General features: G+C 43.4%; 1 protein-coding gene and 1 long non-coding RNA gene across 6 annotated transcripts; one reads left to right on the top strand and one right to left on the bottom strand.

Moving 5' to 3' along the window:
* Positions 1-6,735: 6,735 nt before the first annotated feature.
* DOT1L (DOT1 like histone lysine methyltransferase) lies at positions 6,736-102,605 on the bottom strand. 5 transcript variants are annotated; one of them, XM_084614181.1, is made up of 29 exons: positions 102,351-102,605; positions 77,428-77,471; positions 73,927-74,001; positions 70,879-70,942; positions 68,684-68,912; positions 61,119-61,213; positions 56,351-56,413; positions 48,232-48,287; positions 44,603-44,682; positions 40,390-40,458; positions 38,369-38,475; positions 37,272-37,313; positions 35,386-35,469; positions 34,369-34,603; positions 33,764-33,877; positions 31,693-31,784; positions 28,011-28,112; positions 26,376-26,513; positions 25,371-25,496; positions 24,045-24,529; positions 23,649-23,772; positions 22,557-22,703; positions 19,533-19,662; positions 17,321-17,937; positions 16,383-16,588; positions 13,812-13,876; positions 12,252-13,226; positions 10,539-11,160; positions 6,736-7,134 (listed from the first exon to the last, which is right to left on the bottom strand). In XM_084614181.1, exons 1-28 carry the CDS (start codon positions 102,429-102,431, stop codon positions 10,574-10,576), a joined length of 5,232 nt encoding a protein of 1,743 aa, XP_084470307.1. In that variant the 5' UTR covers positions 102,432-102,605; the 3' UTR covers positions 6,736-7,134; positions 10,539-10,573. The 5 variants fall into 5 exon arrangements, with proteins under 5 accessions (XP_084470307.1, XP_084470310.1, XP_084470309.1 ...); XM_084614184.1 differs by having other exon boundaries at positions 16,383-16,504; XM_084614183.1 differs by having other exon boundaries at positions 22,608-22,703.
* Positions 58,105-81,955, top strand: LOC311512828. The gene is made up of 3 exons (XR_014709575.1): positions 58,105-58,189; positions 75,947-75,977; positions 81,581-81,955. It is a non-coding gene; the product is annotated as an uncharacterized lncRNA (long non-coding RNA).
* Positions 102,606-102,833: the final 228 nt, after the last annotated feature.

Here is a 102,833-nt window from a genome sequence, read left to right as displayed (position 1 = left end):
AAATTTATACTTAAAAAACCTCATCTACTGTGATTTCCCTCAGTGCTGCAGAGATAGTTCACAAAAACACTTACTGATTTCTCCCCAAACTGTGATTTAAATAGGTTACGGTTTTACAGTCCACTGTACAGTTTCCATTTCTTATTAGAAAGCAATAATCGTTCTGAGCTACCAGTGCTCTTAATGCTTTTGGCTCAGGCAAAACAAGAGAAGCAGAATTATTAACAGCAACCACCTATGAGTATTAATTAGGAGAACTCCCTCTAAAGAAAAAGGGTATCAAAATGTTCATGCTTCCAAGCTCTGGTATACACAAGGGTTGCTTTCAATACAGAAAGCAAACTGACTATATGTGGTCAATAAATTCCTAAAAGAGCCCTCACAGCTAGTACAGAGTTAGAAAGCTAATTACAGCTCTTCAGGGAGCAGCACCTGTGACTGAAGTTACTTAGCAATCCTGGTTAGACTCTAATGAATAAGGCTACTTCCAGGTCAGTGAAGAAAACTGTCAAGTGTATTGATAGTCCCTGGGGAGGAAATAGCACCATTTTCAGAATGGGTGGAGGGTGGCTTTTATTGTAGGCCTGAAGTCTAGTCAGTGAGGGGAAAATGTGTCCCGAAAACAGCAGCTTATGGGAGACTGCAGCAAGCCCCAGCTCTTGACATCTCCCTCCCCCATTCCAGCAACCATGGGAAAGGTGGGGTGCAGCCTTCAGCTGTGCAGACTGGTGTGTGTGTGTATTGTATCTATATATAAATAGGAAGAGTGATGAGACACGAGCAGTTAAGGGTCTGATCCTGCCAACACTTCCTTGGGGGCATAGCATTTACTACCAGTGAGATACTCCTGGTAGAGGAGTCAGTGTTTGCAGGACCGGGACATAGCAGAAAAATACCACACACACTTTGTGCTGAAGTTACCTCATCCATCCCTCCAGCTACACCACAGGGAGGAATCCTGCTCTCATTGAAGTCAATCTTAAAATTTGCCTGGCTGACTCTAGAGAGAGGGATTGAACCCTGAATTCATCTTACAAACACCCTTGGAAATTGTCTGAGTCTCCCTAGATGTCACAAAGAACTGGGCTCCACGAATGAACTTTTGAGAGAAGGGAATCGTATGTTGGACTTTAAGAAAACAATTGGAAGCGACTGCGTTCCCACAAATAAGCATTCACATTAGCAAGACGTAAGCAGACACCGCGGCATATGGCAGGCATTACAAATTGTCCCTGACGCAGCGTGGTTAATGCAGTTCCCTGCCTTGACACACTCCAGCTATCCTGGTCCTAGGACTCTCAGCAAGATGGCAGGATGCTGGGAACAAACGTCATTGAAACCCAATTTACTTTAATGCACAATCCAAGCAGGATTTGAACCCAGGTCTCCAGAGGTGAAAGCAGTTGGCTGTGTGTCACCTTCCCACCTACCCTAACACCTATTTAACCAGAGCTATTGTTAGTTTCTCCAGAAAGGGAAGGTGTGGAAGGGAGGGATTACAGATTTCCTCTACAAGGATCTTTCTTTAAATAAACCCAGCTATCAATAAAGGACTGAATCACCCAAGATAGGAATAAAACTTGCCTCCATTTCGCAAACAGTTTTACAGCTACATCTCCTTCTACCCTCCATTTTTTGTCATCATTTCATCAGTTCCAGTACAAAGGGGAATGAGGGAGGGAGGACTGGGTGTAAATGATGTTCTTTTCCCTGCCTCTCCATCCATTTTTAGCTCCATTTCTGTGCTTAAAAACCAATCTTCTAAGACACGTGACATTTCGATCATTTTTAAACAGATGCCATTTTCCCCAGAAGCAAAAATTACTTCATCCTAGATGTAGAGACAAACTTTCACAGCCAAGAGAAAGGCAGGATAAGGCACGTGGGCCACTGCAAGCGACACCCAGCTAAAGGTGTGCATGGCCCGAGATGCCGCTTAGCCTAACAACAGCCACATCTGTCAAGCAAATTTGAAGCAACTGCTTGAACTTTGGAATCTGTAGATGAAAGATGCAACGTAAATGCTGGTTTTCACTCCTCTAACAAGAGGGCCTGAAATCTGCTGGTTCAGATGACTTTCTCCAATACCCAAATCAGTGAGTTCAGGGACACTCACTGCTATGCAGCTAACATGACTATATTAAAACAGGCTCTGGCACCTTAATAACTGCACCAATTTAAAACCAAAGCCGTGTGATTTTGGGGGTGGGAAAGTGCGACAGGATGGCATGGACGGGAGCTTTAAAACTCTTGTCTATCCACAGGCCAGCGATAGGCACAATCACTTCAGAAAGCACAACTTGAGTGACAGCAAAAGCAGTCATTGGACAAGATTCTCCCCACCCCCAGTCAACGTACCTACCTGCACAACTGTTATACAGAGGGGAATTCAGCCTACATAGCCCACTCCAATTCTTGGCCTCGCTACTGAAACTGTTCACAAAGCCAATTATCAACGGGGTGAATGCAATTTGTGTTCTAACAGATATTTATCCCCACAGTAAAGGGAGCAAGAATAACTGAAACAACTAGAAAGTCTCATTGTCTTCTTGTGCTACCTGCCATCTCATACGTAGATTGTGCTTTGGGACAGGAGCGCTCTCTCTTACAGCACCTAGTACAAGGGGACCTGATCTACGACCAGCGGCCCTAAGTGCTACCACAATAGTTCACCTAAGTTTGAATTCTTTTAATATGCAATTCTAAAACGGTTGCCTTTAATTCCTGGTTCACCTGACAGTCTAGATTATAAACAAATTGGGAGGAAACAAGCAGGGGAGTGGCACTGCTAACAATAACACCTCTCTCAAGGAGAGAGGGCACCCTCAATGGATCATCTCTGATGTTCATACATATGGGAAGCTTTAAAGAGAGCTGCATGTATCTGTCTCAGGGTTTTTTTTTTTAATGGAAGGCTATGGGATCCTCCATACAAACCCGTAACCAACTCCACTTGAGAGGAGCAAATGACTCAGCACATTTAGGAACAAACCCACTTTCTCCTTCCCTTCCCCCACAATTTGCTGCCCGGTAGTTTCCCCAAATACTTGGGGAAACCATCACTCCTGCAACCTGCACTTAAATGAGTGACGAGATTTAATATCTAGTATTTATGATCCTTCCCAGGAAGATCAATGCACTTTACAAAAAGCAGCCAAGTGCCATTATCCCCATTTTACAGATGAGGAAATACAGGCAGAAACTGATTTGAGAGAGGTCAACCATGTCAACAACAGCCAGGTTTCCAGTTCCATTCCAATGCAGCCCTCATGTACACAAGGGAAAGTGGCCTATTTTCTGGATTCCTCAGCCATAGGTAGCACTGTCCCATATCAGAATTCTTACTGAATGACTAATCCACCGAAAACAGCTAATTTAAATTAATGCCTTGGGAGCTCTCCTAACTTTCTGACACTCCAAGATGTTGTCCAAGGGCTGGGAAAGGCAAACCAGACAACTGGAGCAGATGCACTCTTCCCTTTTTTGGTGGTGTGTAACAACTTGTCTCTGCATCTGCAAACATCTACCCCCCACCTGTTTCACAAAGGGCCACACAGGCTTAGCTCAACACAACATTCAGGAAGTTCGATTTTTTGGCAATGCAGATGCTACAAAATGCATTTTAGCTTCATTATGAGTCCCCCTGCCAGCAGCACCAATGTGAATGAGAAGGAACATTTGTGACAGTAGAAGAATGACTGGGCCAAGCATAGGAAAGTGTAAACCAGAAAGAATTCCTTTCTTACACTTCACATTTTGGCTTAAATAATATTAAATAAATAAAGTACCACCTCAGGTTACTGAGAACAGGTCTCACAGCTCTGGCACTAAGCTTTCTTCCTAAGATCACAAATATCCATAAATTTCCAGCCATGCAGATTAGATCTTTATTACTAATGCTTCACGCTTACGTGGGGCTTTTCACCCAGAGATCTCAAAGCAAGGCAAGTATCCTCCTGGTTTTACAGATGGGGAAACATATGGAGATGCTGAACCAATGTGCCCAAGATTACAGTGAATAAGTGAGAGAGCAGGGAGTAAGACCCAGGTCTCTTGCCTGACCCCGGTGCATCATGTGACTCCCCAAAACTTTAAAAATCTATTTCCCAATTTCTCCGTGGAAAAGTGGAGATTCCCAGGGTGCAACATAGAGAAAAAGGGGCCTTTTGGTGAGAAGCAACAGAATTTCATAGCCTTGCCTGCCCCATTACTCTGCCCTGAATCAGGATCAGCCTGCCTGACACTTACCCAGAAGTCCATTTCAGCTGAGATTACTGGGAAGACGAAATCCGCAAGCAAGCAAGGTGCACAGAACACAGAAGGCTGCAACAGTCAAATTTAAAGGAAGAAGCTAACAAAGGCAGAGAAGCTCTGGAATCCCTGCAGGGCCAACTGCCCTCAGAAGCATGTTTGAAACTCACAATACAACAAAGGCTCTCATTAAACCCTTTAGCAAAACAACAGTGCTGAAGAGGCCATGTGCTTTAAGAGGATAATGGCTAGGAAGTGCCGCAGGTCTTGCTCCCATTTCACATGGCCAGGATGGGAATTCATTATCTGGTGAAAGCAGACTGACTCAAGTGATGTCATGCATTTCCCACCCATCTCTTAAATCAGGGATGTAACTGAGACACATAGCAGAGTAAAGCTACGGGCCCTTAAGCAGTTGTTTACACTATTTCACTACCTACCTTTTTTTTAAATCCTCCAAGGTACTGAGTTTGCATTTTGTTGCCTTTAATTGAGATTAAGACTGCTGAGAAGGCCCTGCACCTTTCCGTTACCCAAAGATCTGGATCAGGCTGGCGTTGCCCAATTCACACCTGAACAATAACTGGGTTACATGTTTTCCTGGATTCCAGGACATAACTGTATATGGCTTCCACTAGAAGCTACTGGATGTTTCTCAGCTGCCACTCCCTGAGCATTACTTTCTTTTCTAGGTTCTTTCCCTGCTGCTAGGAATCCAGCTGGATGCATCACCTCCTCCCTCTCCTCTCCCATGCACAAACCAGAAAATGATTAAAAATATTCCTGGAGATTAGGGATAAGGATCAGTCCCTTTAGCGATCAATAATAAAGCAACATTACATTAATAGCTTCTGCACACATGGCACCTTTTGGAGAGGCTGAGACACTTAGGAGTGGAGGGGGTAACCGAGCTTGTTAATTTCTATGCCATTGCCCGCTATGTGGTCTAGAGGGAAGCAGCCAATTTGAAATACATTGAAGGTGTTCATTGTCAGTCAGGGTACTGCAAATTTCCAGAACAAATTCACTCCTGGGGGAAAGGAAGGAGCTGGTGAGAATAGGAAAGTAGAACACTTCCATCAGCTCCTCTGGACACACAGAACCAGCACAGTACTCACGGAGATACCAACCAAACCAGCCACGGAAGCACAGCACAGGAGAGTGCGAAGAGATATTTGGCCTGCTCCAAGTGCAATTAGGCACTGATTCACGAAGCCCAGCAGTTTGTGACAAAGGGAAACCACACTAGGGAGTTGGTGAGGGAGAGATCAACTCTATAGTGAATGGCTGCTTGCTGGAGGCTACCAAGTGCCTTTGATGCAATACGACCGTATCTCCCCACACAGAACTTAGGCCAGCACGGATTCACTTTAGCACCAGTGTGTTCTGAATCAAGTCACTTTGCTGTAGTGATTCCCCTTCTGTTACTGTGGTTTCCTTCATTGGCGCTTGGTCCAGTCTATGCTGCAGACTGATGTTTATGAACTAATGGATCCTCCTCCCCGTTTTGTGCACTTGAATAAATAAAAAACTTTTTACAAGTTTACTGTGCATCACACAACCTAAAAAATAAACTGAATAAAGTTTATGAAATTTATAAATTTTCATCACGTCTATAAAATACGGTCACTGTTCGGAGCGACACTTTTCTGTACACAGAACACCAAGTCACAATACAATTCAAAATGCACCAGTTTGATAGTGTGGCAGCAAGTTAAGCTAGATTGTGGTGTTTTTGTGAACTACCATTTAAACCTATTCAAAGCAAAGAAATACAAAAGCGAATGCACTTAGAAGTCAGTAAAATGTACAAGGCTGAGCCATTTCGGAATCAAGTATCAAAACCTTACTAACAAAATACATTGTACTTCAACAAAAACAACAAGCTGAGCAAATCTGCTGCTATCTGCCCCAGCATAGAAGCTCGGTTTTCAATCTTCCCGATATTGTTAAAAAGGGCCTGACCAACACCAGTGATTATGCACCCTGTTCATATGCCAAATGACACCCCAAAACAAGTTAACAGTCTAGCTACTGAAATTCACAGTGACTTGAGCGCCACCAGAGGCTTTAATGGGCCCAGTGAAGTAGTCTAACAGGACTAGACTTAAGTTATGCTTCTTCTGTTCAAAGTGTCTGAACCAGCTGAGTTTGCACAGGTCAGATCAAGTAATCTAGCTGCCATTCCAGAGGGGAGTATTGCATTCTTGTTTGTAATAAACAATATTAAATGCCTGATAACTGAGCCATAAGCTCTGTTAAAAATAAAAACAACCACCACCCAAAACCAAAGACTGCCATTCTCTGTAGCTCCTGCTTTGCTGTAAACCAATGGACTTTGGTATATGAACAGAGTGAGTTGAATAAATAAAAGCAGACCTTTCTGAGAACTGGGTTTGGCATTGGTCAACCCTCAAATTCAGCACCAAGGATTTGAACTAGAGAGGCACAGTTCTGACGGATGAAATAGCACCGAGAGGAGGCTCTTTACATCTCTGCTGGTGTGCCAGTCCTTTATTATTCAGAGAATGGTTTCAATGAGTTGTGGTTTTTTATGACTTTAGATGGAATAAAATAAGCCAAAATTGTTTTCATTTTTAAAAAAAGATAAATACTTTATCTAAACTATCGACAATACAAACTGGAGCTTTTTTTAAGCATTTTCCTTTGCAGTTATTTTTCAACTCCGATTCACAGTAGAATATTTTCTCTGTTATTTAGGTCTTTTGTTTGTTTGTTTGTTTGTTTGTTTACTTTGTCCAGTAGTAAGAGAGTAGAAACCCCTGCCAGGCCAGGCGAGCACCTTTCAGTGGAAGCTGAGTGAAGTTGGTCCACGTTGTCCTTGCATAGGTCACATTGGGTTGAGGTAGAAATCCTAGTTACCTGTGGGACAGGAGGAGAGGAAGAGACCCAACTAAATTAGATGCATCAAATCAAGTGTGTGCCAGAAATGTCATTTACTATATAGTTCTTAGACCTTCTGTTAGCCAGGATCAACAGGGACAGAAAGAAGAACAATCCATGTGTTGATATCAGTCAAAATCAGAGATAGATGACAACTCAACAGGTCTCTTCCATCACACCTCAACCCTTCTCGGGCTGTGCAATCATGAAATTTGATCCCTTGTTCCTAGATTTAGGCTGCAGTTCAAAAAGGTAAACACGCAAGTAGTCCTATTGAAGATATGGGGATTATTCATGTGTTTAAATCAGGCATATGGAGCCTGATCCAAAGCCCATTGGAAGTCAATTGCAGCCTTTCCATTGGCTTCAGTGATGGACTTTGGATCAGGACTATGCTTAAGTACCATGCTGAACTGGGGGCTTAGATATTTGTCTGCGTTGACCTCTTCATCTGCTGGCCTAGGCACCTCCATGTGTCAAATCCAGGGCCACAGTTCCTAGTTTGCTCTACATCTAGCTTCTGTGTTTATAAACCTCTGGTGCTGCCTCTTCCCCCCGTAATGTCTTGTCATTTAGATTGGAAGCACTTTGAGGCAGAAACTATCTAATGAATTTGTACAGTGCACCAAGGAGTCCTAATTTCAGGTGTGGTTTACTTAATAAAAATAAGGTATTTTCACAGTGCTCATACCCACGTCATGCAGCTATAAACAAAGGACCCCAAAAACGTAACCACAGTCACATCTAGACGGTCCCGAATACAAGAATTCCTGTCATTGAAAACTGCTGAGGTTCTGCCCTTTGGTTTTGTTCTGCAGCAGGACGAAACTAAGACCTTTTGAAAGCTTTCCCCCCAAAACAGAGAAAGCTCCCTGCACTCAGTGACCCTGTGGATAGGACAGTTACCTGGGATGGGGGAGAGAGGTTCAAGACCCTGCCTGAACCCAGATCCTAGGTGAGTGCTCTGTCTAGCTGATTATTCTGCGGAGTGGGTCTCTTCCCCTGCAACCTGAGACACCTTCCAGATAACAGCTTTGTCTAAACCAATGCCTGTCTGCAAAAAGTTTCAATTTTGATAAACTGGCATTTTCTAATGAAAAAATATTCATAAAAAATCCCTCCCATTCTATTCACACCCCTCCTCTCCAAATTCAATTTTCCATCCATAGCCCCCGCCCCCCGTTTCCTCAAGCCTATTTTCCAGCCACCACCCTATTCCACTTTATAATTCAGGACTGTTTACATCTTCCGCTGACTCCAACTGCTGCTGTAACTCTAGACAAGTTACTTGACTTCCCTGCTTCAGCTTCCCCCATCAGCAAATCTGGAGGTAACTTACCTATATCACAAGGGTGTTGTGAGGATTTGATCACATTTGGAGAACAATATGACGGTGAACACACTATCTACATGCAAAGTGTTTGATAAGAATCTCAAGTGTACTGTAATTTAGTCAAATGCCACAAAAGGCAAAGGGTGTTACCCTCTACTGCAGAGATGGGCAAACTTTTTGGCCCAAGGGCCACATCAGGGTTGCGAAACGGTATGGAGGGCCAGGTAGGGAAGGCTGTGCCTCCCCAAACAGCCTGGCCCCTGCCCCCATCTGCGTCCTCCCACTTCCCGCCCCCTGACTGCCCCCCTCAGAACCCCTGACCCATCCAACCCCCCCTGCTACTTGTCCCCTGACCGCCCCTTCCCAGGACCCCCCACCCCAAACTGCCTCCCCAGGACCCCACCCCCTATCCAACCCCCCCACTCCCTATCCCCTGACTGCCCCGACCCCTTTCCACACCCCCGCCCCAACAGGCCCGCCGGGACCTCTGACCCATCCAACCACCACCCCACTCCTTGTCCCCTGACCGCCCCCCTCCCTAACTATCCCCCCCCGGACCCCACCCACTATCCAGCCCCCCCGCTCCCTGTCTCCTGGTGCCCCCCAACCTCCACCCTATCCAACCGCCCCCTGCCCCTTATCCAACTCCACCCGCCCCACTACCACGCCGCTCAGAGTGGCAGGACAGGCTTATTGGAAAGCCTGGCAGGTAGGCAGGCACAAGACGCATTGCTGCGGGAGAGGGGGGACAGCATTCCCAACCGGGAGCTCAAGGGCCGGGCAGGACGGTCCCGCGGGCCAGATGTGACTTGTGGGCTGTAGTTTGCCCACCTCTGCTCTACTCGATGTACTTCTGTATCAGAGGATAGCAGCAGCATCAAGGACCTGCAGGAGGGCTTAACTAGGCAATCCTGAACTGCATTATAAAAGCCAAGGTTTTCATAAGGACAATATGAGACTTTCTGGTTGTGCATATCATTCTGCAGCTGCTCTGAAAGATTCTTTGACACTTGCTTTACTGTTATGCATGCTTGCACACACCTTCCAGAGTTTTTCTCTCTTCCACAGCCTCATTCCTTACTTAGCTTGGGCTAGATTTTAGCACAGGGTATTCCACTAACTAACCTAGCATAGTCAATCTAGCAAGCCCAAGACTGCCAAGGCAGGCAACAGCCCAATGGCTGATGCAATCTGTTCGTGCTTTACCTATCAGGGACAGGAAGCAGACTTCCCGCTTTATTCTTATCTAATTCAAATGATAATCACAGGCAGATTATACAGAGAATTATTAGATCAGGTTGCCACTATGAGGCAGACATGAGTCACCAGGCTGCTTTTGTAACTCCACTTTCCACAGCACTCTGCTTAGGCTCACAGTATCTGCAACCCTCCACTAGATCATCCTTATTCAGTTGTTTCCAGGGCGGGGGGGGGGGGGGGGGAGGGTTGTAGCCTATGGCCTAGAGTTCTCCTTTGTTACCCATAGAGGGCAAATTTGGTATGATGCCACAAAACCGTCACCACGCTGCCACCTACTGTCAAAGCAGCAACAACATGCAAGGTAATGACATGCCGACCTGCACGGGAGCACACCCTGTTGTGAGGGAGATAACCCTGCAAAACGCAGAGTGGGCAGCAAAACCCTGAAGGGCTGTAGCTCAAGTCAGATGCTTGGAAAAGATGAACAATCAGCTTCTCTTCCTAATTTTTCTCATGCTCTCAAAGCGGCACATATTCTAAAGTATTCAAGCCATGGTACTGCAGGAAACGTTGCTTCAAATAATGTAAATGGGCCATTGCAGCTCCCCCGGCCTGACCACAACGTTCCTGGATACCAGGTGAGTTACAGCATGGGCACTCAGTGTGTCGAGAAGTCCTGACTCCCAAAACTGAGGCCTGGAGATTACCTGCTCTCCAAATTTTATTGGGATCTCTAAGTCAAAGAACCTGTCCCCACCCCGCTTCCAAGCTCAGTTATGGGCTGATGGCTGAAAAGGAAAGGAAGGTCATTTAGTATCTTGTACAAACCTCCTGTTTTCTCTAGCCTTACCTTACAAAATAAGAACTGTTAGCTAAGCAAGCTCTTTATCGTGGCTTAACCCCAGAAAGGTGCGAAGCGTAAGGAGACTGCATGCCAAGTGTAACCCACATAGCGGACGCGCCGGTGGCGTTGGGCTGCGGGATCGTGGGCGCGGTCTGTGCCAACGCCAAACGGGGCAGAGGTGGGTGATGGACTGTAAAGGAGGGACGGGAAGTTTTGTGCTGAAGAGAAGCTAGCTTCAGAGACAGAGCAGCGTTAGCGGATTGGACAGAAGCAGCAGAAGAGGATGGTAAAAAAGCATCATTAGCTGGGATGGACGGCAAGTTCTGCAGGAGCGCAGGCTCAGAGTGAGAAGCGAGTAATGGAGGAGGGGGGGGCAATGAAACATTAGGAGGGGGGGGAGCAGGGGTATGAAAAACAGCTTGCACTGGTGCTCTGTTCAGGTGCGGGGCAGCTCTGTTCTCACTGGACGTTACTAAGCTAGAGGAGGGGGACTGGAAGGATGAGGTGCTGGCAACAGCCTGCAGAGGGTTTAAGCTTAGCATTGTGCTGCTAGAAACAGCACTGCTGCTGAAACTGGCTCCAAACTGATGAGAAGAGGAGGCAGAAGGCACCGCATGGTTAAAAATACCTGCAAACAGGAGAAAGAAACTCAGCTTCAGCAGATGGGCTTTGTACAGTCACAAGTGACAAGAGAAACCAACAAAAAGCCAAAAAAAGCAAAATTATAGCAGTTACAGCCCCATACAAAATACGCAGCATGAAATAGCAGCAAGCAATGAGAGATAATGGTGCAGGCCAGGAAGTACAAGAGTCACTTACCTTCCTACTGCCAGCCTGTAAATGCCATGGGGAACAATGGCCAGACCCAAGAGAAAGCAGACCTTTTAATTCTACGCCACATGGGTAAGCTTTTGATGAGATTATCCAGGCACTAGAGTTCTTTACCTGAAGACTCAAATGACTGCTGTTCCCTCCTGCTTACCCACTTACAAGGCTGCAAAGCCAGAGAGTGAATATCCAGCAAATCTAAAACGCTAAGAGGTGAGAGTTAGGATTTCCCAACATGGTGCATAAATGATTATGGGCAGGACCTGTCTGAACCTGCCAATACTACAGGGTTAAAGGAAGATTCTTTCCTATCTGCTTCCACTAGTTTGCCTCATGAGAACAGCAGCACAGAATGCTAGAGGTCCACATGGCATTTGCCATTCCTGGCCCAGAAACACACTCTTATCAGTCTCAGTTCAAGAGCCAGCAGAATCCTACACAAATCCCATCAGCTTCTCATCTGAAAAGGATACAGATATTCAGCACAAACAAGGAAGAGGGAGAAAGAATCTTATGTCCTAATCTCAACCTTCACTGAAGCTGACAAGTCAGATATCCTTAACTATTCAGAGAGGGCAGCACGGCACGTTAAACCTTTAGACCTGCAGGGAGACCTAAACTAGTTCCAGCATAGCGACAACTGACGCAACCGCGTGTTATGAAATCAGAACATCTAGGTGCATTCCCATTTCCTTTAATCTTAGTTCTATGTTCATCTAGCAGAAAGAAAGCTGATTATTCTATCAGTCATGAGAGATGCAGGACAGAGTCAATCCAAGGTAGAGCTGCTCCACTTCCTGCAGAAGTGAAATGGTTTTGTACCTGGAGAGAAACACAGCCACACTTTCCTCTAGCCTTGCCCTTATACCAGAGAAACAAAGTTCTGCCTACCTCCAACTGTTCCACCTGTAACCCCAGGAGAGAAGTTCCCCATAGCATGAGAGTTAGTCAGTCTGGTTGCAGCTGATGACACGTGGACCAGACTGGCAGCAGCTGGCATTGAATTAAATAAGGACTGCAATACTGAGGAGTTTGTGACCGAGTTGAGGTTTGCCTGCAAAGCCATGGGGCCCAGGGGGAACTGCGATGCAGTGGTCAATGTGTTTAAGAAAGGATGGTGCGTCTGAACAGAAGGTGCTGGGTTGCCTGCAGATGAGACACCAGTGGAAAGGCTTTTGCCATTAAGAAGGCCACCAGAAGATACAGCAGCAGCAGAAATGAAAAGGTTGTGGCCATTTTTAAACTCCACATCACGGTCCCGTCCTTTGCCGACCTTGCCATTGTGCTGCAAGGAACCTTTTTCAGAAGAAGCCCCTGGACGAATGGTTAATTCACTGATCTCTTTACTTTTGACTCCTGACCGGTTTAAGTCTTCTCCTTTCATGCTGCCTAGGCCTTCAAGCTGCCTCTTGTTCAAAAAGGGGTTTGTCTCCATAATCCCCACATCTTTGCTCCTCTGTGACTGAAAACCCAGAGAGGAGTTGAGGGTCGTCACATCTGAAGTCTTATGAGGAAGAGAAGCACCATCAATAAAGCTGTGTAAACCGATGTCTGTGGTCAGTCCACCGTTATACATGGATCCATTAACGGAGTTTGTATTGGGGCTGAGTCCGTCCGTCCCAGAGGAGGACATGGTGATGTTTTTCCTTGTGTGTGCTGCAAGTTTGGCATCGATGGCCATGCCATCCTCAGAGGACGGCCTAAAGGCAAACAGGGAATTCTGGCTCAGAGATGAAACAGCCTGCAATGGGCTATCTGTAGTTTTGGTCAGGTTGATGTCAGAAATTGGTGAAAAGGTAGACTTCCATTTACTGCTATTCATGTTCTCACTGGTTTGTGCTTGTCTCCTCCCAGCTAAACTGCCACCTAGTTTGGAAGAAGGGTTGCATGCATCAATGAACAATTCATTTAACCTTCAATAAGCACAATCTGTCCAACAATTTACTCATTTTAATAGTTGATTCTCCTTTCTGAACACACAGGGAGAAAGTTCACAGCAGCTATTAATCCCTTTATGACCCTAGTTAAATGCATCTCAAAGGACTGATTAGGCTATTGGAAGAGCAGATTACATCAGCCTTCAAATCAGACACACACCTAGCCAAAAACTGGCCAGGCATCCTTGTCTAGGAAAAAAGTAAAACCCTCTAAAATGCTTTATTCCACCCATAGTTTTATCCCAGGTGTCAAGAGTCAGGACTACAACCTGTGCCCATAAATTTAAAAGGGATTTTGAAGCAACCAACTACAAAGAGATGGCCCCAAAGTTTGTAATGTGATTAAGGCAATCCCCTTAAGGATCTGTATTAGCACAGACCTCTGCTTTGAAAGGCATGTCTGCTATACGCCACAAGTTCTCTCCCAGGAAGCCTGCTTATCAATTGACAGTCTAAAAACTACAGGGCAGCAGCCATCAGAATGCATTCGATGGTTAACATTCCCCAAACTTACCATTTTCAATAGCCTTCTGTGGAGATTTGCTTTCCAATGATATCGTTGCAATTTTCCTCTCAATTCTAGTAGAAAAGAAAAAGATTACTTACACAGTGCTTCTTGAAGTCTTGCTGTTACTGAGTTACCCCCATGACATACCTCTTGATTTTTGTGTTTCTGTGTCTGCCCAACTAATTTAAAAATGTACAATGCAAATTTACTAGTGCATTGTCTCTCAACCTTTCCAGGCTACTGTACCCATTTCAGGAGTCTGATTTGTCTGACGTACCCCCAAGTTACACAGAATCATAGATATCAGGGTTGGAAGGGACCTCAGGAGGTCATCTAGTCCAATCCCCTACTCAAAGCAGGACCAACACCAACTAAATCATCCCAGCCAGGGCTTTGTCAAGCCTGACCTTAAAAACCTCTAAGGAAGGAGATTCCACCACCTACTTAGGTAACCCATTCCAGGGCTTCACCACCCTCCTAGTGAAAAAGTTTTTCTTAATATCCAACCTAAACCTCCCACACTGCAGCTTGAGACCATTGCTCTTTGTTCTTACACCTCACTTAAAAACTAGTTGCTTACATAATCAAACAAAAATAAGAACGGCCATATTGGGTCAGTCCAAAAGTCCATCTAGCCCAGTATCCTGTCTTCCAGCAGTGGCCAATCCCAGGTGCCCCAGAGGGAATGAACAGAGCAGGTAATCATCAAGTGATCCATCCCATCGCCATTCCCAGCTTCTGGCAAACAGAGGTTAGGGACACCATCCCTGCCCAATCGCCATTGATGGACCTAGCCTCAAGGAACTTATCTAGTTCTTTTTTGAACCCTGTTATAGTCTTGGCCTTCACAACATCCTCAGGCAAAGAGTTCCACAGGTTGACTGTGCACTGTATAAAAAAAATATGTCCTTTTGTTTGTCTTAAACCTGATGCCTATTAATTTCATTTGGTGACCCCTAGTTCTTGTGTTATGAAAAGGAGTAAACAACAACTTTCTTATTTACTTTCTCCATACCCATCATGATTTTATAGACCTCTATCATATCTCCCCTTAGCCATCTCTTTTCCAAGCTGAAAGTCCTAGGGCTTTTTAATCTCTCCTCATACGGCAGCCATTCCATATCCCTTATCATTTTTACTGACCTTTTCTGAACCTTTTCCAACTGCAATACATCTTTTTTGAGATGGGGCGACCACATCTGCACGCAGTATTCAAGATGTGGGTGTACCATGGATTTATATACAGGCAATATGATATTTTCTGTCTTCTTATCTGTCCCTTTCTTAACAATTCCCAACATTCTGTCACAGCACACTATTACTGAAAAATTGCTTACTTTCTCATTTTTACCCTATAATTATAAAATAAATCAACGAATATAAATGTTGTACTTGCATTTCAGTGTATAGTATAGGTTTCAGAGGAGCAGCCGTGTTAGTCTGTATTCGCAAAAAGAAAAGGAGGACTTGTGGCACCTTAGAGACTAACCAATTTATTTGAGCATGAGCTTTCGTGAGCTACCTTCATCGGATACATCTAATGAAGTGAGCTGTAGCTCATGAAAGCTTATGCTCAAATAAATTGGTTAGTCTCTAAAGTACCACAAGTCCTCCCTTTCTTTTAGTGTATAGTATATAGAGTAGTATAAACAAGTCATTGTGTGTATGAAATTTTAGTTTGTACTGACTTTGCTAGTGCTTTTTATGTAGACTGTTGTAAGACTAGGCAAATACCTAGAAGACCTGTGTGTACCCCCAGGGATATGTGTAGCCCTGGCTGAGAACCACTGTACTAGTGGAATATATCCTTACCAAGAAATAAGCTACCAAAGACTCTGAACAGAGGTTGTGAATTTTACCTACATACCAAGAATACTTATTCATGGAACTTTTCATTGCTTTTTTCCTTCCTCAGGCAGCCAGATTTACAGCACCTTTACTCTTAAAGTACTTCACATACACACAGAGCAATTACTACACCCACAAATGGGGAAGAACGTGACAGGTGTTTAACAACATAGAGCAACATTACACAACACTTTGGAATAGGAAGTGAAGAACTCTGTATCAAGTTGAAACGGAAGTTGGAATTTTCTTAGCTAAAAATTACCCAAAAGGTAAGACTTGGTCAGGGTGCTGAAGTGAGCACTCCTGCAAAGTTTATGCTCATTCTTCCAAACAAAGCCACCCGCTGCAAGCATTAAAAACCCAGCTAGGAGTAGGTTCCCTATGCTCATTCTGCTTTCCAACACCTTCACAGTTTATCAAGAGATGTTAGCTACTAAAGTACACAATATATATAATGCTGAAAACAAACTCTGGCTGACAAGCAGCATGAGTTAATGAGATAGATCTTTGTACTTGGAGAACTAACAGACCAGGCCTAGAGAGCTGCATCTTCAGATAGGGTGACCAGAAAGCAAATGTGAAAAATCGGGACGGGGTGGAGGGTAAAAGAAGCCTATATAAGAAAAAGACCCAAAAATCGGGACTGTCCCTATAAAATCAGGACATCTGGTCACCCTATCTTCAGATCAGATAAAGCTGCTAACCAGACATCGACAGAGTTATATTCACCTGGTGCTATTGTGCTCATCTTCCGATCCCTGCTCTTCATCCGAAGTCAGTGGCGAGTAACGAACGCCGTTGGTCTGAATCAGGGGCTTCTCTTTTTTCAACACTGGAGGCTGGTCATTGTCCTGGTAGGGAAGAGGAGAGTTCTTCAGGGAGTTTTCAGGGGAGGAAATGGCCGTTATTTCTAAAGGCTGATTAATGTTATTGACCTGGGGTGGGAAGAAAAAAAATGTTAAAGATGAAAATATTCTTTTAGTAAAGAACTTCATAAGACAGTATTCACGCACACTTGGCTTTCAGCTTTAAGACTAGCTTAGCGTTTGACACCAAAAGTCATGCTATCCTTCAGTGTCACAACCCTAAAATCCCTGCACAATGTTTGGCTGCCTTTCTGAGCTTTCATGGCTGAATACTTGACCCTGAAGATGATAAAATTAGGCAGTTAAATGCATGAAAAAAGGGAAAGAACATTTCACCTCAAATATCAATTTCTGATGCCATGATGAATACAACCTACAGGTCTTCATTAGGAACATCTGCTGTGTGTTTTGAGATAACACTTACTGAATAGTATTTGCTTAAAGTCAATGGGACATAAGCACTCAAGTCACTTAATGAATGTATTTTAGACGGGGTAAAATTCTGATTTCACAAAAAGCAAACATGTTTCACGATCACTTGGAGAATCAGAATTATTTTGTTAAAGATTCTGTTTAATACTTAATAGAATTTTTTGAGGGGAAGGTAAGAGGACTTAGAAGATTCTGTAACTACATCTAAATTGATCATTGTAACTTTCAACAACCTGTTGGCTCTTAGAGGAACATGTTCACATTGGTTTTTATGCCATAGTCCAGAACGCCAAAATTGTAACAATGTATAGTACTGACATGCCAAACATACCTACACTTAGCCGTAACTCCCACCATTCTTTTCCTTACCATTGAGTTTATATTAAGCGGTGAGCCTGAAGGTTGAGCAAAGAGTCCAGCCACAGTTGGTAAGGATTTGCGTTTAGGGGACACCCCAGAGTTCATGTTTAGATTCCCAGTGGAGGATCTCTTCCTTCGACCTCGTTTCTTCCCATCCTGCATGTATGCTTGGCCACAGTCCATCCGAATGCTTGCAGTCAGGGGACTGTGCTTGTTAGAAGGAGACTGTTTTACACTTCCTGTACTAGGAGAGATTGTGAAGATGATTCTTCTCTTGGCCTCGTTCTCAGGATCTGAAAAGGCAGCATCAGGCTGAAGTTCCCCCTTTGTTCCTTCGGTAAACATCTTCTGAGCATCCACATACTGCAGAACCCCTACCATGCTCTGAGAGGCACCATTTAACTTGGGGCTTGCTGAGTGCTGGTGAGCCGGGGAGTTCTGCCCAGAATTCCGTGACTGCATCATTAGCAAAGAAGGGTATTGTGGAGTGGAGCTCCGAGACCCTACTGAGTTAAACAAACTCCCGGGGTCGTCCACAGCTGCCTGATCAACACTATGGTTAAGGTGGGCTGGGCTGTTTGAAAGTGTTCCATTAACTGCCATGGAGCCAGAAGAATATGAAAAACCTGTGGAAAGGGAAAGTCTCACTCAAAAAAAGCAATGATGTATACCTGCCAGTGCTAAATTTCTGGGATATGTCTGAGTGTTCAACTATCCTAACTGGCAACTTCTGGGAAAGCAATAACTCCTAGTCATCTGCATAATACTACGTACTGAACTCTGCAAGGCTGCCCATCATACAGTGAAGCCAAGAACATAGCTGCATGCATTGGTGAATTAAGTTAGATCTGTCAGTTCACTCTGCTCCCTTTTACGGACTCACAAAAGTTCATACATAACATGCAAGTGTCCTGCCTTTAACCCAACCTTTGTCACAACTCAAGTGCCTTCTCAGGATAAAATGCTCACCTTGGATTAGAACCCAAGAATCTCTCTGCTCCAGCCAACCACAAGTTTCCTTCCAAAGAGGCTGTCATCTGCACACCTAGCCCCATCCCATAGCTCAAACCAAAAGGAAGCAGGGAGAAAACTGTGGAAAACTTCAGGAAGTCAGGGGACTGAAGGAACCCATGTGGGAGTTGAGGAAAAGGGAAGTAATGAAGTTCAGTAAGTATCTGCAGCAATGCATCATGCATGGAATTTAAATAAGGCCTTCTTTCCTGGGATAGTTGGGACTAAGGGAAGCTGGGAACCCAATGTTACTCTACAGCACTGACTATAATTGGCTTCAGAGTGAGCTTCCTTCAACCCTTATCTGCTGAAAGGATGTTAATCACACAAAGCCCCTGAGGGTGGGGAGCAAGTCTGATGAGGATACAGCTGTGGTAGAGTGCTTCCTGCAGGCTATGCTGAAGAGGCACTCACTAGTCCTAAGAAGCCTGAATAAAGCGTGTCTGGGTGCTTTTTTGGGAAACGGCTCCTGCCCCTTGAATGGAGTGTAGGAGTGCAGTGGGTTTGCTAAGCTCCCTGTTGTTGAGAGTGGCAGACACAAAGTCAACAGCTGCCTTTCCAGACTACTGAAAAAGGCCTGACTCATTTCTCTTTGTGCCAGGGTTCCCTTTGGGAATGTGCTCAGATTACTGGGGAGCAACAGGATCCACCATAGCAGTACAGCTGGAGGTAGGATTTCCCCAAGGGTGGGGAGACCATCTGTTCCATCCTTTATTTGTGCTGATGAGAGGAAGAGCTAGAGGCAATGGTCTGCCAGCATTCCACACAGCAACTGCAGCTAGGAGAATCGGGAGGATAAGAGGGGCCACACACGGGCAAGCAGTTGGATGTGAGTAAATTCAATCTATACAGATGCTGGAAGAGAGCCTAAGGGGGACTTCTCGCACTAGGTGGTCAAGACTGACCAACGGGAACACACTGCCCATCTTGGTTTGTGATTCTTTTGTCTGAACTGCCACACTCATATGTTTTCACTAATGAATGACCCTTCCCTTCTCTGTGTTTTTTCAGCCCTACTACATACACCCCCAATCCAGGTCCTTCTCCTTAACCCAGGAACATTCAATCTCTTGATATGAAACTGCACCATACATCCAGCTCTCTGCAGCACCAGGGGCTCTCAATCCCAAGTGCCCAAAAGCTCAAACACACATAATGACGAGAGTTATTGCTAAGAGACATGGAGGCTCCATAGAGAGGAGTTCATTACCTGAGGTAGCCAAAGCCAGTGACTTATTTCCAGCAGCATTGCTTACACCATTATGAGAACTAGCACCATACTGTTTTTCAAGTGTTGACGACGAGTCTCGATTCTGATGAACTGGACTAGGTGTGCTTCTCTGGAGGAGGCGAAAAAACACAGGCACTTCAGTCCAGAAAGTTTGTTCAATAGCCGTTCATTTAATAGAACTCATGGGCGTTTGTAGGTTTGTGGCTTTAAATCCCTCTGGATTCCCTAAACCTTCTAGGCTTTGTCTATTTTCAGAAAATTGCAGTTTAACTCCAGGCTGCCCAAACCAAGGGCTGCATTGGCAACTTGCTGCATCTAGTTTCATGTAGCCTGCAGAGACGTCATGTCCCAGCATGTAACAATCTTCCCACCACAACGCATCACGGCATGCTGGGACATGACCTCTCTGCAGACGACACCTTCTGTATTAGCAGTGAGAGCCAGGCCCTGGGGACTGCACTGTAGGATCCCAGGGGCTTCATCTGATCGTCTCCTGAAGCGTCATTGTCCATGCACAAGGAATATTCCGCTCCCCACCAAAAAAAATCTGGCACCTGGAATAAAAATTACCGTCTCCGACCTCATATAGCTAGGAATGTATTGGTGCGCAAATTAGAGTCCTGCAGTAATTCCAGAGCCTCAGTAGCATTCCTGCTACTGTGTTGTAGCTTGTTTCTAGAATTGCTGGTTTCACATACAATGCCACATTTTCCAAAAGCACAAGGAAGTGCTTGGTTTGACAGGGTTCCCAGGGTCCCAGACTAAACTCAGATGTTAGACAAGCCTGTAACCTGTGCTCACAAACCAGAGAGAGGAAAGGGACAGAAGTGACTCCTCTCCTTTGAGGAACAAAGGCTTAACTCAACAATGTGTACAAGGGTTTACTCTTTGGTCCCATCAATGCCTGCAGCTATAACCAAGCCACAGATCTGTTTAGATTAGGGGACAAACCCACTGCAGCTACATCATAGTTAATAGTGATTGGTTAGACATGACCTAAGAGCATTCCACCACTGGGTTAGAGGTTTGTTCTATTCAAGGGTTAGCCCAGTTATGGGACACAGTTAGATCCCATCTACACTACAACTTTTATTATTTATATTGAGTTCGCATCTACCAGCCCGTGTCATGGACCAGGATCCCAATGTGGTAGTGGCTGTACAAACACATCAAAGAGGGTCCCTCTGCCTTTGACTCAAGGCAACTGTGTGGTAATGAGATCCCTCGAACCGTAGTTTTAGTGTAGATGGGAAAAGAAACAAAGAGCTTTATCGCACCCTCAGTTCATACACACAGCTCCCCTGAAATCAGTGAGACGTGCACACAGACTGAAGGCCTGGTGTCATCCCGAGTATTTCTGTTCTCAGAATGCATCCATAATGAATAAGCCATCAGGAACACTAAAGAGAGCACCAGATTCCCACCTGATACAAGTCAGCATAGGCCCACTGAGTTCTATGGAACTATCCCACACTACACCAGCTGAGGATCTGGCCCAGTGCATGTACGCACACATTGCAGGTGCTCACAGACTTCAGAATCGAGCTCTCCCTTTGCAAAACCAGCTTTCAGCAAGGGATATTTCCCGAAGAAGGCACTAACTCCCAAGGGCAGCAATGTAATTCTATACCGATGCCACCTTCCTCCATTTTAAGAGATGTATCTGCCTGGAACTAAGACAACAGGGGCTCTCCAACACAACTGCAAGGCCTTTTGCTGCAAGAAGGAACATGGGGAGTCAGACTACAATACCCTCCAACTGCAGCTCGCCGTGGCATCTGTCTAATGATCCCTTATTTAGTTCATCAAAGAAAGAATCCCCTGTAAAAGAGTGCTAGAGCAGACCCAGCACTCTGGCCCCTAAGATACTAGCTCTCCTCCCTGCCCCCGAATGGATTTAATTGGGGGGATGGGTGCTTAATGGCTTAATTAGGCAGGAGGCTGTTGAGCTAATAAGAGCAATCAACCCATCAACTAGGAACAATTAAAGGATATGAAGGAAGTACAAGGGGGAGGCTGGCAGAAGCCATGGGATACATGATCTCAGGCTGGAGAGATCTTTCCCTCTCCCATGACGGAAAGCGGGCTACAGGGGGAAGTTTATGTCCAATTGTATGTTGCTGCACAAGGCTGTACTGGTGATCTGCTGGAGGGGACTCAAACACCACACTGGTGGTCACAAACTGGGAAGCATCCAGCCAGTCTGAGATGGTTCAATGGGCTGAGAAGGGAGTCATTAACCCTCCTCTTTCCTCCACTACCATCCAGTTAGATTCCAAATCCATGCTTCCCACACAAAGGTAGTGAATGCTCCTTAGTAATCTACTGGAATCCCCTTTGGCAGAAACACTGGTGGGAACTGGATGCCTTACATCCCTGCTCTGTCAAGCACTGATCCTCCCTCCCCCACTGTCCTTTTCATGCTCTTCCCCTTGGGAACACACACCAGCATAAGGGTCTGCTGAGATCACAAAAAGAGAGTCCCAAAACATTTCCAGTTGTGAAAGCTGAAAAGTCAACACCACTGCAACAGCTCATGCTTGGCGTGTGACAATTTCAAAACACCGTGCAAACTCAACCTCAGCACCCACACGAGGTAGCCCCATTATACCAATGAGCAAACCAAGACAGACCTTCATTTGCCCGGTGTCACATAGGAAATCAGTGGCGGAGCTGAAATTAGCACTTGGGATTCCTCACTCGTAGGCCCATGTCCTACCCATTAGACTATGCCTGCCCCTCCAGCATGCCATAGATTCAGAACTAAGTTGTTTGGCGCAGGAACTTCATCTCCCACCCTGTCCAGGACACATGCTGGTCTAACATACTCTAGGAAAATAACTGTCCAAGATCCAGGTAGAGAGACAGCGTCAGCAGCCACTCCAAAAGCAGCAAGGGTATTCTAGCTCAACGTCCCAGCCAGGATTCTGGTGCACGGTATATGACTATTCCCCAGTTTGGTTTTTAGTTAGGGATGGAAAGTGTTGACAATCCCTTACTCACCACCTTCTCAACACGGCTAGGTAGGACTACGCTGGCCAGAGGGATACTAACAGGGAGTTTATTGGGCTGCACCGTGCTGAGAGGAATACTGATAGGTAGACTGGTGATAGTTTCTCCATTACTCGCAGAAGTCCTCTCTCGCAAAACCTGCGAACACAAAGGCAGCCTGTTTCAAAGGGGGCTTGTTACTCACTAGTGAGTTTCCCCCAACGACGATCAAACCCTGCTACTTCTCTGCACATGTTGACGTTTTTATATACAAATAAGCTGTGTGCATTTTTCCCCAGGCACTTTGCTGTTGTATTTTTTCCCATCAGGCAGCATGTTATATATGAGAAAAGGGTGTTTGGGAAGTTTGAATGTGTTGCAAATTGACAGCACATCAGTTCAGCCAACAACCCACTGCGACCATAGACGAACAGAGGTTTCCTAAGGAATCTGAACCAGATCACCTTGGACAGGAAGGAGGGAGGCTCTGATGTGGGCCTCAAGGGGGAGAGGGAGGGAGTTTTTGAAAGCTTGTTTCCTCACATTCTTACCTGTGCTTGGGGATTCACAGCCTCTTATTTCTCAAGATTTACATCAATGAGAAACGTAACCATTGATTTGCTGCTGGTGAAAGGTGTTTGTCCAACAAATCTGTAGGCAGAAGCCCTCTATCCACAGAGCAGGCAGCAGCAGTGCAATCATCACTGCCACCCGCTCGCGTGCCTCTACCCTGCTCCAGAACGGGCACCTCTCCATGGGAGAGCATAGTTGACACGCCATGGTACATTCTCTCCTCAGCCTCTCTGCTGAGGCCAACACCCAGCAGAGACTGGCTAAGTGAACTAGAGCAAAACCACCTACTCATTTTACAGAGTTCAGTGAAAGGCACCAGCCTAGTTCATAACCAGAGACTCTCTCCACCATCCAGTTCCTTCTTTTGACATCTTCCATTTCATGTTACACCCAATGCTGAGTTCATCCTCTCTGGTAGCCATAGAAAGGGCTGAATCCACACCTTCTAGCCTAGAGCTTTTATTTCTTTGCTCTGTGAGAAGCATCATTTCTGTTGACAGCTCTGTGCAGGGAAGCCAACGCTTTCCTTACCTTCTCGCCTGCAAGGGGTAAGGCCGCTGGGGAAGAGGGCCGAGTTTCCTGAGGGCTCAGCTTTATGCCATTTGAAATGCCAGGGCTTGGATATGTAAGGCCATTCTCTTTTACATGGTCAGCTCTGGAACAAAGATGTACACGTCAGCTTTTTCCTTCTAATGCCCTTCGTCCAAAATGAATTCCTATTACAAACTCAAGGCATTATTGCCTTGCTTACCTGATCAACTGGCATTGCTGGATATACTGGCTTACAGTTAAATGACTATGCCACCAAGCTTTACCACACTAAAGTCTAGGCAGAGATTGTTTTCTTCTACTGTCTAGGTATATTACCAGCAACACGATAAGCATTACCACACCTCATTTCCCAACACAGGAACTAACCACTCTCACCTCTGGTGTATCTCATTAGTTGTTGCTTTTCCATTGACTGCATGGTCCTGATTCAAGTGTCTCCTTAGGGCTATCTTAGCTGGGGAAAACCTGGTGTAATCAGGTAAGGACAAGCCTGCTGTCTTGTCCACCTTCTGTCTGCTGCTGTGGTTTGGGGTGCAAGGAATTATTTCTTGGTCCAGGTGAGAGGTCATGTATTGAGGGGTGTTCTGCTTGGAAGAGGGCCTGCTAAGAGCATTATGAATTTCATAGGGAGTAGCATGGCCATTCATGGACAGTTCAGGGCTCATGCCATTGATGTGGGGCATAGGAAATTTAGAGCACTCAAGCTCAAGTTGGAATCTGCCATGATCGGCCTCGGGCTCACGGCTTAAACGGTTTTTATTGCGTAGTTGTACCGACAGAGACTCATCAGGAGGCATATACGATTTCAGCTGCATGAGCTCCTGCTGCCTTTGACTTTTCTCAAGCTCCACAATGCTGATCTTTAAATGAAGAGGAGGACAAAGATTAAAGACTGTACCTAAGAATTATACCACATTTTGGAGTTTTCCCTTCCAGACGCTTCTCAGAAAAAGTGTCCCCTTTTTTGGTGATAACTCAAAGCAAACAATCTATGATTTAAAAAACAAATTTCAATACACCGCTCTGGATTTGTGAAACAAAGGTACAGGTAGAAAAAAGAATGTTCAAACAGACTACTAGGGAACATCTTCTAGAGCATGTCAGACAATTTCCAATAAAGAGTCTGTAAAAAGTCAGATTTAAATTGGATGGTGGGGGTGGGGGGAAATCACACCCCATACTAAGAGTATCCAACCATGTGCCCGATAACACATTTGGACTGGGTTACCACTTCTTATGAGAAGCCAAGAGAACCAACCCCACTGTGAAAAGAAAAGTCCTCTTGGCAAGATATTTCTATGGGAAGTGATGTCTGACAGGAGACACACACAGGAGATACAATATAGGAGCAACAGAACGAAATAGAACAAAACCAATAGGACCTTCCTTTTCACTAGACAAAGCATTTTAAGGACACGGAGGAAAACTGATAAACCGATGCTCAGGTTCAGAAGCTCAGAGCAATACTGGAGGCCAAGCAAACTTCCATTATTTGCCCTTTGTATACCTGAAAGATTATCTGCAGCTTTGGTCTTCCTAGTTTTATCAACCCACCTTCTAATCATTTTGTCATACTACTACCACGGCAGCAGGTTTATGTTCCAATGTCCCGTAATGCAAAAAGACGAACGTGTGCCCTAACTGGAATGCTGGCCGAATACTACTACAACCTAGTGGCACTAAATTCGCTCGCGGTTCTACCTGCAATTCCAAACAGTGCTTTTGTTTCTCAGAAATCTGATTCTTCAGTGCCTGCTTTTCCTTCAGTAAGCTCTCCAGTGACAGCGTTGACCAATCCAACTTCAGTTCTTCACATCGTGCTTTAAGCTGCAAGTGCATTAAAGGCTTGGTCAGTGGCATGTTTCACAATTCCAAACTATCAATAGAGCAGGGCAGAATCCCATCCTCCTTTCCACTGAAATTTGAAGGGAAACTTCTATCATACTGAGGACTAGCTCTCAATTCAAGGCAAACACTGCAGCTTTACAGAAAAATTGGTTTCCAATCCCTATGTAAGCAGCTGGAGTTGGGGCTTATAAGGCTAACATTACTCAACATCCCTAAATGTTTCTGCATACAGCTTCTCCACCACCCTAATATTAACTGTGCGAACTGCTGAAAGTGACGGATATATAAATGACAGCTACAGCCAAGCGAGCCCTGGGCAAACTTCTTGTCTATGGTGTTCTATCACCTCCACTTCAAACTGCTATCCCATATGCGCAGAGCCTGTCTGCACAGCTGCGTACTGTGGACGAGGTTGGGGCCACCCAAATCAGCTGTCACTTCAGAAAACTTCTGGATTTCAATTAAGTCGTCTGTGAGAATGGACCACCCACCCTACCCTTTGGATCAAGATTCATTCTTTTGAAATGCATCTTGACTAAGAAGTAATAGAAAGAAAAGAAAGCAACTGGTGACTGTTTTCAGAAGCCAAAAGGTCTAGGACTAGAGGAATGCCACAGATAGCACAGAAACCAGACAGTGAGCACAAGAACTGGACACACAAGCTCTTCCCATCACCAGTGTAGCATTCTTTGCATGGACAACATTCTTCTAGGCTCTAGAGGAATGAAGATTTCCATTCAGTTTTTGTTCTCATTAAGATATAAAAGGGAAAACAGCAGTTCATGACCTGCCTTCTATATATAAAATGGCCATCACTTGGCTCACACATTGCTCGTCATATGGAAGCACAGTACGTACCAGCTGCAAGCTCTGGTTCCTGAGTTCACTGTTATCTTTCTCCAGCTGCTTTGTCTGTTCCTTCAGCTGCTGGTTGTGAGCAGAGATCTCTTTCTGAGCCTGAATCAGGTCATTATATGTCAGAGCCTTAACTCCCAACTACAGGATGAGGGGGAGAAAGGATCAGATTCAAATGGGACTCAGGATTCCAATTTCAGAGTCGGCACACACATATAGTAATAATATTTCACATTTCTATATTGCCCGTCTTTAGGGGAGTCACACCACTTTTACAGTTATTAAAACTTTCCAACGCTTCAGAGAGGCAGTGTATCACCATCATCATTCCCACTTTACAGATGGGTAACTGAGGCAGAGACGCGAGATACCTTGTGCAGTCACAAGCAAGTCACTGGCAAAGCTGGGAATACAAACCAGGAGTTGACCCCTAGTTGGACCATATGATCACCTGTTCATGCAGTGAAGCAGCATGCTTCTTTGTAGGCCTCTGAACTTTCATTTGACCTATCTGCATTTGTCAAGCTGGTGTGGTACCCGCCAGTTTGTCCCACTGTACCCTCCCCCATGCTTTTTAGAGCCACTATAGGCAAACAGGAAGCTACCGTGCCTCAGTTTCCCCATCTGTGAAATGGCAACAATGCTGAGCTCTTTTGCAAGACACAGAGCACTACAGATGAAAAGTGGTGGGTAAATATGGCTAGCTGTTCTATTATTACTGTGCCACCCAACGTTATTGGTAGTACCAGAGGAGCACAAAGACTCCCCAAATGAGGTCAAGGCCTGACAGTACTAGACTAGCCCAAAGAGTTCACAGGCTAAGCAGACAAGACTGACAGCAGGTGGAAGAAATGCTGTCCCAGAGATCACATGACTTGCCCTAGGTCTCTCACAGTCTGACCAAACAAGGAACTGAACCCAGAACTCTTGCAGTCCAGGGGCTTAATCACAGCACCAATTCAATGAAGCTTTGAGGCCTCTGCTGAGCAGCGCAGCAAGGACTATGTTGTGCGTAAGGGCGGTTTAGCCTGGTTTGGGTGTAGTTACTGATTTAATCCCACCACTGTCAATCACCTTGTCAATCTTTATGCTGCGGGTGAATGAAATCACTGCTTCTGGGGTGGCAAGATATTTGTATTTGATCCCTTTGTTCAATTTCCAAGCATGTTCTGTTCTCCCCCTTCATAAGCAGAAGTGGCTGGAGCACAGGGTCATAAATCCACAAATAAAATGGTGTAGTGACATAACGCCAACACAAAGCCTGTGAATCGCCCAAGTGCAGGCGTGCACTTTCTGGAGAAAGATTAGGCAGACTTGGCAAGTCAACTCAACTAGGGGAAATGAATGTACTTTCTGCGTGCTCCTTGGTTACTTAATGGAAAATCAGCCCTGAGGACTGTCACTAACACCTCTTCTGGGATCAAGACATGGTGGTGGGACTGGTAAGCTACAACTTAAGCAACAGTGATGGACTGGACAAGAGAAGGAAATACATTCCCTTGGACAGCCACCTGCAGGAAGGAGCCAAGATGTCGAAACCAGAGCAAAACTTCAAGAGTGTTGGATTGTTAATTTCCAGCAAGAATATTTATTTTTAAACATTCATTTTTAGTCCATTTCCTCCAGGCCAAACCATACCTCATCGAGCTTTTGCTGAAAGAGCCGTTTAATTTCCTCTTTCTGTGCCTGGCAGTGGGTGAATAACTGTTGTGCTGTCCCCAGCAACTGAGCGTTCTTTTCCTGGAAAAGTAAAAAAAAAAAAAAAAAAAACACCCCACAAAGTTTATGTCAGACTCCCATTGTAATGTGTGTGGGAAGTTCCACCTCACCAATTGGCATTTCAATGATACAGTCGCTTACACAGGCAAGAATAAGGAACCCTATCATAAGGTGATGATATCCGACAAAGTGAGTTGTAGCTCACGAAAGCTTATGCTCAAATATATTTGTTAATCTCTAAGGTGCCACAAGTCCTCCTTTTCTTTTTGCGGATACAGATTAACACGGTTGCTACTCTGAAACCTATCGTAAGAGTGAGATCTATTAGACTGTGGCATGGTCTTCCAAGATAAACAGAGGAAGTCCCATCACCTGAAATATTAAAAACTGTGCGGGACAGTTAAGAATGATCCTGCACTAGAAGAGAAGAGGAAATAGACTTCTTCATAGACCTTTTCCATCTCCAACTTCTGCAGCTCTGTATTTCCTAGAGTTTAACATTGTTTTAAAATATGGGTTCATCCACAAAGTCACAGATATTTATTTATAGGCTTCTCTGTAGTATTCACCAGGATAATCTCTCAGCAACTCAAGTGCCAACCACATTTTATACATGAGAAACTGAAGCACAAGGAGATTAAATGACTCATCAAGGACACACTAAGTCTGTGGTTGAGCTGGGAATAGAACAGAGATCCCCAAAGTTCTCACAGAATATTCTTCTTCAAAGAACTTCAGTAAACGAAAGTATGTCAGGGAAAAAATCAGAAATATGTTACGTCATGTCCTAGAGGAGCCTCTCTCAAAATTCCTTACACTACTTGCTCTCCCTTTGATTTCTAGGGCAATTCATGCATAGAATATTCACCAGACCACCACAAGCACGCCTTACATTTTTGCTTCTGTGTCCCAGTCTCCCACACTCCCTATACCTGCAAAGAACAGGAGTAGAACTGGGAAAAGGTTCAAATTTCTATGAAAAACAATAGTGTGTGGAGGGGAAAAGAAACCAGAAATTTGTGATTCTTCCCCATTTATCTCCCAGCTCTAGAGGGGATTTCTGCAGGAGCAAAGTATTCACTGCTAAGGGCTGAAGATGGGAAAAAGAAGGGGTCTTGCACTCAAGAGCTATCCATCTGGATAAGGAGCAATGTTCTACACATAGGGGAAAATGTCGAATGTAATACTTCTGCAACAATCAACCCCCCCCCCCTTTGTCACCTCCTCCAAGGATTTTGGGAAGGGAAAACACACAATCACCATGGCACTAAACCCATTGCTTAGGTGAGGCTGTGAAATCATTTGTGCTATGAACACCTAGCATTTCATTAAGTGTTACAGTAGCTGATAGCTCCATCTAAAGGTACATTAGTGTACTAGCACTTCAGAAGCTTTATTAAAAACATTTAGGTTTTCATAATAAGACACAGTCAGAGGCAGTACTGTAACCAGTACATACCACAGAACAAGTTATTTAGCCAAAGCAGTTTGGGATTCAGGTTTCACAATTCTTAACTAGTGATTCTCTCAGTGCCCAATACTACACTCCATGAAGAGATTTTGACTTACAAATAAAATTTCACATTTTAGTTTACCCCAGGGAGAAAAAGGTGTCAGATACCATCACCAACTTGCCCTCCTCCATACAGTCTGAAATCACAACTCCAGTATACAGCACAATAGGCTGTGCAAGAGGACAGAATTAACTTTACGCTGCTCATTTTCCTGACACCAAGCATGTGAACAGAAGGATTTTTTGTCCTCTGTTTCTCAGGGGACCATAAGCCGAAGTGGTAGGGGACTGTCAAACATCACTGATAACGCCCCAAAGCACTTCTTGCACAGTGAATGCAGCAAGCAGTGGTTGACCATTCTCACCAAAGGCTAACACCAGCCTTCCCATATGGAGAACAGTGCAAAGTCTATAAAGTCTGTGAAACAGGCTGGTGACTTTATGCTATTACCCTGGATTGCGCATCACATCATAGGAATAATCCAGCAGCATTCTTCTCTGAGATTGGCAGAGGCTTAGAAATGGAAGACACAAGGTGTTGAGGGTTAGAATGTTACTGTGTAGGTAGAGTTGTGCGGAGGAACCATTATTCTGGCTCCGTAATCACAATCCCTATTTTCAAGGGCATTCATTAATTCCCTAACTGGGGCAAAACCAAGAAGGAAAAGATATTTGGATAGTGAACTTGTACTCTCTCTGCTGGACAGATAGCTCTGCTGTAGCAGAGCACTGAAAGGAGAGCTGCAAGACTTTTGTGGTCACAGCAAGCATTTATGAATTTTACCCCAAAATGCATTTTTTTCAGGCATGGAAACAATTTGCAAATTCAGCAAATAGTTTTAGCCAAAAAACTTGAAAAGTGTCAGAAAGGTCAATTGGACTCAACATTTTGTTTGAATCAACAAGCAAAAGTTTCCGATTTTCGTTTTGTTGAGGGAAAAAACGGGGGGGAAAAAAATCAGTTTTGGTTCAGAACAAACAAGGGGTGGGTTTTTTTGGTTCAGCTACTGTACCAAATACTTATTTGCTCAGCTGAACTGGAAGCTCATGCATAATAAATTTTACAACTATAATGCTTTCCATTAGGCTCTCAAGCACCTTACAGACATCACTCTAGGTTTTTATAACATGCCCCAACACCTATTCAGGGACTTACGGATATTTTATCCAACCTGCTGTGTGACTGTTGGCTATTCCTTTACTTTTGTTTTAGTTCTTTCATTTATTATAAGGTGAACAAACCAACTTCTTGATGTTAAATTAGTTTGAGGGTTATAGCCTAGGGTTCATTGCAATTCCTGGTTTCCACACATACTACTGTAAAAGGCATTTTGACTCAGAGATTAGCTTTCAATGGACACTTTATTCCAGAAAACCAGAATAAGGGATATTTTATCTTCTCTAGCACAATTTTATTGTCCCATATGACCCATCTGTGATCTCAGAATAGCTCTTACTGAGCCACAATTACCTGACTGAGATTGTAACCAGTTTGGAAAAGACTATCTCATGTAACTTTTGGTCACCTTCTCTTCTGCAGCTCATCAGAGGAAAGAGCGGCCATTGAAATGGTGGTGCTTTAAAGTGTGGCACTACTTTCTCTTGAAAGTTCAATTCCTGCTATCTGTCTGCTATTTTTAGTGTTGGGAAACCCTCATTTTCGTCTGTACAGGTGATCCCATATTCAGGCAAATAGCTCAACCATATTTAACAGAGTTTAATGAAAAGGAATTTAACAACTAATTAAATCTGGACAATCCTGTGAAAAAAGGGAACATTATCCCCATTTTACAGGGGAAACAGGGACAGAGAGGCAAAGAAACTTCATCAAGGTCACAGTAAATTGGTGGCACAGCTGAGAATAGAACACAGGACTCTCAGTCCTGTGCCTTAAGCAAAAAGGCATTGTCTCTCTTAAGCAGGGCCCTTTAACTCTGTCAGGGGCCACAGTGGAATTATGTAAATACTGATCTGGAATTCTGGGTCTGTGGCATTTTCTCAAATATCTGTGGAAGGGGATGTGGAGGCTGTACATCTATAGCTAGAAATGGTCAGGAGACCAATTTAAAAAAAAAAAAAGACACTCACCTTTTCCTGCTCCAGTAACTGTTGCAGGTTTGCTTTGTACTGAGGAGTTTTCATGTACGCCATGAACTGCATGTATTGGATCTTAAAAGAGTCTGTAACACAAATGCATGGAGGACGGAAGGGGAGAAAAACAATTTAAGATTATTTTGGACCATGGTTTCTCCCTACTGCCTTTTGCAGGGGTTAACATGTACACTGAGGCTGTAGAGCTCACTCTGGTGAATGCTGAAAACTCCTAGTTACAATACAAGCTGACCTCAATTATTTTAAATACAATAGTTTTGCACCATCTTTTTGCTCTAGGAATGGTTATTCCAGTAATGTGCTTTCCTTTGCAAGAAAACTAATGTTTTAAGAAAACTAACCTGGAACTTTCTCCAATAGCATATTACTTAGACCCTTAGCTGGTCTGTGCGTCATGCATTAACCACATAGATTAGCTCCCTCATTATAACATTTCTAAGAGCACATTTTCAGGAAGCAGACAGGAAACTGATGGACCCTAATGATGTGTGTGTTGAAAAAGGAGTTTCTTAATGGACTTTAATGCAAGCAGGAGCAATAAAACAGGCAACCCATTATAATCATGACAGAAATGCACTCACGGTGCTCCAACATCCTTCCAGTCTCACAGCCTGGGGTCATTCTACTCCTTCCTCCTTCACAGCTGAACAGCTGTGAAACTCTACTTGTTCTTTACAATACCCCAAAATTCTCCCCCTTCCTCTCCATCCTCACTGCAAAACTTCAGTCCATGCTCTTGATTAATTGTAATCTCCCTAATCACAATGCACCCCTCAAGTCTATCCATCAAGCCACAGTTAAAGCCATCTGTCTCACCGATTCCCTCCCACCATGACAGTGATCCTTGATCTCTTCACTGACTTCCAATTTCTTCCTAATCTTCAAGGCACTGTGTCTTATACAGAACTCAACTCTTGTTGCTTACTTCCTATACTTTGCCATTTTAACTCATCTTACTGCTCTCCAGGTCTCCTCCTAGAAAGAACTCCACATTTTTTCCTCACACCATCTTTTACATCTAGAACAGACTCCCTGACCATATAGCCTCACTGTCCTCCAAAACCCTCAGAACATCTGATTTTATTTTTCTACTTTGCTTTCTGGTTCTGGGAAAACAGAATTCTGCCCCCCATGTTCCTTATTCGTTAAGTTAAAGCACCGTCTTATTTTAAAATAATGCAGAATTGTTTCTGGACCAGCAGTGTCTGTCCTTTTCCCTCATGCCACATGAGAGCTGAAACCCAGTCAATTGCAGTAAACGTAGACCAAGGCTTCAACTTAAGCAACATGCAAAAGAACGGACACACTGGCAATTGGTGGAGGCTGGAAGAGAACTGGCAGGTCCTCCCTTCCCTTCTGCAGTGTTATGTATGCAAGACAAAGACTTACTGTAGGAACAACCTCTCCTTAGTTATCAGAGGTTTAGCATCTTCAGTGTAAAGGTTCTTGTAACAAGCAACATAGTTGCCAACATGGTCCAAATTTTAACAGTGACATTTTATTGACTTGTGTTTTAGTGCTAGTGAAATACCCCATTTAAAAAGGCAATGGAGACTAAATTTCATTTGATACAGCATGCATCTACCACCTTTGCCCAGGCCCCAATGGACCTCATCATTATTCTGAAGGGACTATCCCTAAGAGCAAAATGGCCTCACCATGGCACATTCAGTCCTCTGCTGGAATTGCCAACAAAGGGGATATTAGGCCATTGGTTATGTAGGAAAAAAAAATAAGACCCCACCCCACTCACCACCCCCACCCAATCCAGTTTCACAAAGGCCAAACAGGCCTACTGATTTTAGGGGACCTCAGGTGAAATGCTCCATATCCCATTACCAATCCAGTTCCAGCTGGCAATATTTTGCACTTCACTGTTTTGTATTAAAATATACCTTTCTTCCCCCAAAATTAAAGCTTTAGTATTTCAGTTTCCCTTGAATCTTTATATCACAGCAATGATATAAACCACCACCCAGATAGTAAACTGTGATCAACCCATTATTTACTCCTTTCATTCTCTATGCATCAGAAGGGGAACTCTTACCTAGCAGCTTCTGTAGTGCAGGTGGGGTAGGAGTCACCAACAGTTGGTTAGATGAATGCCGTTGCACTTTAGGAGGTAGTTGGTAATATGGACTATGAGGTGACTTGTATGCATCTAGAGGAGAAAGTAATGCAGACCACATTTTAAGTAATGAAACATAGCAAATGAGGAAGATGCCCTTTGCCATCGGGGAATATGTTTTTTTACAGCACAGGACCCAGTAACTTGGCTAAGTGCCTCTCATGCAACAGATCAGCTTTCAAAATACACTCAGGATTCGTGTTCAACACATCAGTGAAGGCAAACTCAGCCAACCCCTCTGTTCTGCTGCCCCCCATTCTGGAGAAGTTTGGATTAACATTAACAGCCAGCTGTCTGAGCCTCAATCATCCCAGCTGGAAAGCAGGTGATACAATGTCACAATGCAATAGAAAACAGGGAGAGGAGGTATGCGAAACTGACAAGAAAGATTTAGAAGTCTGTGGGTCTCTGAATACAAAGAGCTCTGAGCATTCACTCTTAAGAGTAAAAACTTTCCTGGACACTAACTGAGACTCATACGGACGACGCTCTTCCACTGACAACCGCTGAGTTTCTCAGCTTACCCTGAGGAGAGGATGAGGGTGTCTGAGACACAGTTTGAGCATGCAGAAGCTCTAGTGCAGTTTGGTTCTTCTTGGTCTTGCGCTCTGTATTTGCAGTGTTCATTTTCTTGGGACGCCCTCGCTTCCGCCCTGCCATTTTCCTTCCTTTCTTACTCAGCTTTTTCTTGCGTGCTTTGGAGGGAGATGTCTTTTTAACTGCATTTGTCCCAACTTTTTCTTCTTCAGCACCAGAATCCTAAAGAAATGTTGAAGAGAAAAAGCTTTCTAATATTGAGCAATTTGCATTTGCAGAATATCAGTTAATCTTTACCACACCCTTTTGAAATAAGCAAGTATCAACCCCATTTTATAGGAAGGACATAGAGGCACGCAAAGATTAAGTAATTTGCCTAAGGCTACAAAGCGTTAGTGGTTAGATTTGGGATTGGAATTGTCCCTGGTACCCAGTATGCTATGATCAATACACTACGCTGCCTCTCCTCTAGATCTATCCATTGCAGGATTTCCCAAACTGATCCATACAAAACTTGCTGCTCACAGGGAGCCTTATTACAAGCTACTAAACTGCATTGAAATAAAAGCTGAAGTCACATTCAAAACTTTCCCCCTATTACTTATCCATGTGAGCAATTGCTGCTTTTATAACAGGGAGGTAGCTTGTGCATTTATGGCTGGGAAAGTGTGGTCCACATACCAAACTATTAACATGTGGTATGGCCCTTGCAAATGTTTAGGAACCCCTACTCAAGAGTAAGGGCCTGTCAACACGGTGAAAGAGACCAGAAACTCTACTCTGGAATAAACTATTCCAGAAGAGCTCACAAACACCACTGATTATTCTGAAATAAAGTGTTTTTTATTGCTAACAGTGTATCCATGCAGGGAGCTCTTCTGGAATAGATTTTCAGGTCAAACTCCCTACGTAGACAAGCTTTTATGGTTGGTGCAGACCGCAAGCTCGAGCCATAATAAAGAGAGAACATGTTTTTTGTGTAAAATATTCAAGAGGGAGTTGACCTTGTTTTCTCGCACCTTCGTTGGAGTAGTTGTGTTGCTCTTGTTTTCTCTTTGCTGACGACGTCTAGCTGCCTCTTGTTCCTCCTAAAGGCAATTTAAACAATGGCATTAAAAAACATCCACAAATAAGCCCAAAAGATAGTTGCTATATTCTCCCTTTTGAAGTACAGACTCCAATCTTGCCAAGCTAGTTCCTCTGGGATAGGCACGGATAATGTAAGGACTAGTCAGAGTGATTAAGGAATGATAGAACATCTTTTCTTAGTAGGCAGGAAGACACTGACTTACCCTGTCCCAGACAATAGCAGGTGGGAAAAGGAAAGCAACCTAAATTAGCTTTAAAAGCTACACTATATTCCATGGCAGTCTCCTAAACAGCATCTATGCAGATAAGCAACCACAAGGGAGGGAGAGAGCCACACGTTTTCCACCCTAATGAGTAGGTCTTTGAACTTTTTTAAAAAGCCTGTTAAAATATCAATGACCTTATCTATAACCACCATTTCACGTATTGTTGCATCACTGCGCATCTTTAAGGGCCTTGCCATATAAAGTCATGAATCAACTCTTTGAAAGAGAGCTGAATTAAATCCTAACAAAGTCTGTAGATAAGACAATCCAGATGAAAAGCAGCTGAAAAAGCATGAGTCCTGCCTAGTCACTAAGGACATGAAACTCCACAAACACTTCCTTGTACTCTCCAGATGAGGTTTAATGTGTTGACAATTCTACCAACTATAATATCTTTACGAAGTAAAAGTAAATCAGGGGATTATGGCAAACTCCAACTCTCTCATAGTAATTCAATATCTTCATTGCTAGCAGCCAGGAAACTGCCAAAAAATAGTTTATGTGATTAGTTCACAAATATTTGAAGACAAAATTTGGTGGGTTTTCTCCATGCTTAGTGTCAAAATCTCACTCTCTCAAATTTAAAATCAACAGTCCAAAACCCACAAATCTAACAGCTACCATTAAACCCAATCTCAAATGCCATTAAAGGTCAGGTTTGGAGGACAATGACTGAGCCCTAAAGCTTGACATGAAGAGGCTCCACAAATGCAAGATGTTTCCTAGATTGGTACACAAAAGTCTAGCCCCATACGCCCTTTGTAATTTACATCTAAGCCATCATCTTTCACCACTATTTAATATGTCCCATTCAGTGAGACCGTCTCAGAAACCTCTGGAGTTTTGAATTCCATGCACTGCAGTAAAGCACAGTGATCAATGACATAGGTTACATTTCCAAGTGAATGGCAGGTCCAAAAGTAATAGCTGAGAGGGCCTTTCTTCAAAAACTCACTAACGGACAAGGCTCAGCATTGAGACAGGAGAATTAAGCCATCATTAAATTCTTAAAATCTGGCCTGTTAATGTCATTAACATTTAATAATCCTTTAAATACAATGCAAGTGGAAAACTGCAAGAACTCTATGCTTCCCTGATACATTTTTAAGAATTATTGTTTTATTTGGATGCGCTGTCACAGCACTACTGCAGTCACGAGTTACTTCATTCCAACATGATTGTCTGCAGATATTGTTTCTTGATGAGCTTGAAACATATTTCCCCATCTGCTTCTGTTGTCTTTATAAAGCTAATGCTTAAAATGATCATACTGGATGTTTCATTACTCTGAAAAAGAGAAGGAGGACTTGTGGCACCTTAGAGACTAACAAATTTATTTGAGCATAAGCTTTCGTGAGCTACAGCGTCCGATGAAGTGAGCTGAAGGTCATGACAGCTTATGCTCAAATAAATTTGTTAGTCTCTAAGGTGCCACAAGTCCTCCTTTTCTTTTTGCGAACACAGACTAACACTGCTGCTCCTCTGAAACCTGTCATTACTCTGAATACATTATAAGAAATTTAAACACAACTTACCCTGAGTTTTGGATTTTTGAGACTAGAAAAATAGTTTTCAAGCTGAAAAGGGAAAGATAAGATAGTCATTATACATATCAGAATACACTGATGCGTAAAACGCTGATTTCTAACAGGAGTACAAAATTGCAGATGTTCTGACAATTTTCCCCTTTGATAAGCTACATCAAGAAGCTATTTCCATTTCATTCTTTCTGGAAAAAGGCAAGCATGTGGCGTAATGGGACACAGTCCAAGCCACAACATGGTTTATCATCTTCAATGCAGCACATCCTTATTATAAAGCTTTGTGTTCTATATCTCTAGCCACCAGAAGGTTATTTTCAATAGGGGGCAACTCTATTCTAGTACTGAACGAAAGTAAAACATTTATCTCCATTCTAACATACACATCTACAACACAGGCAAACTAGAGCAGATTTACAAAACAAGGTTGTACAAGCAGGTTACAAAAATTCAGATCATGAAGGTGAAGTGTTTCTCCACAAAATAAGAGTTACATTTCTATGGGCTTTGTTTATGAAGCAAAAAAATAAAAATAAAGGTGAATGCACAGACGCATTTAAGATGCCTAGGCTAATGCTAGAGCAACTCAAAGTTTAATTCAGATTAAGAATTATTATAAAGTATCCTGATGCCCTAGCAGGAGATGCTTCACACATTTATTATACAGCACACTTTTAATTTTTTAAAAATTTCCTCTATAGTCTTTACTCAGAATGAAATAGCTATTATGTAGGAAAAACACCAGCAGAGTCAATGAATTATAATGCTAGAGGAATTTACATTTCTTCATATGTAAGTGTATTTTGACTCGTTTATTTACATACAGACAACCGCAGAGCTCCACAGAATTGCATCCTTTGAGAAGCCTGCTGCACGGAAGGAATCAAAGGTGAAGTGGAATTTGGATACGTGTATTGATGCTAAGAGACTATGGTGTGTGAATAAATTGTCCCCTGCCCCCAAGAACCATAATGCATGTCCCTAAATGCAAAAGGAAGATAGGGAAGAACCCTGAGAATTCCAGAGTATGAGACTAACACGGTGCTTCCAAGGGAAAAATGAAAGATTCACTGGCCTATGTTTATACTCACTATGGTGCGATCAATAGTATGCAGGTAGTAAGAAACTGGTTTCCCGGTCCATGAAACCGACCCTTTCAGTGGTGATAACTCCACAACTCTCATTATAGTGCCAATATCTGAAGGGAAAAAGGCCAGTTAGGAAATCAAGGTGAGCCCCATTTCCCACTCACATTTATCAAAAGTAAAAGTGGCCCAGCAGTTTCAGAACTGTGTTTTAACACAGCAACGGTAGCCTTAGCATACAGAACGCCTTCTACCCAGCCAAGCCAGTCCATGCAGGAACTCTGACCAGCTGCACGGTGGACTTAACCCTCTACCCCCAATATTTCAAAGTGATCTACATGGAATACACACACAGAGCCCTAATGCCAAGTGAGTAAACCCTTTCCGAAAGAGGATATATTCGGTCATATTATATAGTGCTAATTAACTGCTCAAATAGACCTGGAAACACTGTGGTCTAATTTATATATTTTAAGTAATTCGGTACTTTTTCCACATATCACTATGTGTTTAGGTAAAAATCTGTGATATGCAAAATGCATATTTAGGGTACATATGACAAAGCCTTGGCTGGGATGATTTAGTTGGTGTTGGTCCTGCTTTGAGAAGGGAATTGGACTAGATGACCTCCTGAGGTCTCTTCCAACCCTAATATTCTATGATTCTGTGATTGTATTGTTTTTATTCTGCTTGCAGATACTCAACCATTCCGGAGTAAAAGGAGCTACAGTGGGCTTTCAATCTAACAGTGAGCCCAACTATGCTTCCAAAATAACTTGTTCAAGGAACCCACTGACAATATCGCTACAACACTATGGACAGGGCCTTAATTTTGTTGGAAAGGGGTCACATATCCAGGATAAAGCTTTGACAGTAACCAAGGCCTTAAGCCTAGATACAGAATACTACTGGATCCTAGATACAGAATACTACTGGATCCTATCTACATAACAAATTGTAACAACCAAATGCCTGAGTGAATAGCATGACTGTGTAGGAGAGATTACAGATACTTATTTCTGCTGAAAGACGCTGATCCACCAGAGTCTGAATGTATATGAACATTATATGCAGACAAATATGAGGTTTAGGATACAGCCAGTATGATTTAACCAAACTTTTAAAAACAATTTTTGATCTGTCCCAAAGTCTCCCCTCTCACCATATCCCATTTTATTATTTCCCCCCTCCAGAAGAGGAATTAAGAATGTCCCAAAGAAGTTGGATTACAAAGAGCTTTAAAATAAGGTAACATTATTGTTACCAATGCAGTTTTATTAACTAAGCATTTAACCAGACAGATTTTAAAAGCAAAGCAATAACCAGAGGCAGAGTGTGCCAGCTGTGTCTCATCAGGGCAAAAACTGGTGAATAAAAATGTTTATGGGAAATCTGGTGAGATGAATGCATGAAGGACCACAGAACAAGAGAATGCACTTTCCTGTTACGTCAGGGAAACGCAGATTTTGGTGCCATGAGCTCTAAGTAGACAGTATTTCCCTAAAAGCTAAAAAAAATTTAAAAGCCATTAAGATTGGAATGAGGCCCAGGACTAGAACACTGCAGGCATATTTATTTGATATTGTATTTCCCATGTAAATTAGTAATTGGATGAGATTAGGTCCTGTAATTGAGTTTCCACACTTTCTCTCTGTACCCAATATTTGAAGGTCATTTCCTCTTAGGCCTTCTTATCTGAATTCCTATAGCAGTTTGTTTTTAGGGAAAGTAAACTCCTTTGCTGAGAGTTTGTGAGAGGGAGCCATTTTGGTCAGCATGAGACAGGTTGGATAGGATTAAGTGCTGATGACAAACTTTAGCTTTTAATATGCAAAGTCTCATCAATACTTAGAGAGCTGTGACATGTCTCTCTCTCTGATATTTGGAAGGCACCTGCCAACTTGGTGTTTAACTTTAACATACAACAGTAGCTGTCTACTGAGCTTTTCCCCTTTTGGGAAAAAAAAAAAAGTCATATATTGAACACCATATAGTCACATTTAAGCAAAGAGAAAGGCCAATCTTACCACTCAAGTTTCGACTGTTTATTCTAAAGTTTAGAGGTGCAAAAGGCTTTGAGGACACGATTCTGCCACCTGGGAAAAAAGATGTAAGTGATCCAGTTACCACTACTCTTTGACAGAAACTCTTTGGAGAAAGTAGGGGCTCTATATTGCTTTATATTTAGTGCCAGAATAGCAACCATGAACAGTTGCACTAACACCACTGGGTCACTTTAAAAAAGCTTGGGGGTTTTGTTTTTGGTAAAGATCCAGGCTATTCAAATAATAGTACCACTAGGTAGCTCTTAGATAGGGCTTTTCATGTACACATCTCAAAACATTCTAAAAGGTATAATTATCCCCATTTTATCGTTGGGGAAATATAGGCACAGACGCTGTGACCCAGGAACTTCTTACTGGCAAGGGGCAAGTAGGGGGTGCAGAGGGGTTAAAGGAATCTCCCGAGTGTGATATTTACATTCTAGCTTACCAAAAGAGTGTCGTCTGAGGTCTCACATAAAAGCTGATGTCACACTGATCGGCAACATCATTGCAAAACCCAAGAATGCATATTATGCAAGAAGTCACATATATACACTGAAAATTATGTTCTTAAATTCTGTGTCTAGGGGCTAGTCATCACCTGAAAAACAGGTTATCCAATTGTGTGTTTAAATGTAAATTAAGTATTGTGTAGTTCTCAGTGGGTCTCCACCCAACAGTCTGAACTGAATGCTAATGAAGGAGAGAGAAGTAACTGGGGAGGAAAAAACACGGAGGACGGTGGTGTTTATGCATCAAAGGTTTGCTCGGGAATATTCAGGGGATAAAGATGACACCCTGGCACTCTTCACTGAGGAAGTAAATGGGCAACAAGTTTGCTTTGCGAAAAAGGGGTCTTCATCAGGTTTGGATAAAAACGAAGAGCACAGCAGGCAGATGGGGGGAGAAGAAGGGCGCAAAGGGTGTGATAGACTTCTTTAGACAGGAGGTTAACAGTTTAGTCTGCAGAAAACGTGTTATGATTTTGTTTTAAATGTAACCATTTGTTTCCAATATTCTTACTCACTATCACTTGAATCTCTGAACTTTGGGGGGAAAAAACCATTCTTGTTTTCACTATAAATGTATCTAAATGCTGTGGTGTGAAGCAAAGTAGTGATCCTGAGCTGAATCTTACAACCCGTTTGGGACCAGTAAGCTTGGTAATTCAGTGAGCGCTCAGTGGAGAAGGGGCTGGACACTACAGGGAACGCTCACAGGGTTCAGGGGTTCCCATCATTAGCTTGTATGGAGGAAGTGACAGTGTGCAAGGCAGCACTTGTGTTGCCAGAGGCTGGTGGTTTCAAAGAGTTGATCCACCACAGGCACACGCAAGACTGCTTCCCATTAAGGGCAGGTGGTGGTGAGGTGCCTCACAACCCAGGATACCAACAGGGAGCGTCACAGAGATGAAGTGCCTTGCTGAAGGTCCTAGGTATGTAGGACCACAAAGGATCTCCTGGGTTACCGAGTCCAGTCCCCAGCCACCACAGTTAGAGCTGGGAAGAGAACCCACGTCTCCTGATTCCCAGTCCAGTACCCTATCTACTGGTGCATGATGCTTCCATGTCTCATGCCTCTATTAAATTAAATAAAAATTAAAACCCAGCTCTGAAGTAAAGCTAGAGAATCAAACATACTGCAACTCTTCTGACTTTGGTTGGTTTGTGTCACAGCTATAATGTTGTGGAATTTACTTATTTTATTTATGCCTAGGCTTGGCCTCAGAGGGAATAATCCTGCTTCCACAACTACTTAGAACTGTGATAGCCCACTCTATACATTTGCCTTACAATAGCAGTTAAACAACTATTTTTGTAATATGTGTCACAACCAAGTTAAATTGTCACGTGTTTGAAGGACTGAAGGGCAGGAATAAACTACCAAACTAAAAGTACTCCAGCCAAGTTAAAGACCATCATGACCTTGCTGGACATTTCCAACTGCTAGCTTTTACGGCCCAACTTCTCAGGAGGAAAAAACCCTGGGTATTTAACGGTAACACTTTCCATGTTAAGAAAAGGAGTACTTGTGGCACCTTAGAGACTAACCAATTTATTAGAGCATAAGCTTTCGTGAGCTACAGCTCACTTCCTCAGATGCATCTGAGGAAGTGAGCTGTAGCTCACGAAAGCTTATGCTCTAATAAATTGGTTAGTCTCTAAGGTGCCACAAGTACTCCTTTTCTTTTTGCGAATACAGACTAACACGGCTGTTACTCTGAAACTTTCCATGTTCAAATGTTACCTAATTAATACTCCATACCCACGTGACATAGATAAGTATAACGATCCCCATTTTAAACAAGAGAAACAGATGGACTGACTGACTGCTCAGTGGCACAGTACAACTGAACTCTAGAGATTCTAGCTTCCAGAGCCATGCCTAATCCATGAGACCACATGGCCTCTCAATAAACTACAATTCACCTAATGAATTTAGTACTAGTTGAACATGCTGAATTGATCTTGTGGTGTGTCTATATTAAAAATAAAACAAAAACAAAAACCCATACACCCCGGCTCAGTGAGTCTCTCAGCCTGCTTCAACTGACTGGGGCTTATACTACGGAGCTAAAAATAACAGAGTAGCCATTTGACCTCAGGCTGGAGCCTGGGCTCTGAGACCCAGTGAGCGGCATGGGTCTGGAAGCCCGGGACTCCAGCCAAAGCGGGAATGTCTACACTGCACTACACTACCTATTTTTAGCCCTGTAGCACAAGCCCCAGTCAGTTGACCCAGACTCAGATTTGCTGCCACAGGTCTCTTTTTGAAATGTAAACACACCCTTGGAGACCGAAACCTTATCACTGCCACAAGATATACAGCAAGAGCAGATTTCAGAGTAGCAACCATGTTAGTCTGTATTCGCAAAAAGAAAAGGAGGACTTGAGGCACCCTAGAGACTAACCAATTTATTTGAGCATAAGCTTTCGTGAGCTACAGCTCACTTCATCGGATGCATAAAGTGGAAAGTACAGTGAGGAGGTCTCCTCACTGTACTTTCCACTTTATGCATCCGATGAAGTGAGCTGTAGCTCACGAAAGCTTATGCTCAAATAAATTAGTTAGTCTCTAGGGTGCCTCAAGTCCTCCTTTTCTTTTAGCAAGAGCAGAGGCAATGCAAATTGCCCCAGTCATCAGTGTCCTTAAGGCTGGACATGAAGGGCCACCAGTAGGAAGAGAAGGCAGTCCAGTCTCCAGGTCCATTTAGACTTTGGTCTATATACTCAGACAAGAGGTAGAATCTCCAATTAGTAGCCATTGTGGTGGCTGTCCACGTGTCCATAGCTGTTCACAAGGAACAGAATGGAACCCACCAACCTGGCTTCAGATGACTGTAAATATGTCATCACCACGAACAGAGTATCTGAACCATAGAGATTGATACAGAAGGATCAGTTTCCTCATTAATAACCCCCTGAACCATCCGAACCCAAGCATACCACCACTGGTATAGTGCGTAATAGCCAGAAGAAAATATGACCAAACAAAACGAAATGAGACCAATCACTTTGGACAGTGAAATTGAGTAAAGTGTGAAAAGCAAGCTAGGATTAAAAGATTAATGGTTTAGAACTTTCAGTGTTAATCAAGGGAAGTGGTTTCTCCGTTTTTTCTAATCTGTGGGTAAATTCGTAGGACAAAGATCTATCACCACAATCCCTCACGATTTGGTTCTCAATGCGTTTTTCTATAGAGCACAACAAAGGGCTCTGCAGACTGTAGTTTCAGAAGCAATGATCTAAGGTGTTAGTGCAGGTTAGGAATTTTTAAATATAATCTTAGTGTTATTTTAAGTCCAGAACAAAGCTCTTTGAGCTTTAGATGTTGCTAAACTTGCATATAAATAGAGTATTTAAAGCTGAAAAACACATTCAGGATTAAATATTCAAAAAACATTATGAAAGGTGCTGCCATGGAAATGCCCTTCTGTCACAGAAACAATTTGCATACATATATAGTAGGAACATTTAAAACAACGCAATAGACCTTCTGGGATGTCTTATGATTCCAAAAGACTTAAACTGGAGGCTGGTTGCTAGAGATAGCACATCAGGAACAGACAGCATGCTGCAGCAGCTAGTAAACCCTGAATCTACTACTGCACAGCAAAAAAAACCCAGCGGAATATTCAGCAGCTCCCATAGTGAACAGGAAACCAACGGAAAAGAGTTTAAGTTCGATGTGTTACCTTCCTTCATGTTTGCAAATCGCTCCTTCAGTTGGTGATCCACCTCAGGACCAAAGGCAAAATTATTCACAAAAATAACACTGCAAGATAATGGTCTAGTTATTAAATAGGAACAGACAAATGGCATCTTAATTTTATATACACTGCTACTTCTATGCAATCAGCTATATTCTATGAATGATGTGCATGGTTCTGAAACAAGAGAATGCTATATATCCTGAGGGCGTATAGCTATTTTACTCAAGAAACCAAAAATTTCTACTTGCAAGCTACACAAAGTAATAAGCTATAAATAGTCAGTATTCACAGTACTTCTTTGCTGAAATGTTGCATATGAAAAAGTATCATATTAGGACACTTCCATTCATCAGATCAGCAGCTTCTGCACCATGAATTCATAAGTTAAGAACTACACTGCCAAGTTTCACTATCATAATATTAAAAGTATGTTCATCATGCCTCCATAATGTCTGGTGGGCCTTTTACAGTGTATATGAACATAGCTACCGCTAACATGTTCATGACACTTGTTAAATCTCACTTAAGGAATGGTGACAGCCCATCTTGACCGACAGCTGTTGAATCCAATTATACTTTTGGTAATTTGAAGAAGTATTTACAAGTAATAATTTATTTACAAAGTACCCCCCACCCCCACAAATGATGGTGAAATTCGACAGGTCTTTTCACAAGGTTAACAGTCAGGCATTCAGTTGAGAATCGTGTTCTCTTAGCTCTTTCCCAACAAGCCTTGCTATCTCTAAGGCTGTCTTTGGCTCTATCCTACACTGGAAACATTTATGGTTTTCGTGGTTTTAGTGATTAAATCTAGCAAGGGATTCACCACCCCCCAAAAATATTTAAGCCTTGAAAAGAGAAATCGAACAAGTTGCAAGACAACATGGCCATGTGAAGATGAAAAGTGTCATGAAGTGAAAAAAAAAAATGTAAGAAACAGGACACATTACAAATGGAGAATACACGTTACACTGGGTGTAATTTTGAAAGCATTTAACTTTGGGTCAGATATGGTGTTTCCAAATGTCTTCTATTCCCACTGGCTTCCGTGGGAAATAAGGATGCTTGACACCTCTCAGAAGATATTCAGCACTTTGCAGGATCAAGCTCTTCAGGACTTTTTTCAGCCAATGCCATCTATTTTATAAGAATTTATTTCTTTGCAAGTGATACTAACTTAGATTCTTCTTTCCCCTTCTGGTGCCTCCATACAACACACATACTTAAAGGGCACTAGGTTTAAGAGACGTAGCCAAAACTATTTAAAAACCACAATTTTAAAAAAAAAAATTATATGCCAATAAAAAAATATCTTTTTTTCTGCCCACCCCTGCTCTTACAAAGATGGGAAACTTGTCTGGCAAGCAAGGCCAGTATGGGCTCCTTTCATCCTGCTTCCCACCACTATGCCAAAAAAAACCTACTGAACACAGCCACATGCATTAAAGTCACTAGAGAATTTTAAGGGGAGAAAGGGAAAAGAAATAAAGTCCACTGAAATCTTTTTAAAATGTTCATTCTGATGGAGTATTTACTATGAACATTGGAGACCAAAATAACTTGGCTTTCTCCTTATTTGGTTTATTGCCTTTTCAGTGCAGACTGCTAAACCACAAGTGCAGACAGTATGAATAATAAATGCCACACATCTTGCTTAAGCATCAGCGGTTGTGAGAGCACAAATATGAACAATTGTATGCGTTCAAAAGTGAACATGCATTTTTAAGAGTTTGAACCTTTGGAACTCCTATTATCTACTTTGTTAGAAGCACAATTTAGATTAGGTAACTGATGCTGTTGGATCGGCGATGGCGTCATAAAACCCTTTAGCCAAATGAACTAGTTAGGAGTGCTCTTAAAAATCCAAGTGGCTATCATCATCATGAAGGCCACCACCTAGGATGCTCACGCTGCTTACAACAGAAAATGAAGGAGGAAATTTCACTATTAGGTAATTGGCTTGGGCCAAAATATCAAATGATCAATCAATCAAAGCATTCTTTAAAATAGCAGATGTTGACTAATTTGCAGTCACAAAAACTCAAATGACTAAGGCTTGAGGATGAAAAACTAATTTTTGCTTTAAGAACTTTTGTGGGAAGGAGGAGATGGTTGTGGGCTGGTAGGAAGACAATCAACTGCATACTATTCAAAGTAACAAAGAATAGCCATCATTTACTGCCACAGATCTACCAGTGTCTCCATGTGCAATAGGAGACAACCTATAGCAGAGGTTTGCTCGAGGCTAGGCCTGATCTGGACTCAAGCCCAAGAGGGTCGAATCAATTTCCAACCTAAGCCTGAGTCAGTGCAGCTGCTGCCTCCTCCCCCAGGGATGGCTCTCCTCCTGCTGTCCTTGGAGTCAGTGGGTGCATGAGCCAGTGGCTGCATGCCCCGCTCTTGCCAACAGCTGCCCCCATTGCTTTGCTTGTGCTGCAAAAGTGAGAGGTGCTGTGACTCCTCTGCGCACTCACTCCATTGCAGCATGTGTGCTGCTAAGCATGCGTGCTTCTGCCAGCAGAAGCAGGATATGTAGCCACCACTGCACCACTCCACAGGCCGGAGAAGGAGAGCCAACTCCACTCGAGCCAACACTGGTAGTCAGGTTCCGTCGGGTTGCAGGGCTCTAATCTACAGCCTATATTAAAAATTGTTCCAAAGAAATGGAAGAGAGCTGGAAGGGGTATAGAGGGATGTGTGTGTAAAGACGCAAACAACTAATAAAGCAAAACCACACCACACTGCAGGTCTGGGACAAGTCTGCCCACAAATTAAAAGGCAGCCCAAGAAGTCTAACTGGGGTACATAACGCAAAAATCAGCCTGGCAGATGCCTTTCCTGGAGTGTGCTCTTAAATATGGTCTTGGAAACTGTCCATAACTTGCCACAGCCCTGAAGAGTTTCAATAAGCCTTTTTGTCAACTGTTTTCCATCTCTCCAAGAAAGGGGGTGGTCTAGGAGCACATCTGCCGTTAACCATTTTTTCTTGTCTATCCATCATGGTACATGATTAATATCTACTAACAAGGCTCTATGAATATGAAACCATTCACAAAAATTTAGGAGTGTTTTGAACCATGACATTTCCCTCTTCAGCAGCAGTATGCCACAGGTTGGGGGTTGTTGTTTTTTTGGTTTGTTTGTTTTTTTAAATAAAAGAGTCCATCTCTAAATACAGATCTTCAGTTTGGGTGAATATTCAACTATCCAAGAGGATCAATGCAACAGAATAGCCGATTTCAATTAGCTCAGCCTTACTATCAAGGTAAGCAGCTATCCCAGCCACATGAAGTACCAGCCACTCAAGCTGGTGCTTACACAGAAGTCACCGATAGACTAAAGGAAATGCAAACACAAAAGGGGTCTACTCTAGCTGTGCAAGAGGAATTTATGCTGTGAACTCCCACTAATTCTTCTGGGAATGCATGAAAACCCATTCCTCCAGTCAGATATCAGGCTCCCCATATTGCTAGCATGGAAGCTCACATATAGGCTTTCAATATTAGCTACGGAAATTCTGTATTACAAGTTGGCCATTCTCCCAATTTCCATTATGATACACTGACAAATATTACACATTCATAAAGCCACAATCAACTGTTCTACCGTACCTTGTGTTTGCAATTCTTTCTTTCCATTCTTCGGAGAGGAAGTCACCTCTTTCCAGCTATAAAAATAGACAAAAATGTGAATGTCTCTTTCAGCTTTGTAAACGGCAAGGCTAACATACTAGACTCAGTGATGCTGGTTATGAATAGGGCCACTTGAAATCTTCAGGAAATGCCTCAGGGAGAAAACTACCCCACATCCCGTCAAAAAACTCCATTCACTCCCCAAGACAAGGAGTCTTGCCCACTCCCTATATCCAGATGTCCTTTTACCCTCAAGGAGGAGCTAATCATTTACTGCCCACCATCCAAATATTGCAACACCACACAAGATTTTATTGACTCATCACTGCAGTACCCAAGTTCATCACAGACACTAAATGAATGCATCTTCTCAAACCCCCTGTGTGTGAGAGGTGGGGGGAGGAGAGGGGAACTATTCCCATTTTACAGATGGGGAACTGAAGCATGAAGATTTAGGCCAAAATCTGCAAACGTGTCCACTAGGTTAGGTTTCCTCAACGGCTGGGTGCTCACCTTGACACCCCCAGGACCCGATTTTTCAGGGATGTTGAGCGTCTTCAGCAACCATTGACTTTCACTGCAGTAAGCATAGAGCGTCTTCACCAAAGGCACTACAGTGGCGTAGTTATGCCAATGTAGCACTTCGAGTGTAGACGTGTCCTAAATTACCTTGATATTTGAAGTGTTCTCTAAAAATTACTAATTTGCAGTATTCTCTGTAATTACAACATGCAATATTGTAAATACTGAATTAGCTGCACCTGGTTAATGAAGAAAAGTATTTCCATGGTGCTGGTTATGACATATGTCTAGTATGCTCATATACCTGGGTTAAACATGAAAATGTTTTTCCCGTCCACCCAACCAAGAAGTAGCCATATTATAATTCACGTGGACCACACAACCATGTTCAAACATGGTTATTTTTCTACAGTAGAAGCTAATGCACATTTAGCCAGTGCTTGGCTAAAATCTGCACAAGAAATGGGAAACTGGCATTAAAAGGGGTAGACATTTTGGCCTCATCTACACTACAAAAAAGCCATGTTTAAACACTGCTGTGCCCAACTGTGTTATAAAACAGGGGTTCTCAACCGTTTTCTTTCTGAGCTCCCCCCCCGCCATGCTATAAAAACTCCACAGGCCCACCTGTGTCACAACAACTGGTTTTCTGCATATAAAAGCCAAGGCCGGCATTAGGGGATAGTAAGCAGGGCAATTGCCTGGGGCCCCCGTAAAGCAACATTGCTCAGGCTTCGGCGTCAGCCTCGGGTGGCAGGGCTCAGGGCCCGGGCTTCAACCCCATGCAGCAGGGCTTCAGCTTTCTGCCCTGAAACCCAGTGAGTCTAATGTTGGCCCTGCTTGGTGGCCCCCCTGAAACCTGCTCGCAGCCCCCCAGGAGGCCTCGGACCTCTGGTTGAGAACCACTGTTATAAAACAGTTTCTTATCTCCAGTTACCAGATAACTGGTACATTTCTCAATATGGAAGCAAAGAAGAGGACCCTGCACCAGTGACCCACCACCACTTAATTAAAAGCAGTGTGGAAATTATGTGATGCGTAAGAACATAAGAACAGCCATACTGAGTCAAACCAAAAGTCCATCTAACCCAGTGTCCTGTCTTCCGACAGTGACCAATGCCAGGTGTGCCAGAAAGAATGAACAGAACAGGTAAAGTGATCCATCTCCTGTTGCCTATTCCCAGCTTCTGGCAAACAGAGGCTAGGGACACCATCCCTTCCCATCCTGCCTAATAGCCATTGATGGACCTATCCTCCAGGAACTTACCTAGCTCTTTTTTGAACCCTGTTACAGTCTTGGCCTTCACAACAACCTCTGGCAAGCAGTTCCACAGGTTGACTGTGTGTTGTGTGAAAAAATACTTCCTTTTGTTTGTTTTAAATCTGCTGCCTATTAATTTGGTGACCCCTAGTTCATGTGTTTTGAGAAGGAATAAATAACATTTCCTTATTTACTTTCTCCACACTAGTCATGATTTTATAGACCTCGATCATATCCTCCCTTAGTTGTCTCAACCATTTACGGGCTTATATCCCTACTGTAGCAGTATCCCTTCAGCCAATGAGGCGGGAGAACTGCCTGCTGCGAAGTTTGATAGTATAAGAGGGGCTTTTTAATTATTATTTTGGGAAGTGAAGAGAGCTAACCACCCATCATCCCTCAGGTCATAGTTCCATAGTAGTGTTACTGACCTTCACCAGCCCCAAGGGAGAACGCAAGCAGCCCCAAAGTGGAGATCTCAATTTGAGATCTCTCAACAGTGCCGAAGTGGCACAAACAAAAATCCCCAAAATTTCATTTGGGACAAGAACTGGTAAGGAAGTGTGAGCTCTTCCCTGGTAATTAAACAGCTACACAGCCAGCTTCTAATGGGATATTGCATTGCTTAAGTACAGAATGCTGTACGGTCGAGGTCACACAGGAAAACCACAGCCTGTCAGTGTGAGATGACAACAGCAGCAGTAGGGATGCACTCAGTCTCTTCCAATCAGTGTACCCACCCCCACAGTGCTCTCTCTCACATATAGCAATTTAATCTCCTTAGTGAATAATGAATGGAAAGGACCATCTGTAATGCAGATATTTTCATCTGATTAGACAACGCAGGGGACCTGCTTTATCTAAACGGATAATTAGCTCACTGAAATCCACTTCAGAGAGCAGCCAGCCCCCATTGTTTCTAAATTTAGAAGCAGAGGCAGGTTTTCCCTCCCCTTTTCAGACAGCTAGGTTTGCTCTTCAGAGACTGCAGGAATATGCTCACAGTAGCTGATGTCTGCAACTCAGAGCAAACTGGCAGGTCACACCCATAGGAAGCAACAAGAGACACTACTGCAGGTCTATATTCATTATAATGGATAACAACAGCTGCTTCTGAAGGCCAAGTCCCCTTTCCCAGAGCTTTGGGCTCCAAAATATAACAGCAGCTAATATTCTCTCCCCAGACTTGCATTGGAAGGCTCTGCGGTAAAGCTCTGACTGCACAATGCCATAAATACACAAAGTCTCATTCTAGCAGACTCAGGGCAAAGTGCTTGGCTCACAAAAACAGTTAACTCTGCCTGGAAAAGTACACATGGTTATTTTTAAGCCCCTGTTCATTGCAAAAATAACTAGAGGCAATAATCCAAACCTCTGAAACGTGGCATCATGTCAAAGCCACAGGGGACGTTTGGAGGGCTTTTCAAATACCAAAACATCGAGTTTCCCGCTGAAATAGGGCATTCAAAAATATTTAGGACAAATACACATCCTGCCCACACCCTGACTACAGAGAACTCACTGTTAAACAACTGAAGCTTTTAAGCACAGACAATGACAGTTATGTGCCTACAAAATACATCAGTGCAAGGGATATCAAGGAAGCTTGAGATACTGATTAGTGCTTTACAAAACTCACTGTTTTTGTTCTGAAGCGAGACTTTTGTGAAAAAGGCAACACATGGCATCCAGGACACACCCAAGCCTACCAGAAAAGCTAGGTGAGGCCTGCAGGCTACAAGAGAGGGGGAGAAAAGACACTGCTGTAGGGACTACATATATCCACCATTAATGCACCCAAGCTCATTTGTGGGGTTGGGACGGGGTAAGTAAATACCTAGGCGAGTGAGATTTCCTTCTATGATACAGTCTGCTTGAGTGAGAGGGATAAATCAAGTGCACAACTCCAAGCAGCCATCAGACCTATCTACAGTCTCAGTAAAATTTGGAAAGTTAGACTCATACATATATTATAATACATACTGCGGCCACGAGTGCAGGGGACTGGACTAGATGACCTCTCAAGGTCCCTTCCAGTCCTATGATTCTCTTATCTGGATTCCCTGTTCTCCATTCCCAGCCCTCGTACCTCCCATATCAAAGTGTTGGGAAGGCTGGATAAAGAACGCTATGATCCAATCCACTCTTGATTTTAAAAAGCCAAAGCCAGACAAACAAGGTTTTGCAAAATAACAGTGAACCCTAGTTTTACCCTCATCTTTAACCAAATTTACACCCGTGTTCACACTGGATTTAAAAGTTCATTAAGGCAACTCTGAAGCAGACCACTTGCTGTATGAATGCCCCAAGACACCACTACAGTCCAGCAGGGATTTGGGGACTACAAATGGCTACAGTAGGACTCCATGGAAACTTGTATAACTCCACTGGGGGTGGGGGCAGGAAAGATTACACGCTGTATAACACTGACCTACACCCCCGCCATACCTTAAGAGTCTACATGTTTTCCTTCACTTTACGCCAAGGCTCAGGCATTGGAAAGAGTTTTCCCCTATGGCTAGAGCAAGCTCTTTCTGGCAGCAGGGGAAGAGCAAGGGAATTGCTCTGTCATCAATCCAGACCAAACCAGAAAAAGCTCAACCTTTCACCATACTGAAAATTAGATGTGTGAATTTGGCAAAGTACCATATGTCTGTGTTAACTGCAATACTGAGTTTTTAAGCTTTAATTTGATAACTGAACATGTGCTGAAATTCCCCAAGAAAGACCCTGTAATTATCCAGTTCTAATCACCTAAGAAAAACGCCAATTTCCTTGGGACAACAGTTACCCTGAAAAAAAGTTTGAAACTAACCTTGCAAACTTTCAAGGAACTAGTTCCATGGAAACAGATACTAGAAAATATTCTTTTACCGTAAAAAACAAAGAAAGAATTAATAGATAATGAATGGGGTTTAGGTTTGCGGTGGAACACTCTTGTCCAAAAGACTCAAGTGACCCACAGCGGGATACGGTGTCCTAAGCAACAATGTGAAGGCACTAATAGCCACAGATGGTGGGTTTTTTCCAAGTGGTTTATGTTTTCACAGAAAGGAGAGAAAAGAGCAACCTCTCTCCTACAATTTCTCCAGTCTTCTGCTCTCTCCTGCCCAAAATAGGAACTCTGACCTTTAAGTTTCAGTGATAACCCATTATTAGCAGCTGAAGCTCAGCAAGTGCCTTGAACTCCAAAATGGCTCAAGATGTTTTACACCAGCTGGAGAAGTTTACAATGCAATTATGGACTGAAAAGTGACAATGTTAAAATGGCATCTGCTTACTCAACAGATCTGCCTGTGTGTGTATTCTGACTGTGCAAATTCTGTATGCGGACTCTTCTCACTAAAATGTATCTTATTCCTTTTTATTCTTGTTAGCACTGGAGACCAAATGCAATGGGAATGCAGAAGAGCAACCTAGATATTTTATTTACTTGTTTGTTTAGGTCTGTGAATCAACAGAATTCTTAACTGAGTTCTGATTTCAGAATCCATTGCTGGTGATGATGCTTCATCCAGGAGAGAGAACAATTCAGTTCTCAAATTCCAGGCCACCTTTGAGGGACTGGACTAGGGAAGACCCATTACCTGACTTGTAAATTGAGCACACTAGATATGGAGTCAACGTGAACCCCAAGATGTTATTCTGTCAGTCATTTTTCAGAGTACAAACACAGAGCCAGTTGTACTAAAGTCAAACTATGGATACCTAGCTATGAGCAAAAAAAATTCATGCTGGAGGAACAGTCGGATTTACTGCTGTCTCATGTCTGTCACAGTTTTGACTTTTGGAGCAAGGCAGCAACAATAAGCATAAACTTAATACCACTGTCCAAATAATTTATTCAAAGCAGCGGCTAGGATCGGAGACTTGTTCCCACGAATTTCTGCCAATCTTCCCGTCCTCCTCCCCCCCAACTCTGTAGTCTTCTGAAAATATTTAACTTTATAATTTTTTAATCCAGTTGCATGGAATTTACACAGTTAAAATCTAGTTGGTCACAAACCACTCCAGTCCTTAGTCATATTGACGATTGTCACCGACTAGGCTCTCAAGAGCCCCCTGAAAACATCTAGTGCGCTCCTTCTCTGAGATAATGGGTGGTGGTAACCAAGCCATTTTACAAGCAGCAAAAGAGGATTCTCAAGTGCGGCTGCATTGTCTATCACCACTACATTCCATACACTCAGATGAAGCTTTTCAGCCTTGTGCCTTCCAAAGCATTCTAGTCACGGTGGTAACAGCCTGTATTACTACAGAGGTAATAGATGGAATTACTGTCTTACTGCCAAAGACAAGATGGCTTCTCAGCACGTTGCCATGTGGGAGAACTAAATATAGAAGGATTTGGGACTCATTTCCGTTACCCAATGTCCATACCACAAGCATTAAGGAAAGAGTCCATTACAATCCACCAGGAAGTACATATTCTTAGCTAAGATATGTTGACTTGGGGGAAAACTGTTCGTTATCTGATTCTGGTCAGGGCTAGAGATACACGTACATATACTGCCAGCAGATTAGTGATGAAAAAGAGGTGTTAGAAGCCAAAAAAAAGAGCGAGTAAAATCTGCCATGTATATGATAAGGAGGTGATGAGAAAATTTGCAAGCCTAGTTGACCTAATGTTAGAATCCTAAATTCATACAGAACAGTGGTTTTCAAACTATTTGTATTGGCAACTCCTTTGACACAGCAAGCCTCTGAGTGTGACCCCACTTAAAAATTAAAAATGAAGGGGACGTAATCTCATTTAACGGGGGCTCGGGGATGCCAGCCTCACGGAGCTGGCCGCTTGAGACCCCCATGTAACCTCTTGTGATCTTCTGAGGGGTCACAACCCCCCAGTCTGAGAACCCCAATATAGAAGGTGACCCGATTTTTAGTGGTGCCATGAACCTCAGCTTGTCACTGACTTCAATGGGAGCTCAGCTGCTCAATAGCGTTGAAAAAGCAAGACACTTATTTGGGAGCCTAACTTTAAGCATGTAAGTTTGCAAATTTTGGCCTCAGTCCTTACCATTGGAGGAAAGGTTATAAAAGCCAAAGACCTGAACAAAAATAAGCAGTCTTGTTTCCATTATAGTGTCAGATTCTGCTACATGTAACATACAATGTGGCAATACTCACAGCCTAAAGCAATCAATACATATTCAGTATTTCAGTCTAGGTTCTGTCCCTATTCTTTAAATTACATGGATCATAAGTGAAATATCTTCAGTAAAGATTTCTTTCTTATAATGCCAGCTGGGTAGCACCCTGGAAGGCTGCCATATGGCCATTTCCTGGGAAGGAAGGCCTGCATACAGTTTCACAGCAGGAAAGAGTTTGCAGCCTTGACATTAATCCAACTGCAAACTACTCCTATCATGAAATCAGCATATATCTAATGGAACAGTGCCACACACTATATGTCAGTTTCAGTAAGGGGATATTTTGAGACAGGCAACATTGTCACCTTAATCCAGCAGATGGCCTACTTCTCAAGGAGAAGTAAGAGTGCCCTTACATTCAAGGCTGGTCACTGGACATGAGAGTATTATGAGACTTGAGTTCTCTGTAAATGAAAAATTAACCTTCATGCCAAACCCTGACTACCAACAAGAGGCCATTTGATAATATTGGGAAATTCAAAGGCAAGTAGATCAGACTGGTCCAGTAGCTTAGCCATAGAGCTCTGTGCAAATCACATGAGAGACCAGGATCTGTTTGTGTCAACTGCTCTCAGGCTAGGAGTGCCGCAGTGGTAGCTAGCTGAAACCTCAGAGAAGGGAAGATTCCCTTGAATCACCCAATGGCAATTCCTCCAAATGATTAGGGAACAACACTGACCCAACTCAACCCTCCTTGACTAGAAGCATGGCAGCTATGAGATCTGAAACTTTTTTTTTTTTTTTAAGAGAAGATTGGGATAAAGATACACAAACAAGCAGGGGTATTCTCAGGGTTCTGAGAAAGCCACTATAGAACAAGATTACATGAATTTCTCACAGGTAAGTGTCTAATCAGGGAGCAATTTTCTTAATGATGTTTGAATGTGGGAGCAGAAAACAGCCTGAGTAACGAGAGTTTATAAGAAAGGGGCTTCCAAGAATTTCTGCAAGCCTCAATAACATTCCCAACAACACACACCAAATGTCAAGTGAGTCAAGAGGAGGGCTCTGGGAGGTTGTCTTTCAGAAAGCATCACTCAGCAGCAGCAAGATAAAGGCCAGGAAGCTGCTTCTTAGCTGGGGAAGGGGAGGAGGGGGACCTGTAAATTCTGAACATCAGTAATAAGTGGAGCACAAAGATTTTCAGCTGAGTTTCACTCACTGTGTATTCTGCATGTTTTTTCCCATACCATTTCATCCACTTTCTGAACTCTCTGTCCATCGTCTAGAAGAGGGAGGAAAAACAAAACCACCCATTAGGACATCTCGCAATACCAGTTATATGATAGTGAGAGAAGAGGCAACTCTGACAATGCTCACGGGCCTATAAGAGTTCTTTGCCATTAACACTTGAATGGGACTGCTGGAAAATCCTAGACACACATACTGAAGGTCTACCCTTCTAGTTCCCCTGGGGAAACTCCTTCACTTCACTGGGGCCAAGGTATCAAGGCTGACTTATTCTGTTCTCCCCTCTCCAGGGAAGCCTTAAAGACACTTTGAGTTGACACTGCTCAGTAGTCTGCCAAGGATGGTGCTACATAATTCCAGAGCAAGCAGAAGGCAGTGAACATAGTCCTACCGGAGCCCAGCTAGCGAAGGGGCGTAAAGACAGGTCTGCTTGGGCGAACGAGAAAGCAGTAGTAGGCAAGCTTCTTTCAGTTACGATTGCCATTGCCTTGCAACACACTGCCAGCAGCCAGGGGGGAAGGGAGGGTGCTTCGATCTATGACTAAAGAGACTAAGGTTACACAGGATGGCAGGCAGCTGTGGTTCAAACCCAGCTAGTTGGCAGTGGGTTTCCATTGCCAGGCGCGGGAGAAAGGAGCTTCAGACCTTCACATCCAGACAGCAGTGCTGCTTCTAATTTGCCCCCAGACTATTTTTCTGAAAGCTTACCCCTTCCCATAAACTGGGGGTTTGGAAGACCTGGTGTTTCTGCACTGTGGCAGTGAGGGTCAGTTATGCCTACTCACCCCATTTAAAACTAAAACGGACGTACACTGGGAAGAGCGAGAAAGAGTCACAATTTAAGACCTACTGAAACTGCAAACTTGGGTCCACATATTCAGGGCTCAGATTGGGAGGAAAGAAATGGTATTCAAGTTTCATCCACCATCCCAAGCTCCACTTACAGTCTCAGATCAGCTGGAGGTTTCTGATGTTATGTCAGCTGTGAAACATTTTGTGCTGACATTTGTATTCCCATTAGGCTTCAGAGTTAACACACCCAATTAACAACAAGACAGTTCACACCACTCAGAAATATTGTTTCAATCTCCAGAGTCAAAAGACAGTGAAACATCAGTTCACATTTCAGAAGATTTTTTTCAAAACCACAGACTAGAAACTTAGGGTTTTTTCCCCCCTATTTAAGTGAAAGCTTAAAAACTGCATAAAGCGATGTAGTAGCCAGAGAAATGTTACTATGGACAAATTCAACTACAAGCTCAATACAATCACCGACACAAAACATCTGTTGAGAAAAAAAGTGGGCCAATCTAAATGCACCAAGAAGCAGATAGGCTATTTAAGGGCAGATTCACACATTTTTAAATTGCAGCAGTTGTCAAGCCGATAATCTAACGGACAGCCATTTATAAGTGCAAGGATAACATGTGTGATAGACCCAAGCCAGTTGGGTACAGCAGAGTAGTAGAAGGCAGATATACTGGTCACTGGATAAGCATTTTTCTATTCCCTGACTGATCAGAACAAAGCCTGCTCCATGCTGTGGTGGACACATGACTCCAATTAGCCTGCAAAGAGTCAGTTGAAGCCATTAGACTAATGAGAACACCTGACTCCAATTAACCTGCAAAGAGTCAGGTGAGGCCGTTAAGCTAATGTGAACACCTGACTCTAATTAAGGCCCCTCTGATACAATAAAAGGGCTCACTCCTGTCAGGCTGAGGAGAGCCAGGGAGCCTGAGGAGAGGAACTGCAGCTGAAGAGCTGGGTAATGAAGACACCCTCAAGCCACTGGAAAGGGAGCCCTAAGGTAAGGGTGAAGAAGGTGTTAAGAGAGGGAAGCAGGAGAACTGTGGGGAAGTGGTCCAGGGAAATGTAGCATCTCAAAGGTCTGTTGCCAACAGCTGCTGCCATTAGGGTCCCTGGGTTGGAACCCGGAGTAGAGGGCAGGCCCTGGTTCCCTCCAACTCTCCACTACAGAAACACCTTCTTGGAGGGGAAGACAGGACCCCGTCAGGACAGAAGGCTAACCTGTTCTGGAATAAGCCCATAGGGACAACAGAGATTGTGGGAGTTCTCTCACCAACCTCCTTGCTGGCTTATGATGAAAATGGCTCAGTAGGCTGTGACCCTTGCCTCTAGAGGGAGAAGGGCTATGCAGAGGGTCACAGTGAGCCTCGCGTAATCTGCCAGGAAGAGCGGAACACACTGAGACAAGGCCACACATGGTATACTTTATTCACCCAGTAAAGTCTTCAAATACAGTAACTCCTCGCTTAACATTGTAGTTATGTTCCTGAAAAATGTGACTACGCGAAATGATGTTAAGCGAATCCAATTTCCCCATAAGAATTCATATAAATAGGGGGAAAAGGGGGGTGTTAGGTTCCAGGGAAATTTTTTTCACCGGACAAAAAACTATATATACACACACAGTATAAGTTTTAAACAAACAATTTAATACTGTACACAACAATGATTGTGAAGCTTGATTGAGGTGGTGAGGTAAACGGTGGAAGAGGATGGGATATTTCTTAGGGGATGCCTTACTGCTAAATGATGAACTGGCATTTGGCTGATCCCTCACGGGTTAACACGTTGCTGTTAATGTAGCCTCACACTCTACAAGGCAGCAGGAATGGAGGAAGAGGAGCCAGCATGGTAGAGACACACACCCTGTGTGTTGGGGGTGGGGGGGGGAAGAGGCACATTGCCCCTTTAAATATGCTGACCCCACTAAGTACAATGCCTTTAAAAAAAAATCAGGAAGTGGAGACAGCAGCTGTGACCAGCAAAGCCTCTCCATCCTGAGCCCTGACCTGTCCCCACCCCGCTCTATATGGAGAAGTGGTAAGGGGGACACCGTGACTTTAGCCCCCCTCCCCTGCACAGCAAGCAAGAGGCTCCCAGGAGCAGCTCCCAGGCAGAGGGCAGGAGCAGCACATGGCAGCGGGGAGAGGGACAGCTGAACTGCTGACAATTGGTAGCCTGCTGCAGGGCTGCCGCACAGGGAACTTAGGGGAGCTGATGGGGGGGCTGCTGGTCCACCCTGGTTCCAAGCCCCCACCAGCTCGCTGCAAGGGGCTGCTCTTCCTGCAAGCAGTGGACAAAGCAGGTGGCTGCCAAACAATGTTATAAGGGAGTATTACACAACTTTAAACGAGCATGTTCCCGAACGGATCAGCCAGGTAACAACGAAACAATGTTAACCGGGATGACTTTAAGTGAGGAGTTACTGTACTTGACACAGCGTTATTAAAAAGGGACACCATCAGGATTAGTACTCCCTAACAATTTATATTCTCTGCATACACTGGCAAAGTTCATGTAATTCTTTACTGCCTGCTGATCATTTACACTATGGCCCCTTCACACTGCTCTGTGTAAATGGTCCTTAACGTAGGTACTTCTGGAGTGGCGTAAAAGTGCCTTTGTATAAACAAAACTCTGGCCCTATATGTATTTTCTCTCACAAATAAGTGGTTTTTAACCAGTGATTACTACTAAATAAAGAGCCAGGAACCTAGCCTTTGTGAGCTGCTCTAAAATAAGTCAGAATACTCATGCAAGGAGGTGACAGAGAAAGATTTGGTAAAAGTGTTCCAGCTCAATATTTCCAAGGGATTACCATGAAGAGTAAGGACAAATTATTTCCTAGGCCCTTCTATGGCACTCATGATAGCATCAGAGCCTTTTTACATATATATTTGAAAAGGAAGCTCTAAAGCTTATGTACACATTATTTAAGAAGCTAAAGTTGGTATTTGAAACAGACCAAAGTCCAATAGTTTGAACAAGGAGTTAAAGGTGTGAAGCTCTATGCAACCTACTGGAGGAAGTACAAAATTCTTACTGCAAGGCTTGACCAACTTTTATTGTTTGCTTGCAACTCATTTGGGTTCCATGTTTCCCTTGGAGTTGATTAACTTTGCAAGTCCCTATTGACATAGAATTAATGGAAGTGTAAAGAAAACTACTTGCCTAAGTATAATAGCCTTATTATGAGACATCGTCCTAAGTACTTCAATTGGGTGCATACTGAGCACTGCTATTAACTGAATGCTCCAGGGCAATCGATAGGTCTCAGTTACTCTGCAGCTCCAGCTATATTAACATATTTAATATCTAAACTCAATCGTTTAAGAGTTAGGGCTGCTAAAGAACATTCTTAGCATGATCCAGATTGCAGCTTTTTTAAAAAAAATTATGCGTTTCAGCCATTCTGTCTCCCACTACTCTGATCTTGCTCAACTCCTTCCTAGAGGCTTTCAACCCTACACAGCACTAGCCTCTGTGACACAGCCCTTTCAAAGTCCCATTCCAGACCCGAGTGGGTCCTGAAATCCACAGCTTAGACAGTACGGTGTCTAGGTTAAACCTGCATCTTCCCTTTTGATTTTTGTTCCCTTTGTATAAGCTTCCCATCACCACGCAGCCTCACTCCGCCTGGTTTTCTCTCAGGCCTGAACTAAGCTCTCTTCAGAGACCAGTTAATGATATTTCTGATCACTCAGTGAGCACTGCCACTGAGCAACAAGAAGCACATCCCACCCCTCCCCATATCATTTGCATCACTGCTGTGCTTCCAGCCCTTACTGACTTAAGGAGCCAGAGTGTCTAGGATTCAAACTCAGGATTCCCGCTTTGTAATACATAGCAGTTACCTGAAAGACATAAGATATTGAGCCAACCCTGGAATCAAACACTTACCATCTCATACTCCTTGAGACAGAACTCACCTCAGCATATTTGGCCGGAATATCAGCTTTCTCCACACCATAGTGATGTTTGCAGTTTGTGGCAGCAGCGACTTGAAGCACTACCTGACCCACACCTGCAGGTAGAGAAAGAGACAGTTATAGTAAAAAAGTCCCCCATACACAGGAGACTGCTTCTAAAACAAAGACCAAGATGTATGCAAGGATTTCACAACATGTGTCAATTCCCCATCCAAAAAGTATGGATAATGTATCTCTCCCTCTCACCTTTTGTATCGTCTATTCACACTAAGCTCTTCAGGGAAGTGACTGTCTCTTTCTATAAGAATGTACAGTACCTAGCACAATAGCCATTCCCATAATACAAATAATATAGCACATTGATTGATAAACATATGACAATTTACATTACAACAAATAGCTCCAACTTCACAACAGTTACACCTCAATACCGGAGCCTATTTTCCTCTAAAAAGACTTATGTCCTACAGGAAGTAAATATGGATGTTTTTTGTTTTTGCAAGAAAACCAAACAGCAGCTAGATAAATTTTGCAGTTCAAATCTCTCAGTGTAATGGAGAGAGCTGTAACAAAACATTTATATCTGATTTTCATTGTGATGGAAAACTAATACAAAAGTCTCAGCACATTGGGAAAAAAATGCTAATACACAAGACAGGAGTATTATTTTCTAGTACAATAAAAAAAAGATAATGATCAATATGCATCAAAGTAATTTCAGACGCAATTTGCTAAACTGCAAGACAAAACATTACTTAAAAATGTATGAACTTCCCATCACTCAGTCTCAATTGTGTTTGCATCAGAGACTGCTCCAGCAGTAATTAGCTGCCATTCCCACACCTTGTCTGCACTCATTACATCTCTTTGGCTTGTGGGGGAAAGAAAAAAAAATCACAGCTGAACCTCTGCTTGCACACCTGACCCAGATTTTGCCAAGTACACGGTAAATCTTTATAAGCTGTTGCAATCATTCTATATTTATTTCTTACCACAATTGATTACAACTCCCGATCAAACCATTTCTATATTCATTCTAATACGACGTTTATCGCTGTTTGTACTGGACTAATGTAAAATGCATTGTCTCACTAATGCATTTCTCACAGAATCATAGATCACAAGGGAAAGAGAAACATTCAAGCCAAGCAGATAGCACATTTGCACAGAACACACATTGTTGTTTTCCATTTCATTGACTGCCTGCAGGAAGTAGCACCAGTCATTGAGGAGGTGGGGCTCTTGCCATTAAATCATTATTGATACAATACCCACTTTGGTATAATGGGGAATCACCTACTGACAGTCCTGTATAATAAAAAATTGTATTATGGTACCACCTAGAAGCCCCATACAGGTTCTGGGCCCCATTTTGCTATGTACCGTATAAACAGAGTAAAAGAACAGCTTACAATATGAATAAGAAGATGCAACTATTGAGTAAGAAACGCAATGGGGGAGGATGAGGGAAGCAGTAAAAACTATATGCATTTACATGGGCCAAATAAAATATCAGAAGTCATTACTGCCCTTCTCTCATCAGAGACCACTTGTGGTTAAAGATACCACTTTTTTGCAACAGTTGTCCTAATTCCAATTTGAACAACTGTGTTCTGCCTTCCTAAAATTCCATTTCAACCAGACATAATATTGTTGGCTTCTAGTCTTAAATGGTTGGACAGAGTTACTGATAAAAAATGGCTGCAACATTTGACCAGCGGTTGTTACACCCTGTGGCAGATGAATGATTCCTATACATAGAGGTATAGGAAAGGCACTAAAGTAAATGTTGGATATTGTGCTATTGCTACAATGGTATTCTAATCTACACTGTACACTATACTGCATTGACTAGAATACTATGGAAATTCAGTCTCAACTCTGCCATCTATGTGCAAACTTTCATTGGTGTTAACAAGAGTTATGTGGGGAGGAGAAATCAGGATCCTTTATTCTTCTTCGAGTGCTGGTACACGTCAATTCCAATCACGTGTGCGCACGCTGTGTGCACAGTCGTCAGAAAGTTTTCCCTTAGCAGCTCCCACCTGGTCAGCTGCGGAGCCCCCTGGAGTGGCGCCTCCATGGCACTCAATATATAACCCTGCCGAAATGGCCCTCACTTCAGTTCCTTCTTACCGTCCATGATGTCCATTGGAACGGCGTTCACTTGCCTTCCAAGTGCTTCCCTTAGTTTTCTTCTTTGGCCTGTAGTTTTAGTCTAGGATTCAATTAGCAGTTTAGTTTAGTGTATATAATTTGGGTTAGGGTGCAGGGACATCCCCTATCCCTTACCTCCCGTCAGCTGCAGGGCATGCCTCGGGCCCAAGGGTTTAAACTTTGCGGGACCTGCGGTAAGCCCATGCCTCCGGGTGACCCCCAGGATGCGTGCCTGAAGTGTCTGGGGGAAGAGTACCAAACAGACAGGCGCAAAATCTTTCCACCCTATGACGAAAAGAAAGAGGGATTTCCATCTGAAACAACTTCTGATGGAGTCCGCTCTCCATCCACAGAGCACATCAGTGCAGAGCGCCCCGGCCTCGGTGCATGACACGGTACCAAAGACAGACTCTGATTCAAAAGACCCTCAGCACCGGCACTCCTCAGTACAGACAACCAGGCATGGCTCACAATCACCGGTGCCACACAAGTGGCACAAGACGACAGACGGGGTTGTTCCCCGGTGCCGAAGCCAGGACCAGGTGCAACCGCAATGCATCCTGCGAAGGAGCACTCAGTGCCCAAGGGTCCCTCCAGGGTAGCTCTGCCCCTAATTAAAACTATACAGAGCAATATCAAAATGCTGCAGCAGACCCCAGCAACGACCCCGCCTATGGCGGGGGGTGTTGAGTGCAAGTACTTTGTCCCATTCAAGTACTTGTTCTCACACCTGCAGCCTTTCACCCTAGTAGTGACAGCCGTCATCAAGAAGGAGAGGCAGGGCCAGCAAGGACCAACTCCCAAATCCAAGGAGTCTAAAAGATTAGACCTTTTCGGTAGAAAGGTCTACTCAATGGGGGGCCTGCAGCAAATTATAGCAAACCAACAAGCAGACACAACTTCAACTTGTGGGACTCCATGTTGAAATTCAAGGAGCAAATTCCATCAGACTCCAGGGCTGAATTCATGGCCATCATTGACGAAGGGAAGGTGGTGGCATGAACCTCTCTTCAAACCTCCCTTGATGCGGCAGACTCTGCTACCCGCACCCTCTCATCGGGGTTAGCCATGAGAAGGGTTTCAGGGCTGCAGGCATCTGGGCCGCCCCCCAAAGTGCAGCAAACCCTTCAGGACCATCAGGACCCCTCTCATGAACAACTCCTTATCCATGAGGTGCAATAACTCCTCACCATAGGGGCAGTGGAGGAGGTTCCTCGGGAGCTAAGGGGCAAAGGATTGTACTCTCGTTATTTCCTAATCCCCAAGGCAAAGGAGGATCGCATATCTATTTTAGACCTGCAAGGACTCAACCAGGACTCAACTCAAACTTCATGGTGAAGTTGAAGTTCCGCATGGTCTCCCTGAGCACGATCATCCCGCCCCTGGATCCAGGGGCTGGTACGCCACCTTCTACATGAAAGACGTGTACTTTCACATAGCCATTTGGCCTGAGCACAGACAGTTTCTACGGTTTGTGGTCAACCACAATCATCATCAGTTCACTGTCTTCCCATTTGATCTATCAACAACGCCCCGAGTGTTCACAAAGTGTATGTCAGTAATAGCAGCCTTCCTCCCCAGAAGGCAGGTGGAGGTATATCCCTACCTCGACAACTGGCTAATACGGGGGCGCTCCAGGGAGCGGGTAGAATCTCAAGTCCGATTAACCAGATTCACTTTTGAGAGACTGGGACTCCTCCTCAACATGAACAAGTCGAGCTTACCACCGACCCAAAGAATAGAATTCATTGGGGGAGGTGCTGGACTCGGTACAGGCAAGGGCGATCCGGCCAGAGATATGATTCCAAGCCATAACTGACCCTCAGTTGGTGTGCGAGGAAGTCCCCTTCAACAGCCCACAACCCTCTCTGGCCCTAAGAACGGACGCATCAGCTCTGGGTTGGGGGGCTCATCTGGGAGATCTCCGAAAGCAAGGCCTATGGTCGCAGCACGAGCTCTCATTCAGTATCAATATCAAGGAGCTCAGAGTGGTGCAACAAGCCTGCCAGACCTTCCTGTCCCAACTACAAGGCCAGTGTGTGGCAGTGATTACCAGCACCACCACTGCCATGTTTTACATCAACAAACAGGGTGGAGCCTGTTCCTCCCCCCTGTCAGGAAGCCCTCCAGCTATGGGAGTTGTGCACAGCCCACTCCATTCACCTGGAGGCATCATATCTCCTAGGAGTGCAGAACGAACTAGCAGATCACCTCAGCAGGTCATTCCACAACAAGTGGTCCATCCATCCGGATGTCGTACAGTCCATCTTCCATAGGTGGGGGTTTCCCCCGGTAGATCTGTTTGCCACCAGGAGCAATACAAAGTGCCCAACGTTCTGCTTCTTCTGGAAATAGCCCGGGTTCAATCTCCGACGCTTTCATGCTACCCTGGGGGGACCTCCTCGTATATGCCTTTCCACCGGTCCGACTCATATACAAGCTGCTGCTCAAGATCCGCAGAGACAAGACAGAAATAATTCTGTTGGTCCCAGGATGGCCACGCCAACAGTGGTACACTCCAGACGCTTCTGGAGCCGTCTGTGGACACCGCGGTCCTGCTACTGCTTTTCTCAGATCTCAACACCCAGGACCACAGCCACCTTCACCCAGACCTCCAGTTCCTCCATCTCACAGCATGGAAGCTTCATGGTTAAACCCAATGGAGCTCCTGTGCTCGGAACTGGTCAGGCAGGTTCTGCTCAACAGCAGGAAACCATCCACCAGGGTCACTTCTCTGGCTAAGTGGAAGAGGTTCACTTGCTGGCATGCCCAGCATCGTACACCTCCACTTCAGGCTCCTATATCACTCATCCTGGATTACCTCCTGCACCTGAAAAGGGCCATCCATCAGGGTATAACCTTGCTGCTATTTCAGCCTTCCACCAGGGAGAATTGGGGGGTTCCATATTCACCAACCCTAGGGTAGGGCGTTTCCTCAAGGGCCTGGAAAAATTATATCCACAGACTCGATGACCTGTGCCTGCATGGGACTTCAATCTGGTCCTCTCCAGACTAATGGGGCCCCCTTTCGAACCACTGGCGACTCACTCCCTTCTGTATTTGTCATGGAAGGTGGTATTCCTAGTCGCCATCACATCGGCTAGGAGGGTGTCCGAGTTAAAAGCACTAACCTCCGACCCACCGTACATGGTCTTTCACAAGGCCAAGGTGCAATTCAGGCCTCATCCAGCCTTCCTGCCCAAGGTGGTGTCCCAGCTTCATATTAGCCAAGACATTTTTCTACCAGTCTTCTATCCCAAGCCTCATACCAGTGCACAGGAGCAGAGGCTTCACTCACTGGATGTCTGGCGTGCACTAGCATTCTACATCAAGCATATTAAATCTTTCAGGTAATCTAATCAGCTGTTCATGGCGGTGGCAGACCGGATGAAAGGGCTCCCAGTCTCTTCCCAATGCATTTCTTCCTGGATCACAGACTGCATCCACACAAGCTACGGGCTGACTAACGTCCAAGCCCCATCTATTACAGTATGTTCCACAAGGGCACAGGCCTCATCAGCAACTTTCCTGGCCCAGATTCCCATTCAGGAGATCTTCAGAGCGACAACCTGGTCATCGGTGCATACGTTTAACCACTCACTATGCTATCACCCAGCATTCCAGACATTTTGCAGCATTCGGCAGAGCAGTACTCCAGTCAGCAATTCCTTAACTCCGACCACACCTCCGTGTCACCTGATTGGAATCAACGTGAACAAGCCCTCGAAGAAAAACTGTTATTTACCTTCTCGTAACTATCGTTCTTCGAGATGTGTTGTTCACGTCCATTCCAATAAACATCCTCCTTCCCCTCTGTCGGAGTAGCCAGCAAGAAGGAACTGAAGGGGAGTCGGGTCAGCGGGCTTATTTGTTGAGTGCCATGAAGGCGCCACTACAGACAGCTCCACAGCCGACCCGACAGGAGCTGCCAAGGGAAAACTCTGCAACGACTGTGCACGCACCTGATTGGAATGGACCTCAACAACACATCTCAAGGAACAACAGTTATGAGAAGGTGAGTAACCATTTTTTTCCAGTGTATCCATCAACTGAAAACCAGTGCACAGAAAAGTGATCACAGAATTACGGTTGAGGCTACTGCATGCTAAACCATTCTTTTCAGATACTAATAAAGGTTCTTATTTTTCATATGCTTGGTCTTAGTCCAATATTAAGGTTTGGGATTCTATGGTGATAAATATCTGGTTTTGTTTTTGGTGGTGTTAGAGGCCAAGGAAAACAAAACATTTCACTACAGAAGCATTAGTCAGATGACACACTCCTCCATCTTGTTAGGCAAACAGCAAGATTGTGTGACTTCCAGATATGATCTCTTATTGTGACCTTACTGAACAAACACTTTCACACAACTGTGGTAAAGCAGTTATTTCTGTACAGCAAAGCACCATGCCTGACTAAACAGCATTTTAGATGTGTCTCATATTGTACTTAACTGGACACAAAATATAGTTACCAGAGTGGGGGGAAGGAGGGGAGGGATAAATTCTGTCCCCTGTGAGTGGCTTGCTTTAATACCCTTAACTTGGAATTCCATTTAGTAGATATAAAATGGAAGTAAGGTTAGTAATTCTGCTGTATTTTCAGTGGGCAGGTTCCCGTTTCCTTTGGTAGGATAAAGGATGACTGTTGAGAAAGCAAGAGGATATACACTTCATTTATTTCAACCTACAATTCTACATTAAAAAGGGGGAATTCTTATTACTCCTTTCCTGCTGGTAATCAGATTTGAGCAAATAAAACAAGATCATCTTACTCATCATATCTGCTCCACATCTGTGTTTGAGTCACATCTGGTTACTTAACTGACAAAAAGGTTTTTACTTTTGTTAAAACTGCTAACTGTAGCACAGATGCAGCTATGGAAGAGTGAGCTGGATTCTATACCGCCTCACAATAAACAGAAAATCTTTATTGCTGGTGATTGTGTCAGACAGAGAAAGAACCCACTTTATTTTCAGGTAGCAGGTGGAGTTTGCAGTTTTGACACTCAGGGGGGAAAAAAGTGTGATGCATGAACTTAAACTGGATCTAGAAGCCAGAAAGTATAAAATATGGACTCTGTTAATGGCACTTTTACACAATCATTTCAGATGCCAACCATACTTTAAAATGACTACATTTATCTATGGTGACAAAAATGAAGTATTCTTAAATTAAGTTTCCTGAAGTATCAATCCTTCCTTCACGTGGGTGGGTGACATTTGGTGCCACATCCCACTGGCAATACAGGAAGGAAAGCATTTATCTGTCAGGAGTGCACAGCCAGATAGACAGTCTGTGGGGATGGGTTACTTTCTAAATGTAAAGTGACTGACATTTTTTTATTCAGCGGAGGAAAAAGCCTGGGCAGAGATAGAAAAGGGAAAACGAAGCAGTTTGTCACTTACCACTGCCCAAGTCAACAAACAAGTCATCCTCAGTCATTTTAATCTCATCAATCATTTGGGCCACTAGATCAAAGGAAGTCTCTCCATACACCTCTGGGGAAAAGGGCTCATAGTTGTTGAGTTTCTCTGGGTCTGTCACCGAGTGGTTATATACTTGCTGCAAGATGTGACGGAGGAGCCCATTGGAGGGACGAGTGTTCAGTTTCATGGGCTGGGTAGTTCCTTTCCACTAAGAGTGAGGAGCAGAAAGGGAATGTAAACAAGAAAAATACATCATGACATACCTGCGTTTGCGGGTGGAAGGGCAACTGACACAAAGATAATCCACGTTCCTCCACCCCGTCTCTTGCATGGGTAAAACTGATCCAGTGTCCTTCCAAAAGCAGCAGCAAGACGTGCTAAAAGACTTCTGCAGCAATGCCGCTTGGGGAGGCTGGTTTGCTTTACTGTCTGTGTCACCTCACCCAATAGGTATTTTCGAAGACTGCATACTAGATACACGAGGGAAAACATCTAAGATCTGCCTACATACTAGATGTAACTACTGCATTTCATTGCGCCATCAACATAAAGACGGGTTTATTTTCTTGCCATGAAGTGTAGCATGGGAGGAATCACGCTCAGAGGGAGTGGGAGAGAAAATTTAAGCTTCTGCTGGCCAATAATCTCACTCCTAAATAGAAGCTATTGATGTTTCTGAACTTCCTCTTGTCTTCCCCACTTTGGATTTTAAACGTCTGTAAGCTTTTTTCCCTGGGCATCTTTTCCATCTCCTTTTCCTGATAGTCACCTCTTTCCTATCTGATCCTCTGTTTGAGGGCTCAGTGCTGCTACCTCAGAGGCCAATTACCACTTCTGCTCCTTATGTCAGCTAGCCTGGGCTCCTACATTCAGCAGGGCACTGGCAGGACAGAGTGAAACTGACTAAATTCTCACTTCAGTGAGTGACTGTAAATGAAAAGTTTCAGAGTAACAGCCGTGTTAGTCTGTATTCACAAAAAGAAAAGGAGTACTTGTGGCACCTTAGAGACTAACCAATTGATTTGAGCATAAGCTTTCGTGATGAAGTGAGCTGTAGCTCACGAAAGCTTATGCTCAAATAAATTGGTTAGTCTCTAAGGTGCCACAAGTACTCCTTTTCTTTTTGTAAATGAAATGTGAGTGCTGAAGAATTCCAACTTTTAAGCTATTAACAAAGACAAAAGTGGCCAGCATCTACGAATCAGGCAAACGATATGGAGATTTGTAGGTGCCAAAGTGGTGCAAAGTCTGGGAGAAGTTCTAACCTACTGGCAATATCTTTCTGAGGTCTATTTTGAATGCTCCCACAAAAGAAGATAACAGTCCCCAACATGTGTTTGATAGGTCAAAGTGCTTCATAAGGCCCCGAGATTGTGATTTTTGTAGAATAAGATGTAGTATTAAATTGGATGAGTGTTAAGTACAACGACAGATACTATTGACAGAACGGGCATCTAAATTCCATAAATTAAGTAAAATTCGTATTATTAGATTACACTTACTGTGTTTCATTACCAGCCTTAAACTTGGGGTAAGAAAACCAAAAGTTGCCTATTAGAAATCTATTAAAATAGATTTCATTCCAGTCCTTCCTTAATAGTGATTGATCCTTTGGAACAGAACAGTTCTAAAATATAGCTTTATTGAACAGTAAGGGAATTCTTAATCTATGGATCATCGCCACGATACACAAATTAATCTGGACTATTTAAGGAATCTTTAAGTCTCAATCCCCACACGCACAAGTAAACGTGTATACGTTAAATCCTCGTGAAATTTCTGATGAAAAAAGCTAGGTATGGTGCATGCAAAGGAACCCTTTTTCAAAGGTAACTCAACTATTTCAAATGTCAAAGCAAGAGTGCCAGCTGCACATTAGGGACTAAGAGCCTGCAAACCTGTATTTTAGAAAAATTAAGCCATTCTTATATAAAAGATATAAATTCAAATCCTCAAGTGCCAAGTTTTGGCCAAGAAAGCAAGGTTTAATAGACGACTTATTAACTCCCGAATGAATGGAAAAGCTGTAATGGTGCTGTTTAAGCAAACACACAACTGAGTGCTAAGAAAGTCAGCTCTTCTTAGTTGTCATTTTCAGTACATGAATTTGAAACCACTAGCCTGAATAAAGCCAACTAGATAGGCACCACAGCATAACAAAGGTAAATACATACCAACTGATGAATGCTATCAATGGCGCGGTTGTATTTGTCACAAAGCCTCTGCATGCTTTCAAAGCTGGGAAAGGAAAAAAAGCGAAGTTTGCTAGTCAGTCAACAGTAAAGAGGGTCTTGAAATGCTCAGCTATGCACATTAAAACAACACTGCCAAGGTTGGTAGGCACAACATTTGACCTACATTTTTTGAAGTGTACATACTGTAGCTGTAAATTTTTTTTTTTTGCAACAATCATTAATTCTTTATGCAATTTTACACTTTTATAAATTTTCCTTAAATAAGAGACTTTAGCGGCCCAACGATTCATTAGACATTCTATACCTGGTATCCATGTGATGGAAAAAAAAGTTCTTTTAAAGAAACTGATTTCTACCTAGGGAGGTGGTGGACTCTCCTTCCTTGGAAGTTTTTAAGGTCAGGCTTGACAAAGCACTGGCTGGGATGATTTAGTTGGGGATTGGTCCTGCTTTGAGCAGGGGGTTGGACTAGATGACCTCCTGAGGTTCCTTCCAACCCTGATATTCTATGATTTTATGATTTTAACGTTCAGCTTCCAAAGACTTATTGTAATGAATGGGGAAAATTAAGTTATGGAGATAGCACCAAGTTATCTTACGTTTTTCCTTTCTGACCTATCAGGAATTCAAGCTGGAAATTCCCATGGGCCCTCTTAGCTTCCTCCCACTTCCCTACATGCAAAAAATGTTTTAAGCACTACACTCGTAAAAAGAAAAGGAGGACTTGTGGCACCTTAGAGACTAACAAATTTATTTGAGCATAAGCTTTAGTGAGCTACAGCTCACTTCATCGGACGCATTCAGTGGATGACTTGTAAAGTAGTCTGCTTTGTTCCTTCCGGTGTCCACTATATCCAGCTATGAAGACAGTCAGACACTTATCCAGAGCTCAGTTCTATTCTGTTCTAACATGCAGTGTGCCATGTAATACAACTTCTTCAAAGTACAAACTTCATCCGCCAGACACCTGCTTTACAAGGAAAGCATACTGCTTGTTCTGTGGGTTAGTTGGGTTCACAGTTTAGCCAGGCACCTTAATTGCAGAGGCTGAGAGGATTACAGAATTATTTTGGGTCAAGGAGGTAAGGATACCTGCCAGGCCCACCGTCATTACATAACTAGATTCCAGAAAGCAGCAGCAGAAAAGCCAGTCCACCGAGTAATTGGGCATACCCCACATCTACCCCAAGACAGGAAGGGAGGAGAAAAGACAGAGGAGAAGGGAAGGAAGTTAACTTCTCATAAACTTGACTTCACTGCCACAACTAGCTAAGGCCTGGATACACAACTTCAGCTACGAGAATAGCATAGCTGAAGTCAACGTATCTTAGATAGATCGACTTAGAATCACTTACTTCGCATCCTTGCGGCGCGAAATCGATGGCCACTGCTCCCCCATCGACTCCGCTTCCGCCTCTCGCCATGGTGGAGTTCCGGAGTCGACAGCAGAGCGATCGGCGATCGATTTATCACGTCTACACTAGACACAATAAACCGATCCCCGATAGATCGATCACTACCCCCCCCGATCCAGCAGGTAGTATAGACGTGGCCTCTGACTCCTTATCTGAGAACACGGCTGTTTTGCACTTGCTTTGGGCTGCCAATTAACAGGTTTTAATTCCATGTTAATAAAAACAGGCAAGACTGAAAAATATTTTTACGAGTGTCTATTTGCATTTCCATAATGCACTGGTTTTCATTCCTAGTCTCTGCATTTGCAGCACTGCAGCCAATCTTCTAGGATTAACTTTTCAAATAATTCTCCCCCCCCCACAAGGAAAATGAACTGATTAAACAGGATGACAGGTTTATGGCTTCTTTGAACAGCTTCTGAGAAATAAGTCAGGTGTGGTTGAGGACAGATGGTTTCTTCTCTTATTCAGTATCATTGCTGACAAAGTGAGGCTGCACACCTATACATACCCCACCAGTGCTACACAATTACTGTATCACAATATCAGCATATAAACCATAGACCTGACATTAAGAGGTACTGAGCACTCACTACTCCTATTTAATTCCCTGGGAGGCTGGAGGGGCTAGTACGATGAGACCATATAAAATAAAAGGAATAATATAGCACCAAAGAGCGGTCCTTTTACATTGCAAAAGCCATCCAGGTGCTCAAAGAGTTAACGCTGAATTAGGACCTGATTCAGTTTCACCTGTCTCAATCCCACTCAGGAGACATGATCACTTTGTGGACACCGGTGTACTTAGATCTTTTCCATAAAAGAAATTCCATGGATTTTCATAAATCACAACTTGTCTGCAGGCAAGTGTCATCTCTATTTCCATTTTCAGTTAGTACAGTCAAATTGAGCCAAAAATATAGACTCTCTCAACTGTGTCCAAACGAACTTATTACAAACAAAAGAATTCCATAGGGTCAGATTCTGTCCGTCCCAATCTCTACCCACAGAGCAGACTGCAACACAACCCTGTCAAGCCAGTCCATGTAGTAGGTGTTTTCACATAGTTCTGTGAATCAGGCACTGTTCCTGCTTCTCCAGAGACAAAGGCTGTAGGAACAGTTTGAGTTGAAACTCTGTTTTTATAGTGTTGCCACTCGTATTTGATTCTGAATAGGAGAGGAGTGGGGAAAGTTAACCTTCCACAAACATGGAGAGAAAAATCAGTGGTGCCACGGGCAGCTCTGGCATAGTGTTTTCCAACACGAATTCTTAGTTACTACAAAAGCAGAAACTTCAATGCCATTCAGATTCCAAATGCTGGCTTTAGCCCAACAGCACAGATACAGATCATTGTTTCAGGGTGAGTAATTCCAACGTACACCAGCTCAGCTTTCTGCTATGTGAAGTTTCCAATTATGTCCTTAAATCCAGCAGCCGTTGCCAATACTCCTGTTACACATTTCCTACCAAAATAACTTTGTAGAGTCTGAAGCCAGTTCTAAAAGAAAACTTCAGCTCAGTTTGCAGTGTCTATAATTAGTTATTCTTAGACCAATTCACAACAAGCCATTTAGGCCTGCCCTTCTGGGGAAGGGGGAGTTCCTCTCACCTTTTTGTATCATAGTCAATTAAAACATAATTTTCCATAGCAAGCTTGAGATCTGGGATTTCTTCACAGACCCACCTGCAATGAGACAAGAATCAGAATACAATAGACCCCCAAATCTTTTACATTAGTGTTTGAACGAGGCAGTTTTTATTTTTACTGAAGCAGCAATCCGCCTGGATTCTAGACAGACGTTCCTATAAATTAAAAACAGTGTTACAGAAAGCATGAAAGACTGCAATATTGTGAGAAGTGAAGCAGACATCACAAAATGCTAATTATGGGGCTGGAAGAGTTCTTATTCAACACAAGAGTGAATATGAAGTTAAGTGCCCATTACCACTGGCAGAACTATAAAGCTCTTGAATAGGCATGAACTCCATTTTGACTTCACAATGAAGAGACAAATATACTTAGTTGATGTAAAAATAAAAGCCACAGCTAATGCTAATCTAATGGGAAATATGAAGCACAGAAACAATCATTCTGAAATGCATTTATTTTTTTAATAAGTTATGAACAACCACTTCCTTAGACAAAGCTACTTGTCTATCTTGCCACACGTAGATGCAAGTCATCTTCTGCAACCTGATGTCTGAAAATGCACAGCAGTCCTCAGCACAAATGAAACCTCCAAAGAGTTGATGTGAGAGGGCGCTTTCTCCCTCTACCAGGGCAGTATACTGTATTTCCACTTAAGTGGCCCAGCTTGAAATAGACTTGATAGTGGTTTTGATGTTTTTGTTGTTTGTTTTCTTAAAGGCATGTGGTTTTTTCAGGATTAATACAGCCCTGTATTCTGCTCCTATTAGAAATGGAAAACTGAGACCACTGCCAGGATATCTGACAAGCTAAATCTGGCAAAAGAAATACAGCGTTCTGCATTTCATTTCAAATGTGAAAAAGTTAATTATTTTCAAAGACAACTTAAAAACTAACAATGAGGGCCACAATCTGGATGGCAAGTCACTGGAGCGACAAAGTCTTTGTAAAGGGCCGGGGAAGTCACATCAGGAAAAAGGGTTTCACACCCTTTCCTTTCTAATCATCAAGCTGAGAAACAGTGATCTGAAGTATCACCCAAAATACAGAGTGCTCTACAGAATACCATTGGGAACCACATTTTCTTTCCCTTAGGTCTTGATATTATGGACAGATTGATTCCTCGAATACTATATAGCATTTGTTTTGTTTTTTTCAAAAGAGCAACCCCTCTATGCTTTGTGGCCCTATAAGGACTCCAACAATGGTTTTGTGGGGTTCCATGTTTATCATTTCCACTTTGGTATCCAATTTGGTCAGCTTACTAGAAAGAACATTTCTGAAACTGCCATCATGACAACCACGGATCTGACAGTCAAGCTGAGTTCTTTCTGGCTCGTGGATCACCCTGGCTAAAAGAGTATGCAACTGACACTTAGGCTATGTCTACACTACAGCCTGTGTCAGCAAAACTTATGTCACTTCGGGGTGTGAATATTCCACCCCTCAAGCGACATGAGTTAGACGGACATAAGCTTTCGTGTGCACAGCACTAGGTCAGTGGGCGAGGTTTTCCCGCCGACATAACTTATACTGCTCACGGAGGTGGGTTTTCTATGACGATGGGAGAGTTCTCCCGTCGGCAGAGAGTGTCTTCACCACACGCACTGCAGCTGTATGTGTAGACATACCCTACGTTAATAGATTTACTGATAAAGATTCCAGGCTCTCTCCCCACATCTCTGTGTTGACTTTGCAGTGGAATTGATAGTAGCAAAAATAAGCAACAAAAAAGAACCACATTTTAGACAAAGTCATAAGACATGATTGCATGTGTACAGGAAGCAGATATGTTGATTAAAAGTGCCATTTCAGTAAAATCACTTTTTTCACTTTACTATGCTGAAAGGTGACCTGATTTTATTTTGAATAGGCTAAAAGTGTACAAAATGTCCCAAACAGCCAATGTGAGAGATGAGCATTTAGTATCCAAATGACTTAATCTTAAATCACTAATATTCCTCTTCTCATTGCTCTTTAGGACATTCAGCACCTTACAAAAAGGCATAATGGTAAGTATCTGTGAACTACATTTCTTTCTATTCTTCTAATGAAGACTCACCTCCTTAAAACCTCACTTTTTTTTATCTCTACAATTTTTTTCCCCGCAAACTAGGCCAGTGTGCAGCAAACAACTGTTCATATCACAACTTTTCAAGCCAGTGGTCAGCTCTACATCCTCCCACCTCACACCTCCATAGAACAGTTTACTAGCATAAGCAACAAGTATGCACTGTGGTTAATTTGGTACACGGGTAAGAATGATAGTTACAAACATATGTTAAGGCTCTGTATGCACTACAGAAATCCCCATTTTTATAATAAAGCTGTGAAACGTGATTGTGGCCCAACTGCGTTCTAGCAATGACTCTTCTTGCCATTGGCTGGTGTGCACACAGAAAGTACGAGTGCAGATGACTGCTACTCCAGCAGCCACTTTCAGTAGCGTAGCAGTTAAACCTGCTCAGAGCAAGTCAAACTGATGTGCTACTGAAAACAGATGTCAAGAGCCAGAGAGCTAGGGCTCCCAACCTTACTAATGTTACTACCGCTGAACTGCTGTCAGCAATGGCTGAAAAAGTTTCAGACAAGGCCTTTGTGGATTTAAAAAAAGAAATGTCAAGGAACAAGGCTAAACCACGGTCCCTTAACATGGATAACATTATTTTCTACCCACAAACACAGGGGAAGTATGCTTGAAAACAATTTTAAAATCGGATTCTCTGTTGTGGATAAACAAAAAACCCAGTCATATTAGGGAGTGTTTCTGCTCAGCAACTTTTTCTCAAGGCTGCCAAAACCACAGTGCATATGAATTATTGCTGTGTCACAAACTGTGTGTGGCTGTAGTGGTGCCTGAAAACATTCAACCCTCTTACACTCGGCCTTCTTTCCAGTAGTATTTCAGCCACACCCTCCCACTGATGCAGCTCCACTATGCTCAGGCAGGCAGCACTCCTGACCCTTCCGAGTGCCAATGGCACTGCCCAGTTGTAGCCACAGTGGACTATTTTAAGAAATAAAAGTGAACAGCGTAAGCTTAAATCGGGCCAGAACCTAAGAAGAGACCGTAGATGGCGGTGGTGGTGTTTCGCTTGTTTGTTTGTTTAAGTTCTGGGCCTTATGCTTCCAAAGACTAAATTTTAAAATCCTGATTATAAAAAAACAAACAAACATAGAATTTGATACTGTTGTACAATTTCATTTAGAACAACCGCAGACTAGAACAGTTTGTTTCAGACTAAGATTAAATTGGGGGCATAGGGAGAAGTTACTGCATCGCGTGAATTTACAGAGCTGTAATTCTGATTAGTGTCCAGGTTTAGTTCTGCTACAGCATAATTAGATTGCTATCTTCCCCTGTATTTGTTCCCCTCCCCTACACCTAATGTCTAATTTGAGACATACAGTAATACCAACATGGAAGAAAAGGTTCTGTCCAGTTCTGCATTGAACACTTACCGAATTGTCTCAATGATTTCATGAGCAGCATCATGGTGTTTGTCCTGAAATTAAAGGGGAGGGGGAAAAGAGAGAGAAGAGAAGCAGTTTCAGACAGACATCTGGAGAACACCATTCATATCAATCCCCAAAGATTACAGGACTCAACCTTCTAAAGTAGATTAGGAGTTAGAGAGGCAGGAGTCCTTAATTGCCACCCAGCGCAGTTAATATATTCAAAATGTACATTTCTTGAGAGACAACAAAGCTTCTTATACTTAAGAAAATAGGTTGTCTTGAGTTTCCACAGACCACTAAAAGGTTTTTAAAAAACCGCCCTTCCACTTATGTCACCTTCACTTCTTGAAAATAAGAAATGTTACAGTCAATACCCTTGGGGATTAGTGCGAGGTGTGTGTTTGAATGCAAGTTACATAACAAACAATAAGAATGGATACTAGTGATAAAAACTGATAACACCATATACCAGCTACATTGAGGCCTTTCTACTACTATAAAGCCATTGAAATTGTTCATTGTGTTACACATACACACACAGGATTGTGCGACACAAAGATTCTACTGGCATGTGTTTGGAATACCATATTACTTAGGTAAAGCCACAAGTGAGTTCTGCAGGTCTCATTCCATATGAGTGCCAATAAAACCCTTCTGCATGTGCCACATGTTACAGAAAAGTCTGTTTTAGGAAAATTATGGGAGGTTCTGAATATCTTATTGTATCCATCCTGCAAAGCCCAGAGCCATAGTTACCAAGAGTTCAACTGTAAAGGGCTCAGAAGGAGACAGAGAAACCTCTAAAAATAACCCTAAGAGTCATAACTTTTTTTTTTTTTTTTTTTTAAATTAAAATGACTTTCCTGAGCAAAAAGCAAGCACTGAGCCTCCAAGGTCTGAATTTTCCATCCTGGGCCTCAGACAGGATAATTTTTGAAGGGCTTGTGGGTAGGAAATTCCACATTTGAGGAAAAGAGGAAACATTTAAATGCAAATGATAAAAAAAATGGGGGACGTTTGAAATTTTAGAAGTTGTCCAAGGGCAGACTGCAGGCAAAGTGATCAAAGACGCACGATAGAATGCATTTGTGACATAGCGATCACTTATACATATAGTATCTATATTATTTAGTCCATATCGCCTGTATATGCACACACACAGCTAACAGACTTTTCCTCATTTCTGAATTCTCTCTCAGTGGTATGGAGGTTATACACAATCTAAATCCGTATTTCTCACAGCCAAATTTGGGGATACGTAGGTTTCCTATTATACATACCCAGTTTTAAATTTGGCTTCATAACATCAAGTCTTACTTTTAAAAACCAATTTCAGCATGTGGTAAAGGACAACTACTGCGGAAGCAAATCCACATGCCCTGCAACCTGTACACCCACAGGTAATATGTTAATTAGGTACTGGTTTGAACAGGAATCTGAGAGGACAATGAAAGGGGACAGAGATAAGGAAGGGCAAACATCTGTTAACCTACTGACTCAGGCACAGATATGAAAGAAACTATGCTCTCTAAACTGTCAGGAAGGGGGTTTATTTTTAGAATGTCAGAACTTAAGGCTGTAACTGTGAAGAGTCAAGCTGTCTGGGATCAGTAGTCTCAGGGCATGGCTACACTTGCAGATGTAGAGTGCTGTGAGTTAAACCCGCCTTTATACAGCGCAGCAGGGAAAGTGCTGCAGTCTGTCCACACTGACAGCTGCAAGCACACCGGCATGGCCATATCTGCGGCACTTGCAGCGGCATTGGGCACAGCGCATTGTGGGCAGCTATCCCACAGAGCACCTCTTCCCATTCTGGCACTGTGGCTTGTGGGAAGGGGGCGGGGAGTGCAGTGCATTCTGGATCCTGTCCCAACACCCCGTGATGCATCGCTTTGCATCCCAGCATTCCCTTTGATTCCATCCACAATTGGCACCATCTGTCAACAGTTTTTGTACTGTGCGCTGTCTTCCCTTTCGGTCTGCGGGAATGGAGCCCGAACTGCTGAGGAACATGCTGGCAAGTCTTGCCAGCGCGTCACGTTTGGCAGTCAAGTTATTCCTTAAGATCCAAAGAGACAGTGAGGACTCCGACGATATCGACTCGAGTAACGCGAACGACACGAGTTTGCTTGTGGCATTCAAGGACATGCTCACCACCATCAAATGCCACTTTTGGGCTCAGGAAACAAGCACTGAGTGGTGGGATCACATCGTCATGCAAGTCTGAGATGACGAGCAGTGGCTGCAGAACTTTCCGATGAGAAAAGCCACTTTCATGGGACTGTGTGCTGAGCTCGCCTCCACCCTGCAGCGGAGGGACAAGAGATTGAGAGCTGCCCTGACTGTGAAGGAGCAGGTGGCTATTGCAATCTGGCAACTCCAGACAGCTACCAATCGGTCGTTAACCAGTTTGGAGTGGGGAAGTCGACCATTGGAATCCTGTTAATGCAAGTTTGCAGGGCCATTGATTGCATCCTGCTCAGAACCACCATGACTCCGGGTAACGTGCATGACATTATGGCTGGCTTTGCACAAATGGGTTTCCCTAACTGCGGAGGGGCGATAGATGGGACACACATTGCAATTCTGGCACCAGCCCACGTAGCCTCAGAGTACGTTAATCGGAAGGGATATTTCTCTATGGTTCTCCAGGTACTTGTGGATCACCGTGGGCGTTTCATTGACATTAATGCATGGTGGCCCGGAAAGGTGCATGACGCACTTATCTTTCATAACACTGGCCTTTTCAGGAAGCTGCAAGCCGGGACTTTTTTTCCCAGACCAGAAGATCACCATAGGGGAAGTCGAAATGCCCATTGTGATCCTTGGAGACCCCGCTTACCCTTTGATGCCGTGGCTCATTAAACCCTACATAGGGAGCCCTGACAGCAGCAAGGAGTGGTTGAACAACAAGCTGAGCTGGTGCAGAATGACTATGGAGTGTGCTTTTGGCCGTTTAAAGGGTCGCTGGTGCTCTCTGTATGGGAAGCTGGACCTAGCCTATAACAGCATCCCCGCAGTTATATCCGAATGCTGTACCCTCCATAACATTTGTGAAGGGAAAGGTGAAAGATTCACTCAGGCATGGAACTGGAGGTTCAACACCTAGAGACTGAATTTGAACAGCCGGAGACGAGGGCTATTAGAGGGGCCCAGCATGGGGCTGCAAGGATGAGGGAGGAATTTGGGGCTGAAAGCCCACAGTAACGTCTGGTGTGGTGCCCTGCACTGGTGAAGCGTGGTAGGAATCTGTGTTTGCTACGTATGATACGCTGACTTGCAGTGCCTTTTTTCCTGGGCTACGGTTTCTTTTACTTTATGCAATAATAAAGAATGTTTTCAAAGCCAAAAAATCAATTTATTGAAAAGAAACAACACAACTGCTTGGGAAACACAAAGGGCAAGGAGGTGAGATGGGGTGGGGTGGGGAACGGAACAGTACAATCACAGATTTGCGTATGTCCTGTCTGGAGTGCTGTGCAATGCATGCTTCACTTCAGGATGGCTTCACTGCATAGTGATGGGCATTGAGGGCAGTGGGTAAGGGTCGTAGTTTTCAGGGCTGGGTTGGGGGGGGAAGGGGCAGGCATAGTAGCGCTCCGCCTGCATGGCTACGAGTGCCTGGATCGAGTCCACTTGGCACTCCATGATGCTTATCAGCCACTCTGTGCTTTGGTGCCAACGATCCGCATTCTGCTGGCGGACCCTCCTTTCACTCTCCCACCATTCCTGCACCTTTTTATTTTCATTAGGTTGAATGCTGCATGACTTCATGCAGCATGTCCTCTTCGCTTCTACGTGGCCTCTTCCTGATTCTTTGCAGCCTCTCGGCCGTTGATAACACGGACGGCTGAGATCTCAAGGTTGCATCTGTAAAGGCAAAATGCTACACTTAACAGAGGCAGCATTGTTCACACCAGACAGAGCAATGATTCCCCCGTATTCAAGGCCAAGCACAGTCTACACAATAGCATAATTTGCCTGTCCCAAAGCGAGCGCACATAACCCACGGGAGCCCCAAAATGGTGAGTAAGCACAGGCTCAAGCGTGACTAATTGTTTCACAGCTGTACTGTCCTCTGGGTTTCTGTGCCTTGAGAAGAGCCAACAGCGGCAGGGGGCCCCTATACTGAACACTGTCCCCATATTTTCCACAGGAGTTCGTCCTGGAAGAGATCTCGCTGCTGAGGGTGACCAGGGAAGCAAGGGAGGGTCTTCTACTGCAATGCGGCTTCCACCCTGGCCCATATGCAGCTTGCCTGTGTGTGGCAATGGTCCCGCCCATCACAGCACAGTGGCACGGACAAGTTAGCCCGACTGGGACAAGGACCACAGTGCCTCTCCCGAAAAACCTGCACAAGCGCATTGTCCAAGTTCCGGCTGAGACCTTTGAAGAGATCACTGAGGCCGATTGCCGCGATGCGAGAGAGCACCTCAATGCCCTATTCCGCATCTACGCATGCATGAGGCCCTAACCCTCCTCGCCCCAAGAGCCCGCACCAAATAACTTCCTTCCCAAAATAAAAGCCGCTTACCGGAAACCTCCTGTGGTGTTTGTCCTTCCCCAAGCACTGGCCGCTGCAACTGGCTACCTTCCTCCTGGCTTGAGAACGGCTCCTGGCTGCATTCCTCCGCCTCAGCACCCTCACTCCCACTTTGCTGCTCCTCCTCCTGCCTTGTTGCACTGGCCTCTGAGGTGTCCATGGTGATATTTGGCATGGAGGTGGGATCGCCCCCAAGTATCACATCCAGCTCTTCGTAAAAACCGCAGGTCGCAGGGGCAGCACTGGAGCGGCTGTTTGCCTCTTGGCCTTTGCAGTAGGTATTTCGCAGCTCCTTCACTTTAACCCTGCACTGCAGTGTGTCCCGATCATGGCCCCTTTCCAGCATGGCCCTTGATATCTGCCCAAAGGTATCGTAATTCCTATGGCTGGAGTGCGACTGGGACTGGACAGCTTCCTCCCCCCAAACACTGATGAGGTCCAGCACCTCGCCATTGCTCCATACTGGGGATTGCCTGGCGCGTGGAGGCATGGTCACCTAGAAAGATGCGCTGAGAGCACTCCACGCCTGGCTGAGCAAACAGGAAGGGGATTTTCAAAATTCCCAGAGAATTTAAAGGGCAGGTCTAACGGTTGGTCACCTGAGGGCAGGGCAGTAGAGTTCAAAGTGATGACCAGCGTGGCTACAACAGGCATCGTGGTACACTTCTGGAGGCCGATCACAGCGCACTAACGGACCAGGGCGTCCACACTGGCGCCGCGGCGCTCCAGCAGGGGGCGCAGCGAACGTTATTCCACTCGCCGAGGTGGAGTACCAGCAGCACTGTAGCCGCGGAGACAGAGCGCTCTACTCGCCTCGCCAGCGCGAACGGGTAGCGAGCTAGGGCGCCCAGGCCTCCTTTATTGCACTGTAACTCCCAAGTGTAGCCAAACCCTCAGATTCAGGCCACGTCAACACTTACAAGCTTAAAATATAGCTGTGCCACTGTAAGATCGCTCGCTGTTTTATGCTGACAGGAGAGAGCACTCCCGTCAACATCATAAAACCAGCTCAACGAGTGGTGGTAGCTACCTCAGCGGCAGAGTGTCTCCTGCCAACACAGCGCTGTGTACATAAGCGCTTATGCCAGCAAAACCTGTGTCGCTCGGGGGGGTGGGGGGGGTTCCACACACCTGAGCAACAGAAGTTTTGCCGACCTAAGTGCTAGTGTAGACATGGCCTCAGATGTGAAAATCCTTGAACTTTCCAGGGATGGCAGCAGCCACAAAATACCTAAGGAGTAAAAACTAACAAGGAAACCAGAAACCAAGTAATTGGCTAAGCAGTGAAGTTTGACCTACTAACCACCATGTAGTCCTCTTTGTATGCTCTGTAACATGCCATAGCTCCACAGACAAAAATGCTCGTAACACACCACAGATGGTCACATTTGGATCATGCTTGCTCCAAGCAATGCTTCCCATCACATCATCTGCCACTGTCCCATTCTCAACTGGTGGAATGCCAGTGTGGATGGGAATCAAGAGTGTAACAGCCCCAACAGTGCAAATAAGTACCTCCGTAATTATGCTGCACACACCAGAGAACTCACTTGTGGGGCAAAACAACACAATCAATTTAGTAATTTACTTCATTCTGCTTCAATGGCATTGAAATTCAAAACAGAAGTTATTTTTAATCACATTCCTTGGTATTTCAAATGGATGGGATGAACTAACTATGGCTCTTAACTCCAAATAAAATCTTCTGGTTCAAGAAGAAAGCCACAAGAAGAAAGGGAGGGCAGCCATCTTCCACAGGGGAATTGCACTTCTTCTGCACACCAACTGGAGCTCTTATCCTTTGTGGTCTCCCACTGCCATTTTGCAGCTAATTTACCACAGAGGTAGAGAAAAGTCAACTTCCTAATCCAGAAGCTAGGAAGCCAATGCTGCTAAGTCTCCAGAACTCAGTCCCACCAGTCTAAAGTCATGATCCAGATGCAACAGCAACACCTCACCCTGTGAAAACCTTTGAGTGTTGCATGGACTCCAGGAGCGGGTGTATACAGACATTGCATAAATTAACAAAACTACTGGTTTCATTATCCTGTCCTTCGAGATTCTCATTTCCCCCACTCATATTTCCCTTAACTTTTCAACTCAGGCCACGTCTATACTAGGAGTGCTTTGCTGGTATAGCTACACCAGTATATACTATACCAGCAAAGTGTGCACAGTGTTTACACTGGCCAAGCTGTGCTGCTACTCGTATAGATTATTCTGCAACCTCTAAACAAAACAATATATTGTGGTAAAAGCGTAGTTTTGCTAGTGTAACTGTCTACGTGTGGGGCTTCTGCCAACAGCAGTTCTGTCAGTTCGGGATCACACCTCTTCACAGCCCTGACCAACATAGCTGTGCCAGCAGAAGTCTGTAGCATACGTATAGCCTTAGAAATACCACGAATGGCAAGTTTAGTCTCTCTCGTAGATTTTTTTTCTTACAAATGTTTATGGGCTTGTCTATACACAAGAGTCATATCTTTTTAACCATATCAGTATAATTCAATCAGTTTAAAAAAAAAATTCACACCTAGTGTGACCCTAGTTCCACCAGTATAAATTTATACATCTACCCGTAGAGCATATTCCAATATGGGAAGAAGAATATATACCAATTATATACCAACAGAAGCACATTTATACCAGTATAACTGGGTCCACACTTGAGGTTGTACTTTATGGGGGGGAAGGGGGAAAAAAGAAATCCACAGCCCTAACAGACAATTATACTGGTACAAAAACTGCAAGTAGACCAGGACTATAGGACATTTTTGTTATCTATAGTTCAAATGCCCTGTAAAAACAGTTAGAAAATCTGCTTGTTAATAAAGTCAATTCCTTGTGCCTTCAGGTTAAAGTGCAGAAATCTCACTACACACACAAATCACACAACACAAAGCGTTTTCTACACAGGAAAGATATACTGGTACAACTTAAGGTGTGAATTAATACCAATATAACTCCACCCCGTTTAACATCCTGTATGCACACTCTTATTCAAGCATAAGAGGGCCTTTTTCAGTTTCGCTTATCACTTGGATTTAAACTAAACTGAAAAAAGTCATTCTCCCACTGGAATAAGTGTCCTCATGAGGGATCATACTGGTATAACTATATCATTTTAACTTGTAACATTATCTCTTTAATGTTGTCTAAACTACAAGTATCAAAAATAAAGATGCAGTCCACAACTGACAGCAAGTATCATTAACATCCAATGCCACTTTCATAACTAGTTTTTAACGTGTGTAAGTGTATTAACACACAGCTAGAAGTGATCCAAATTCTTTCCTGCAGAAATCGGACGAAAAACAAAACTCTTATTTTCATTGAAATGTTCCACACAAATTTGAGTTTTCAGACAAAATCTAAAGTTTTCCAGCCAAATTATTTTGATAGTATTTTCTGAGGAAAAACAAATATATTTTGCAAAAATAATTTGTTGAAGATACAATTTTGCACCAAAAAACAGTTTTGCTGGAAAATTTTCCAACCAGCTCTACTGAAGTCTCTCAGTACCAGTTCTTAGGATACTGGATTCCACACTCCATGTATCGTTCAAACATACTCACCCAAGCAAAAAGAGATTCAGATTTAAAGCCGAAGCAATGTCTCTTATCAGCACTATTATTTGTTTCAGAGTAACAGCCGTGTTAGTCTGTATTTGCAAAAAGAAAAGGAGTACTTGTGGCACCTTAGAGACTAACCAATTTATTTGAGCATGAGCTTTCGTGAGCTACAGCTCACTTCATCGGATGCATACCGTGGAAACTGCAGCAAACTTTATATACACACAGAGAATATGAAACAATACCTCCTCCCACCCCACTGTCCTGCTGGTAATAGCTTATCTAAAGTGATCATCAGGTTGGGCCATTTCCAGCACAAATCCAGGTTTTCTGTGTATTATTGTAGTGCCTAGGAGTCCTAGCTGCAGCCAAAAAACCTACTGTGCTAGGCACTGTACAAACAGAGACCAAAAAGAGACAGCCCTTTCCCTAATGGGAGTAGCTACTGCTAGGGCCTCAAAGCAGTAAGCAACTGCAGCCCACAGGCTATAATACCTTCTTAATCACAGCAAGAATGGCATTTAGACCATTTTAAAACATATCAACTTGTAGGTTCAAGTCAAAGTTATATCAATACAGTTTGTTTAATTTAATATTGTTTTGCCAAGTTTTAAAGAATATTAGAGGCTACAGTTGCATAGCTTCAGATTTCAAAATTATCCTATTAAGGATCAACTGATCTCTGCAGACATGTAAAGCATACAATTTAAAATGTCACGTACATCCATCAGTGATAATATTCCTCTATAGTTCCAGTGTTCTTTACACCAGAAAACGGCAAGAGGTCAACACTGGAGAAGTTTAAATAAAACCGGTTTCCTGCTCTTCAACTGGGGCGGGGGGGGGGGGGGGGGACCACTTCCATATCAAACAGAGGTTTTTTTATTATGACAGTAACATGTACACACTGTGCATAATTTGAAAGCCTAATTATGCCCCTGGTACATGTACTGTTGGCCATAATAGGAGCCCTGCATGAGCATCTGAAGGCAGAATTAGTCCCTATTAATTTACCTAAAATCCTTTTTTTAAAAAGTATCACTTGAACGAAGAAAAGGAGCATCAGTGAAAAGAACTCAGTATTCCATAAGCATGGCTGCTCCTTCCGATATGCTTCGGAAGTCAATCTGTCTCAAGTGCTTTGAAAAAGAAAATCATTTGGTCACTTAGTACTTATACAGGACCTCAAAGCACTCCACAATATCATGGGTTTGGATTTTCAAAGTAGACGGCCAGTCAACGCTGGGTACTTTGGAAAATACCAGCCCTACATATCTATACTTGAAAAGGTTTGCCAGTATACATATACACCAGTACAATTAAACCAGCAAGCCCAGTGGAAATGCAGCTGATACCAGCGGATTATTTTCTGCTGTTAAACCAGTTCCCCAGAGTATCCAATGAAAGTCCTTTTGTGCAAGTCTACACTACAGCAATGCAGCGGCACAGTTCCAGTGCTGCAGCTGCACCACTGTAGCATTAGAATCATAGAAGATCAGGGTTGGAAGGGACCTCAGGAGGTCACCGAGTCCAACCCCCTGCTCAAAGCAGGACCCACCCCATTTGTAGTGTAGACATACCATGAGGGAGATAAAGAATTATCCCTTTTTAAAAGATGAGGGAACACGCTCAGGGTATGTCTACACTACAGCTCTGCAGCTGTGCCATGGTAGCGCCACAGCATAGATGCTTCCTACACTAACAGTAGTTAATGCACCTCTCGGAAGAAAACTTCCATCGACTCAGCTGCATCTACAGTGGGGGTTAGGTTGACCTAACTACGGTGCTCAAGACGCAACATTTTTCACAGCTCTGAGCAACGCTGACATATCTATCTAATTTTCAAGTGTAGACCAGACCTCAGGAAAAGAAAGTGAGTTGCCCAAGTCGGCACTGAGATCTTGTCTCTATACAAATTGCAACAATTGAATTAAATGTGTGATTTTAAACTGATTTAGTTGAACTAGTGCAAAACCAGTTTAATGGGTACACTCAAGTAAACTTAAACTGGTTTATTCTGATTTTGTTTGACTCCTTATTGAGTTAAGATAACATTAATAGAATCCTGGTTTAAAATGAATCAAATAGCCTCACCGTTTTGAAGCCGTTTTTAAATTTAATTAAAATTAAATCATGCAACTCTGAATATGAACAAGGCCTAAGCAAGTGTCAGAGCTGGGACTAGAACACTGGTCTCAATCTCATGCTCCACTCCCTTTCCTTCTTGTTATCGGAACCGCTTGTTGTGATTAGAGCATACTTTTATTTCTTATATTGCCTGAAAAGTTTGAGCATTTTCTCTTAAGAAGTTCTTTGTGACTGTCATTCTAGGAAAACCAAACTTTTAAGGGCAATCTTCATCTCTGTTTCTCATTCTCTAGACTAGGGGTAGCAGATATTAAGGATTAATCATGTTTATTACTGTAGTACTTAGGAATCAACCAAGGATCGGGCCCCACTGGACTAAGCACTGTTCAAACTCAGTAGCAGACACTACTACTAGACAGCAGTAGACAGATAGCCTTTCACCTATGTTTTTGTTTTTTAATACAGTAGCAATTTCCAATGAAAATAACTGAATTAGAAGCCTATAATATCAGACTGAACTCTCAAACTTTGACAGTTTATTACAACACTTTTGCTGCACTCTACCCAGTTATTATGAAGGCCAGTGGTGCAATACTGAATAGAAAGTACTACATAACCTTCTCTAAACATTTTCCCTCCATTTACACTGTTTTGCTTTAGTGCTCTTTAAAGTAACCTTCCCATATTAAATCTTAAAGGTGATACCTAGAAATAATTCTGAGGTCCAGCATGATAGTGTTGCATCGCAGACACCCAGGTATGTTGGGGAGGGGGGAAGAGTTATTTTCATGATGAAAAGGTTCTTAATGTAAAGTGAATCTCAAAAAGCTATTTCTTAAATTTGTGAATGTGTCACTTTAGTCATTTTTCCCACAAACAAGCACAGCATGTTCAATTAAAATGTTTTGCTGGCAGTGCCTGAAGTGAGAAACCACATCCTAGCACTCTTCCAGATGCATGTCCTTTTATATTTAGTTCATTCTCATATAACTGTCCTGCAGTCTATATTTGTAGCAAGTTTCATGAGGGCTATGTTTTCTAAAGCTTAAGATAGCATAAATACCCATTTACCTATTCTCCCCTATCTGTAAAATGAGGCTAATACTTGTGAGTTTAGTCACTGTCTGTACAGTGCTTTAAATACACTATGCCCTGTGTAAGGGTTCTATGGGGTATTTTGAAGTATAAGCAGGAGATAGATTTTCAGGATGCCAAACCACCCCCATTGGAAAAATCCGAGGATGGGCACACACAAATAAGTGGGACTGAGGAGGTGGTCTTACAGATATCACCTTGATCTTCCATAGCACTTTTAATCAGCACATCTCAAAGCACTTTACAAAGAAGTCAGTACACCCCCATTTTACATATGGGGAAACTGAGGCAAAGAGAGGGACTGTGACTTGCCCAAGATGATTCAGCAAGCCAATGGAAGATCCAGGAATAGAACCCAGGACACCTTAGTCCCTTTTCAGTATTCTAGCAACTAGGACACACTTCCTCCCCAAAGAAAGGTGTCTAAAGCCTAGTTTCAGAATTGTGCAAGAGAGATGCCCAAGACAATTTGGACACATGCAAGCTAGTTGTGGTCAGGCATTTGCAAACCAGGAGGAAGAGGTCTCTCATGAGCCCTTCAACAACTACTAGGTCAATCAGTACAACTCAAAGGAATCAGCAGCTGATGCAAACTGATTAAAAAAAATGCTTGTTCTGTTCTATGTTGCCACTGTCTCGGTCACCTCCCTCATGGCAGAAGCTGGCCTTACTTTGGAAACCACTCCTCTCCTGGCCACAAAATCACAGCAGTTCAGGCTCTCCCAACCGCTTAGCCAGCCTCAGAATACCGCTGAGCTCCTCATGCTTTGATAAAGGTATTTTGATTGCAAAGGGCCAATCTGCATATTAGCAAAAACACGGCCCTGCTGGCCACAATGGTGGGCACACCATCAAGGGGTGCATATACCCTTGTGGTCACCTACAGACAAGGTTGCTTAGCAGCGACATCACAAAGGTGGGACAAGAAAAACAGCCTATTTTGCTCATTGAAATAAAGTGATTAGTGGCTCAAGTGTGTCTTTAATATCCCCCAGGTTTCTTCCATCTGTGCTCAAGTGGAAAGGTTTTCTGTAGATCCGAAAGGGGTGTCAATATGGTGCTACTCTGAGCTATGGCTACCCCAGAGGGATAGAAAAGGGAAGGAGAGTGTGCCACATTATTGTGTGGCATTCAGATGCTCTCTTTCAAAACCCAGTGCTAAACGTGCAGTCAAAATCTGTGTACATCCTGATTTGGAACATACAAAGTTTTAGCCTATTTTTCAGCCTGCCCAGGCAGACATGCAGCTAAGTCTTTGAAAACAGGACTCATTCTGGATACAAACATCTACAGACAATGGTGAAAGTCTGAAATCCCATGTAAGAAGCATTTCCAGCTACGACAGGGAAAAGGGAAAGAGACACTGTTTGGGGAGGGAACCGAATGAATTGAGAAGTCTCAAGAACTCCAGTGCAGCTAGCAACTATCTCGAGTGTCACTCTCAGAAGTTTCAGGCCCTTTGGCATGTTCACTACCAATTTTTGGTGAGCTCATACTCACATGCCTCAGGACCCTCTGAATACAAAGTGAAGAGAAAGCTAAAGTCATATCTGTGTAATATTTCATGCTGCAGGGCTAGACATATTAATATCATCAGCCTTCAGCTGAGAGTAGCGTGGTGTCATTTATTTTCCAGTGTAGCAATTGGAATACAATACTTCCCTTACACATTGGAGCAAGAAACCTCCTCTGAATTGCCTTGCAACTGAGGTTTCCTTACACCAAGGAGGAGGTATAAAGCAAAAGACATCTCTAGACTCCCTCCAGCAGGCAATGTGTCCCTATTCTCTTTATCTTCATTAAATCAAAGAGCTACAGCTCAAAGATTATTTCTCACATGGCAAGGTCATAAACCACAACGAAGGCTCCAATCAAAGCTTCAAGTAATTTATAGCACTACTCACAGCTGGCCAGAAGACATCACGTAAAACCTGCAGTGCATTAATGCCTTCTTAAGGGACAAAAAGAAAAAAAAAAGGGGGGGGGAGGGGGTTGCTAAAGAAAAAATAAAACTGGAGTTTGGGGCCAAGATCTAACCTATACTGAAATTATGATAAATTAATGGGGAAAATATGCTCAATTAGAGGTTCCAAAACTGGTATGGGACCCAAATAAATATTATGGGTAGGAGTGATAGATATAGATTGCAGAACTGTTGGATCATATAGCGCTGGCTCCTCCTTGTTTCCACCTGCTACACTGTACTAAGACAGCTAAAAAGCATTAAATATTTTTACATCTCCACATAAGCAATTGCTGTAGCTGCCTCAGGAACATGTTGCAAACGCAAGGAGAGGTGGTTCATGTGATAGCAAATTGGAAGGGAAGCAACCAATGTAGCTGCACCACTGTAAGTTCTTTAACATAGCTGCTCTAAACTGACAGGAGAGAGCTCTTCCATCGGCTTAACTACTCCAGCCCCCATGAGTGGCAGAAGCTACGTCAGCCAGAAAAGTTCTCCCACCAACATAGCACTGTCCACACCGGTGCTTACACCAGTGTAACTTACGTTGCTCAGAGGGGTGGATTTATTCATCCCCAAGTGACATAACTTATTCCTAATGTAATTGGGCATAAACTTTTGTGGACATAAGGTATGTTACCTGCTCCTGTATTTTCCATTCCATGCATCTGATGAATTGGGTTCTAGCCCATGAAAGCATATGCCCAAATAAATTTGTTAGTCTTTAAGGTGCCACAAGGACTCCCCGTTGTTTTTGCTGATACAGATTAACACGGCTACCATATAGAAACCTATAACTTATTCCAGCGTAACTTGTAGTGTAAACAGAGCCTGAGGCCATGTCTACATGAGAAAGCTGCACTGGTATAACTCAATCTGTAAATTTATACCAGTGTGTGTAGGCCTCATCGACACATTATTTTGGTAGAAAATTGTACCCCTAACCAAAGTAGTCACACAGTACAAAAATAGTTATAACCAGTACAACCCCTAGTGTGAACACAATTACATCAGTATAAACGTGGCTTATACTGGGATAGCTTGTTCTCCTTCCCATGCAGCACCGGTTTTCAACATATGGTCCGCGGAGCCCTGGGGGTCCACAGTCTAAGATTCAAAAAAGGTCTGCACCGCCATTCGAAATATTTGAGATTGCCACAAATGAAAAAAGGTTGAAAACCAATGCCATGTGGGAATAAAATTATACCAGTAAAACTGTGTCCACAGTAAGAAGGATGGGACTAGTGTAGTTAAAGTGGTACAACTTGTGTGTTTAGATAAACACATAGTTTGGATATGGACACTCTTATTCTGGTATAAAAATGACTTTTTGGTTTAAGTCAAGTCAGTTGGGAAAAGGTTTAAATTAAATTGAAATAAACCAATCTGTGTCCACACAGGTGGTTGCCAAAATGTTCTCATTGCCAGAACTTCTCTCTCTATGTAGGACCTAAGCAAACGGAATGTTCTGCATGTGTTACTCCTGATACAAATGAGCCCTTAGTCCCAAAACCATACTAATAGCTTGAACATAAATAAATCCAAGTCATGTTAATTTCAAGTTCCATTAGGAGCAGAAATGGGGAAAGGAGTAACCAAAAAGGACAAAATTAGAAGATAAGGACATTTTCTTTCAAAATTCTGAGACAATATTGAGACACCAAGGGCATGAGTCATAAAAGAACTTAGTATGTTTAACATTAAGGAGTTTCAGAACTGTGCAATGGATTAACAGAATTTGCCTACCAAATGCATTCCAATGAATTCAGCATCTTTTGGTGACAAAGAGTTCCCAAGAGAATAAACCCTTTACTGACTTTCAATGAAAAGCAACCATTAAACATTTCCGGAGAAGTGGGATGGCCTTCAAGAGTCACAGAGGCCCTTCGGATTTGAACATACCACTATCTAGAAGAATGTTAATAGCAATTTTTTTTTCATGTTTTTAAAGAGACAGAAACTGCATTTCATTTACTTTGAACCCAACTATAAAATTTATACATGTTTTCTAATAGGAGGAGGAAATTCTGTTCACCACGTAAGTTTTATTTATGTACACACACCCACACACCATTACCTATTTATTCTGTTGCTGATTCGGTACCTTACACAGTCTGATTTAAAATTTTAGGAAGTTTTTTCATTTATTCCAAGATGGAAAAACCATAACTATCTGAGGCTACCTCCTACTTATTACAGTGATGGACACATCAGAAATGCTGGAATACAAATCTATATTCCTTACAGAGCCTCAAGGTCAGAGAAGAACAATGTTTCTGAGGGTGTTGAGACAAATAACAACAACAACAACAACTGATCTGCAACTACAATGAGTTTCAACTTGTTGCACTGCCACAGACTTCGTACTGCGTACAGCGCTCATGAGACCGTCAAAAGCTCTCAAAGACCAGATTAATTTTACAGGCTGGTAAATAGTGTCATTACAACTCTGCAATATCTGAAGATATTCCTAATTTAAAGGCAAAAATTAAATCAAAGGCTAAGCACTTCCAACGTGTTTATTCCATATAATGAAGATTCACTGAAAACAGTAAAATCCTGGCTCCACAGAAGTCAATGGCAAAACTCCCATTAATTTCACTGGTAACAGAATTTTACCCTAAACTATCAAAATCTTGCCTGAACACTTTTCACACCAAAGGGCTTTACAAATCGATGTCCAAACTAGAAGGAACACCTCCCATAACACTGAAATGCATCCACATTTGGACTAGCAGGAAGCAGCTATTTGACAGTGCATACTACAAGAACACTACACAACAGTTAAGGGCAGTTTTTAAACTTTGTATCTAAAATGGGATACCTGACAGTGCTAAAAAGGTTGGATTGTCTCTTCACTATAGAGCTCCCAATGCTGCTACCAACAATGGAGCTACACGTGATTAACAACAGAAGTTTTCTGAACATTTCTTTTTAGTGTAGGCAGATTCTAACAATATATTTGGGATATTAAATGGAAGAAGCTGTTTCAGAACTTTCCAAGGCTTTTCTCTTTACACCACTGATTATTTCAGCAATCAACACTTAATTATCTTCATTAGTTCCCTAGCCTGACACCAAAACATCCTTTGTTTATAGCTTCCTCAAAAAGTCACTCATGAAACTGGGACAAAAAAAAAAAAAACACAGAGCAGAAACCATCTTTGTTATTCATAGTTCTGATATCTATGAAAATTCATAATTTAGATTTCCTGTTGTAAAACATAACTTGCCTTCCTCCTATATCCTAAAAATAGCAACTATTCTTAATTCTCTAATGTCTGCATTTCTATACTATATATGATAATGGAATTAAACACATTGCTGGCTAGTTGAATAAAACGTAGTTAAATACTCATTAAACTGCTTCATACACTAAACATCTTCCACTAAAAAAGTTTAGTTTCCACTACATTTATTTACGTCTTTGCACCGAATGAACAACGATTCATTGGAAGACCAATATTTACAGAATACAAAAGTTACATGGCGAGTCTTTGGCTATCCCTTGAGGCAAGGACGAGGTCTGCCAAAGGGGTTCATTGGTGGGTTTTTAAGTGGCTGAGGAGCCCAATTCGTGCCACGTGGCAAGTATAACCAAGATGTTCAATTTTGTTTTTTGGCTTTCCTTTAGATTTTTCTGTTTTATTTTTGTATTTAGTACTCATCTGCAAGTTAAGAACTGCAAAATTCATTGCATTCACAGACTCCTGGTGTGAGTACCCCCTCCCCCTTGCAGCAACTTTTGTTAGGAAGAGAAAGTAAAGTCAACTGCAAACAGTATTTTAATATACCACATACAAACTATCAGATACATACCAAAAATGTGTTATTAATACAATGGACAAGTTTACTATACTATTGATCATGTGTATTCATTATTGCATGGGGGAGGTTTTAACTGAGTACTCAAAAGGTTAATTCTAAGAGCTGAAACAAAGAAAGAAAAAAGGAGGAATGGAGAAGGTGAGCATGTAAGTGCAAAAGGAGAAGTATGGCTGTTCGGGGACAAAGGTGATTACATATCCCATAAACCTTGCAAACCAAGGAATAAAATATCTTTCACAAGCTCCACGGGGAAGCACAATTCATCTGGATGGCTGACACTTGAAAGGACAATCTTCTCCATAAGTGGGTTGCCATGAGGGAGAAGGATGGGAGCTGCATATGGTGAGATGGATTTCCCTCAACACAGAGCTTTCAGTTGCACAAACAGTTCTATACTGTGTCCAATTGAAACCACAGGGAGAATTTTAGGAAAATAAAATATAATTATCACAGTTGGAACTTTGGCCAGGACAGCTGGGGTTAACACCCATCTCTTCTACCAAAAAAAAAAAAACAAAAAACCATCTTTGACAACCTCCATTTCATGTCAATGCCTCTCAGATGCCTCAAATATAAGGACGCAATAACAGAATTGTAGAAGAAATGGCCTTAAGATACTTTCCATTAAAATTAAGTCAGGCTATTGTGTGATCTTGTTTTGAGGTGGGAGAAGGATTTAGAGAAAGGTATTTGCTTACTGAGCTTTTGCTAGGATGCAAATACAGGTATTGTGTTGTCAGTTTCCGCTCCGAATCAAACCATCTAGAAATCTGAGTAAATGTTTGGTTATCACCCACAGTAAATTATATTTGACAAGAACCTTTGCAGAGAAAATAAACTTCTACTCTATGGCAACCCAAGGGGTGTGAAAAGTTGTAGGGTGGCAATATTTTCACAACCTGAACTAGAGCAGAAAACCTCACTGTGAGCACATGCCATGTTTCATTTTGAAGAGAATGGGGGAAAACTGTCAAATTACATTATAGACACAGTGTGTATGAGGTACACACTTTTACATCTTTTATTGGACCAACTTCTGTTGGTGAAACAAGCTAGCTTTCGAGCTACACAGTGCTCTTCTTTGAGTCTGGGAAAGGTACTGAGGGCTTGTCTACACTGAAAATGCTGCAGTAGGACAGCTGCACCCTGCAGCTACGCAGCTATACCACTAACCCAACAGTAGGGGTTCTTCTATCAGCATAGGTAATCCACATCCTTGAAAGGCGGTAGTTAGGCCGATGGCAGAATTCTCCCATCAGCCTAGTACTGTCTAAACCAGGGGTTAGGTCAGTTTAACTGCGTCACTCATGGGGGTGGATTTTTCAAAACCCTGAGCAATGAAGTTATACCAAGCGAATCTTCTAATGCAGACCAGGCCTCAGAATACCACAGCTAAATATAAGGTGGAGCAGATTATTTAATGTAAGGAGGTAACACATTCTAAGGGACCATTCAAGATGAAATGGCGTGTTAACACCCTTGCAGTCATAAGAAAAAACAAAAAGGGGGGGGAGGGTCAGTGGGTTACAGATGGTTGTAATAAGCCATAAATCCAGTATCTTTATTAAGACTCTGAATTTTAGTATCTAGCGAAGTTATGAAATGTGTTCACCCACAGGTTATAGGATGGTGTTTTCGTCTTTTATCATTTTTCTGTGTGAGTTAATTCAAGAGCATAGTGATTGGTTTCACGCACACTGTTCTTATTGGACCATTTAGTGCACTGGATGAGGTACAGCAAGTGTTGTGATAGGCATGTGTAGAACCCACGGATCTTGGGAGGTGTGTTGCAGGGGGTATTGATCATTGTGGCAGTGGAGATGCGTCTGCAGGTTGTTCAGGCAGAGTCTGGTGCTGCTTTGCGTTGGTGTGTCTTGGTCTGTGGGAAACTTGCTTTCAATGATGAGCTTGTGAGGCGGGGGGGGGGAGGTGTTATCTGAAGGCCAGAAGAAGGGGTTCAGGAAAGGTTTCTTTCCCAGGCCTGAAGAGCTCTGTGTAGCTCAAAAGCTTGTCTCTTTCACCAACAGATGTTGGTCCAAAAAAAGATACTGTCTCACCCACATTGTCTCTCTAGTATCCTGGGACCAACATAGCTACAACAACAATGCAAACGTATTATATTATGTTAATCATGTTACAATGCTCATTTTTCCACTTGCTTCTGTTTGTTTTGTTGGTTAGAAAGTATTTATCTCCATATACTTTATTATCCAGACAACCTTGAGAAATCATCAAATCAGTAATTACCCGGATTTAGCCTACTCAGAACTAAAGTTCAAAGTGCATGCAGGGTTTGGATGATCAGAGAAGGGGAAGACCATTCAAGCTTCAAAGTCTTTTCCACACTAGTGACATTTTTTAAAAAGTTCCCCACAACCACAAATATCAGTTCAGCTCCAACGTTTCCCAACTCTGTGAGTCACCATCACACACACAGCTTCTGATGATTAAGAAGTCTGTATCGTGAATTTTTTTTGGGAGAGCCACTGCCATCACCACTCCCACTGGGAAAACTTTAGGTGACAGCACACGATTGGAGTCCACTCCTATATTAATAGAACCGGTTTTCCTTAACAGTGAGGGAAGATACGGTTTTGATGCAAACGATTACATTCCAGGCAGGGCTGCTTCCCACAATCAGAGTGGGCATAAGATCTTAAACAGGGTTTGTTATTCATCTCCATAGTTAACCTTTAATACATTTTTAAAAGGTGACACACTGCTGCGTGGTGATCTTAATCATTAGTGCCTGCCCCTGAGTTTTCAGAGAAAACACATTCCATTAGAGACAGAATGGTATCATGTGTCACAGCCTGCATTTCCGAGCTAGTGGGCAAAAGACGCTGTGCTCCCACCCACTTGTACAAATAAAGTCAATACTGTATCAAGCTTGTATTTCATTACTTCTCAGTAGTAGACACATATGCCAAAATATGCCTCTCTCAAACAGCTGCAAAAATGATGCTATGACAACATTTTTCTGGCCAATGGAATATTTTTGCCATCAGAGCTCAGCAGAAAGATAGCAGTGAGAATAAAAACATCACGCACAAACAGCAATAGAACAGTGAATTATTCTCAGATTTTTCAGCCCAGATTTATCATCACAGCTGCTAGTTTGAAGGTTTAAAATTCAGACTGCAGAGTCACACAGGCTACTCCCTGTTCTGAAGGGGATACTTCATCCTGACAGGAGGCTGCATAGTGGCACCCAGCAAGCCAACAAGATCTAGTGCCCCAGAGTAAGCTCCAGCACCCTCAGAGATAACAGGGATTGATTTTTTCATCCAATTTTTGCAAATGGAACTTGCTTGTGAGAAGACCCCAAACTTTGTGTCTTTTGTATTTATCTTGAGGCAGTAAGCAACCAGGAATTTTTTCAAAACCTGTGTATCTATGTTTTGAAGTATGAACAAAAGTGACTTCTTCTATGTATTAGTCTATATACCTGAAATCTGAAGTTTGAGCAAATGATTCTAAGTGAAGTGAGAGGCCAGCAGAGTGATAAAGTAAGGAAACCTTATCTGGGTCATTTAGAATAGATCTAGGTGTATTAAACTTCTCATTTGTCATTAAAATAAAGCTTTAATACAATAAATGAAGCAGAGTACAAGACCTAATATTCTAGACACTTGAGAATTTAATGCAACCACACTTTTGGGCAGGATTTTGGGAGTCAAGGAGTTAAGCTGTGATACAGAAGAGTAAACCCACCTCAGCTCTGATTAAGAAGGACACTCATAAAAACCAGAGGTCAACATCAGAAAATATTTTCTGAGTCACATGGGGGGGAAAGATTACTCACCATGCACTATTCAACTTACTCATCAGTGTGTTACGGACAGAACTGCTCACCATGTATTCATTAGGAAACTGTGGCCTTTGAGGAAAGCAGAAGGCGGGGGAAGAGTCATACTTTCAGTTTTGTATGTAAGCCAGTGGGAGGCTGTATCTGTAACACCAAAGCTCTCTCCTCCCACGGTCTTAATTAGTCTTGTAGGGAAATACACGTTTCACATCACCCTCCCAGGTTTCTTTTAACAGCTTGACAGGCATCAGTTTGTCAGCTGAGCTATTATGCAAATTCAGCAGTTTGAGGAGATCCCAGTTTTCCTATTGTACACAAAATAAGCAACTGTCCTTTACAACAACAAATAAAATCATACCATAATTAAATTGCTAACATCCATTCACCATTAATATGAACATTTTTAATCTAAGTCTTTTTCATGGTACAAAAACATTGTAAGTTAAGCTAAGTGAAATGAAGTCTGGATGTAGTAACAAATAAAAAGTTACAAATGTTGTCTAATACAATGTTAAGTCACACAACTGTGCTACCAAACAGCAGCTCCGCAACACCTGAGCAACTTTTGGTACTGCAAATATGATTCTCCAGCATTCATGTGGCTCTCAGAAATAAATTAGTGGGGAGTGCTGTTTTTTTCTCCCAATCCCCCATAAATTCTCTCTCATAATGTTGGCACAGAGAAGTATAAACCTTGAGAAACTGCAAATAAAGATGCTTCTAAACAAAAAAAATCTTTAAAACATTATTTTTGAAGTCACCCCACCTTGCCTCCTAGATACCAAGAAGCAAGTGGAGTCAGTGGTGAAACTAAGAAACATTCTGCTGACGTCAAACAGAGCTGAGCTCTAAAACCACAACGGTACATACACCCTGCTGCCAACTCCAGTCTGAGCCAACGAGGGAAATAAAGTCTACCGTTCAATACGGTACAATGTTAGTAGGCCAGACACTGCAATGTTCAAAGAGGATTTCTTTTTAAAGCATTACAGTTCTTTGCTGCAATTGCTGAAGTTGCAGCAAGTACACACAATTATTATGGAGTGTGATCTCTTCAACAGAGCTGCAGTGCAAAATATTGATTAGCTCCAGATGAACCATTCACTTCTGTATCGCTATGGGAAAAAATATGCAACCCAGAGAGGCCACTTTAATGACAGGATATTCGGGTTCGACTGCAGTTCTTAAATCTTAGATCACATATGCAGATAGGCACCCTGACCACTACATTTTGATGAACTGTAAAAGAGAGTCTGCATATTCTGACATTTTAGAATAGATGCAGCCTAGAAACACCTGGCCAAGCTTCCCCTGATAATTTCTTTATCCCTACCTCACAAGTTGTAACAACATTAAATTCAGGTTTCCTTTTATAAGCAAGGAGATTCAAACAAATATCACCAATCCATTCCCGCCTTCCTGACTGAGCCTTAACTTATGCAAGAAAATATTTATTGCTACACACAATCAGCTTCCAGAGGCAAGTTAATATGTGAAAACAAGCATGAAATTAAATTGGTCACTATTACACTTTCAGTTTCTGTCAATTCAAGTGCAGCGCGCGCACACACACAAATGACAGAGCTGCCCAAACAGGAAAGGCTGCATTAACTAGTATGTGCTGGAGGGCTCAAGCTCTGGGAGCAGGATGATCAAAAATAGCAAGCCCTGGTATATGCAGGATGTTTTGAAAACCACAGGCACATCCAACAGCACCAAAAGTCACAAAGCAAGTATGCCGTGGTCTTCCCGGCCATAAGCAAGATAGTATATAATTGCAGTTGCATCAGCATTACCAAGATACTTAGACTAAGTCCTAGCATGTCCAAACACCAAAACACTACAAAGAAAGCCAACAGCATTCAAACCAGTTTTTAGAAGACTACTGCCTGACTGTCTCTTTGCAAGCCAATTCGCACCCTGTGTTTTTACATGGCAGAGGATTAATATTTGATGCTGAGGCTAGATTGGTTTTGCACTGACATCTAACCATAAGTACACAAACAGTCTAAATTTCTCCTTGGTGAGGCTTTTACTAATTTGAACATGAATACTCATTTTAAGGGATGACATATCTAGCACTTTGATTCAAGATAGACAGAAAAAGACAGTCAAGTTTGTGGATTATTTTAAAAAATTACACACACACACACACACACACACACAGAGGAGGGAAATCAGGGTCATATCTGAGAGAAGGTGTGGATTATAATGTGTAGTCAACAGAAAAGTTGACTTGGAATTCTCTTTAGACAAAATAAAAAGGTAATTTACATTAATACTTATTTAAAAAGTATTCAAAAAAGTCAAGGAAACCTGCACTTATGCAACCACACACAAATTCCAAAACCCTCCCTTCCCTATTGGGAATTAAGATGTCTCTCCCCCTTCCCCCACACCCTTAACCTCCTTCCCCAACCCATCAGAGCAGTTGAGACTCCCCCACTTCACCACCAGAAAGAAGAACCTAGATTTGTTCACATTTGCAAAATTACAAGTCCTTCTTGATCTAGTCTGAAACATTAACCTGTCAGAGGAACTAAGGAGCTTTTCAAGAAAAAAAACTTTTCACTAGCTATCTTCTCCCCCAGGCATCCCTGTTTATCTGTGAAGTCCAACCAATTTTAGAGGTCAAATCCACTTTTTCTAAGAGAAACACCGCCCTGAGTTGAGCAGACTAAAAGAACCCACCCTTTGCTATATTTCATCCTATAGTTATTTATTTATGCTACAGTAATTAGAACGCTACAAATTGCTACAGCCCCCACCCTGAAAGAAAAACTTCGAATGTGACAGAAAATATCCAATCCAGATCTGGGCTGAATGGAGAAAGGGGACTGAGGAGAGGTGGTTTAAAAGCAGGGTGCCAGAGGGCCTGAAGAAAATAATGATATAAAATAATGCCAAACAGCATCAGGAGGGTTTATTTATAGAAAGGAATTGTTTGTTTGGGTTGGGGGTCCAGAGGAAATGGGATTATCTGAGGGCAGAGGGGGAAATCCATAGACTAGAAAGGTGGTTGGTTTGGAAGCAGGGGAGATGTTGGCTTGTTGGGGATAGGGGTGCCTGGATGGCGACTGACAGGCAGCAAGGAAGTAACTGGGAATGAAGGCTGGGAAAGAGAGGTTGGATAAACAGGAATTTCTTCCATGTTCTGAATACTCATCCTCTCAATGGAAGAGGATGACTGGGGAACAGTAACAGACTGAAGATTTGGAGGGGGGAGAAAGACACCCATAACAGATTTGGGGGGGGGGGATTGTTTGGGGCAGAAATTACGAGACGAAGGAATAGAAAAAAGAGAGGGATTCTGTGGAAGGAGTAGCAAGTATTTGGGCCTGGTGAGACCAGAGGCTGCCTGGAGTGGAGAGGTGATTTGGGCAGGGAGTGTTTAGTTGGGGTGAGGAGGACAAGGGTTTTCTTTGGGAGACAGATGAGCGGAGCTACCAGGGACAAGGAGCCTTTGAGGGGAGACGGGACAGTCCATGGATGACAACCCATGAAAGTGAAACCGGGGAAGGTGCCTGGGGAAAGGCAGAGGCTGAAGGGTGTCAGGACCAGGGGTGACTTGTGGGGCAACGGTGGCCTGGACAGGGGGTGCCCGAGAGAGAGCCAGCTCAGGGGGTACCCAAGGAAAGGGGTTCCTAACGGGGAGTGCCCAGAGCAGGGGGCAACGGGGATGCCCAGGGCGGGGGGGTCCGGGGAAGGTGGTGCCCGGACAAGGGGAGCCTTAAGAGAGGCGGGGGGGGGGCAGCTCTGGGACAGGGCAGTGACCAAAACAGGGGGACCCGATAGGCAGCAGGGAGGTACCCGATAAAGGGGGGACCGGTCCAAGGCGGGGTGGGGGGGAGGGAGGTCTGGCAAGAAGAGAAGGTCCGGGGGGGGGATATGACAGGGAACGGGAAGTGCCCGGGGGGATATGACAGGGAGCCGGGGTGGGGGGGTCCGGGGCGGGGGGGGGCTCTGAGCGGGAGAAGGGGGTGTCGGGCGGGGAGTGGGGGGCCCTTGCCGGGCCGGGCCGATACTCACATAGACGGGCAGCGGCCAGGGGTAAACGGCCGGCTCGGCTCCCACGGGCGACTTCAGCCTGAGCTCCAGCCTCTCGCCCATGTCGGCAGCAGGAGGAGACGGCGGCGGCCCCGCACCATGCTAGAGTAGCCGCTCGGAGAGTGCGGGCCTGGGGGGGGGCCGCTGCTGGGGAAGGAGGAGGGGGGGGCCGCCCGCTCCCCTTCGCCTCCCTCTATTGTAGTCAGCGGCTGGCCGGGCTCTCCAGCGCCGCCGCCATCTTGGGCCGGCGTGAAGCGAGCACAATGAGCCGCCGGGGCCGGGCCCGACCAACGCGCCAGACGCGGGGGGGGGCGGGGGGGGAGGGAACTGAACGAGCGAGCCCCCCCCCCAACTCCTGTCCTCAGCTGCCCTCCCTGCTGACAGCCCCCACCCCCGGCCGTGTTGCTGCTTTACATGGGGGGGGGGGCTTTTCAGTGTGTTTCGATTTTGATTTTTTTTTTAACC

Source organism: Lepidochelys olivacea, assembly GCF_965140295.1.
Source record: "Lepidochelys olivacea isolate rLepOli2 genome assembly, chromosome: 25".
In the NCBI taxonomy this organism is placed as follows: Eukaryota; Metazoa; Chordata; order Testudines; family Cheloniidae; genus Lepidochelys; species Lepidochelys olivacea.
This window is presented reverse-complemented; position numbering and strand designations above follow the sequence as displayed.

Excerpts from the sequence above, each read along its gene's own strand:
- DOT1L (XM_084614181.1), bottom strand. The coding sequence starts at position 102,431 with ATGGGCGAGAGGCTGGAGCTCAGGCTGAAGTCGCCCGTGGGAGCCGAG. Across the intron at positions 77,472-102,350 it reads CCTGGCCGCTGCCCGTCTAT|GACAAACACCATGATGCTGC; the intron begins GTGAGTATCGGC and ends CTTTAATTTCAG. Across the intron at positions 33,878-34,368 it reads ACCCTCATCCTCTCCTCAGG|ATGCATACAAGTCACCTCAT; the intron begins GTAAGCTGAGAA and ends TTTCTCCTCTAG.